This window comes from Gymnogyps californianus, chromosome 21, assembly GCF_018139145.2.
Source record: "Gymnogyps californianus isolate 813 chromosome 21, ASM1813914v2, whole genome shotgun sequence".
Lineage (NCBI taxonomy): Eukaryota > Metazoa > Chordata > Aves > Accipitriformes > Cathartidae > Gymnogyps > Gymnogyps californianus.
Genome location: NC_059491.1, coordinates 9,010,129 through 9,132,024, shown reverse-complemented (window position 1 = coordinate 9,132,024; position 121,896 = coordinate 9,010,129). Strand labels below are relative to the sequence as shown.

General features: G+C 51.0%; 1 protein-coding gene across 5 annotated transcripts; it reads right to left on the bottom strand.

The window, feature by feature from the left end:
- Positions 1-240: 240 nt before the first annotated feature.
- On the bottom strand, positions 241-41,565 carry ZBTB40 (zinc finger and BTB domain containing 40). Of its 5 annotated transcripts, none has more exons than XM_050909276.1 (18): positions 41,533-41,565; positions 33,211-34,001; positions 32,451-32,584; positions 25,229-25,424; positions 24,554-24,696; positions 18,993-19,185; positions 15,948-16,084; positions 15,306-15,495; positions 14,091-14,224; positions 12,958-13,126; positions 7,090-7,500; positions 6,391-6,597; positions 5,409-5,573; positions 4,736-4,953; positions 3,980-4,142; positions 3,561-3,647; positions 2,350-2,570; positions 241-1,610 (listed from the first exon to the last, which is right to left on the bottom strand). In XM_050909276.1, the coding sequence occupies exons 2-18, from the start codon at positions 33,938-33,940 to the stop codon at positions 1,419-1,421; spliced, it is 3,690 nt and encodes a 1,229-aa protein (XP_050765233.1). In that variant the 5' UTR covers positions 33,941-34,001; positions 41,533-41,565; the 3' UTR covers positions 241-1,418. The 5 variants fall into 5 exon arrangements, with proteins under 5 accessions (XP_050765233.1, XP_050765232.1, XP_050765234.1 ...); XM_050909275.1 differs by lacking the exon at positions 41,533-41,565 and adding an exon at positions 38,524-38,575; XM_050909277.1 differs by lacking the exon at positions 41,533-41,565 and adding an exon at positions 38,524-38,575 and having other exon boundaries at positions 4,736-4,950.
- Positions 41,566-121,896: the final 80,331 nt, after the last annotated feature.

Below are 121,896 nucleotides of genomic sequence, written 5' to 3'. Positions count from 1 at the left end.
TGACCATCTCTGCCTGGTGGCTGTGAGCAGCCAGCACAAGATGCTGCTGGAAAACTCCAATCTGTTCATCTCCTGTGCTCCTGCGGCGCTGGGCAGCGTGATAAAACTGGCGCTGCTCGCTGCAGGGTCTTGGGCTGCAAGATGCAGCGGGGATCACCGCTCAGTATGTAAATATCACAGTGGCAGAGTTCAACCTTTTGGCATGAGGGAAAGGAAGATAAATGCTACCAGTCCCCTCAGAGCCACAGGAACCCTGCATCTATCTAATTGCACTTCATAATGGCTTCAGCAAACCATTAATTATCAGATTATATTTTAGGAAACTGCAGATAAAAAAGCTTTATGAAATTTAGCCTTAAAGGGGCCAGTGTGCTGCAATGAAGCTGTTGTGGGTGCTGGCACCAGAGAAGGAAACTTTACAGTAGGTATCTGAATGCATTTTACAAAGCAATGCCCTGTGTGCCACGGGGAACGTCTGTGTGCAGTCACAGCAGCTATTGCACACTCAGACAGAAATACCTTCATTAGTGCCAATCCACTGGTACCAGTAACAAGTGGCCCTGGCATGCAGGCACAGCTCCTTCTCCTTTCTCAGATGTGGCAGCTTCAGCATGTCCTCGGTGAATTAGAGGAAGGGTGGGAGATCTCCGGGCTGTTTGCTCATAAAGAGGATGTGGATGCCCAGACCTGCCTGTCACCCTTCTTCGTAATGGACAGCCGCAGCAAAAACACGGATGAGATCAGACCTGTGCTACACAAGGTATTACCTAAACAGCTCCGAAGCCACTTAGCACAACTTCCAAGAAGTCTCTGTTTGAGCAGAGGCGTCCAAATGTCAGCTCTGCGCTGGAGGACTTTTCTAGCTGGCACAAGAGGCAGCACAACGGTACAGGGGAGAGCAACGGAAGAAACAAAGCAGCCCTTACTCCCCCTGCAGAGTAGCAGATACCTGCGAGCACATCACTGATTCAGCCATTAAAATCTCCACCTCAAATTCTCAGGACAGCTTTTTCTTTGGTTTCACATACCCACACCACCCCAACTTTGTCCTGCACTAGTCTCCTCCCCTCCACTCTGTTCACAGCAGTGGAGGAACACACACGAACGCATCCAATTCCCATCTTTTCCTCTGCTTCTTTATTTCTCTTAGGCTGGGAGAGATAGGTGGTCCAGCTCACCTGAGCTGGCAGCTGCTGACCGCAGGGAGACTTCCCAGGCCGTTGTGAATGTCTACAAACCTCTCCTGTCCTTGGCCATGCTGTGCTTGCTGCACGCCATTTCTTTTGCAGCGTCACATACCTGGGGTTGCTTTCCCAAAGAAACCCTGAATCTCCCTGCTGGAGCAGCACGTTGAGGTACAGCTCCTGAACGAGTCTAGTGGATACCAGGCACCATGCATGGGCACCCACCACTCACTCTCACTTGGTTTCTTCACAAATCAGAGTGACTTTGTCATCAAACAAGTCCTCCATAGTCACTGCCACCAGCTCGGAGCCAGTTTGGCTCACTTGGGATTCGGGCAACGTCACAAAGACTTGGGAGCCAGCGAGTTGGGTGTCATCGAAAGAGATGATGTGCTCTGCTGCTCCTTGCTCCGACGTCTGAATCACCTGCGTGGAAGATGACCTGAGAGTCAGACACTTACAGCACTGCTTTCCCCACGATCACTTTGCTACCCACATCTTTCCCAGCCCCAGCTCTGGTAATAACATTTAGCTTCACGCCAGAGGTCTGCAATTACAATAGGCGTCAGACTAATGGGAAACACCAAACCACACACACCGATGATGCAAAAGAGAAGACAGGAGAGTAATTTAAATATTTCTCTCCACAAAATTGCTGTAATTTAGCTCCATAAGCAGTCGTAGACAATAAACACTCTGTGATTATCCACTGGAGGAATGCCAGCCCAGGGAGTCTTGCACACTGGGCTCCCTCATCCAAGGAGCTGTTCTCCACTGATGGCTGAGATATTGAAGAGAAAGAGTCTGGGTTCAAGCCTAGCATTTGGCTTCCGACAAAACAGCTATAATCTCACAGGGTATGTCATCTGGGTTTTAATAGCCTCTGAGTAACCAGGCACCTCTGTACACACTGTCAGTCCCTCCTCCTTGGCTCCTGAAAACCAGGACTGAGCTGCTTCCCCTCCAGCGAGCCCACCTCACACTAGCACAGAAATTCCAGAGCACTGTGGGCTGGGGGGCTTGCATCCTGGACCCCTCTAAGAAGGGGGAATCAGGGAGTGGAAGGGGTGACAGGAGCCACAGGATGGATTTGGGAAGAAGAAGAGGGTTGGAGGGGGAGGATGGATGAACAACCGTGGGGGCTGCGGCACAGAGCAGTCTTTACCTGCACAATCTGGGCTGTGGTGGCTTGGGAGAAGACCACCTTGGGATGCTCAGCGCTGTAGTGCCCCTCCAGCTCGCCCTGGGAGGGGAAGAGCTCCCCGCAGAGCTCGCAGGTGAAGGTGCTCTCCGTCTGCTTGAAGTGCTCGCTGGTGACGTGGTTCTGCAGGGCCCCTGGGAAGCGGAAGGATGCTGAGCAGTACAAACAGCGAAACGGCTGAGAGCCTAGGGGGAGAAGCACTGCCCTGAGCCTGGGCTGTGACGGCCAGGACCAGCCCAAGGGCCCAGGGAGCTGCAAATGGCCAGGACACACAGGGCTGAAACCCACCAGGGACTCAGAACACGGCGTGTGCCAGGGTCCCTTCTACCGGCTACACCACTGTCTGTCAAACAGTTTGTGGCTGTTCAGGTCCGGTTTAGCTCTAGCTCCCTGCAGCACCAGCATTCAGAAACCAGGCTGGCGTATCTGATTGTAGCTGCGGCTGTCCCTTCTCGCAGAAATCTCTTCTCCCTGTTCCCTTGCACCATCCAGCACTGCTCCTTGTTGGCCTGGCTTGCACCTCCTGATTCAGCTATTGCAAACCCATTACCCACCCCACGGGGTCTCTTCTCTCAGAGAGCGCTATGTCTAGGTCTTCTCCTTCCTCGCTCTCCAGGCTGCTGTTGGCTGCCCCCTCCAACGTCTCCTGACCCATCTCCTCTCCTGCCACCCCATGCACAGCCCTGGGGACCCACCTTTCATAGTAGTCTGGTCTGCCAGTTCACTCTGCCCTCACAGTCTTGATTGAGCTTGCTCACTTGCCCAAGGGCCCTTGACGTGGTCTCCCCAAGCCCAGGTCCCTCTCTGATCTTTCCAGTGCTAAACTCCCTTTTTCTCCAGTCTCCCACTAGCTCTATCCTCCACAAACCCCAGTGCTCGGGGTTCAGTTCCTCGTTTCTCTGTGCCAATGTCGCCTCACCTATGCCTAGCTCTCTTCTCTGCTGTAACAAGCAAATCCAGAACCCTCCGTGACTCCAGTGGCTCCAGAAGCTTAACAAACATGTCCCAGCCTCACCAAAACCAGTGTTTTTCCAGTTCATCCATATTTTCTGTTCCCTCGCTCTGTTTCCTTACCATGTCCATCTTCACTCTCCCGCTTACAGTTTAGACATCACTCACTGAGAGGAGCAGTCATTGCTCACAAGGTAACATGAACAACAGCAAATGTAACAGACCTGAGTGCCTGCACTTCACGTGGACCTGCAGGAGAGCCAGCGTGGGGAAGAGCTCCTTGCACGTCTCACACTCGTGGAACTTCACATCTGCAAACAAGGCCGAGAACAGAAAAGTGTGCTCCCAAGGTCTTCTACAAGAGACCTGCTGGACCAAAGCTCTGTTAATATTTCAGCAACACCACACATGCATACAGACACGAGGAGCATCTTTGGAGATAAGGGAGGAAAAGGAGCGCCCAAGAGCAAGTAAGCCGCAAGATGCTGAGACGAGGCTTGCCAGAAGAGACTGCTACAGGATACAAAGAATCTGCTGTGATTTGCAGGTAAACGGGATGTGCAACCTTGTCCTATCAGAGTTATTACTACATCTCTCCCAGCAGTTGCCATGTGGTTTTGTTCACTAACGAACGGGCCGTTACCTGCATGCTCTGCCTTGACGTGCTTTCGGTGAGCAGCAGTGCTGGAGAAGGTTTTGTCACAGGAGCTGCACTGCAGGGAGGAGAACTTGGAGGAGCGGTGATTCTGAGCTGCAAAGACATCAGGGTGGTGGGTCCGGTTGTGATACCATAACCCTGACAACTGCTGCAATGATAAGGATCAAATCATGGTTACAATCCAAAGCTGTTCCAGGGGCATCATGACAGCAAGAAACTGCGTGGAAAGCAACAGTAAGAGTGGGGTTGCGCTCAGGAGGTACAAGACCTGCTCATCCTCCCACAGGACAAGAGCTAACACCTCACTTCTCTTTCTCCATTGCCCCTGAAGAGCTGAACACTGCTGAATCCCTCATCCTCATCTCACTCGCTGCAGGTCTCCTTTTGGTGTGAATTTTTGTTCCCTTGTAGGAATGTGCTCCCACACACACTCCCACTGAGGCATGCCATTTGCAACACAAGTATTTTTATTCCTACACTTCCTGGCAGCTAGAAACTTGGGTGAAAGAGATTCCTGAGGGTCCAGACAGGCAGGTATGTAGCCCTTTGCAGTCATGGCCCACCTCTCTCCATGGACCTGTCCTCTCCCTCCGGACTCTGCCTCTTCTGTGCAATTTTTCCCCTCTGCTGACCCCAAACTGCTGCACTGAGTGCGGACGGCCAGGAGAGACATCCTGGTGCAGGAGCGGGCAACGGCAACCTCCAGCATATGAGACCAAATCCTTGCTGCACTCAGCTCACCTGGTAAGCTTTGTCACAGATCTCACAGCTAAAGGGTTTTCCTCCGACGTGGGTCACCATGTGGCGCTCCAGGAGCGATGGGGCGCTGAAGACTTTAGCGCAGGTCGGGCAGGGGTGATACTCCCGAGAGTGGGCTTCGTGGACGTGCTTGCGGTGCTCCTGCAGGGTGGCAAAGCTCATCCGGCACTTCTTGCAGTCATAGGGATCTTCGATGTCTGCTGCCCAGAAACGCAAGAAAAACCACAGGGGACAGAAATCAAGGAAAAAAAGAAGAGAATTAAGAGGGGAATTCACAGAGAGAGGAAATAAAAGGGAAAGAAATGCTTGTTACTTCCCAGACAAACACTAGCACTGGAGTTTTGGCTTTGCACACAGATGTTGCTGCTCCTGCTCACCTACCGCTTCCCATAGTGGGTTCCCAGCAGGTTGCGGTTTGCTGGAAGCCACCCCTACCATTTTCTTTGGGACAACCCTACTCATAGCATCAAACCACTAAAGAGTCTTGCTTTTCTTGGGAGGGAAAAATCCCACCATGAGACACCCAGACAGCCTGCAGGCACCAGTAAGACCTGCACAAGCCTCCGCTGGCACAGATGGGTCTGCCATGACCCCGCAGAAGCCGTGCCTCGCAGGCTGGGCTGCCCAAACCAGGGAGGCAGCTGGCCACACTCACTATGGAAGGTCCGGAGGTGGATGGAGAGCCCGTTGGCCTGGCGAAAGCCTTTCCCACACTCCCGGCAGACGTACGGCTTGTCCCCCGTGTGAGTCCGGACGTGGCGTGACAGCTCGATGGACTGGGCGAACACAGCGTCGCAGTACTGGCAGGCGTACATCTTCCCTGCAGTGACACCCAGGGTGAGAGCCTGCACCTAACGGGACAGGAGCTCTGTCTGGACTATGCCTAATTTCAAAGGGAGAGGGAAGAGATGGTGAAGTGGACAGGCTTTCCTGGGGTAGTCAGAGCATCTCAGCGCAGGATCAAAAAGGTCCTAGAGGTGCTGGAGAAAACCACACCTGCACAGGGAGTACTAAATTACTACAGACCTCAAGTATCTGGAGGTACTACGCACTTCTGGAGTGTGTCTCATGTTCAAAATTAATTGCCCAACTGCATCACACTCGTGCAACAGCAGGAAATACACCCGAGCGTATTTATTACGAACACAGCGATACATCCTCTATGCCCATGAGCTGGAAGAGGCATGCCTAAGCCCCAGTAGTGCATGGGGCTGAGTGCAGGGGCAGGAGAAGCACTGGCATGAAAAACTATGTGAAATTCAGCCAGAGGGAGGGATCGGAGAAAGCAGGTTAACCAGAGGGAGGAGGATGCATCGCAGGAGTCTAAATGTGAGGGGACAGAGAGGAGCTACTCGGGAGAAAAACAAGGAAATCGGAGGAAGAGGAAGATCCCCTTAATGGAGAGCAAACTGCTAACTGGGTGGTTAATCAGAGGACCTGGAGAAGGGGATGGGAGAAAGGCAGAGTGGGGAACTCCAGGCAAAACCATGCGGATGAAGGAGATCTGGGAGCAGCCTGCTGCCCAGGACTCCCCCAAAGGATGGGAAAGCAGCCAGGAGGCAGATGGAGGAACAGGGCACGAAGTGGTGGATGGAGCAAGCCAAGCCCATGGCCAGGCTTCCGCAGGGAAGGCTCACCTTCAGCGTGCTTCTTCTTGGTGTGGTAGGCGAGGGCCGAAGCCTGCATGAAGGTCATCAGGCAGTGCTTGCACATGAAGGGCCGGTCCCCCGTGTGCAGCCGCAGGTGGTTCTTCAGCGTGGAGTTGGCCGCGAATTTGGCCCCGCACTCCTCGCAGGAGAAGGGCTTCTCATCGAAGTGCTCCGTCAGCTTGTGGTACTGCATCCCTGGGGAGGCAGGCAGGATACCGGGGTGGCATTGGTGGAACTTATTGCCAGCCCTGCCTGACCCTGCTGCAGAGGCACCGCTCCACCCAGCCCGGAGGTCCACCAGCCCGCTCGCAACACCAGGGGACCATCAGTGTCCTCCAGCCCGGAGGTCCACCAGGATATCATGAGCTGCCATGGGGAGGGTAAAGAGACTCAACTCCTCTTACTCATCCTGCTAAACCAGCCACAGAACTGGAACAGCTTGATTATTTTTGGAGGCTTTTAAATTTGCCAGTAGCCCCACTTTTCCTTGATGAACCATGTGGAAAACCAATTAGGGAAGAACTAATCAGAAAGCGGTTGTGCTCAGTGGGGCAGGAGAAATGAGCTGAGCCGCGTTTCTCACACACAGTGCTCAGAGAGCTGCAGGGAGGAGGAGGAGATTTCAGACTATCACTTCATTATATTGTCCAGACTTCTGTCCAAATACCCTGCTCCCACCAACCCTACCTGAGGCATGAGCAAACTCTCGGCCACAGATGTCACATGCCACGGGGAGCCGCTTCTTCTTCTTCTTCTTGGCTGTCCCCACCACCCCGTGGACCTCCAGCTGATGCTTCTCCAGCTCCTTCTTTGTCAATTTGACCTCGCTGCACTCCTTACATTGGATTTGCTTTCCTCTGGCCACCCGACAACGTTTCATGTGCACCTTCAGGCGGCAGTAGAAGTGGAAGGTCTTATCGCAGGCTTTGCAGACAAAACTCTTCATGGAAGAAGCTTTTTCTTGGGGTTCCTTTGGTTCCTTTGCACCAGCACCTCCTGCCTTGTCCTCATCTTTGTCCAGAGCTTCAACTTGGGATTCACTGTTCACCTTCCACTTCCTGATCCCAGGTTTCTCCCCGCTTCCCTCAGTCAAGAGACCTACGGAAACAGCAATTCCTGTTTCGGTGGTGACCAGTAGGACTGGGCACCAGCCCCTCGGTCTCCCATCTCCTGAATGCTCCTAGACAGACAGTTCTCCCTGCACAGCAATAACAGACACACATCAGACACGCTGTCCGATCACAACAGTGGCACATGGCTCTGCCTAAAAGTGGCCGTGGCCATGCACGGTACAATGCATGAAAGAGTGGTCCTTGAATTTCTCCACCCACACATACCAGGGGCTGGATGAGATGTCAAGAGCAGGGCTAGACTGTCCAAAGAGCTTGCTCCTCAAACAGGAACAACTTTTGCTTCCAAGCATCTGCCTCCTGCTCAGACACATGAAGTTACGGCCGTGCTTAAATGTTTGAAGAGCTGAGCCTCAGGTATGATACTGCCTAAGTCTGCCATTGAGAGTGGATATCCAGCCATTAATTACAAGAAATCTCAGGAACACTTCCCAAACGCAAACTCTTTGAAAAGGAACAGATAATCTTGCTACGACCCTTTTGAGTCTTCTGGTTAGGGCCCTGAGGTATTTTAAATCGCTCATTACATTCACTTCTTACAAAGTCTAATGCTTTTCTGAGTCCCTGTAACATCATCATCTCAAAAAGCACAAGCCGGAAAATTCACCTAGGATCTCAATCTACAGAAAAGACCCACAGGGAACGCACGTATGGAAGAAATCAAAATACAAACAGATATATTTGCCTTCTTTGCTATAATGAGAACCATGCAACTGTGTGGCCATGGAAACCAGTGCAGACTTCTCCTTTTGCCAATGCAAAGGAAATTCAGCCTGTGCTTGCAAAACTTCATTTCTGCCTTCCTCACTATGGGAAGAGCTCAGCAAAGTGTCCTCCCTGCACAGCACTACTGCCCCAGATTTCTAACCAACTAGAAACCACATGACATATTCCAACAGACTTGGAAATCTTAAGATGTCAAGTGGTGACCCACTGACCTGCAAACACATCAAGGCAGAAAAACAGACTGGAAGACTGGTTTCCAGTTTGTCCTGCTCTGTCAAGATAGCAATACACACTTTTCACCTCTAAGGTCTCTTCCCACATCCCTACATCCAACACTGTTAATTTTTCTGACCCAAGTGAAGAAGTATCTTTAAACCTCCCAGAAATCTTGAATATCAAAGAGAGTCATCTTGCTGGGCAGGATGAATGTGGACGAAGATTAGAGCACTAAGGAAACCAGGACTGGAAATGTCTAGAAGTGCCATGGCAGCAGGGATGTAACCTGAGTCAGATGAAGTGAAGAGGAGTTTGTCACAGACCCCAGCGCGCCAAGAGCTGGCTCATGGTCCTGCTCTTATGCCTGTGAAAATGTTGTTCAGGATTACAAACCTTTAGCCTAGACAACAGCACAAGCCTGTAATGGTATAAAGGCAGGGGGAGCTCTCACCTTCAGTCCACCTTCATGGGGAAATGCCTAAAGGGGCTCCAGGAACAGCTCTCTATCTTCAGGGGGATGCTACTACTCCCAGAGAACAGTTTTGAAAGAAAGCTGAAGCAGATCACGTGAAATCAATGGCTAGGTACCTGCACCCTGTAGTCCCATACCAGTGTAATATATATGTCCTGGATGGCAGGAGGAACCTTGCCATGGTGGAATACACCCTCAAAAGGCTTTCAAGGTCTGGCTACCATGAGACAGGAGAATGGGAGACATGCTAAATTGCATGATGCAAAGCTGATGTGACAGTAATGTCAGGTGTCAGGTTTCTTTAACAGCGTCAAGTACCACGGGCTGGCTGCTGCCTGAAGAGAAGAGGGGACACGTAGCACTGCTACATCAGGGCAGCAATTCCTTTCCACTTGGCAGCCAGGATGTCTCCCAGAACCCCTCCTATGGATGAAGACAACATTTCATACCTCATTAGAGCAGCATCAAGCAACAGATGTTACCCAGTCAACCTCCATTCTTGGAGATGCAGGAAGCTTGGAGGTGAACCCAAGTGCTCTCATGAGAAATAGCACCAGACTGAAAAAGTGATTGCACATCAAGTTTGAGGGGCAGTAACTTAGCATGCCTCGGCCATTCCCCTGGCTGAGCCTCCTGGGAGCAGACAGAGCCCGAGGGTAAACATACACCAGAAAGGTCCCAGACAGGAATCCCCAACTGCGTGGTCCTCTGGGACTCTGGACTTTGTGTCACTTTCCATTCTCTGGTGGCAAAGACATTCAGGACTGGAAGAAAAACCCTGCTGTTAATTACGGCGTATTTCACACCGAGTTCTCCTTCTCTTTTGTAAGTGGTCTGCTGAGTCTGTAACCCTGGGGGCTGCTCTACCCTCCCTGCAGAACTCCAGAAGCAGATGATCTCCTGGTGTGCGACCATCGTGTCTCTCGCTTCTTCAGCTTAAGCTGGAAGAAAATTCCACCTACCCCGTTGCATCTTGAAGGTCATTCCAATATTTGCTGACACGCACGGTGGCTTCTAATGCAGAACTTTTACAGGGGAGAATGGCATTTTGCTTGCAGACCCTCCAATTTAACGATTCCAGGGGCTGACTCAGGCCTAGGTTAGGTGCTAACTATCTTTTTTAAACACAAGGCTATGCAGAGGAAGCGCCTTTTTGCTGGAGTTCTTGACACATTTCTGAGGTTTGAAAGTGAGACCTATCTTGACAAACATGATCTCCCAAGAAGTGACTGTACAGAGACCTGGAAAGCAGCTGGCTAGAGAGGAGGCTATGGAGTTGGCTGGAAGAGCTAAACCTCATCCTTGCATGCACCAGCTGCCAACAGTGAAAGTGGTCCAACTACAGAAGGGACCCACGGAGAAGCCAACAGATTTCATACTGTACCTCCACCAAAGAAACCAACCCATCACTGTGATGATGCTGAGTGTGGTTGGGGACGGACGCAGACAGTTTCCTCCACAGGGATGCCTAGTGCTCTCCAAGTGCTTCAGCTCACCTGCATTAAGTATCAGAATTTTTTTTTTCTTTTTTTTTTTGCAGTAGAGATGTAAAAACTGTTGCTTTCAAATGGAAATGCAAACTGTACGCATCTCCATGCGGCACATATGTTCTTCAGAAATGTAAGATCTCCTCTGTTTCAAGTAGAAGCTCACGTCCCTCAAACATGAGGCCTGCAGTTATCATTCATATCTCATGCCAAGAGCCACATGGCTACTGATCCATAAAGCCACCTGCAACATTTAGGACTGGTAAGCAGTGATATCAGAGCTGAGGAGACTGGCCTAGAAATTAAGATATGGAAGTTCAGTGTAAAGATCCGTAGGATGCCGAAAAGGGGCTGGTAACTGGCAATCGTCCTCCGGACACTTCATACAGAATATATGTTTTTGCCAAGTAAATACCATTTTTCCAGGGCTCTTGTTTTTGATGTTGCTTCTTGCTTGATTTTGTCTCAACCTTGGCTTGAAGCCCTGCAAAGACACTTAGTAACAGCAGTCTGCTCTCTTTGATATTGGTGCCAGAAAAGCAGGCATCTGCCAGAGCAATCTAGCTGACTCCCCAAGTCCCTCGCTGGTAAGCACTGCAAGGTGTCCAGGAGCTAAGGTGGGCTGCACGTTCACAGGCACGTGCAATTGTTGTTGGCTTACCTCCTCTAGAGTCACCAGGGCATCAGCCCTGGCACATCCCATGGTCAGACAGGGTCAAGGGGAGTGGGACAAGTGCCTGCAGCATCAGCAGGAGACAGAGAAGGAATGGCAGGTAAGAAGGAACCGCCTTTTCTCTGAAAATTCTCATCAGAGCCACGACCAGGTGAAAAAGCCAAGTGGACTGGTGGCAGCTCTTGGTGGAGTTAGAAGAGAGGACCTAGATCTGAACTGGGTATGAATACTGGATCCACAGTGTAGGACATCTCTCAGGGAGACCACTAAGGCCACTGAGTCAAGAAAGGGGAGCAGAGCGTGTGCTATCATCCTCTGAGCCCTACGGCTAGAGCAGTAATCCAGATCCTCGGTTTCTTCTACACGTGCACTGCTCCCAGTCACCCAGTCCCATCTACCACCCCAACAACATTTCCTCATTGCTCAAGAACGCAGGCAAGCTAACGAACCTGGGGTGCAGAGAGCGACCTGCCCCTAGGTCACTCTCTGCCCCTTCCCAGCACACAGGGAACACTGGCTTCGCCTGTCACTGTCAAACATGAAACGAGGGCGTGTAACAAAGCCACGAGGCTTGTGTTTATTCATAAAGATCGATCGTGGCCCTGACCCAAATTTTCAGATAAAGCAATTAAACCTTCTACCCCTAAAAAAAGACACGACATTAATGACAAGCTGCTTACTTTAACTACCTAGCAATCTGCTAGTATTTCCACACTGTGCCGTAAGCTAAGCAGCTCTGGCACCACGATTAAATAGGGATGGATTGAGCTGAACCAGCGCCTGTGCTTGGATAAAAATCACACTGTGTACATCCCAGTGGACTCTGCAGCCCAAAGAATCTGGATGCGCTGGGAAACACAATGCCATAAAGAGGTATGTGAGCAAACAGAATAAGCATGTCACATTTGCATCCTTTTCAAGAGAATGCAAACCTGCAGTTAGCTTCCTGGCCCTCTTATCTTTTTCATTAAAGCACTAAATTCTGTTAAGCATTCTTCCTTCAAATGACGGATGCCGAGATACAATTCGGCTCAGCTGGAAAGCATCCCACAGCTCAGGGCAGGGTCTCACACATGGTTATTGCTATGCATTTGTTTCTGGAGTTCACCAAATTGCTATCTGCATATGTTTCGTTCATACCTTTGCCAAACTAGTACAGTATGTTAACATCCCCCTACTGCTGCGGGACCCTCCCAGGGGATCATTTGCTCTGTAAAGCGTATACATAGCAAGACCAAATTAAGGCACTATAAGAAAATTAACTCAGAAAATAGTCTGGGACTACAAACTGCACCGTCACGGTCATCTTTGCACAAGACAAGTGCACTCTGATGTGACCTTTCCACAATCAGCCTGTGAAGTATCCACACATACACATACAAAGTCAAGGGATTGTAATACAAGTTCAAATTCATACAGATCCAACAGTATAGGAAGAGCCAAAGAAACCCCACAGCTTGAGGATAATAATTTTGAAAAATAAGCCAATATAGATACAAATTACATAACTAAGTTGCTCAAATGCCTCCAGAGCAAGGGCTGGAGTGGAGAAATGCAAACGCAGTTAAGGAATACCAGCATGGGGTCAGTTACAGTCTCCACAACCCTCATAATGTACAAAACTTTAATATGGCGCATTTTACCAGCAGGAGAAATGCACGCTCCAGCACATGGATCCAGAGGTCACCCCTGTGAATCCTCCCGCAAGTACAACCCCGACATCTGGCCAGGGGTAGTTCTGTGAAATGACCTCAGGCCACCAGGACACTGAGGTCCACTACCAAACCGCCCAAGACTCCCATAGCCATGTGTAAAAGATCACAGAAGGATGAAAGCCTGTGCTTTTCTTACCCACATGTCCCAGCTCCTGCATCACTGGCTGCAGGTCCGGGAAGGACTCATGGACATTGCACAGCAGCTGACAGATCTTGATGGCCGGGACAGACTTCTCCTGGGCTGTGCTCAGAGCTGCTTTCAAGGAGGCCTCTGAACTTTCCATCTGAGCAGAAATACTCAGTAGCTGGAGAAGAAGAAGAAAACATCATGTGACAGATTTTGGGCTGCGAAAGGTCGGGATGGTCTGGGAGTGCGGGCACATCCGCTTTATTTCATCTGTACTGCTGGGAACCTGCTTTGAGAAACCAGAAAAGAAATTGCTTTCCATACAGGTCTTTGCCCCTCCACTGATGTATGTGCATGAGCTGAGAGAATTTCAAGATTAAAAAAAAGTTACAACAAATTAAATTCTCAGACTTTCTGTTTTGGTATTAGCTCACTTAAAACCACCTTTCTGTGGAAAGAGCGGTTCCTCAATGCCTCACAGCATTACAAGCTTACCTAACTCATAAACCTGTCTTTCATACACAACTCTCTCTGGGCTTTTCTCTCCCTTCCAAATCCAAACCTGCTTCAGCCAGCCACTGCAAGGAGAACCAAGGTGAGGATCTGTGCACGTCTATACGTACATCACCCTTCCAGATCTCCAACAACAGCTAACCAGAGCAGGAACGAGCAACCACAGACTGCTTGGTGGAAAAGGCCAGCTCGTTACTAACACAGCCCATTTTCTTTGTCTACGGGAAAACAGGCAAGGCACTCTGGGACACTACACAGCCATGGCATCCTCAGTGCATTTTCTAGGAGCATTTCATTCTCGTATGTCCTGGAACAACCAACTCAAATGGAAACCCACTCCCTGGCAGCTCTGCTTTCTCTAGGACTTCAGCATCCTTGCAGAGCTGAAATTGCTGTGTTTGAATATCCCCATTTCACCAACTGAGAATCTCACTAGCAATTTCTTTTACCTAAAAAACCCTGCAGAATTTATATAAAATACCCAACACACTCTCACTTCAGCAGAGGGTCACCTCCAACTTTGGATGGCTTCCCCAACCTAAGTAATGTACCTTGATTTCAGTGCACGCTATGGCCTGTCCACCCTTTGAGCCCCGAACTGTGCCAGCTCTGAAAGCATCCCCTCGCACCTCTTTTACTGCTTCTGTGAGTCCTGCCTCCCCCGGAGCCAAGCCCTCCAGGTCCGCTCTCTGCTGGATGGCCTCCGAGATCAGCTTGCTGTGCCGCAGGATGATCTCAATGGCTGTGCTCTCGCTGGTGGCCACTGAAGATGAAAATAAAAAGTAAAGGTATTTAAAAACACAAAACCCAAGGAGAACCCGAAGGCCTTAGCTTCACTTAGCTTTGTCCAGCCCACTCCTGAAGCTGAGCTGTTAACAGCAGAAGTGACTTCTTTAGGGCATAGGAAACAGCGAACAACTACAGGCAAGCTTTGGTTATACTAATTGCAGCACTGACATCCAGCATAAAACCCTAGCAGACCTCACTTCTCACTGCTTCTCCAACTTTGGATGAGAAGATCAGGTTTTTCAAACCATGTGGCTGAGACAGTGACAACCTCAAAAGGCAGGCATGGTTCTCAGGACTTCAAGGGAGGATCAAAGAGGAGCCAAGACTCAGGATTTCTTTTCTCCCTCAGTTATAGACATCCCATTCTGACTTTTGCAGAGAAACAGGCATTTCTAGGCACAATTTGCCTCATCTGAGGACAGCCACGTAAAAAGCAGCCAGATGCACCATGCACCAGAAGTGCTGGTTTCTCTGTGCTGAGCACAGAGGGCATGGAGAAGAGGAGTTTGGATGGAGGCAGCTAGGTGATCCCCAGCTTTCTGCCCACAGGGCCAGCACACACAGCTGGGCCCTGCACAGCCTTCCTCTCCTGCCCTACAAGTCCACCAACATGAGTGCTCCTCACACTTGCATGAGATTTTGACAACAATATTGGTGGAAAAGCACAGTTTAGCTTTTAAGGTAGAAAAACTGAAAGCCAAAGGCCAAGGCTCTGGGAAGGACAGGGTGGTGGCTGCACACAGACCTCCGATGAAACACGTGCTTTCAGTGTTTCTGACGGGCCTCCAGCTGGTTATTAGTGCAGGATGGTGGCCAGCTCTCAAAAGGTTTGCTCATTACAAAACCTGAAGGCACAGAGCCAGAAGCAAAGCAGCCACCTTTGCAGACCAAAGTGCTTTTCCAACCAACCAACCATTTCACCGAGGACACGAGTGTTGAGACGCATCGGAAGAAAAGAGGTTCCCAGTCAGGGAGAGGGCAAGAAGTTAGAAAGCAGCTCCTGCCAGCAGCGGGAGAAGCTCAGGGAGAGCGTGGGGGGACACCAAGACCATTACCTGCTTGGAAGAAAAACTCCGCGCCGGGTTGTTTCCGGATCTCCTCCATGAGCAGGTTCAGCGGTGCAGGTTCCCGCACAGCCAGCAGTAGCTGCCAAACAGCAGAGACCGAGAAAGACCGCTCCTCCAGCGCTGCCGACACGAGGGAGGCGAAACCGCCGGCCTCACGCTTCACAACCTGCTCCATTACCTTGGAAAGACCCACAGCGAGGCACTAACAAGGGACCCCATCCATCTGCCCTGTGTCACGCTTAGACACGACCGTGGCTCACCCCAGACCCAGCCTTCCTTTGCTCCCGCCCTGCTGAAGACCTGGCTTATGGTGCAACTCAAGTGGTGACCACTTGGAAGCCCAGCTCTTCACCCAAACACATCAGCCATTTCCTCAACTCACTCCAAAGCTGAGCATCTCTCCTCAGGGCCCAAATCAGCCACCCTTACTCGCCAACCTTCAGCTTCATATACGTTACCTGCTTCACTCCTGCTATGGGATACTAAGCAATCATTAAACCAAGCCCTGTTGGAGGACTGCCCGAAACCAAGCCATGACAGGTCGTAAATCAAGTCCTCAGGACTTGGTAGGGATCCCAGATGGGGATTAAAGCTCAGTATCTGCTTGCACACATGCAGGAGACTGCTTACCTCTCTCTCAGCAGGAGCCAGGCTCTGTGCAGCAGAGATGCCCTGCAGCAGCATCTGGGTGTCTGTGAGGAGCTCCACTAAGTTTTCTCGATATCGTCTCAACAGTTTGGCTCCGTAATCCTCCGGGCTCCATTTGGCTGAATGCAAGTGAATGAAAATAAGAACAGCTCAGCTTGCAGCATCTTCCCAAAGGGCTTCAGAGCTAGGGGAGACCGAAAAAGCCAAGGCGGCCAGTTCTCCCTGGGTCACTAATGCTCAGGGCCTTACGCTCAGTACACCTGGATTCACCTTCAAGCAGAGCATGAACACGACAGATCAAAACTCCAAATCAAAGACAACACAGAATATCCTCTGCCCACACGTGCCTACAGAAATAGATCTCTGGCACCCAAATGCCTTCCAAGACTCAGTCCTGGTCTGAGCCCAGAAGAAGAAGAAAGTCTCAGTTTTCAGCCATGTTCAGCAGGTAAACATGTGGCCTTGTCTGTGAAGACAACACCTCGAGATGTTCATCAGCCTCTTCTGATGGCCTGGAATCAAGGAGACCCCATTACTGACTCTTTAATTGTGGTTTCATTGAAAGAGGTCTGTAAGTGAGAGTCCTTGATCCACTCCACCGAGAAGGAGCTCTGCAACATGCTCCGTCTCAGCGGTGCATGACTATCAAACATACTAACATTTACAAACACCCAGATGGTCCAAGGTAATCAAGAACTTAGCGGGTGAGTTGTCCTTGGTGAAAATGTTAAGGGAACACAAACCAGACTTGTGATTGCAAAGCGGCAGTAACACCCTCTTCTCTCCCTTACACCAAAAAAATGCAACTTTAACCTCATTCCTTCCTCCTCCTATATCTAAATCCAAGCCGGGTCTGCTGAGGCTTGCCCTGATGAATCTGAGAAACGATGACTCTAGAGTAACACCACAACCCTTTAAAGACACCCCAGTATCAGCACATAATGGACTAATTCAAGAAAGAGGAACACTGTTTATTCAGGATAATGAAGAGACTTGGGCAAAATATACTGTGTACCAAAAGTAGTATATGATTGTACTTGTCGCTAGATTAGTTGATAAATAAAACTGGAAATTGCCAAATAGATGAATCTGAAAAGGATTTTTTTCACTGTTGGAGTTACTATATTGGAGAAGATGCATAGTTACACTTTTGTAGGAGAAACCAAAACAAAAAAAACCTGTAGTTCACCCAAGACATCTGTGCATGTTTTTTGTTTGTGTGCTTAGGTCTTTTAATCATTTTGGTTCAGTACCAAACAGAACAGTCTATTATTCACACAGCACTACTTGGGAGAAAAGCACCTAAATACACCCAGCTTGGTGAAAAGAAAATAGTCTCTGAGACCTAGAAGACATACAGTGCCGGGTAAGAAGAGAAAGCTCTCCAGGATAGTGAAGGAGGCAATGGCAGGCTGTGGGAATAATCAACGGAAGATTTTGAGCTAATATGAAAAACTCCCTGGACAAAGACTTCTTGGAGACATGAGTCTACTCCCCAGCAAAGCTAAGGGAACCTCATTAAGCACTTGAGCTCCGTAGGGTTTAGGTATGACTTGGATGTGCCCCACATGGATCAGGGGATGGTTTACAAATAAAAATATTTTCCCCCTTCTCCCATCGGAATGTTTCTGATTTTATTACACAAGTTTGAGTTGTTATGAATGCACTCTCAGCTCTGCTGCCGTACCAAGGTGAGCTCCATAACCAGAGCATGCCCCGCACCACTGTACAAGATGTCCTCCTTTCTGTTAGCAGGACAGCACAGGACATCAAACGCTGCCGTCAGTGGCTCAAATCATTCCCTCCCTCTTTATTTCCACGATAAGAAATATTTGTGCTTCTGTTTGTTCAAGCTGCAATTTGAGGAGATTCAGCTCTATGTAATTAAGGAATGCTCCTCCTTGGAATGGGTATTACCACTAGATAATTAACCATGTTGGGAGTCTGGTGTTTCAAGAAAGCAATCGTGCTTAACAAATGACAAAGCAAACTGCCTGTTGGGAACGTTTGCTACAGAGGAAATTATCAGCATTATGAGCACAGTTTTGCTTTCTATTAAACACTCATTTACATTTCACTGCATGTTAATTTAGTTTTTAATTTTTATGTGACTTCAGAGCTGGTGAAATTTGCCTCTCTATCTGAATTGCTCAGAGGCATGCCTAAATCCACCCAAACTTGGAAGGCTGTCCCACCCATCAAAAGACGGGGACTCGAGTCCCTGAACCACCATAGGCAGGCAACAAACAATAATACCCCACCAAAACAAACAGGAGGAGGGGACTAGCTGTCCAAGATAATGATGTCTAATGGGGACACTAAGTGCGGGACTCCCATCAGCACACTCTGCTCCACACAGGAGACCACGAGTCAGTGACCTCGATGTGCAGAAATGCTACCTGCATCGAGGACAGGAGCACAGCCCGACTAAATTTTCCCCACAATCTCCCTCAATCACAAGGAATTCACAAAGACAGCAGCCAGGTAAGACACTGTCTGTATTTAATGTCAAGACATCTACAACTTTGGGGAAGTTTTAGGTATTTGCTTTCAAAGCCAGCAAGTACCATAAGTTAAAGTCACCAATGGACCGGAGTTTGGTAAAGACACCTACACCTATGAAGCATTTATTACGTGAAAATTGTTCTATTTATTATGAAGACACATGCTGCTGCTGCTGCTTTTAAGTGACTCAAAACCAAAAAGTAATTTGACACTGGAAGGAACAGTTCTCCTCTTTTCCAGAGATGACATCCTAGTTTCCACCCTGTCAGTGTCAAACTCAAGGAAGGAGCCCAACAGGCTTCTGCCCCACACTGCTCATTTCATTGCAAAGCCGGCCTTCTTGTTGGCATAGTCCTCCTACCCCAGTGCTCCCAGACCATTTTTGTTTGAATAAAATGGCCATCCCATTCCCTTACATGAAAGTAAGATTATAAGAGCACACTGAAGTCCAGACAAGCATCCAAACTTCCTGGCAATTCCCTGAACTGAGCCCCCAGGCTCTGAAGTTTAGCATACCCACACCTTTGCCATCAGAGACGTTTGCTGTTGCCACCAAGTTGTCTAGCAGAAGGTGGAGATCAGGGAATGATGCTTTCACGGCTCCCAGAAGTTTGACCAAACTTTCCGCTTTCAGGGTTTTCTCTTCATCCACTTTCCTGAGCAGATTGTCCATCGCTTCCCTCTGAGAGCCGCCTTCACAGCAATCCAAAACTATCTGTGACAAAGAAAGAGCCAAGAACCTGTTTGTGAGAGCTTCCTACAAACTCTCGGATCTGAATAGAGATCAGAGAAACAGGAACAGCATCACAGTACACAGTACTGCAATAAATCCATATCCACGGCTTCCACTAATTTGATTAACTGGGAGGTGTTATGGGGTGCTAGTTACAGGAACTTCTAAACATATCCCAGGTATCTCTGACGTGTGTCACCTTGAAAACTACCCTGGTGGGTTCTTCCACCAAGCTCTTGGGAGTGGCTGACAAGCAAAAAGGTTTTTTAGAAGGAAACAAAAATAGACTTAAAGACAGGGTTCAAAACAATATTTCATTTAATATTTTTAGCAAATATTTTTTAAATTGGCAGTCTCTTTTCCCTTGTTTCCCCAATTTTTCTGCTTGTCACCAAAAGACAGAGATGGACAGGAAAGAAAAAAAAAAAAGACTCATTATTTAAATAAGCATCCTATTAACTGAATGATTATTTCTATGACAAGGCCACATGAGACATCTCTTATGTGAGATGCAATCACTGTAGCTTGGAAAAGCTCTAGTATCCCAGTATAACACCTTCAAGGCTCCTACAAGGGAAAGCCAGTTGACAAATACAGGTTGACCTCCTCTCTGCAAACGCTGTGTTCCTAAGCATTTGAAATGTAGGACTGGCAGAAACTCTGTAGGTCACCAGCCCAGTTCCCTGCTGTCATAAGCATGACACTACACAGTCCCATTAATAAAATTATTAAGATCTGTCCTAAAACTAGTTACATTTTTGCTCCCTTTCCCCTGGTTGGAAAGCTCTTCCACAGTCTCGTTCCCCTGTTGATTCTTCTAATTTTCAGCTTAAATTTATTCATGGCCAGTGTATACCCATTTGTTCATGTGCCAACATTATCTTTTAGCTTAAAAAGCCTTCTAAACTCTCTGAGGTGTTTACCCTACCCTTCCTTTCCAATTTCTTTATAAGAGCACAATCATATTCCCTCTGTCTTCACTTCACTTGTCTAAATAAGGCAGCTCCTCTCGTAAAACAGCTTCTCCACTCCCCTGATCTTACGACTGCAGATCTGTCTCTGCTTCAATAAGAATTCATCTTTTTTGAACAAGACTGGAGCTGCACACAGAAATTTCAGATGAGGTCTTAATTCTTAGTTCTCGTTACTGCATCTAAATGCACGTCCTTCACTTTATACTACCACGTCATTCAATTCTCACTACTTAGTTCTGCAGCCATGTAATTCTTCTCCCTCTTGCAGATCCTCCTCTGTGTGGACAAAAGATGCTGGTTTTGCTCATCAGCAAGTTTTGCTAAGCATGCTGTGATATTTTTGTGTCAATAACATTAGTGTTAATATTAAGTAAGCGCCAAGAATCCCACTGGTAACCTTGCTCCAACCTGTCAGTCCTGCCTTCAGCACAATCTGTAGTTACCTCCCAATAAGATACAAACTTTTTTAATATCACCGCTTCCTCTAGTTTAACAATTTCCTCACATGAAATTCAAATGCTTTGCTCAAGTCTAGATTGAGGCAGAAAAAACACAGGTTTATCTCATCAAATAAAGATTCCAGGTCAGACAGAAACAATTTACTTGAACACCCGTTGCTGTATTTTCTCTCTTTTTTTTTTTTTGCTTACACGCAGTGCGTCAGCTACATGTGCCCTCCAGCCTGTCCCAACACATATTCCTCTGCATCCACAGAGCTGACTGCCTAGACCACTGCTTCCCTCTCCCACATGTCTGTCCCGGTCATCAATTGTGGGGACCGCTCTCAACTTGGAAAATACAGTAATAAACCTTGCTGTCGCTCTCATAGCCGTGTGTGTCAGCTCTTCCAGTCTGTTGGGGGATGCCCTTTGAGTTGTGATTTCACTTCAGCTGCAGGAAATTTCTGTTTCTGTGTTTCTCCTGGATTTGGCCCTAGGCTCAGCCATGAGTTTGCGGGTCATCTCCTCTCATTATTCTTTTTCTTTACTTGGTCAGACAAATGTTTGTTGCTTGACACAATATATGCCATGATGCCCAGCAGTCTCATGTGCCACAAGCCTCTCTTCATACCTCTAAAGTACATTTCTTTGCCTGTCAGACATTTCAGCCGTTCCTTGCAGGTCCTAATACTCTTCCTCAAATTATTAATTCACTCAGGTCTGTAACCTTTCATACAAATTCTGCTCTCTTGTTCAGGATGCAAACTTCAGACAGTTCTCCTACCTTTAACATAAAAGAAAGTAATCCAACAGCTCCTCCTGCGCTCTTACAAGCAGCTGATCTCATTAATTAGTTTCTCTCATTTCTAAAGATCTGTCCTTTTATAGCCAAAACTCTGTTAGTGAACCTGTTGACATATCCTCCCATCTAATGCACACTGAGCTGACTGGATCGCTCAGTCTGAAGTCCTCTTTTAAGAGGACACAAATAGAGGTACAAGAGCAGCATCCTTTTGGGGAGCTCCTGCTGTAACACTGCTCCCAGGCAAGTGTCGACAGGCGCAGAAGTGATGTCCCTGGCAGTGGGAGACGCGGTGCTGACATTCTGAAACTCATTTTGACGACAGCGGGTGAGACAGTTGAAAAACATCCCCCCATTCTGCTTGCAGCAGGACTTCTCCGTCCCCCAGCGCATCCAGTTAAGATCGCTCCTGCAATGGCCAGTAACCTTGCTTGTGTTGTCATTGATACCTGTTCTAGCCTTGAAGCAGTTTGGTTTGAGTATCAAGCTGTGCAGGCACTGGAGCCAAAGGGGAGGGAAAGCACATAGCTCAAAATACCCAAGTCCCCTCTAGAAGAGAGCCTGGACAGAAGGAAAGGACGGGTGTTTTTACCAGCCACTCTGATGCTCCGGTTCAGGGCCGTACTGTGGACTGGTCACTCTGAATTCTGCAACGACCTAAGCCATGGGACACCATGCATGAGAGGCTACCTGCTCTTCCTTTGTATCCGAGTTTATTTCTTTTAAGTGATAATATGCATCCAAGCCATCCCCCAAATCCTCTACCCTACCTCCCCACATTACAGAAACACTAATAAAGCCACAAAGTTAAGCACTCAAAAAAATAGAAATGCTAGGTAAAAAGTTCCCCAGAAAAACAAGGATTTACAAAGAGGCTGCACAACACATCATGTACTTGTTTTCCAGCAAAGAAAACCAGACTTGCTCCATGCACAGGTTGGACCAGGCACAGAAAGAACCCAGTTGCCTAGAACAAAGGCTGTTACACGTAAAACACACGCTTGTCTTGCTGAATAAATGTGTAGCTAATGAGGCAGTGACTGTGAGAAGAAAAAGGGAAGCCTTGTCTTTATGAACCCTCGGAGAACTAGAGCTCTGGGCTGGCAGAGATAGGATCTAGTGCAATGCTGGATGAATCAGGTAAGACGAAACCTTCAGAGGTGGCTGCTAATTCCATGTTCATTTTCCCAGGACTGCACTTGAGACACCAGAGATCTCAACTGCATATATGCCACAGGCTCACCGTTTTAATCAATTCAACTTCTGAAATAATTAAGCACTTTTCCACCTGTCGGGGGGGGGGGGGGGGGGGGGGGGGGGGGGAATAAACAAATAAACCAAGCCTGAAAAAAAGGGAACCCCCCAAGGTCAGTCTACATTTGGCAATTTCTGCCTTATTTTCCTGTGCCACAGCAGGGAAAAAGCTATGCACCCAGCCTCACTGGAGTGCTCCCCAAATACATTTGTTATTTGCTGGGAACCTGCGGGCTAAAACAAGAGCACGAAGGGATCCCATAGAGAGGAGAAGGATTTTGTATTCGGAGCAGGGTTTGGAGGCTCTGCAGCAAACGGAGCATAGAGTGACTGAAGAGGATAAAAAGAAATACTGAATAACACTACCCCTTCTCCAAATGAGGCAGGAGTCCCGTAGTATATGATGATGCAATTAAAGGCTGTATCCTGTGCCCAAGGAGAATTATGATGGCAGAATGGTTTTGGTTTATCGTTGGGTTTTGTTTTCTTTTTTTTCAATGGGAAGGGCGATAAAAAATGGCTGCATTTTAACTACCTAATTTCATGAAGACAAAAAGAAAAGTGCAGGGAGAAGGTGCAGCCTTTAAAAGAAAGGCCACACTGCAACATGAACAGGCATATATGAAAAATCCTAATCTCCCCACTGCTGATGCAGCTTTCACGGCTAGGAGCTCAGCTGCAGGCACCCCCGCGCGGGTCTCTGCTGACAGCCGCAATATCCTCAGCAGATGCCGAGTCCTTTGCTGCATTCACGCCTCGCTCTCTCCTCTCACATCCCCATTCCAGGCTCAGCCATGCTGCTTTCGGAGGAGAAAATTCATCAGCCGCCAGTTACACCCTAGCCCATGAGAACAAGGCAGATGCCTCTGTTGGTAGCACCTTCTTTGGCCCTCCTGCATCAAGCTGCACCCATACTCAGGGACGCTCCACGCTGGACACTTGCTCAGGGACTGTGCACAAGTGAGCAAGACATTAATTGAGGGACTTATGAGAGGGGGCAGAGGTTCTTGGCCTACCTGTCGTGGCTCTGGTCAGGCTCACTCAGACAGAAAGCAGACATCATTCATGCCACTGAGCATAACAGTGCTTTCCACTCGCTATAATCCTGCGTCAGGGGAACTAACTGATGTGACAAACTAGGACAGGAGGTCTGCAAGCTGCGTGCTGGACACAGCATGCTAGGGCACCCTGCAAGTTTCAGCTGCATAGGCAGGGTATAGCCAGCTCCCCTCAAAACACAAAGGAAAGCAGCCAGTATTTTGTCCTTTATGGCTTCTGCAAATCAGCATACATAATGCAATTGCTTACAGGAAAGCAACAGTCCTCTGCACCAACTGCTGCATTCAACACATCAAAAAAAAAAAAAGTCAATGGATGCGCTACTCTTGCAGGCAACTGTGCAATAAGTGTTAAAGAAAAGAGTTAAAGCTGGGAGAGTCAGCTGAAAGGTAAGCTGATGACCACGTACACAAAGACGTAACTGCCAAGCAGGCAGCACAGAGGTATTAGTGGTTCTGCTGAAACCAAACTCCACTACAGAGCCTTCTCTGAGCTCACAAAAAGGCATTTTCAGGGCCTACAAGGAGTACCAGGCACCTCCTCTGCCCCAGGCTCAGCTTGCAGGGGCAGCGTGACACTGCGCCAGGCAGTGTCCATCCCGGTCTTGACGTTGCCTTCACAGCTCAGCTTTCACTACTCCCACAGTTCAGCACAGAAGGACCTGAGACAACACACGTGTGCAGTCCGTGCCGCACAAAAGGGAGGTGAAATTGCCAGGTGAGGCAAGCACATCACTTGGCAAACCATGCGGTAAGAGTTGCCTTGCAGACAAACACACACCCCCTCACCCACAGAGTTTTCCTTATTTCAGATTTTTTTACCCGCTTCTCCGAGGCGGTCAGGAATCCCACTTCTGCTGCCTCCAAGAACTCTACGATTGGGCTCAGCTGTGTCACACTCTGGATCAGCTCCTCCCTGCGTCCCAGCAAGCGAGCGGTCAGTGTCTCTCCCTCATCTGTGCTCTCTGGGGGGAGAAGGATTCAGAAACACAAGAGAAGAAACAAGTCAGTCTGAAGGAACTGACAGGCTCCTGAAGCGAGTGAGACTCTGTGAAAGATCTAAGTGAATAGCAAAGCTCATCCCAAGCACAAGCAGCAGAGAAAAACCACTTTACTATTCTCTTTAAACTCTATGAAAGGAAAACGTCTCATTTATCTAACAGAGCACAAAGCCATAAAGCAAGCTGGAGGTTAACACCAGGTTTGCAAGGCCACTGCTTTGTGTCAGACTCAAGTAAGAAAGGAGCTTTCAATCCTGAGGCTCAGCTGTGCTCTGACCCATGCTGGCTGCGCAGCCATCGATCCAACCCTCCAGGCAGCGATGGGAAGAGCCTTGCACTGCCTACACCCCGCTGCTGCAGGACGGAAACGCTCCAGGATCTTGGCCAGCACGTGATAAACCTCCTGCATTCGAGTAAGGACATAGGGTTTCTGGAGACCTGCTTTGCCTGTAAGGTTGCCCACTCACTTTGCCAGAGGCTGCACCCAATTCTCTACCTGTTTGCTGCAGGGCTTCTCCACTGCCCTGTTCCCTCTCCAGCAAAGCCGCTCTCAGCTTGGGATTCGCGTCTTGAAACAGCTTCAGTAAAGACACGAGGGTCTGAGCATCCAGGGTCTGAGCATCCTTCACTTTGCTCAGCAGCTTCTTGAACACCGACTGTTCCCCTGCCTCTGCCAGACAGGCAACCAGAGCCTACAACAGAACAGGCAAACACAGGCAAGCTTTTAATAACAGAGTCAAGTGCCCTACGCAAACTGACACAAAAAGCAGAATGCTGGGGGTTTTGTTCAGGGGATAAAAAATTCAACAAAACAAAAAAATAACCACATAGACACACACCATTGAACTCAAGCTCCGGTCTGGGGCCACCAGCCCCGGGAAGGAGTGCAGCAAGCCCTGCCTGCCAGCCCTTATCTTTACAGCAAGTCCCACAAACTGGAGCTGGTTCCAGCACCAAACATCTCTTCATTTCTTCCCCTAACAGCCAAATGCCAATAAGTCTAAGAGACCTAATAAAACATGGTTTAAACACCATTACTTTGGAAGCCCAAGGCTAGAGCAGGGAATACTAGATTTCACTGCAGAACAAGGAGAGATCACTTTCACAGAAAGCAGAGAGCATTTTAAGTGGGACTTTCAGGAATCTCCATCCTCAAGTCACAATGGAGTTGCATCTCCTAGAGAAAGCTTTGGAGAGGAGGCATGCAAACTGAGTGTCGTGGGCTCCCAGCACGCCTGGCAATCACGCCCAGGGCTCCAAAATCCACTCCAGTGACCCGAAACAGCAACCGGAGGCAAACAAGCCTGCGCAGTTATGGAAATAAAAGGAAAAGAAATAAGCTGTAACTCTTGCTCCCATTTCCCCGGAGCCCTTTAACGCTGTAAATATTGCCCCTAAAGACACACGCTCCCCAGCTCTCCAGGAGAGATGCCAGCCTTTCAGAGCAGGCATCCTTTATTAGAGACTCCAGGGATGCTATAAAAGTACCTTTGAAGTGGAGAGCTTAGCCCAGCTCCAGAGAGAGCGGCCATTTTCTGCTGTCATTGTCATTTTTATTTCTATGATAAAAAGACTGAATGCAACTGCTCGGGGCCGCACCAGGGGGATGGTGGACTTGCTTTTCCTAGCAGGTGTAAATGCTCATATATTAGGGCAGCGTGACAGTGCAATGACCTATTGCAAAGAGTATCCACAGAGGAGAAGCTGCAGGAGTCCCAGCTCTTACCCGCTAACGGCATTTTTCCTGCTGAACAGAGAGACGTGGACATGAAGGGTTCTGTTATAAAGGAAGAAAGGAGATGCCACAGACGTGCTGAAGAACAAGCTTAAAGGTATTTTTTTAATGCAAACATTAATTTGTAATGAGACTTGATAACCAGATCATGTTTGTTCTCAAGGTTTGCATGCCTGGCCCCTTCCAGATCAAAATGATCCTGTAAAACACAACATATCTTGACTCTCACCATCCTAAAGGTGCTCAGCACCCTACCAAATACATGTTTTTACTAATATGGATGAAAAGTAGCTTGTGTTGTCGCAATATCTTTTTTCTTTTTAATTTTTTTTTTTTTTTTTTAGTTAAAATCAGCACAGCATTGCTACCCAGAGCTCCAGACAACATCCCTTCCTCAGTGCATGGATTTGGTTAATAGAAATGAGATTTCAGAAACTGAAAGGTTCTGCTATTTATAGTCTCTTTCCGGAAGACCTTTCCTCGGACATGTTGCTTAGTGGGAAAAACAGCCTTTTAGCATTGTTTTGAAAGAGCACACAGTGCATTTTAGACTTACTTTGAAGCACTAACAATTCCCAAAGATCCTGGAAAAAACTAGAGAAATACTGATATTAGCTGGAATCCCAGCTTCCACTTAAGTCATAATGTGCCCACACATTACAGCCTGATCCATCAGGCTTTCACTGCCTGGGACATTTGCAAAACCCTTCTTGGAGAAATTGGCACAAATTAGCACACATCCAGCTTCCAGACTGGAGCAAGAGACCACCTCTGAGCAGGGAAACCGAGTCACCAAGACCTGGCTTAAGCGTGAGCTGTGCCACCAAATAGGTTCAATGTCCACCGAGAAGTTTGGTCCCAGTTGAGGATGTCAGTTCTGGTGGCCACAACACTCCTGACTCAGTACCGCAATGGTCACACACCATGAAACAGCTCCCCCAGTTAATCTCAAACCTCCCCATTTCCACGGCAGCCCCAAGGCAAGCTCTGAACAGGAATCCCTGCAGGTAACGCCCCAGGAGGTAGGTCTCCTATCTCCATATCATCTCTGCATCTTCCACATTTTTCCAGATTTCTTTCCTAATACAATCAATTCCTACACTGCTGTGTCCCTTTGCCCCACAGCACGCTCTCCTGCTCTGCCCCATTGCTCCTTATTATTTCCTGCTCCTTCCAATGTACCCTGCTGCTTTGGGTAGGAAGATGCACAAGGCTGCTCGCTGCAGAGCCACAGCCTGCTTCTGAAACGTGCAAGAGCTGAGTTAGCGCTGTGTCCTCCCAGCCAGACGCTCATTTCCCTCCTCACACCAATCCACAACACTCCTAGTAAGCCAGTGCTTCCAAGACCTTCACCCCCCTCTCCAACACGATCACGAGATTAAGGGTTTTTGGGTGGGGACAGGGATGCTGGAAGAGCAGCTGGTGGCTGGCCCTGCAGGGAGCGACCCTGAGCCTGGGCTGGGCTGAACTCAGTTGGTGTGCCATCCTGAGGGATGTCCTGGGACCCAGAGAGGATCTCAACCCGACGGGCAAGTCAGGCACATCCCACTCAAGAGTGCAACGGCCCATAACTGAGACTAAAGAGGGATGTGGGGAGAGAGGGAGGGCAGGTCAGCCCAGCCACTAGCCCAGCTGGCCACTAGCCTCTTCCCTGCAGGTGGGTGAGCAGGGTTATGGCTTTTCATGCCTTATCCACGCTCCTGCTCCCACTGTGAGAGCACATCCCAGCAAAAAGCCACTTTAGTGGCTATTACCAAGTGATCTTCCTCAAGCATCTGCTTTAGAATGAATGCAAGCACCCAAAGGGTGGTGGGGAGGGGTCTGCAAGAGACCAGCTGGAAAGCCATGGGGTTTAGGGTGACAGAAGGAGCCAGCTCCCTTCAGACCCCTCCCTCGCAAGCCAAGGCACATTCAGTTACAAGACTCATCCCTGAACGTGGTAAATCCTGTGCCAGTACCTCAATGCCACCTCCGATCCCCAAGGAGAGCTGCACTGGCCATTCAGCAAGATGCAAAGTCCCTGACCGCAGGAGGCTGGGCACCGTGGGGAAAATTCCAGAGACATAATCATCAGTCCTCTGTGAATGCAAGCTGCTTTGCGTTTTTTTACTGGTTACTTTTTGATGTGCGTAAGGTGAAGCAAATATAAAAAAGCTATTGGAAACCTGCACAGGCAAAGCCACTGCCCGCAGCATTGGTGGCATGGTCAGCACAGGGACTGGCTCTACACATATGGACCACAGAGAAGCTCCTAGGCTATCACCGCACGATGAAGTCAATCAACTATCACTGTGCATACAATAATCAGAGAAAAATGACGTTCCCATTTCTGGTTCAGAAATCTGAAGTGCTTTTTTTTCAAGCCTGCATTTGTACGTGACTGACAAGGGACACCCCAGTACCAGTAACGCTCCATGGAGAACGCTGACCCCTGCTTGCTCCACGCAACAGGAACAAAAGCTCAGCCTAAACTTCCATACAAGTACACCAGGAACAGGGGGAAAAAAAGTTCTCCAGCTCTGCCACTACAAAATAAAACCCTCACAACCTATCACTCCTAATCAGGATGCAGAAGATAACAGGAAACTTCTTTCTTCTGCCGCAACCAGAAATCCCTGCAGCTGCAAACGAACGACGACAATAATTGGACAGGCCCATAGGCAATGGAAATGATCCACAAGCGCAGTGACATTTATTCTACGCGGGAGAATCAACGCTCCCCCACTCCATCTGAACCCAGTAGTAGAGGGAACAAATGAGCTGTGCAATAATTTGAATTGAGTTTCTCTAAGAGAGCACAGGAAAATAAGACTTGACATCAGCAAAGCTCTTCTACGCTTACCCAAATTACTGCAATTTCAGTCTTGTTCTCATTTCCAAGCAGGTTTCATCCAGGCCAGAACCAAATTAGATAGGAATAGTTTATGTGAGATACACAGAGAGACTCTAAAACAAAAACAACCCCAAAAATCACATCTCCCTCAACAGAAAAGCAACTCATCCGCATTTTTCAGCCCAGGGAGCAGAATGTAACATCAAACTTAGAGAGAAGCAACAATTCTCACAAAAGTAAGCCCTGCACCACAAACCTCCTTGGGGAAAAACCCTACGACCTAAAAATCTCCACTGGAGGTAGCAGGAAATAAGGCAGCAACACCGGAGGGGAGCAGACAGGAACGCTGCAGGGAACAAGGCACCCATGCAGGGACGAGCTCACAAGCAAAGGAATAGAAATACAGAGGCTACGTCCCAGGCAAAATCCCACTGAAACCAGAGGAGCCTGAACACCAGGACAGCCTCGGTGTCAACAGGCAGGCTTGCAAAACCCCCACGAACACCCGCAAGCCCCCACACTGCCCAGGCTTTGCTGTCCAAAACACATCGCTGCTTGCCAACAGAGATAAGCCACCCACAAAAGGCTCCTGAGCAGAAGAAGGACGTGCACGAGGGATGGGAGATCTCCCCTGCAGCAGGGCAAGCATGCCCAGCAAGACTGCTTAGTGCAAAGAAACAGCATCTCCCTGGCTTCCAGACCAACTTTTACTTGCCCCAAGGCACCTAAGAGACTTCAAGGAAATGACTGGCAAAATACTACAAAAAAAAGGGGGGGGGGGGGGGGGGGGGGGGGGGGGGGGGGGGGGGGGAAGGAGAGAGAATTAAAAAAAAAAAAAAAAAAATCCATTGACACCTACCACTGGCACAATCTCAGCCTTAATTACGCAACCCGAGCTGGGCTCTTTGGAGCTGAACTTGCACTTTAAGCATGACTTTAAAAACAAACCGCTGTGTTTCCCCCAAAGAAAACACCGGGCTCTTGTGGGAAAAAGCTACTCTCCGTCTGCTGGAAACAGAGCCCAGGCTCGGTGCCGGTGCCCACAGGTCCCGCTTGTCCCAGTGGCTAAGCCCTGGCTCAGCCCTGGCTGAAGCTGAGCCCTTGCTGGCTGAGCCCTTGCTTACAACAGGCTGCAGTCAGCGCACCCCACTGCCCTGGGGCTGACACTTTTCATGCTTGTCACAGCTGAGAAGTGATTTTTCGGGAAGGCTTAAAGAAAATCCATTTCTTTTTTATTCAGCGTTTATTTATAGCTGCAGAAAAATTGTCCAGCTGCCGTTTTGCAGTCAGACACCCAAACCGTCTCTGAGCTCCACAACCTCTCGCTTGGCTCCTGCTGCAACAGCTCATTTGGGAGCATAAAGGGCCAGGCACGGGTTTGCGAACCTCACCTGCTGGGTCTTGGAGGTGCTGAAGAAACATGAAACAACAGTTACTGCAAAGCAATAGAAAAATGGGGCTGTTACGCAGAGCAGAAGCAAGGCAGCACGCCTGCCCGGGCACTCTGCAGGTGCGGTTCTGCCCTGTGACCGCAGAGGCAGCACAAGCGGGCAAGGGAAGGCATGCCGGCACGGGTGATGCCTGCTGGCACGGGTGCATGGAGCTGCCAAATCCCTTCTGGCAGCGCCCATCCACATCGCACAGCACCCTCCCCAGCTCTGCTCCAATTGCCAAGGTGCAGAATAGGTAAAACCTTAAATCTGATATATTTTTCTGATCAGGGCGATGAACAAACATACAAAAACCTTATCTTTCTTGGGGCGTGCAGGCATGCTGAGAGCAATGCACTCACAGGTGCTTGTCAGCCCAGCCAGGCTTGGGCTTGCTGCTACAAACATGAATTAGGACCCACATTTCCCTCCTAAAGCCCCAGAGATGTTAAGTTCAACACCATCAGGAGGGTCAGCAGCTAAGGGAACACAGGCTTCCCTCCGTGAACATTTAAAGGCTCGTCAGAAAAGAAACCTGCGCTCCCCAACTCAAGGGAATTCTCCTCCCTGCTGTCATACGGGTTTTTTTCTAATAAACATGTTGCCTTGGGTTTTTAAAAGCAGAATGCCACCACGGCCAAAATGTCCCATGTCCCATGGTCATACCGGTACTGGAGGGACCAAGGGACTTGAATCCAGACAGTTTCCCAGCCACCAAGCGCATGGGAACCTAGACAGCATCGCAGGCCCCCGACCTAGGGAATAGCATTTCTCGGCTTCAAAAGGTCAGCTAACCACGGAGCCACTGAAGAGCCGGCAAGAAAACAGTCACACTCTCATTTTTCCACATACAGAAAAGGTACGCAGGGCAGTTCATGCAGCCTGGTATGAAAAACCAGAAACAGCCAGCATGAGGAGAGCAAGTACAGTCCTATCCTCACTCCATAGAGGCCACAGCTTTTTTCGCAGACCCTGCAATCGCACAGCAGCGTGCAGCCAGCATGAGTGCCCTCCCGGACCCGCCGCGATCATTTCCAAGCTCCATCTCCTCCTGCACCACTGCTAAACCAATACGGACGTAACCTGCTGTTTCTGTGGTGCCTTTGAGCCGGTACGAGAGCTGGTATCTGGCTACCATTGTTCAGAGCCCAGAGTATCCTTCAGCATTAACCAAGCACCAGACTCAAATATCCCCTCCAACAGTAACTCGAGCATCATTCATCAGCGACGACTGCTTTTAAAGTGGCACATTGCCAGGAGAAGCGCCGCGGGGTGGCACCCGTAGCCCCCCCCCGTAACACTCCCCACGAGCAGCCTGCCATACGCAGAGCAGAGCAGATGCTCCGCGGCAAGCCCTCGCTGAGGGCTCGGGAAGTCTATTTTGGGATCTCATATGTCAGTTGTTTACAAGTCGATACAGTTCCCGAAGAAAATGCCATAAACAGGAGGAGAGAAATAAGTGCTGGAGCTCTCCTACAAGACAACGAAGATGTCTTCAGGGCAGGACGCATACTTCTTTACCTACGTGCACAAGCAGCTTGCTCTTACAGATGCTTCTCTCCAGGGTGTTGTTCAGGTGAGCATGTGTTGTCCTTCAAACAACCAGGCACCAGAGCCCCAGTTGCCCAGGAAACAATTTCCTAAACAGGGCACAAACTATTCTAGCCCTCAGCAGGGTGAAGAAAAAACTTGTATCATTTAGCCAAGTAAACACACCTACCTCCTTTTGAGAGGCATCAATTTCTCTGCACTCTTCTAGTCTTTTCAGCACAGCTCGGGCATCAGAAAGGGCCTCGGAGAAAACACTTTCATACCGAAGAAAGAAATCCAGTTTACAGCTTTTGCTCTCTGCTGCTGTGTGAGAGAAACAAGATGAGTTATTTGCTAATTGAAGGGACTCACAGAAAGCATGATGTGATTGAAAGGCATCAGTTTGTAACCAGCACTGGCTATAATAGGGAAACTGTGACTCACAAATCCCTTCTAAAGATATCACGCAGCCTGGAGGGAAAACCAACAGTTTATTTAACACCAGTTATAAATGGAACATTTATTTTAAACCCAGTACAGCCTCTTTTTTCCTCCCATGCTGAACAGGAGTTTAAAGGATAAGGTAGCATTAGCAGGCAACTCTGTTCACTTACTGTTATACAGATTGCCTTATCAACCCCATGTCCTGCACTAACGCAGATCCCACTGTACGTCAGATGCAATCACATGCATGGCTAAGAAAACTTTTGCTCGCTACTGCGCTGGTAAAGTGGTGAGCGTGAAGCAACTGCAAAGGCCAAAGGAGAGTATTGCACGGTGGCAAAGGAAGAAAGTCCCTGCAGAAAAGGGGTACATGTTGGTGCTGCTCTCAACCCAGGGCAAACTAAAAAGAACAAACACAGAGGAAAAGATCCTCCATAACAGGAAAACATGAGTCAACGCAGTTGCAAATAAGAGCCAATGCTGTGCCCAGACCTGTAAAGTCTCACCTAAATCCCTTGCTCCTCCTTTCTCCTCCGGAGGCTCAGCAAGCTCCTCTTCCACACAGCCACCCTGCTCGGCACGCGCAGGCTGATCAGGACAAGAGCCTGAATCCTCCCGGAGGGATCTGGAGTCACTCGACATCGCGTCCTGGTGAACCCAGGTGTGATCCACAGTAAGTTCTTGGCCAGGAGGAGAAACATCTGCTTCCATTTCTGCTTCTACAGGGCCAGGAAAAGGGGAAAGTCTCTTAGGGAGGAGGATATCTGTTTTTCCTTCATCAGGTTTTTCAGACTGGGGCAGGTTATTAGCTTCAGCATGGTTTCCAGATGAGTCTGCTGCCTGGCTGGAGACTTCTCTCACTACCTGGTCCTGAGTAGAGCCACTGATGAGGTCCCTGAGGAGCTTTTTGCAACTAACAGCCACATCAAACATCTGCAGACTATCTGCCACGGAGATAGCTTTGGTGAAATTGTGTTTCCCCAGTGGGAGTTTGCCACTGTACACCATCTCCAGCAAAAGCGCAAACTCCTCAGGGGTCACCACAGAAGCATCGATGGAGATGGTGTCCGTGCTGTCCAACAAGGATTTAAAAAGCAGGCTGGCAGCAGCCAAAACCACCTTGTGTGCTCTAAAATGAACATTCCCAATGAAGATGGTGCAATCGCAGAACTGCTGCTCTTTGCAGAGAGCATACAGCTGCTGCAGCAGCTGCTTGCTGTAACCGGGAAGCTCCATGGCACCAGAGTCTACTGGCCTCCTCTCGCCGGGGTCTCCACACTGCTTTCACAAAGCCCAGCTAGTGGGGAAAAAAAAAAAAAAAAAGGATCCTGTTAGCACTTTGCTCAGCTAGTAGCCAGACAGAAAGAAAGAGCAAGCAAAAATTACTTTTCAGTTTACACCTCCTAGTAGTTTACTATGCTGCAGTTCAGTGGTTACAGCAAGAGGCCCCATTCTGAACTCGCACTCCCCAAATTCAGCAACTTACCCTACTAGAGCTGAAGAGTCTAGATATTGTTCAAATATAAATACTTCAGAAAGAGCTTGGGAATGAGTACTGAGTCCCAGGAGCTATAAAAAGGGAGAAGAGACTCCTTGATGTGCCTCCTACCGTACAGCTCAAGGAGGTGTGAACGCTCTTCAGATCAGGCACTGCAGTGCCAGGCTTTGCCTGCATCCAGAAGCTGGAGCTGATGCTGAATTCAGCAGCGGGCTTCTGAAAGGGCAGGTGGGGAAGCAGTGCAGGAAGACCTGCTCAGACCACCTACCAAACACAGAGGAGAATCTGAGGTGTTGGTTCTGACCTGCAAAGCACTAAGTGGTTCGGGACCAGTTAATTTTCCCCCCACATCACTGCTAAGATCAGCAGGGGTATGCGAGCATTAGAGACAGAGGTCTGCTTGCAGCCCAGGGCCTTCAGCACCTCCCTTCTCAGCACACCACGGTCCTAACTCATCCATTTACAAGTCTTCCCCCAAGCTGTAATTTCTTGCAGAAGTTCACAGCCCTAATCCCATCTACCAGAGCCTCCCTTTTACTGTTTCCCCCCCTCGTTGCAGGAGGGAGAACAGATAGGACATCTGCCAACAGAGTTTTTATCAGCGGGATATCTGGAGTTTTTATCTAAGCTAGACAAGATAAAGATGTTACTGCCTTGTCTACACACTAGGATGCCTACCACTAGTGCTGGCAAAGATGCTGAAGCAAAACAGCATGAGCGCTAGAGGAAGAGCACCTGGATGGACATGATTTACATGACCTTCAACTGCTGAACATCTTTGCACTCAGCTTCCTACTCTCTTGTAGAGAACAGAGGTAATATTGCCTATCATCAGGGCACGAGCTTTAATGAGCCGATGCTTACACACCACCTTGAAGTGCTGTCTTGCACAAAAGCAGGCTCGGAGCACCTCCCAACTTGCACCAAATTGCAAGTTGCAAGCAGATGCTGGGCGCAGGTTGAGCTGGCGTCTCACTCCCGCAAGGTGCCAACCCCTCTGGAGTTCAGACTTTGTGGGAAGCAGGACCTCCTGCCCACAGGCAGCTGTCCTTCTGCATGGCTCTGCCTGCGGTGGCTGTGGGAAGACAGGAGGAGCCAAGAGACATCACTTCATACCGAAGCTACAGACGGCTGAGCAACTGGTTGGTGGATACCACCCATGCATGGGAACTCTCCTGCTCAGCCAAGAGCTCCCCTGTGCTTTAAAGATGAAGCACCATGTAACTTGCTTTTCAATCATCAGGATAAGATCACAGATGGTTTTGACATCACCTCAAAGCAGAGGTGTCATGCTCTCCATCTGAATACCTTTGAAGCAAGAGCACAGGGTAGAGAGGTCCTTTTCTGGAAGGCAGGGAAACCTAAGCAGTCGCTGATACCCCACCCTCCTACTTCCCAGGAGCCGGAGCTTCTCCGGGCGCATCGCTACCAAAGGCTGTCTGGTCTGCAGCTCATCTCCGCTACTTTGCAAGTACCAGATCCACCCCCTCACCCGTGCACAGGGCCGGCCACCTGCACTTCCAGCCTATTAAACACGCAGGGTCTGCTATCCTCCCACGCCGTTGTAAATCACGAGTAACCAAGCTGCCATCAGTGGAGTTGCTGCTGGTCGTGGGAGAAGAAAGAGACCCGTTTCTTTTGCCAGGCTCAATGTAATAGCAGTTTTAGTCCACCCACTCCTTCCCTGGAGCTGAAGGACTTCCAGTATCTGAGATGAATTGGGTCTGCTGGTTAATTAATAATAGCTGTGGCTCTTCCTACAAAAGGACAAGCAGGAAACATTGATGTCCTGGAAGAGATGTCTGCTCACTTTGCCGTGAATAGCCTTCTGCATAAAACCTATCGCTTCCACCGTGGCAAGCTGGAAGAAGCAGCAGCACCGTCTGCTCCCTCTATTCCTGGCAAGAATATAAAAGACATATTTGCCCATGACAGCTCAAAACAGTAAAGCTCTAAGCAGCCTAGCAGCACCTCCTCTTCTTTATTACAGCAACTCAGAGCACTGGAAAATGTGTCCTGATTAGATCAGACATATTTGTTTAAATAAATTTTACTCTTTTAATTATAGGGACCCAAAGATCCAGTACTGCCAAAGAGAACAGACATTTTTTAATGAGGGGTGATGGCCAAGACCATCCTCAAGGCAATTGCCCCCTACTTAGAACATGCTTCAGGCTTTTATTCAAAGCTTACGGCCAGAAGGGACCACCACCAGCAATCTGATTTCTCATCCGTCACTGCCTCCTAGATTTCCGGACTCAGTAACTTGGGTTTGGCTTAAGCTTCTCCTCCAGCAAGGTGCCCAGTCATGATAAGAACTGATTTTTAGGGGGAGGACCCTACACTGCCATAGTTATTCTAACTGTTAAATTACATGCCTCGTTTCTTACCCGAATTTGTCTGGCTTCATTTCCCAGCCATCTTCTAGACGGCTTTTGGGAGATTTGGCTGGGGGACTGGGCTGAACTGGGAATCCCTCTGAGAGCAGGTAACTAATACTTCAGCAGCAATGAGTGCTTACAGAGCACGAGCCATCTGCCTCTGCCAGCACCACTGGTAAGAAAAAGCCATTTGTTACTTTTTCAGCTTAAAGCTGCTTCTCTGCATCCTCTTTGGAGCCAGGCTCACTGGGGTTTTTTATGAGGCTGCTTCTGGGGTCTCTGACACCTGAGCCGCAAGAGCACTGCCCTATTGCAAAATATCAGCTCACTTGAGTCAGAAGCGGGGACAGAGGAGACAGAGATATTTGCTTATCTTAGCTGCCCTCCAGATGGGCTTTGCAAAAGAACGATGAATCTTTTGAGGAACATCAAGGGACACCTTAAGCCTTGTCCTGCCAGCTTCCCAGGAAGAACACCAAGGTGGCTTAGGAGTTTTCATTCCACTGACCTCCAGTGAGACTGCAAAGTCAATCAATTTGAGTCACATTTTCAAAAATGCCTAATATTCCTAAGGCTCTGCTCGACCACATGTTGATAAATGTCCCCCTGTTCAACCTTAAGCAGTAGTTATCACCTAGGACTGCTCTCAGGACATCCACTTCAGCAAAGAAGCCCCTTCTTCTTCTGAACCTCCCAAGTACAGGAGGTCCAGAATGGGTCTGCACCAAACGTTACCCTCCACCGTCCAGTTCCAGCTCTTTCTTCCTCTTCCCAGGTATTTCTCTCCTCATACACCTCCACAGTTCGAGAGGCTCATGTCTTTTTCTTTAAGCTACATTAGAACAGGAAAAGGATATGTTGATAGGAACAACGCTTCTTCACAGAGAAGGAGGAAACAGGAACACCCAGTTCTAGCTACATAACTGAAAAGGAGTTTCCAAATTAAATTAATTCTCTTCATTATTCATATAATTACTTCAATCCAGATTCAACAGATTCAAAAGCCATCCACGTCACTAGGTTCATCAAAAGACAGCACTGAGCACTTTAGCAATTAGACGCTACAGAGATAGGTGCTCCAAAGATGCACAGATGAGACCATCCCTCCCTTGCAGTTACGAGGCTGCCACAGTACCTCACATCATCAGAAAGTCCTTCACAAGGCACAGAAAGAATTTTAATGCCACCGTGGCCTTAGCAAAAGGATTCTGTACACCCCTCGCTGCCATAATTAAAGGCTTTTACAAGGTGCTGGTCAACACATCCGCTGGCATTAATAAAATAATGCCAAAAGCTAGTTCCTGCATTGATTAGTAGCATCTCAGTAGCCAGCTTGAAGATGTGTTTCATGCCTGAAATTCTTCCTTGGGATGCACATGGAGCAGGCTTTTTTTAGCTTTCAAAAAAAAAAAAAAACCCCAAAACCCCAACAACTATTGCTGCACTGCCAAGAAATTAAGCAATGCCATCACACTGCTCTTTAAAGGCACAAACCCACAGCCTTGTGCTCCCTCTGCTGACAGCACAGTGCAGTGCAATGCAATGCACAGACGGGTAATAAAGCTTACTAAGACCAACCTGCACACTCGGTGCCAAAGCAGAAGAAAGCAATTCCTATACAAGCTCTAAAAAGCTAAAACAAAGCAGGCAGAAAGAAATAAAGTAGACAGGAAGAGATAAGCAAAATGGAAGAATCCAACTTCTCCATCTTAAGTAAATGCCACTTCTGTTAGAGCTGATCGGAGGGTCTCACAGGAGCAGCCCAACCACCCTCCTGTTCCCTGCACTCTTAGCTTTCTGCTCAAGGGAGCTAAAATCCAAAGTGGTCACTGAAGTAAGCGCAGGTCCCAGCCCAGGAAGGCTCCCTGCCCCTGTGAGAGGAGCTCACCCCATCACTGCCCGTTTTGCACTTACTCAAAGGCTCATTTCAAAAGACTCACATCAATCAGTAAATGCAGCAGGGCAGAAAGCTGAGATTCGTTCTCTCACATTCCTTGGCCCTGCAGTCCCTCGGGTACGACAGCAGCCTCCAAGCGATGGGCAACTTTCTGTTTTTAGCTCTGAGGAGTTAAGGACAGTGACAGCCTTAAATCAGAATCTGAATACTTTTTGTGTGTGTTTACCAGTTTCCTGTTTTCTTGTTACTAAGATGATGACCTTACAAAGAGGGTTATTGGAAAGCCAGAAAATCATGTACTGCAATTCAATTTTCTTACCTCTCTCACCAGAAGTAATTCAGTCTTTGAAGTGTTGAAAGAGGCTGAGGGGTCATTACCTTTCTCTGGGGGGCTCCAAAGGGCCAGAGCAGGCAGCTCTCTCAGAGAATAGCGTAAAATCCAGTACGAGGAGCCAGGGCACACCAATTTGTTTTTCAATCTATTTTATTTCAGTTCAGAGCATCAGTGCAGACAGATAACAGAGGAAAATAAGCAACACTTTGACTAAATTCAGTGCTCCGCGGTCTCTAAAGGCAGCAGAATATACCGCTCAAAAAACACACAACACTTGGGCTATCTGTCTGCACTGATGCTCTGAATGGAAATATAATAGATTGAAAAACGAATAGGTATGCTCCAACTCTTAACAGCAGGTATTCTATTACTCTTCAAAGCGAGGGCTGCTGCCAATCCCTCCTGGAATAGGGCTGCCCCAACAAGAGAACAAAATCACGCAGTGGAAAACCAGCACAAACCCAAAGCAACAGCCAAAGCTTGCTCCAGTTGCTGCTCATCCATGTCTCACTGTGCCCAAAAACACTGAAAGTGCTAATCATATTTTGCAGGTTCCCATAACATCCTCAAAAAACAAAAGTTGGACATCTGAACTCCTGTTTGTCAGGTAGGTTTACATCAGAGAAGACTGTGTGTTGTAATTTATTAGTGGCTTTTTTTTTTTCTTTTTAAAACGCTACTTTGACCAGCTTTTGTGATCCATTTTGCTGTCAGGAGAAGTGCTAAAGATATTTGTTCCTACACCCAAGAGCAGACAAGGCACAATGCACCCGTAAAGTGCCTTGATCCAAAGGCCTCTTCAAGCACCCAGGGGGAAAAAAAAAAAAAAAAGCTTTAAAATGACACTTCTCAAGCGTGGTCAGCCCAAAACGGGGACTGATTCCCTCAGACTTGTTAGTAAAGTACACAGAATTACTGTGAGCTGAATCTATGGAGACAGCAAGCCAGGAGGCACCTGGACTTCCACCGCTGTCACCTCCTACTTCAGGCCATCAGAGAGGCACCTCCACAGCCCCGAAACTCCATTAAGGCAAAAGGACCTACAACTCCTCAAACGTGAGCGCAGCTGCTTTAAAACACAGACAAAGAAGGATGCAGCAATGTAAAAGCCTAAGGGCATTTACCCCAGGAAGCCAACTCGCCTCCTCCATCCCCCGGAAGACTTCTGTCACTGCTGTGCTGCGGTCTGGGTGACAACAGGGACATTTTCAGCACCTTCTTTAAGCGGTATGTAGTGGCAGTTAACTTAAAATATACTGGAAAGAGAGATGAAACAAGAGCGAATGAGCAGGGCACAGAGGCTGGGGTGATAGGCTGGGAGAGGACCTCCGTTCTGGTCTGTACTCCAACAGGCTGCTCCTGCATCACCCTGTCCTTGGACCAGGGTTTGAAATCCAAATTCCTCCTCAAACACAAGACACTTGGGATCTCTTAACCAAAAACCTGCAGAGTCATGCTGCCTTATGTCATATCTGGGCCAATACATCAGGTGTGCCAGCCTTCCTTTCCGCCACAGGAGAAGAAATTACCCTCGAGACTCACCTACAAGCCTGTCCCTCTCTGGGGAGGAGATGGGTTTTATTGACCAGGACCCACCACAGCACATTTCCATAACACATCTAACCTGACCTGGGAACAGGCTGCTACAGAAAGGGGCAGCCCTGCTCCTCCCTTCTCCTCTGCAGCAGCTCTATCGAGCTAGTGATCACACAAGAAACTGGATCAGACCACTGATTTCTTGGCTCAGTGCAAAAAAAAACTATTTATTTGTCTCTTGATGGGTCAGTCTTCTAACCTGTCATCTCAAGGAACAGACATGATTAGCGGTCCAAAGCAAAGGAGAGGAATCTGTAGCAAAAGGCATGGAAGAGCAAGGTAATCCCCTTCCCTGCCTACCTTTAAAATACTTTCTGGGAGGTTCACAGCTTCTGCCCAAGCAGGGGACACAGCTCAAAGAGGCTCTAAAGCACATCTAATGAGAAACATCTTCGGGGGGTCAGTGGTGTCCAGCTGATAGGCTTCGGCTCACAGGCAGAACCAAAATTCCGGTAGAAGCATCTTTGCTTTTAAGTGTAGGTTACAAAAGGAAAGACCCCTGCAATATTTTCCATGGCAGTGATGGAATCAACCAGCTCCCTTTGGCAGAAGGAACACTGCAGTGTTTTAAATGAGAGGGACAGCAGCCCTTCCAATTTTTTGGCCACCCGTGGAGCACTTATCAAGCACGCCTTGATTTAACACAGCACTCCCGCGGGGGAATCCACCTCCCGGCCAGGCTGCAGGCAAGGGCAGCCCACAGGCTCCCTTCAGCCTCCTTGGGCCGCCTGGGAAGGCTTCGCAGGAGCCGGTCCCTCCCTGCGGGGGAAGACAGACGCTCCCGTCCCTCTGCCCCCCCCAGGGACGAGGCAAACCGCCCCATCGCCGGCGCGGCAGAGCCCGGGCCCAGCCAGGCCCCCCCCCGCGCGGGTTTGGCACCGAGGTGGGGAAGCGAGGCCGGGCCCCGGCGGGGGAGGCCGGAGATGGGGACAGCCCGGCGAGGAGATGGAAGGAGGAGGGGGGGGAAGCTGCCCGCCGAGCCCCTCCGGGACGCCCACAGGGGCGGCCCGCAGCGGAGGGGCCGAGCGAGGCGGGCCGAGCCCGGCCCGGCCGCCCCCGCAGCTCAGCTCAGCGCGGCCCTCAGGCCCCCGGCCCGGCCGGCGCCACCGTCGCCATGGTTACCTTTATTGGGAGCGGCGCGGCGGACACGGCGCGCGACGGCAGCAGCCGCCGCCGCGGGAACAATAAAGCTTCAACAACAGCCGCCCCTCCCTCCCCTCCCCGCCCCGCGCGCCGCCATCTTGAAGCAGCAGCGGGCCGGCTCCCGTGGCACGTGACGGAGGGACAAGGGCGGGGGGGGGGGCGGGGGAAGGGTGCGTGAGAGCCGGTGGCGGTAGCTGGGCATGCGCAGTTCTCGCGCGCGCCCTCCCCGCGCGCGCGGCCCTCTCACACCCCCCCACCCACCCCGCCCGCCCTGAGGGAGCGACCGGCGATGGCTGCCACGGCGGGTCCTCCCGCCGGGCCTCCCCCGTGCCCGGCTGCCTCCGGCCCCCTCGGTTAATAAAACATCATCCTCCTGGGGTAGAGCCGGGGGCCGTTTCCTGAGGGGGGGGGGGGGGAGGCGGGGGTGGCGGCAGGGCATGGGGCCGTGGGTGAGCAGCCCGGTGGTGGTGGGCGGCCGGTTGCGAGGGGCCTGCCGGGCTGAGGCGGGGGGTCCCGGGCAGGAGCGATGGCTGCTTCTGGATCACCTGCCGTTGGGCTGGGTGAGGGGAAGGAAAGACTTGGGCCGGGCTGGGCCTTCCAGAGACAAGGTTATGGGCGTACTTTGGAGGCGTTGGCTGTGGGAGGGGAGCGGGGCAGGGGGGACAGTCCTGGCAGTGGGTCCCGATCTTCCTTCTGCTCCATCAGCCGCTTGCCCAGTTGCTAGCCCTTGGCTTCACAGCCCACTGCGGGCACAACTGCCTGCTCCCTCCCGGCGGCCATCTCACCGTTGTAGTGGTCCCCTAGACCTCCCCTACCCACCCTGAGGGTAGCCTCACCAGCTAGCCTGCAGCCCAGCTCATGGGGGCCCTGCACCACAGGCTGGGGAGGCCACCTGGGTCGCCAGGCCTAGAAGGTGAATCAGGGGTGCTCGCAGGCAATCCCAGCAGGGACCCGTGGGGTGTATGGCTGGCCCCAGGAAATGTGAGGGGCAAAGGAGCCACTAGATGCAGAAGGCCACTGTGCTTTTTCAAGGTCCTGCGTGCGTATGCCGTGCATTACTCTCCGTACGGCAGGACGTGGGGTGGGAACAGGCTGTCCTCGCTGAGCCCGTGCGCGGGCGACCTGCTCTCGGGGCAGAGGCGACAAGACCCCAATTCATATTTCTGTACAGAACGCACGCTGGCATAGCAGGGGTGCTCCTTGTTCCTCCCCGAGACCTTGGTGTGTTTATGTTCCCTGTCTCTCTGTCAGTAATCTGACCCAGCCCGTAGCTCAGAGAGGGCCTCTGGGTGCATTTCGTTTCAGCAGGCTCTGAGAGCTTCCAGATGGCCCCAGTAAGTGGGACTGCCCCCTGCCATCAAACAGCCAGCGCAGGGAACAGTCGGAGGCCACCGAGTGTCCCTGCCGGCCTCGCTAAATCACAGCTGTGCGTGGATCGTGCCCTGGCCGGCGAAGATGTGATCCCTCTCCTGCGTGTTAACGTCGAGCGGGCGTTTTCTGCTTTCTGTATGGTCGCCAACGCGCACCCCTGAGAGCTGCTGGTCCCTCTGTGCACAGCGCTGACAGTGCGCTGGGGAAGTTTTGTCTGACTCGTGTCATTGTGGAAGCAGAAAGATTTTGGCCATGTTTTGCACAGAAAAAAAAAAATAAAAATTGCCAGACAGTGTGGGGAGTAGCAGGTTCAGGCATTGCCATTTGTATTCCCAGGCCTGGAAGGGGGCTATCTGCTGCCATCTATTGATGAATTGAGGGGGAGACCTAATGAGCCGACTCATTTGCATAAACAAGTGCTAATTTCGGGATAAATGCATGGAGGTGGGGAGAGTAATATCCTCGGCTATGTAGCTTTGACAGCAGGCTGTGTGTGAGCTGGTAGAGAGCAGCAGGCAGGCAGGCAGGCAGGGCCTGGGATTGTGGGTCCTGGCGACTGTCAAGGCCTCTCTGCAGGGGTGCAGCTGAAATTCTGGGGCTGGCATGTGGTTGGGCAGATCAGCTTGCAAACAAATGGGTATTAATTAGAAACCCACAACGTCATGATGAGACCTGCTCTGCTCTGGGGCCTCTGCGCTCTGCCAGGGAAATGCCTTTTGGCTGGGATCCTCAGCCGTGAGCGGCACAGCCAGCTATTCTGGCCATTAGAATAGAAATGGCATCGCAGCAGCAGGTTTCAAGGTCACTTCTGGCGAACGCAAGAAAGGCAGGACAGGCCGTTTTCTTGCGGAGGTGTGGAGAGAGGTTCCTGGGGGACCTGCTCAGACTACGGTCTTTTGCCAGTCTCCTGCAACTAGTTGTCTCTGTTACAGCTGTCAATTCCCGCTCCACCAGTTTTCTCATAAGTGCTCCTATTTATGTGCTGAAGAGTTCCCCGTGAAAAAGCGCTGGACCCAGATCTCGTTATTTTTATCCCCAGGCCGGTGATGATCAAAGGAAGTTGATGCTGAAGCCTTGAGAAGTCACTAGTGTCTGTTGCTCTGTGGCTGCTGACAGCAGCTGACCTGAAGATGATGACCGGGCTGTGTCAGATGAAAAACCTGCTCCTCATCTGCCGCAGGGAGAGGCTGGCACTTGCCAGGGAGAGGCTGGCACTTGCCAAGGAGCATCGGTGAGACGAAGGGCAGCCAGTGCTGCCCACTACACTGGAAAGACCATCCTCATCACTGTCGGGTCTGCGCTTGCTGGCAGGGTCATCTCACGCTGTCTGAGGCAGTGATGAACCACCGCAGAGTAGGAGCTGTGCGTTGCAGTAGGTGCCTTCTCCGGAGCAGCAAAACCTTTCCTGCAAAGTCTGGGATGGCAGAGAAGAGCCCTGATGTTTCTGGTGCCTTGAGAATTGGTCCTTGGGGAAGAAACCTGCAGCTCTGGCACTAAAAGGAGTCTAGTGGGGCATGAGGTTTTGGCTCCGTGTTTGTGAGCCTGCCTGTACAGTGTCTGCTTTGGCTTTGTGTTGTGGTACTTCCAGCGAACACCTGGAGCAGGCACCTGTGATATAGCAGCTTTTCACCAGAATTCGAGAGAGGAAAAAGCTGGATGCCCATCACTGCCCGGATCAAGGCAGTGCAGCAAAAGGTGATAAAGGGGTGGCTTTTTGCTGAAACCAGCTCTGGAGCCGAAATTGCTGTTTGCTTGGCAGGGTCTGTGATTCAAGGTGGACTGACGGGATGATGGCAGCCTGCTGAGAGAGCGGCTACGGTCTCCTGCCTTGGAGGTGAAGGACAGTGGTGTATGGAGATGACAGGACAGTAGCATGATGAGAAGTGACGGAAGAGAACGACAAACATGCCTTCAGAGAAGCCAGGCAGGCTTTCCTCCAAGGGCTGAAGGGTGGTCAGAGGGGATGGTCCCCTGATACTCTGGCTACAGGGACAAAAACAGACTCAGAAGTTCCCTTCCACATCTGCCTGTTTCTGTCCCCTCTGCTGCTTAACTCAATGGGTTTTGGGGCCACACGGTGTAAATCAAACTAATGCCACGATCCAGGCTAAGAGTAGCCTCCCCAAATAAGGAAAATGGGGACAAGAACAGCATCCCAATAATACCTTTGTCAATTCCCATCACAGTAACACCCTGTTGTCCCTTGGAAACGTCTTAATTCCTGTACAGCAAGTACTGGTGAGTGGAGGTGTACCATCTGAGTGTTTTCTTTCGCCAAAGTGTAGGACTGTAGGATAAATCTCCACCAGGTGACTCCCGGGAACCTGCAGAGGAAGACCTGAGCAAGGTGAGCTGGTTTTGAGTTCACCATCCTGCCAGGGATCACTTGTGTGTCACACAAAGGAGCCCAGATGAGCACGTACAGTGTCTCCAGCTCCCGCTGTCTCACTGGGAGCAGGCAGAGGTCCCACAGATCCAAACAGGCCTTATCTCTTGTTCCCCAGAAGAGCCCCTCTTGCTGAGACGCAGCCCACTGAAGAAGCAAGGACTGCCCTGCCTTGCTGTGCCAAAACTGTCTCTGCACAGCTTGGAAAGCTCCTGGCAGGGAGTCAGATGGGGTGAAACACAACCTCCCCTCCAAAGCTGGGACACTGAGACTCAGTCCTCTCCTCTCCAGAGGAGGTCACGTCTTCTGGAGGGATGGGTCCAGGAGGTCTGGCTGGGTGGGATCACTCCAGTGGTCAAATCCAAACCACACTGTTTTCACAAGCTTTTGACTTGTGCATCTTTTTCAGGCAACACAGACCACAGATCTGCTTTGGATGCTGTCAGAGCATCTCTTGGTGACAGCTGGGCTGTCACATGGTGCAGATCTGCCCACGCAGGGGAAAAGAAGTAAGACGGAGATGCAGCCATTTCGGCTTAGCACAGGCAGGGACAGCAGCGAGCCAAGCTCAAGGCCGTGCAACCACATCTTTCCCCTGTTCATCCTAGTTCATAATCTCTCCCCTGCACCGCAGCCTGGGTGGTAGCAAGCTCCATCCCTAGCTTGCGGCTTCTCCTTTGAGCACTTGAGGGCACTGTTGGAGTTTGGAAAGAGGCAGATTTCTGGGGTTGAAAGATTTGGTTCATGTCATACCATGCAGAGGCACATCAGTTTGCAAGGACTCTGGCTTCCACTGGAAACCTTGCTGTTCACAGGGGTTTAGAACTTTGGCGTGAATGCCCCATCTCAGGCAAAACCTTTCGCAGAAAATATCAAGTGATGGAGACTTCTTTTATCTTCCTTTTTCTGTAAGCATTTCTCCCTTCCATCTTTTTAACCCTGAAGCTTCTCTCTTGAGGGTCTGATTTCAGGGAAGGGGGTGGGCTGCACAATCAGTTCTTGAGGGGAAGCAGTGAGTTTGATCCCATGGAAATACACTTCACCTGCACAGATACTTTAAGTTTCCAAAGTGCTGTTGATGCAAGGACTTGCAGCCTGTCCATGTGCGAACACAAATCTCATCGCTCCTGGTATCGGCCTCCAAGGGAGCCAGCAGAGCAGGCTGTGCTCCGGGGTCAATGCTACAACGGCTCAGAAGGACTGCACACAGCACTCTGCCGGGAAGCTGTGCCAGAATAATTATTTACATGTGCTGGCATAAAGTAATTACTAATGGAGCGGAACACCATGCACAACCCCTCCAAGCTGTCCCAGAGGAGACACTGGGAGTTACCAAGCAAAGTGCACTCTCCATGTACCAAAGTCCAGATTTCCTCCCACCCCAGTCCTTCCTCCTCCTCCCAGGGGAGCAGCTGTTTCATGGCAGAGGTGTCTCTGTCCCCGCTTTTGCCCCATCCTCTTGCCTTTGCCAGCACATTCCAGGGTTGTACAGAGACTGTAAGTTGCCCTCAAAACTGAGTCTGATGAGGTCTTTTGGGGAAGGGGACATTCACATTAAGAAGCAGGGACTGTAAATGGGTTTGGAGTATTTCACTGCTGTATTTCTCCAGCCAAACTGAATTTTCACTTAAGAGGTGGACTACTGGCCCCCAGACTGACTTCCTAATGCCCTCTTGTAGTTTCTGGTTCACCAGCTTCCGTGGCTTTTGACTTCATTGCTTTTTATTGCAATGATTCCCAAGGGGGACCGTCTCCTTGGCATTTGCCATTCCTGCTCCCTTCTGTGTGGTATGTGGGGAAAGATGCCGTGTGTCCAAGTTCCCACAGGATGCCAGACTGTGTCCACTCTGTCGCTGAGTGTGGTGGCCCAGTGTCTGAGCAGAACATGTTGAGAACATCAGGCTTTCTGGAAGTGCATCTTCAGTGCATCTTCACCTTCTCCATCAAATTCTGACTTCAATGGCCTCTAGAAAGTCCAGTTCCCGGGCTTGCAGCGATCGCGTGTCTGTGATGAGGTTTCTTCCAGTCTTTTCACAGGCAGGGTGGAGTTTCAGGAGGCTGCAGAGATTCCTTTCAGGATGGGGCATAGCACTTGTCTTCAGCTAAGCATCAATATCCAGCCCTGGCACCACTCCAGGCATGCCTTCATCCTCGACTCAGCATGCCTAGGCATCTGTCCATGATGTCAGCTCTTCAGTCCCCTGGTATTAGTGCCTGGCCTCTTTCAAGCAAAATCCCACCCTAAATGTGGCCCAGAACTCACCCCTCACCTGCTGGTAGGAGCTGCTGCTATCTGTCACATTGATTTTCTGTGATCTCACCAACCTTGCTGTACAAATTATTGTCCTGTGTCAGTACCCACTTCTGTTGAGATCTTTGTAACATCCCTTGAGCCTCTCCTTCCAGCCATGCCAGTGCTGTGACAAGCTAAAAGACTGCAGATCCATCTGCATGTGTGGTGCAAGGTAAGCCCAGCTCAACTTACTTGAACTCTTTTTTTCTCAGAGCTGATCTCCAAAGCTCCTCAGTAGGGGCTTCTTCGTGGTGACCGGGGATCGTTCAGTGTATGCACTGCAGTGAGCTGGAGGGTTCTTCCCCTTCCAGAGGACGCAGTCAGCAGCTCCTTTTCTGTCTAAGCACAACCTCCTTCCTGTCCGTAGATGCTCTGTTAGCAAAGCAGCAAGCTTCTGGCTTGGCAGGATCCCTGCTCCTAGATCTGCAAGCTGCAGACTGCACTGGGCACTGAGCACAGAGCAGTTCCTCCACTGCTGCCCAGAGCCACACATTTTTCTGTCCACTCTATTCCCTTGTGTCCATTGTATGTCACTCTCAGCCAGCGTGTCTCAAATGCTAGCAGCTACCACTCACTGTCGTTCGTTTCTCATAACTGTTAGCCTTGTGACATTTCTTCTGTGTTAGATCTGCTTCTCTCAGCATCTTCCCTACATGTTCCACTTTACTACCTCCGCAGGCCCATGCTGATGCAGAGTTCCCCGCTCCAGAATCAAGTATCTGTTTCTTCTCCCGTGTCTTGGCTTTAGGTAAAAAACAGTATCTCCATACTCTCATTTTTTGTGGTGACAGCACCCATCAACACCTCTCTAAGCTGTTCTAGTGCTTCAAACACCATTCCTGGGCTGAAGAGTCTGTTCTTCCAGAAATCATACCCCCTTTTAGATAATAAAGGGTTTTCCTTTCATTTTCCTGTCTTTACTCCTGGTGGCCAGCTCTGCTTACAGCCTGTTTTTCCTTCCATGCATGTGCATGGGTTTGTCTGCGATCCAGCATCCCCGGTGGTCTGGGTCCCTCCATGTTGTCCGTTTGCTTCGTTTCTAGGTGCTGATTTGTTTTCCTATTAATCTTACTCCCTCCCTTGCTGCAACTCTCCCTAGACTGACCACTGCCAACATGTTTCATGTATCGTGTGCTGCGTAATAACACAAGGGAAGGGGACTCCATGCCTGTAAGCCGGTTCTCTGTGAGAGCTATTTCCAGAGGTGGCAGGTGCTGGCGGGGCTCCAGCCATGCGCTCGCCTGCTGATTTAGCTGCTCTCCCTCCAAACTGTCCCCTGTGGCACATGTCCCTCTGCACGTCCCAACCCAGTTGCTGCATGGACCATGTCCCTGCTGGGACAGAGACTCCTGCCAGTCCCCTTTTTGGCCCTCAGCGTACGCAGGCAGCTGCACGCCAGTGCCTGCTGCTGGCTGGGAGCGGAAAGCACGCTCGGCTTTCCCACCGCCATGCTTTGCTTTTTCTGCTGGAGGAGCAGAGGATGGAGACTCCTGCAGTCCCCTGATGGTGCCAAGGTAGCGCCATGGTTTGGATCGCAAGCTCCTTTCCAGGCAGCAGGGTTGAGCTGCAGAACAGAGAAGGGTTTGATGTTCTCCATCACTCAGCCATGCAGGTAAATCTGTGCCCTGTGCACCTGCCTGGGAAGCATCCTGCTTCCAGGCCTCCATCACAGAGGAGTAGTGCCCCAAACACTTCAAAAGGGTCCTTTCTCATGGACTGGGACCTGTCCTGTGCTGGGATCAATGAAGGCTGAGTAGGAGAGGTCCTGATGGTTGGCATCTAGCAAGGTGAGACCTATCCCTAGCTGATGCAGGCAGAGCAACCTGCAGCCCATATGCCATCCCTCGGATATCTCAGTCCAAATGCCAGGCAGGACATTTTGGGAAGTGGTATTGCAGAGGAGGCTTTTTTATCAGGGAAAATCAGTTTATGGAGTTGCTGGTAATCATCTCTCCATCCTCATGCCACAACTTGTTGTCCCTGCCATCTGCTGACACATTTGTTTGTGTTAAAGATTGAGCCATGGGGATGACTTGGGGGTTAAATATAACCCCCATCTGCTTTCTACAGCAGTCCACATTCAGCTGGATAGGAACAGTGGAGGGGATAGCAAGGCGTGAGAGAAAGGAGAGAAATTATTGAAATCATCTTTGTCACCCAAGAAAACATGCTGTGTTACTCCGGCTGTTGTGAGAGGGGGCAGGGGGACTGCCAGCCAGTCTGGTAGGAAAGGACAGCCGTCCTGATCGGGGCTGGGCAAGTACTGTGTTTGCTGGCTGATTTGTGGCCTGGAAAATTGCGATCCAGAAAACACAGTTCACATTGACCCAAAATGGTTATTTCTTTGCAGTTTTCCTTATTGGCTCAAACTTTGGTCATGTCCATGAAAGTTGAGGCACTGACCTCCAGACTCTTCTCCGTGTGGGTAGGACAGGCTCCTGGGAAGAGAAAAGCTGATCTGAATCCTGGACACGGGAGGATGGTGACAGTCTCCTGTGTCCAGGCGGTGCCCCACGCTCCCCCTGCTATCATAGAGGAGCCCCCAGTCCTTTCTGACGTGGGAGAGCAGCTTACCACCAGCCAACGTTACTTGGCAGCTTCAACCCGACTGGGTCAGCACTGGCACCAAATTTCCTCAAAAATTTATTACGTTTTCACGTTGGAGGAAAATTCAGCCTCCATGTGAGCTGCCCCTGCCCAGCAGCCTTCCTGCATAGCCCAGACCTCCTCCTCCGGCTGCCCCAGCCCATCCTGCTCCCCTGGGGAACAGCAAAAATGAGTGACACTATTAGTGCACGCAGACCCGGCTGGGTCTGCAGCAATCCTGCCTGACCCAGTTCCTGTATAAATCACCAGGTCACGGAAGTTGCGGCATTTATAAATATTGATCCTTTCTTTGGGGAAGCTCACCATTTCGGAGGGGGAGGTTTTTCTAAATAGCATTAAATAGAGATGCTGGAGTTATTTTTGGCTCTGTCAACAGCGTGGATCTGTGTGGCTGCCCTCTGTGCGGGGCTGAGCGCACCAGCCCTGGTCCCGCTCCCTGCTCCTGCTCCTCTCTCCCCTGGGGCTCAGTGCTTCGGGGTTATTTATTTTGGGGTCTCTCCAGGCAGGGCAGACCTGGAAAAGGTCTGTCTCACAGAGTTCTTTGCAAGGGAAGTGTTTTAGCCCTCTGACTGTTTTAGCCCTCTCCCCATGCACTGGGGACAGGTTGTGTGCAGCCACCCAACTACCCCTCCAGAGCTGGCTCAGGGCAGCAGTAGCACTGCGCCGGCTGTACGGTATGCTCTGTTCTAATGCATGGTACCCAGCAACAGTCACCCTCTGGGAAGAACACCACCGGCACCTCCTCTGTGCCTCCCAGGCATCTGCACCATCTGGAAAATGGGAGGGGAGACTCAGAAATAGGGCGGTAAAAAGTTTCCAGGGCCTTGCAAAGCTCCAGAAAGTTTGTTGGCAGGTTATGTGACTGAGATGATAGCGTTTCTAATCGAACCTGTGAATCGACCTCAGGAGGTCTTTTACTCCAGCTGCAAAGGATGAAGAATGGCACATGTTCTGGTGGGCAGGGACACGGCTCTTGTATGTGCAGGGTCAATGGGTGGACACATCTGGGTGGAAACCAGAGACCTTGATCTAGCCTGATCCCCTGGGATGGGCAACCTCCAGAAAAAGAAAGTGGTTCAATGATGATAAGTGGTGTCAAATTCAACCACACCATCCAAACTCCCCATCCCTGAAGATGAGGGCTCTCATTTGGAGCTAGAGGCATATCCTACCATGGTCCTGCCAAGGTGCTGGACCCTAAAGGCCATGTAGTCCCTCAGGAGGCAGTGCTGGACATCTTCTCTGTAGCAACAATTGCTTAAATGTTTGTGTGGGTAAGACTGCCCTGGCTGGGACATAGTACAGATAAGACAGAGTGTCGTGGTTTAACCCCAGCCAGCAACTAAGCACCACGCAGCTGCTTCCCCCTTCCCCCTCCCAGTGGGGTGAGGAGGAGGAAAGAGGGGGAAAAAAAATAAAACTCGTGGGTTGAGATAAGAACAGTTTAATAACTAAGGTAAAATATAATACTAACAATAGTAATAATGAAATATAATAATAATAATAGTAATGAAAAGGAATATAACAAAAAAGGAAGGGGAGGAAGGGAAAAAAAAACAAACAAACAAAAAAAACCCACCAGTGATGCACAATGCAATTGCTCACCACCCGCTGACCGATGCCCAGTTAGTTCCCGAGCCACGATCTGCGCCGCCCGGCCAACTCCCCCCTGTTTATATACTGGGCATGACGTTCCATGGTATGGAATAACCCTTTGGCTAGTTCAGGTCAGCTGCCCCGGCTCTGCTCCCTCCCAGCTTCTTGCACACCTGCTTGCTGGCAGAGCACGAGAAACTGAAAAGTCCTTGGCTGAAGATAAGCGCTACTTAGCAACAACTAAAACATCGGAGTGTTATCAACATCATTCTCACACTAAATCCAAAACACAGCACTGTACCAGCTACTAAGAAGAAAATTAACTCTGTCTCAGCCGAAACCAGGACACAGAGGTAACCATAGTGGGTTAGCAGAAGCAACCAAAACCCGTGCTTGTCGATCTGGGTTGCCTGGGGAGGGAGCTGTGAACCAGGAGTCTTCCTCTCTATAGAAGTTCAGAGACCTTTTGCTGTTTGCCCTGACCTGGCAGCTGTGCACATTTCTTCCTGAGACTCACCTCCTACAAGGGAGGACAGGCATGGGGACAACAGACCAGATGGATGGTGAGCATTTGGTCATCCTCCAAGGAGAGCCCCCAGCCTGGCCAGGCCCCAGGGACAGCACAGAGCTTCTCCATCTTAATGGACAACAAGCGTCCCAGAGATCCCCACCACTTAACTCAAACCAGCTAGGTATGAGCCAGCCTGCCCTCCCTTCCCGACACAGTGGGTTTGCTGCTCCAGCAGAGCCGTAGCATGGGCTGGGAGCAAAGCTGGGCTGAGGAGACCCCATTCCTGGAACCAATAGGGACAAATGAAGGGCCAGTCCTGCTCTCCCTGACCTGGGGTGGATCCTCTTCTTGCACCCAAAGGGAAGAGCTGATTCTCGCACCTCGCAGCCAGCATCAGGACCTGTCAGAGGGACACCTTCTTGGAGGGCTGTGCATCTCTCTGGGGGTGAGAGATCTCTGGTGAGATGGACTTTGAAGCATAGAGTGCGCTGGAAATCGTAGGGCAAGATGAGCCACTCTTACCAGGCAGCCAGAGCAAGCTCTGAGCTGGCACACACTCATTGTGGTCTCTCCTTTCCTCCTGAGCTCTGCATCTCACAGCCCCTTTTACCACCTGGGCAAGGCTCTGCATCCCTTCCCGAGGAAGGAGGCAAATCGCTCCGTGTGTCCCCACGTGCCCCATTCTGGTGGGGAAAGCAGAAAGGCTGGTCTGCAGCACCAGGCAGCACTAGCCAGCTGGTCCACTGGTGATGCATGTGGCCAGCTAAGAGCAGAGTACACATCGGGCAGGTGCTTGGGTGGCTCTAGGACTGGAGCCCTGGGCTGAGGCCATGCAGCTGCAGATCAGTACAGTCAGACAGCTCTTGTCCCAGGCAACCTCCTTCTGGAGGCTAACACTGGAGGCTGGAGTTGGCCTCCTGGGCTCCCCTGCCCTGCCCCAGTGAGCAGGTAGCAAGTACAGGCAATAGCTGTGTGCAGGGGCTCTGTTCTGCACGTGCTGCAGCCAAACCGTGAACCCATTTGTCATTTCTCAGCGACTTTGCAGACTCTCAGTAAAGCTGCTGCTCTCCTGCCGCAGGGCTGAGAGCCTCCCTGCCACAGGGAGAGGATCCCCGTGGGTGGGGGGGACTTACGGGTTAGCAAAACGGAGCAACTTGGGGCAATGGAAATTCAGCCTTGGAGTGAGTCAGATGCGTGAGTCAGTGGGTCCCAAAGCACTGACCGCAGCGTCCAGCCTTGTGCAGGGAGAGGTCAGCGTCCCACTCGTGCTGCACAGGATCTGCGTGGGGACAGCCGAGGGCAGGCCAGCATCTACCCACGTGGGATGCAGAGGTCTCAGAGCAGTGGAGTAGGGCAGATGGGTATCTCCTCACCCACCACCCTCTGCTCCCTGGGATCTGTGGCCATGGCAAAGGGACTCTGCATGAGTCATGAACCTGGTCAGGAGGATACCTCCTTCCCTGGGAGGAGAGAGCCCCCAGGTCCATGCTTGCCTGCCGTGGTTCAGCATGCAGGAGAGAGCAGCACCTGATCAGGTGAATCCCTTCACTGCAGTCCCTGTGCCATGGTCCCTGCACTCTGGAGTGGTTCCTCTCTGCTGCTTGCACACTTGGTTTTCTGCAAAGAGCAGGCACCTGAATGCTGGTGCTGCCCCATCCTGCCCCATGGCTTCCTGCACGCACTGTGCCGATTGCAAGGGACAGGAGCCTGATGGCCGGCTGTGTCCTGCCACCAGGATCCTCACTGGAGAGCTGCCACTGTGGGCACCAGGCTCAAGAGCCAAGTGCAAGCTCTACCTGGTCTTTCCGAGGGTGGGCACATACATGCCTGGGGCCAGGAAGGAGCAGGAGATGTGGGAGGAACATAAAGTTGGGGAGATGCTTAGCTTGATGCTGTGCTCAAGATGAACTTACCCCATTCAGTTGTGCATGAGGTGTATTCTTTTGCAGAAGCTGAAGCAGATGAAACATGGCAGAGAGTTGGTTTTTATTCATTCACTCATCAGTGAGCATTTCAGGAGACCAGAAAATTTACGAATGAATGTCTGCCTTCTCTGTCCCAAAGCCCTTCTGATGGCCTGATGGACCGTTGCAACCACACAAAGTGCATGCTAGTATACCAGAGCTCTGTCCTTCAACCCTGACTCTGGAAAAACAACTTCCTTTGACACAGCTTAACCTTTGCAGTGAGCCTTGAGAAGAGACTCTTAAGCACAGCTGTGCTTCTGCAGAGCAAAGGCTTGGGATCTCCAGACAGCTCTGGAAGCAGGGTGAGACACATCAACTGTTCTCCTGCAAATGCTCCAGGACCACGTGCAGCCCAGTGTTAAATAAATGCATGTTTATGGTAAGCCACCAGGGACATTGGCCTGTGAGATTTTTGACCTCAATCTGAGGTTGACTTCACAATTTTGCTGTTCCTCAGCCTGAGGTTAAACCACAACAGCCTTTTCTTTCTGCAGAGCTGAGAGAGTTCCTGAGATTTTCTTTAGCAGTAGGTCACTTATGTCTTCAACTACCAGTACAGGTTGCTGGAGCAAGAGCAATACCCTATAAAGAAACTGTAAATCCAGAAGGACTATAGCCAACACCACGAACGAGGCAGTTGATATTTTTAGGATATATTTCCAAGCAGCTGAATGTTCACTCACCACAATTACAGCCCCTGGAGAAGATCCTCCATATCTTCTCCAGAGCTAAACAGAGGATAGAAACAAACCTGGAGGCTTTAACTTTCATATAGAAAGGGCAATTCAATTAAAAATTAAAATGAGCAAGGGGCTGGAGCAGTTGTCTTGTGAAGAGGCACTGAAAAGGTTGGGATTCATCATTTTGGAGAGGAGAAAACTGGGAGGGATGTGACTGAAGTTTACAAAATCCCCGAGGCGGTTAATCAGGTGAACATGAAATCAAATCCCAAGGACAAGAACTAGGGGCAGTCAGCAGAACTGACTGGTAGGATATCACTCTGAAACAGAGAAAAGGAAAGATTTCTTCATGCAGTGAGTAAAACCTCAGGAATTTACTGCCACAGGAGGCTGTGGAGGGAGATGCTGTCAGCATGGTCAGAAAGGGATTAGACCAGCTAATGGACAGCAGGTCTATAAGGGAGTATCAGAGGGAACAGGCAGGTACGTGCCTTCTACTGTCCCAAGCCCAGTGGCTGTGGATGCTAAAGTATGAGGTGCTTAGGCTGCAGAAGGCTCACCCAAACCAGCGTCTCCTATTGCCCCTGCTAGATGCAGGCTAGACGGGCTGTAGCTCTGAGCCAGTAAGGTGTCTCTTATATTCCTACTCCCTCTCCTGTTCCAATTTTCTCCTGCAGGATTTTTCCATCAGTTAGCCCTCAGCTAATGGGACTGAGGGACGGGCCCATGAGAGTGGTGCCTCCACTCTCACCATGGGGAGGGCAAGCTCTTATTGATAGGGAGGAAACACACCGGGAAGTGTGTGCTGTGTCCATGTCCAGGCATTGAGATCATCCACATTCAGCTACAAACATATAACACCCTTGCCTGCACAGCCCTGAAGTGCCTGTGGCTCGTGCTGGAGCCAGTGGTCTTGCTGTGCCTCTCTGTGCTGGAGTTGCGGCCCAGGGGTGGGCCACAGCTCCAAGCACGTCCTCAAAAAGAAAATGCAGGCAGTGGATAGAGCTGGTCCTGGTCCAGGGGCAAGAAGACACATCCTGTCCCAGCATGGGTCCAACAGGGACTTGCAAGTCGCACAAGTCCTGTACACCCATCAGCGGAGGTTGTGTACCACATAACATACAGAGACCCATGCAGGCCATTCAAGTTTAGTTCTTTGTCCTCAGGGTCTTTGCAGAGGCAAATAACCCATCTGCTTTTCCCAACATATTTCCCCTAAATTATTGAGACTCCCACCTGAATAGGAGGCATGGTGTGAGGTTCAGGCAGACCTAGGACATCATAATAATGAACCATCTTCCCAGCCAGCTAATACAGAGCTTACTGCAATTGCCCCATTCCAAGAAAGTGCTCATTAAAGATATGTAGGAAGCAACTAGGGATGGGTAAAATGGGTTGGGCTGGCTTAGGAAGAAGGCTCCATCTCTCAGTTCCCAACATATTCCCAGTTTCACGGAGAGGTAGTTTAGAAGATCTTAGTCCTTCCCAGGGCTCAGAAACTGGTACATAAGGATGCAGCTGTGTTTCTTCACATCTGTATCAGGATCCAGGACTCCTCACAGCTGTGGTAACATGCTTGGATAAACCTTGTCTGCGGCAGTGAGCTGAGCAGTACAGTTTAAGCCCAGGATTTCAGTGTGCTGAATAACTTGACCAAAGCATCCACTCTGGCTTCAAGCATGAGACGTGTTTCAAAACGCAACTGGTCAAGGATGAAAGCTGCGATTGTCCAGCAAGACAAAGGAGCCGATGAATTTCACTCTCTTCCAAATCCTTCCCAGGGTAATCTCAGTTCCTGCCAGTGACTTCCTCATTCAGGAGTCTCGGTCAAGTAACGTGGACAAACAATATTTAGCCTCAAACTATTTTCAGAATATTTTTTGCTTATTTGTTGTTCATTCACCACGATGCCTGACTGAATGCTTGGCCACACGCGGTGGCTTGTGCTCATGGATTGGATGGACCTGAAGCTTTACAAACAGGAGGAACATGGGTGCTGAATAGCAACCGGCAAACGGCACAGTTGCGTGTTTGTGCTGTCCTCCAGTGCGTGCCAGCATCCACAGTTGCTATTTGCATCAGCCTTCCTTCTGGGCAGTCGACCAGAGAATTGGCCAGCTCGGCTGCCATGTGGGGAGCCTGTGGTTTAAGTCACGTCAACATCAGATGCAACCTTCCTGCCACAACGCTTGTCTGAGCCCTTTCACATCAGAGAAAGGGCGTTTGAGGTGCAAACACCTACCTACACAAAGCTTCATCTGACTGACCAGAAGACATTTTACCCTGGCAGTGCTGTAACCTTCTTAGACTCATGAGGCATGGAGGAAGGCCCCATACCCACAGAGCAAAGCTAGGTTATTTGTATGCTGTAATTGTTGTAATATAATCCAGCAATGCCCTGGGAGGCCCTGCAGTGTGTCCCAGGAGTGACAGTCTCCCTAATTCAGAAACTATGTGTTGTTGTGATGCCACAGAAGGTGCCTGGAGCAGTGGTGAGTCCACTAACTCCTCCTGGGCGAAAGCAGCCCATAAAAGACTCTTCTGCCTCTCCAGCTGCAATCCAGCACAGTTTTCATCACCACAGCCATGAAAGATAGGATATGATATTGATCCTTCCTAGAGGCAGGAGGGCAAACTCCCAAAATGAGTCTGAGCATATGTGCTAACCCTCCAGTATAACTGGGAAGAGGGAGTTCCTAAGGAAAGTGTGTTTGGGGAGGGAGGCAGACCTGCGCTGCTCCATTGGCACCTGCATCTACAGGACCCAACATCCCCTCTGCTGACCCTTGAGCACACATTGTCAGGAGAAGTTCAGGCATGGGTTTTCCTCGTTCCATGGTTTCTTTGAGCAAGTTTATTTTCAGTTTTGTCCTGAAAAACTTAAAACCTTTTGCTTTTCTAGAATAAAATTTGCTTCTGCTGTTGTTCTAGATCTGCCTCATAGAGGAATTACAGAAATTTCCAAATGGGGCAACCAAATGAGTTTGGGAGTAATGAGACCTGGGGACTGCCTCCCAGCAATGCCTGGGGAAATGAATTTTATTGTATGCTGAGGAAAAGAGGGAGACACCCCCCCCCCCAAGGGTCACCAGCCAGCATCCTCACCAAAGGTGACAATCTGCACATTCATGAAATCCTGCCCTTGATACCTTCATGATACCGTCCTTGTCAGGCTGGACTGAGAAGTGCTACAGCCAATTCATGACAGAGAAGCTGTGAGCTGTGCTGAATGTGAGGAGGAGCAACTGAACTGCCACAAGACCCAGCCACACCACTCCTGTTTCAGGAAGTTTTGTTCTAGGTAACTTCACAGGAGCTTTCTCCTCATGAAAATACATTTTCAAAATATATTTTCAAAATATCAGTCAGATGTAGAAAGCTATTCTTTCACATTTGCCAGATACAGAACGAGCTCCCAGGAACCTTGCATTGATATAAAAGAAGAAAGGATCAACAGGGATGAATGTACCAGAAAAGGGAGGTTCAAATAGCAGAAGTTTTGCAGTCTCAGATAGGACTTTACACAGAGCAAACGCAGCTTTGTGCTTGTCTGCCTTTGCAAACGTCAGTAGGAGCTAAGCCTGGCCCTACCACCATGTCAGCATGTGATGAAGATGGAGTATCTCTCTCCTGCCACCATGGGTCATTTCAGGTTTTCTTAGCTGAAAATTCACATTTCTTCTCCAAGACCAACAGCTTGCGTTTCAGTTCACATATTCACAGAAGAGTGGCCAATCTACGTTTCAAGGCTGTATGGGATGGAGAGTTTACCACGTCTCTGGGCTCCTTGTTCCAATGGTCAGTTATTCCCACTGTTAAAAATAGTTACTTTATCTCAAGCCCGACAACCACCAGCTTTGCTTTCCAATCCCTGGATCTTTTTCTGTCTTTGTCTGCCCTCTTAAAGAGCCCTTTGCACTCAAAGTATTCCCCCACATCAGTTCTCACAGACCATGATTAAATCACCTCTTAAAAACTAGATAATCTAAACAGATCATGCTCCATTAGTCTCTCACTAAGAATGATTTCTAGCCCTGGGATAATTTTCTAGTTCTTTCCTGAGTCCTTTCCAAGTTTTCAGTGTCACTCTCAAGCATAAGCATTAGACCTGAATGTGCCATTTTGGTGATGATGTCACTAAAATCACATGCAGGAGTAATGCCACCTCTGTGATATTCCCTGCTTGTGCATATCAAGATCATATTCAGCCTTGCAGCAGCAGTGGGAGTTTCTGTTCTCTGGGTTTCAGCTGAAGTCTAAACCCTCTCCAGAGTCCCTGCTTTCCTTGGTCCATCATCGCAGAAGTGGCCTGCACATCTGATATCAAGCAATCATTAAATGTTGACTGAAGTGTCCCTGTTTTTCTGTATTCCGGTGCCTATGAACCCCTCATCCCTCCAGCTTGATTTCTTCCTGTGCCACCAAGTATCCATCTGTGTTTTTCTTTAGATAAGATTTTATCCCATCCCAGGCAACCACTCTGTGCTGTCATTAATCCCGTAAACAAGCTTTTCCCATGAAGTTCTTGTGCTTGCAGCATACCAGTTGCTTCCAACAGGGAAAGAAAATCTTTGCCATCACTTTGCACAGTACAGACCATTCCAGCTGATTTCTATAGCATTAAGTCAGGTATTTCTAAAATGAGAACTTTTTAGGAAGCATCACGGGCAGTCCCAAGTTTGCATTCTGGGAAGGGTATCATGGGGTTGACAGACACAGTGCATCCCACTCTGAAAAGGCATCTGAAATACTGAAAGGACATGCCATTTGGAGGGATCCACCTTTCTTCTCCAGCTGCAGAGAATCCCAGACAGCTCCTAGACTAGACAGCAAAGTGAGGTGAAGATGAATGACAATGAGAGTTAAAGTCCCATTTTTCAAATAGCCAACAACAGTCAATGAAATGCAGCATCCAAATCCCCCCAAATTCTTGCTCCAGCATTCATGCATGTGCCTCTTAGCAGAGCTCGGGATCCTCACCCACCCCTGGGACGGATGGGAGCCAGGGCAGCAACATCCCCATGCATCCCCTGCTCTGCACTGCGAGCACGGCTCTGGCGAGCGCTGCCCTTCTTTCTCCACAGCAGATGTTGGGTTCGCACGCTTTGCTCTGGATGCGCTCTCTGCCCATCTTAGGGGGATAGTTCCCATCTAGCTGTCAAGGCTCTTAGTTAACAAAGTATTTAAGAGGTTACGGTGCCCCTTAATAAAGCACTTAGAAATATCTTTAATGTTAAGAGGTGAACTTCAGTTAAGTACTTTGCAATGGGAGGAGCTTGGAAAAGTCAGCTTGATTGTACCTGTTTGAGCTGTATCGCTGAAGGGCCGGTGTCAAACTGAAGCCCTGTGAAGCCAGAGGCAACCTGGGAGGTTTCAGCAGAGGAGCTGGATGGGCTCCAGAGCCACCAGTGTGAGCCCAGAGCCGTTCACTCTCTACCTGCACGTCCCCCTTGGCTCTGCGCGTGGCAGGGAGACGGATGGGCTGAGCCTGTACAAACCATTTTGTAGATCATCAGCTCGCTTCGTCGCAGCTTTGAACAGCATAGGGCAGTCTGTGCCCTATGTTGTTGCCCTGTGTCCTCTGAGGGACAGCCTGGGCAGGCTGGGAGGGCAGAGGCTGGTGGATTTCTGGTGGGATAGTTTAAAAAGGGGATTTGAAGGAGGGCGGAGAGTGAAGTCAGCTGAGAAGAAGCAATATTGCTCCCAGACGTTAAGGATAACGAAACAGGGAACTACCATGGGCTTGGAGGTCCCCACTCCAGGGTAAACCCAGACCTCCACCCCAGGGGAGAGAGGAGGACCCCAGCATGGGTCCCACATGGGTATCAGCCAAGCAGGTGGCAGTCTGCACACCTCTGGCCAGCTCAGACCATGGCAGGTCTGAGGAGCTGAGAAAAGCTTTGTTTTCAGAGGAACAGCCTTCCCCAGAGGGTTCTGTTTGGGGACAAGATGAATCCCTGGATCTCTCCTGTCCCCATCTCAGCAGAGCTGTGCCTTCCCCAAGCACCAGGAAGATGCACTCAGCCCCTTCTGCTTGTTCGGCTGCACCAAAACATCCTGCATCACCCGCTGCTCCCACTGTCCCTCCACAGGAAACCAGCAACCACCAAGAAAAGGCAATAACCTACTCTGGAGCAGCCGCATCTCAGATGGCAAAAGCTGGTGAGAGGCTCTTCTAGCTTTTCTGGATGGCTTTTGTATCTGTATTTCCTCCACTCCTTTACTAAGCACCAATTTCTGAACCAGGACCTGGCCTTTGGGGCCCATGCCATCCTGCAGCCCCCACGCCAACACACACAAGCCCTGCGAGAAGGAGGACCTGGCAAGAGGACTGGGAAATATTGTCACTTCAGCTGAGGTCACTCCGCAGCCCATCTTTTACCCAGAGACCTCAAATGAAGAAACTGGAAAATAACACTGGAACAAACTCACATGTTATTCTCCAGCCTGTCATTACCCTGAGTCAGACGGAGACGAGCGAAGAGCCTCTACCCGGGCTAGATTGTAATCGGAGTGATGGAAAAGACCATTAGGTCATCTGGGCCATCTGCCTCCGCCAATACACGCCTGTTCTCTGCTTCATGTTATCTAGTGCTTAGTTTGGAGTGAGCCAAGTGATGCAGCTTCCAGTTTCCCACGGGAGACTTTTCCTAATAAAACTAATCGCTGAGATGGAAACGTTTCCTGATATTCTGCCTAAATATGCTGTTGCTCACATACATCCCATTACTCCTGCTGATCCTCCCATGGGGCTCTCTGAAAGCATGTCTCTCCTTGGTGTTCGTACCCATCACATTCCTGCTGACAGTTACTGTCATATTTTCCCTGGGTTGCCATCTAGACAAGCTACATTTTACAGTATGGTGGTAATGATGCCAGACCCAAGGCTGCAAATAGCTTTCTTCGTCCTTGGAGCCTTTGGACTCCTCCTAAGAAGTCAGATTCCCCAGAAATTCTGCAAAGGGGTATATTCCGGAGAGGTTTTTGTGCAAAATCAAGCATGGGGCTTAGAGAGATGGGCCCTTGAGTGAAGAGCCTGTTTCCATATTTCTGAAGTTTCTCATGATGATTCTTTATCTTTTGTTCTGATCTAGTTTTCCATCTTTAAAACTTGATCTCTGATTTCTCCAGGGATCTCCAGCCCTTTTCCATGCTTAATTAGAGCTTGAAGTCCCAGCAAGACATGTGATGCCAGTTAGAGGAATGCTTCAGGTGCCAGGTAACTTAAAGGTTTGCAGTTTGTAAAGAGACTTCAGCATTTACTAGCAAGGTAGATGACAGAGAGAAAGAGAGATAGGTAGATATATAGATTGAAGCCTTTAGGAGCAAGAGATGTAGCCATGACTTGGAAACTTTCTAAAGACTTCAGTACATACAGCCTGGCTCCTTTCCCTCACCGTGAATAAGAGGCTTATTAAAATAAGTGATTTTCAGGGTTGTGCAAGCCCCCTCGTAGAGCAGCTCTCCAACATCAGATGCTGCAAGGGCGGGGAATCACCTCGGTCCCCAGCAAGTGTGGTGTGGGATGTGCTCCTTGCTGAACCTGGCTGTTGCTCAGCCCTTACCGTCGAGCCGAGCACCCACCGCTCCTCGGGTCTTCCTCCAAGGGCATGGCTGGGGAGCAAATTGGTGGCAGTGAGGTGTATAGAGAGGAAGGACCTGCTCCCTGAATGAGTCGGAGGGACGCACAGGGTGTGCAAAATTGCAGGTTTTTCCTCAGAACTGAGACCTGGCTTTCAAAGCACTTCTTACCATTAGCTTTTCAGCCTCTGAGCTCCGTTTTCAAAAACCCTGCCATGCTGACTTGATGCCACCAGCCTGGAGATGCTGCAGTCCCCGAGAAGAGTGTCTTGCACGGAGCAGAATGAGCTGCAATCCAAGATGGAGCCCCTGTGTAGGTCAGATAAACAGAACTGTGCCTGCAACAGGAAATTAATTTAAATTTAGAAGAAATAATTTTTTCCCTTGGTCGAATGAGATGGGAGATCCTCCTTCTGTTCTTCATTAAGCAACAAAGGGTGAAACCAACAGCAAATTGTGTGCAAACCACCCAACTGCGGCCCTGAACTCCTGAAACATCTTTATTCACTTAATCTGGGATTCAGGAAATTCTCGTCCAAGCCAGTTTTATTGGGTGGTTTGAATTGAGCTCTCAGCCTCCCAATCAGTAACAGATGAACAATTTTGCATAACATTTTTCTCCTGGATTTTTGGCTCTGCTCCGTCCTTCCTAGCGGCTGAGCTGATGAAGCAGGCCTGTTGTTCATCCTTTCGGAGAAGCCAGCCTTGCTCCGATTCTGGGAACAGCCACGGGCTGCCCTGGGGCCTGATCAAGGCCAAGTCCCACCTTTCTCGGTTCACCTCCATCGGCAGCTTATCTCCCCATCTCCTCTCTCACCACCTCCCTCTTGACTCCTTCCTCCAGCTGCTTCCAGGGCTGGCATCAAGTACTCAGCCCATAAAGATCAGCCAAAACCAGGTCCCAAGTGCTGAAGGGCAGGCAGTAGATGCTGATAAAAAGTGCAATGCAGCCTGACTGAGATGTGTGGACATCTGCTGATAAAACACAAGGGGGGACAGGTCCCGGCTGTGGCTGGAGCTGCATGGGGAGAAAGGATGCTGGGCTGACCTGCCCGTCAGCACCTCTCCAGGCAGGTGACTGCTGGGCTTGTTTTCGTTGTTCGCTCCTGAGCGTGGCTTTTGTGGTTGGGAGCAGAGCACAAATGGATTTCTGTACCGTTGGGATACCTCTAGCATCAGCATCCACGTTGGCCCATCACCCAGTGCATGCGAGGGTGCACCTGGCTGTGGGACACGCTGTGCCTGCAAACCTGCCGTGCACAGCGTGTGGACACGTGTGCCAGAAATGATGTGCGTGTGTCAGTGAGCCTGTGCGTGCTTACATGCATGCTCATCCTCATGGCCAAGGTGGGGCCAGTCCGCAGGGCTCCTCCGCCCTACTGGGAATGCATGGCATCTGGACCACTGGGAGAAAGCAAAAGGAAAAGGGCAAGACCCTGGAAAAAAGGAGGATGTAAAATGCCTGGAGAAATCCCAGCCCTCTGGCAAGGGGCTGTTCATGTCTGTGTCCCTGTGTCCATGCACGTGTGCGTTACTTGTCAGCGTCTATCTGCCTCCACCCTCGCTGCCTTGGCTGCCCAGAGCTGCCAGGACTCAGTTGAAGGCCAGTCAGGAAATGAAATAGGTGCTATGCACCCCCCTTGTCCCCCCGTCGTGGGTGGGCTCCCTCACCTGCCCGTCGCCCCCCACACCCCTGCCGACCCTCGGGCTGCAGATTTCTCCAGATGATGTTGCCGCCTTGATGTTTCAGTGCTGCCAGTTCCCAGAATAGCCTGGTCCCGGGGCTGGGGAAGAACACTTGCTCAGCCGATGTGTTTGCTCAGACGCTTCAGCCCAGGCTTGTATTATTATAATGCCTCCGAGATCTGGGGCTTAGAGGGGGATTTGCTGCCATGTGCCTGACAAAGAGGAGTGACCTCAGCGACACCAGAGAGCGGAGAGCGTGTAAAACCTTTCTGGGCTCTGCGTAGGAGTGCCGCTTCCCTTCTTGGCTGCTTTCGGCTCCATCTGCTCTCTCCACACACGGATCTCCCTGTTAGTCCCTCTTGGGCGGAGAGAGGACCGGGCAGGAGAGGAGTGTTCACACGAATGGGCTTGACATTATTTGCAGAGCTCCCAGATCAGCATGCCCTGAATTTTAAGCACGAGAGTGATTCCCCTCACTCCGGTGGGTCTGCCGCTTCTCCTCTCCATCCTTTGGGGAGCAGGGCAAAGAGCGACTAACGCATTGTCCCATCTGCATGAACTGCTCACCCCATGCACTGGCTCTCCAAGGGTGAAGGAGCTCCCTGCCCCATCTGTCAGCTCGGCTACAAGGACTTGACCCTGACTCTGTACTTTTCTACCCAGGTCTCTTCTGTGCAGTTTGGTGGTCACCACTATGCGTTGCAGAGCTGGAGCTGAGTCAAATCAACATGTCAAAGATCGTATTAGACATTCCTTCACTCACCCTGTGAAATATTGGCCATCTTTTCTGCCACATGGAGCAAAGTAAGTTGCAAACCCAATGGGAAAGGCAGGAAAAACAGTCATTAATAACTGTACTTAATTACAACCTAATTTCTTGAAAAATGTGTTTGAAAGCAGCTGGCAGCAAGTTGAACTATGTGGAAAGTTTGAAGAATACCAGACCAGACATTAATTAGTCAACAGCCTCCAGAAAAGGTCAGGCTCTGGAAATATTTAAAGGTCCCATAATACAATGAATTTTAATTCCGATGCTGAATTAAAACTTCATTGCAAATCCCCAGAAAATAGACTCCTTCCCCACAGGCTACACCGTACATGTTTGAGGGAGACTTGCTCTCCACACACCCCAAACTCCCTACTGGGTTTCCCAAATCGTCTCTTCTAGTTACCTCCTTCTGGTTGGAAACTCCACACAAGCACCTTCTTTTCTGTCAAGGGGTAAGTATCGTTAGTATGAGACCTCTAATACTAACCTCTCCAAATTATCAGTTGGCCTCTGTAATGTAGCATGACCTCTCTAGTGGTCTAGTGCCATCGGTAAAATCTGATCTCAAAACCACACTTGGGCATGGAGACAATCTCTTGGGAAGACCTGCAGAGATGCTGTGGCCATGAGCAGTGTGATCAGGGATGTTTTTTGGAAGTGACCGCGCATCACTTGCTACCAGCAGACCAACAGCATCGCTGTTATGCTATCCCTTGTTGGTTTAACTGAAGTCTGTCTGAAGCACAAGCATATGGACAGATATGGCCCATGGTTTGAGTCCCTGCAGTTCTGGCAGAAGTAAAGACCTTTCCCTTTGCCACATCAGTGATCATGTCCTGGGGATACGAGTCATTCACCAAACACAAAAGTCCCAAGAAGGAAATCTGCTGATAAAGGAAAGCATCTACCAGTAAAGGATGACACTCACCCAAGAGGCATTTGACAGAAGGAGACATTTTCTATGCCTCTAAGTTTGAAATATTTCATTCTTCGTACCTTGTTGGTTCTCCAACTCTGTTCTTATCCTGGCCTTCTTCAAGGGCACCCCTTGGCAGGTACCCTGCAGGAAAACCTGTGCAGAGGAAGGTGTGAGACCACTGGAAATGTCATGATATTTATAGTCAGAAGGGGCACATCTACCAGTCAGTGGAAGACGTCCTTGTGGGAAGAGAACTATCCCATACCACCCACTGTCTAGTCTAACCATCCCATCACAGACACCATCACCTTCCCATATAAAGGTACCGCTGTTCAGGTTGTGTGGCGTTGCCCTGAAAGCATGAATTCAAGGTTTGCGTGGGAAGAAGAGCATTCCTGGTCCTACGGCATGGAAGCCACATGCTGAGCCTTCACAAGTGCCCGTTGCTTACCCATTCTGGCTGTTACTCCTCTCTGCTGCAGTGTGCTAAATGCTACGTATCTCCTTGGGAAGTGGGACTGGGACAGGCTGGGAGCTCGCTGGCAGATGGTTTGTGGTAGAACACAGCATCATTGAACATGCAACGTGCAGATTTTGACTGAGTGCAAGCTGGTATCTCTGAGCTGTGCCCACTTGCCTGCTGGCTCATCTGCCCACCCAGCTCTGAGGCAACCACAAGTCCCAGACCTCCTGTGCTCCTCGGCCACTTCCAGAGCAGCTGGCAGGAAGCGGTGGCTTCCAGGTTTGCAGGAAGTTCTGAATAGTTTGGTTTCAGAAATAGCAAACTGTTTGGACTGCAGGTGTTTCCAAAACAAAACATCTCAGTAGCTTTCCTTCTGTGAAAGATTTCATGAAGTTTGTGTGTCAGTCCAACTCAGAATAAGGCATTTTCCTAAGATTTCAAACTTTTCAGGGAGAGCACTTCTGCCATGTGATGGCTAAGTACTGTCAGTGCCGAAAAGTTGGCAAAGCTTTGGGGGCACATGTCTGACCACCAAAACATTGCTTTGTTCTTCTTCTCCCTTCCTGGCACGTCTCCTACGGGAGAGGGAGGCAGGTGCAGTCTAACATCCCATCACCAACAAGGAGGTGGGAAGCAGCAAAACAAAATTCCCAAGTCTTTCCCACAAGTGGCAATGTTTTTCAATAGAAATTGTGAGGTATCCTTTTCTAATCCCAACCTTGGACTGTTCTGCTGGAGCTGGCAGAGATGTTTCTGTCCTCTACTTGCCATTCAAAGGTGCTCAGTCCATCTTCTGCAGGATCTGTACAAGGTTGCCAGAGAGGCCAAGCTGCCTCTGCAAATTCAGACCTGAGGGTTGCAAGGGGCAAACAGAGAGGATGGTTTTGTCTATAGTTCATTTTGGAGGAAGTTTCCTTTCCTTCTGCTCCACATCATCTTAGCCCTCTTCTATCACCCAGAAGACGGCACAGCAGCTCCTGCTTCTGAGGAAACACCAGGGCCAGCTAGGTGGTCAATGTGCTTGGAAATCCTGCTTCCAGATCAACTGTCACCTTGTGCTCATTGATCCAACTATCACAACTATCACCTTGTGCTCATTGATCCATTTTGGGGGACACATCACAAGAAAAGTGAGGTGGAAATGTGAGAGAGAGAAAAAAAATCTGCTGTAAGCCAAGGAAAAGAGGTGCTGGAAATGCACAGGACAAATTCTGCAGGTAGGGAGAATGGACTCAAGTCTCTGGCGATCCCAGGCAACAAAATAGTGACACGTCTTGTCCTTTTTGAGGTAATTGCTTGGATCAGACAGAAACAGCAGACTGGCCTCTGGCCAAGTCTCCAAACCAGTCCTAGGATCTAAGGGGCTTCACCAAAGCAGAACATAGCATACCCACGGGGAAACCTGACATTTCCCTGTGTTTGATGTTGAAAGTGAAGGTGACTTAGGAGGAAACAAAAAGTGTCTTTCCAGGAATTGCCGTGGACTCGGATCCCTGGGCTCCATCGTGTTTACAGATAGGGTACATATCACATACCGCATGCATCTGAAGAAGAGCTGTAGGGCTCCATGCCATAGCTAGAGGCTATATTGGCATAAATACCTGCATTCCCCAAGCCAGAGGAGGCCCTCCTCGGCAGGACCTTGTATCTTCATAGAAGATTGTGGCACTGGAGCTCATTGGAGCAGAAGAGGGAGAGGAGAGGACCCCCAAGTCTAATTCCCTCCTGCAGGAGGACATGCCGTTAGCTGTGACTTTGCAATCCCAGGAACAATATTGCGCACACGCTGTTATCTGTGGTCCTGCCTGAGTGACTTTGCACGGCACACCGCAAAGCCACCAAGGCACCCCATAGGATGTCCACCCTACAAGGACATGCTGCTTTTCAGGGTACGGGGGATGCAGGGCTCCAGGGTCGGAAAGCACGGCTGCTGTAAGAGCCCACATGAGAAGCTCTGACAAAGAGCGACTCCCTTTAATGCTTTCCGCTTGGAGAGACCAGGAGACAGTGGAGACCAGAAGCTGCTTGGAAATCATTTCTCTGTCTTCTGGCCTGACTAGGGGATGGAGTCAGGAACAGGAACACATAGGCTCATGGACAGAGAGACAAGGCATCCTGCCTCCAAATCATCAGCTATTTTTGTGAGTCTGTCCCTGGCACATGGGCTGAGCCCCGGTAGCCAATGTACTGCTGCCAGCCACTGTGTTTATGAATCAACAGTGGAGTATTTTATGACTTGGGTTTAGGTGAACGGTCCCCAGCAGCCAGGCTGCCTGGCTAGGGTGAGTCACCATCCTGCCCTAGGGTCCTGCTGGACACAGGGTGACAGATGGCAAAGATGCCCTGCGGTAGCAGCTCTTGAGGGCTTTTCTTGCTAAGCCAGCTGGCTCAAGGCTTACTCCTGAGTCCAAAAATCAGAATTGATGGGAAACACTGCAGGCAGCCAGCAAGGAGCTCTGCAAGACCCCGAACAGCCCAGTCTGCAGAAAGGCGTCACTAACTCCAGCTGATATCAGGCAGAAAACTGCCTGGGCCCCACCTTCGGTAGTGGAAATTAAATCCCCTCTCTGGGAAAGGAGGTAATCTCTGGGCTATGTCAAGGAGCCCAGCCTTGACATCAGCTCGGACAGTCCCAGCACTGCTCTGTCCTGTGGGCTGCTACCCAGAAAAGGCAGCGTGCCATGTCTTCACCTCCTTTGCCCAGAGACCTATACAGAGCATCTGTGGGGCTGCCAAGCATCTCCTTCACCTTGACCCTGAAGCCCTCGTTCCCCACCGGGCAGCGAGTGCTATCAGAGCTGGGTGAGGAGTAAGTCAAGGGCTTGGAAGATTTTCCTCTGTGTGGTGATTCATGGCTCGTGTTTGTCAGTAGATGGGAGTGTTTGGAGAAGAGCCAAGTCATCATGAAAACATTTACAAATCCCAGAAGTTTTGTGGATTTCACCACAAATTATCTTCTGTCCAACACAGCCAACCCACACATTCATCGACATTTTTGAGCTGCAGTTTATTAATCCTCCATTTCCAGAAATGGTGTGAAGATGGCAATGGCCAGCAAGAAGGGACATTCCATTAGAGTTGTACCGGCTGGAGAGGAGAAGGGTGAGTGGTTGGAAGCCAAATCACTCCTCTCTTCACTATGGCCACATCACCTTGCCAGCAGTCAAAGAAACATGGATGCAAGCCTTCCCTGGGGGAGAAGAAAGAAGAGACTGTGTCAGCTGTTCCTGGGAAGACAAAGGCTCTTACTGAGAGCCATGCCAGCTTTACACGTGCAGAATAAAATTACTGTAACCATTCTGGTAGCCACCACTTTGTGCCTTTTGCCCTGTCTCAGAGTGTGAGGAGCTTGTTTGGAAAGGAGAAATAATGCCTGAATTGCCTATCACCACCAGCAGACAGCAGACACCAGAATGAACAGCATGCAAAAGTTTTCGTGTCCCCCTTGGCTGAGCATGCAGCAGCCACAATCCTCTCAAGACCACCCGGCGGCAGGGTGTAGGAAAAGGTGAAAAGCTCTCAAGAGTCATGCCTTATCGACACAACCTTCCCTGATCAGAGCAGAGGACAGGAGTAGACTGGGCTTCCTTTGAAAGACCTGTCTGTGAGCATCTGTGGAGATGTGTAGTAGAAACATAAAGTCTGAATGAGGATGTATAGGGGTCAAAGCTCAGGAAGAAATGTCAAAAAGGGATAAAAGAATATCAGGCATTGATGGCACCAAGGTAATTCAGATTACAGCACATCTGTGAGTAGCTTTTCAAGACAGACCAACTGGGAAAACAAAGGGCAGCCCAAAACAAAGAACAGCATAAAATTAAGGACAGACTATGCCCAAAAAAGGAGTCTAAAGGAGTCTTAAAAAAAAAAAAGAGTCAAAAGTGTGTAGATCAGCAGTGTTGCCCGTTGACTCACAGGGGTGGACCAGCGTGAAAAGAATGATCAACTCCTAAATGGTACCACAAGGTATATCCAAAGCCAATGCATGGTCAGCAGCCTGAGGGGCCAGGAGATGTGAGCACTCGCTAGCTGGCATCCCTTCTCCTCTGTGTCATTGCAAGGAGCTCTAGACAGACCACCTGGAGATACATCTCAGTGCCTGAACGCTGGACACTTGTCCTGGTGCTGTGAGTATGTGGGTGTGAGACACTGAGTGCATGAAAACAGTTTTGTTTGAAATAAAATCACCTTTTCCTCCTAAACCCTCTCTCACAGATATGGGGAAATATGTGGGAATGTGGGGAAATACGTGGGGAGATCCGGGGAAACATTTGCATGTAGTGGGGGAAAGTCCCAGCTTCCTATTCCAAAAAGAGGGTAGAAGCCCATCCTTTTTCATGGCATATTGGGCTGATCCCTTAGAGAAGGTACAGACCCCAGTTAACCTGATGTTTTGGGATGTCACTGCATCGATGTTCTTCTCCCCATCCTTTACAGTGCAAGCTGCCCCTCCATCAGGAGGTGGAAAGGAAATTTGGCATGCTGGAGATTTCCTTCAGGGCTTCTCCACTTACAATGACTCCCTGGGGCAAGACAGAGCTCGGCTTTCCTGCTCGTTGAGCACGGGAAACACAGATCCATGAAGGTCATGGAAAGCTGTTCATACCTCTCTGGCAAAATTAGGGCCTGGGGAGGTCTCTCATTATTCACCAGGAAATGAAGGGAAGAAGTTGGACCCCTGAGGAGGTCCTGGAAAGGTTCACCTGGGAGGGACGATCCCTTTCAGGCTGATGCTGGGATGCTCCTAGTGTTCAGGGAACAGTCGTCTCCACTCTTACCATCTGCAGGTCTCTCCACTTGGTTCATTATTTCTGATTCAGATTTTCCCTCTTGCGATAGCCAATGCATATAGCAGCAGCTATGGCTAACACTGCCGAGACTTTCCGTTATGCACCCTTGCGGAGTGGCTCTTGGCTGCCTCCAGCCTTCAGTTTTGGAGCTGGAGTGATCTTTGTGATATTTTAATTTCTATCAGCTCCTACACCTCACCAGTGTGGCTAGATAGTGAAACATGGCAGGGAGAAATGAACTGCTCCCGCTCCGTGAAAATCCATCGTGACTGGGCAAGATGGTCCCCCCGCTCCTGAAACCAGACAGGACCACACATGGTGGCAGGTGCAAAGCCTGGCCGTCTTCTGGACTTGCATGGGTTGGTGTTAGCTTGCTTTGGCCGTCCTTCCCCTCCAGACGCCCGTCCCCCACCCTCCATGGCGATGCCAGGTTTTACACCTGTGGAGTAGAAGTGCTGCCAGGACGCAGCGAGTCGGGGCCAGTGTGCCTCTTCACGCCGTGAGTGAGCAGCGGGTCACATTGCACCTTTTGGTGCCAACCACTTTGAGGAATGTCCGTGCAAACCAGCGGCTGAGGTGTCCCTAGGTGTTAAACAGCCATTTACCAGGACCAGATCTCAGGGCTCCCATCCCGCAGCTGAGAGCCAAGACCTCTAGACTGCAGCCAGGCTCTCCCCTGCCTGCTCTCTGCCTGTCCTCTGCCAGGACCGTTGTAAGGTCATGTTGATTCCAGCTAATAAGGCTATGCAAATAATGAGAAAAGTAGTAAATTACCTAATTCAACCTCCTAGGTATCTCAAGCCTTTGATATTTACCTTGATTTTTCTATATTAGGGCTAATAATTTGCCTAAAGCATCTCTTCCAGATAGCAGTGTTACTTGATTGCACCAGCACTGCTTCATTAAAGAAAACCCTTACCTCGCTGTTCAGTCGGGATTTTATGGTGTTGACAGCAGGGCCATTAATAATGTACCCGTTCTCTGATGTATTTTTTAACACAGAATAATTTTCCAGGACTTTCACAACTGTTTTGAGAATCCGTTTCCCTCGGGGCAGTGTGGGAAGCTGCAGGCAGAAGCAAGTCCCAAAACTGGCAGGAGGAGATGGGACGACCTCGTCGAGCCCGTCCAAGGCAGGGGACTGCCAGATCATGGGGGACAGGGCGAGGTGCAAGGCAGCCTGACCTCTCAGGAAAGGGACAACATGTCTGCAAGAGAAATTTAAATGATTGTGTTCCCTCAGCACAAGTCCCGGGATGTCCTTCCTGGATGAAGGACAGAGACTGGATGTTTCTCTGGAGCACCACCGTATCTCAAGCAGAGTAATCACAGTAAAACTACGTAAGAAGTGTTAGCCAAGGGATAAAATCTCCTGATCCAGGCTTTAAACTTGCTCTTTGGGGTTAGCAGGAAAGCAGCTTGATTGCATTGACGATGGGTTTTCTTTAGCCTTCCTCCAACTGGCCGCTCTCACAGACGGCTCTGGGGAGTCCGATGCAGTATCTCTGCCTCTCTCCACCCCACCCCAGCACCTGGATGAGCCCAGCCTCCACCTTCCCGGTGAGTGAACTCGAAGCAACTTAAAGCTCTGTTATTTCTTTTCTCCCGTTCTCAGAGTCCTTTTGAATATCCCTTCTCTCTGCTCCAGCTCTGCAGGCTCCAGGGATTTGGCTCTGGCAAATAAGCTCAGGCAAGCAGGAGCTGACTGTTACATGACCCTTCTTGTAATTTGCTGGAAATCTTGTCCGTAGGATAAACAGACCAATGTTAACCTTTATATAGTAAATAAAACTCCAGTGAATGTGGCCACTTAACATGTCTAAAAGCTACATTTTTACTTCTAATATTAACACATTTTTAAAGAAATCTTTCTTTGGCAGTAGCCAAAAAAATATTTGTTTCCTGTTTCAGTAAATAGTCGGCATGGCAGAGCAACTCCATCTGATACTTACTCCCTGCTCCATACAGCTGATCCCCGTTTATCCCTGTTTACTGCAGGGATACTATTAAATACCTTCAGCCGCTCCTGCTTGCGGATTTCCAGAGGGCCCATATCCTGTTTATAGCATCTCTGCCCTGGTTGCCTGCATGGGGGAGCTCCAAGCAGAAGAGAGAGAAAGAAAAAGGATTGAGGGAGAGATGCTGAGATGCAGAAGGAAAGGAAGGAGGTGGCAAGATGTCTGCTGCCACCTCCAAGCACATCCCACTGAAAGTGACAGCAGCATAGCTAAATATCTCCTCCGATGGTCCCGACGGCATCCTCTCCCCAGCAGAAGTGCCTGCTGATCGCATGGGAATGCCTGGATCAGGCCTTACAACCTCGAGAGCAACTGGGCCGTTGTTGGGGGCTTTGTTAGTGATGGAGGGACCTGCCCTACACTGTGAGCGCTGCAATGCTTTCCATTCACAAGGCCGTTTCTGCACTACTCACCAGCTTTCTCTGGGGATCAGAAACTCCTGCAGCCTCCACGAAGCCACTGATGCAACCCCTGCTTGAGAGCTTGGAGCCCAGGGCCTTCAGTGCATTAAGCAGACAAGCAGGGAAGGCTTTGGAGCCTGATTTATTTTGCTTTTCCCAGCTGTTACGTACAGATGGAGCAAGGCTCTTCCATTTCTTTCTGAAAGGACTGCACCCATCCAGCAGACTGCACGCAGTGTTGCTGTCATAGATAGACGTGGCCATGGGATGTGTGAGCTGTGCCAGGGTACCTGCTTAGACACAGCTGTGCAAAATTTGCACACATCTGGGAAAGGTATCCCATGACACCTACTGGGAACTTCAGCCTTTTATCCCTTCATTAGACCCTCACGGTGATTTCTTGCTTCCCCTTCAAAGTGCTCAGTTGTTGCTTTGGAAACGTGGGCAGTAACCTAGAATGGATCTGGGTTTTTTTAAGCCATGTGTGCTTTCTGCAAGAGAGTTCATGAGAGCAATAAAAGGCAGAATGATGATTAGGGGAGACAGGAAAGGGTTTGCACATCTTGCTGAGAGCAATCTTGGTTTTGGTTTTTTGGCTAATCTGCCTGAACTGTGACGTTTCGTGTCACATCTGACTTGCATTCAGAAGGAATGCAAATGCATCCAGCATCTCACTCGTCTCTTGTAATGGGCTGAGCCTCTTGGGCAGCATCTGGGGCTTGTGGGACACCAGACCTGGGGAAGATGACTTGCCCTTGTGCTTCTGCGGCAGGATGACCGCAGGGCCTGAACCAAAGCCGGCTGAAGCCAACATGCACCCTGAGTTTCACAGGACCAGATCCAAGAAGGGAGTTTGCTGCAATGCTCTGCACTGCACAGCCTGAGTTTTAGGTGTCTGGATCAAGAGACAGATTTGCAAGGCTGGGTTCCCTCTGTGATGGACAGGGAAGCTGGGGAGGGGGCCCAGGCAGCTTCCCAACACATTGGGAGCATTGGACCAGGACACCATTGATGAGCAAGGGAGAGGCTCCGAGACACAGGCAGAGAGCAGGCACGGGAGGCCCTGGCTGCAGTCTAGAGGCTTTGGCTCTCAGCAGCAGCATGGGAGCCCTGAGATCTGGTCTTCTCCTCCTAGATGATTTATGTACATCACATTTGACAGTCCATGGATGAAAAGCAGAAATGATGCAGGGTCTCTGAGCTGAGTAATTTATGTCCTGCGGGGTCTGTCACACACTGTGGCCTGCATTTAGGCACTGGTGGGTGAGGGAGCTTTTGTGGACCACTTCCAGCTTTGGCTCTCCTGGGGAATGGGAAGAGCAATGAAGATAATACGAAGACTAACAGCCTCGCCAGTGCTTCCCCGGTGGATACCTCCCTAAATGAGTTACCCTCCATCCATCACAAGCCCTGTTTCAGTGCTGGGATTATCCCACACCTCCCAGCCAAGCCTGTGTATCATCACGCCCCGTCCGACCCACCAGTGTGGCAGTATCGGCGTGACCACCCACTCCATCCCAGCTCAGGGCTTGCTGTGGAGGAGCACAGGGGCACGGGAGCACCGGTCACCCCAGCGTGCCTGGCCAGGTCAGCAGCTCAGAGGCAGGAGCCCAGCCACAGGGCTGGTCCTAAAACCTTTGCAGTTCGAGCCTCGCCATCCTGTTGACCTGAGCAAGTCTTGGAGACCCGGGAGAGCTATCCCATCCAGAAGTTTGGCAGACCTGGAGCCATGATCCCGGCTGGCAGCCACCTGCCCCAGGCTATGTTCTCCGCCGCCCCCCCCCCAAGACAAGCGGGTTTTGTTCGGGGTGTGTGCAGGATGTGGCTCGGTGACCCCTCTCGACGAGAGGCAGCTCTCTGTGCCCACCGCTTCCCCGGCAGCAGCCGGGTGCGGGAGGCAGAAAGCCTTCTTTGTGCTGGGGAAGGTGTCAGGTACCCGGCGCGCAGGCAGCTGAATTGGGGCTTTTCATCGGGCGAGAGGCTTGCCGGTTGAGGAATGCTGGCTCCCGACTGGAGCTGGCAGGGAGCTGCCTACGCCAGGCTCGGCGGTCCCATGATAAAGCCCGCAGCCCTCCCTCCTCGTCCAGGAGCTATTTGGGTGCTGAGGGCAGCAGGAATGGTGTCCCCTCTGCGGGGACACGGGGATGAAGTCGCTATTTATAAATAAGCGGGTGTGCAGAGAGCCCTCAAGGGGGAGAAGTTGCCTTGCTGTTTTGGGAGGCACGTCCTGATCAGGGCATCTCGGGCAGGATGCTGCAGTCAGAACCTGCCAGCCCGTGCTACGCGGGAGCTGGGGATGCATCGGAGATGCAACATGCCTGCAAACCCTCTTGCACAAGCCCTGGAGCATCTGGGCAGCAGGAGGGGACAGCCCAGCAAGGCATGCTTTAGAGGAATAGTTTCTCACCACAGCACACATGGGATATTTTTGCAAGGGATGCTTTTAAGACACACATTTCAGCCCAGGCATGCATATAATTGCACTTGCAAGTTTACTCTGGTTTGAAAAGTTTGGGAATCTGCAGTATTTGGGGGAATATCTGCTGCTTCAAGCTTCATTTTCATGTCTTTAGTTTGAAGTCAGGGAATCTGGAACCTATCTGACAAAACTGCTTCGAATTCGTAATTAAGCTTCTGTGTCCCTCAAAACTGATTGTAATGACTGTTATCAAAATTGATTTCTCCCACAAATAGCTGCAACCGCAGCACGAATGATTTGGGTTCTAGTTCAGGCAGGGGTGACTGATCTGAGCCAGACAGCAACACACAGAGTTATAACTACTGCCTGGGTTGTTTATTTGGGGTTTTTTAACAGATATCTTGCCATTTCTGCCCTCACTCCAAAGTTGCATGGAGGTTTTACTTCAAGAAGCTGCCAGTGGCAAGCTATTAACTTCCAGTGATCACAATGCAATTAGCCAGAGTCACTGGGGGAAGTGCTGTCTCCAAAACTGCTGGAGGCTGCTCAATGTTAGAAAGTGGGAACTTACTTCAAAATAAATAAATGAGGAGAGTTCATTTAAAGGGCCCTAAAGGCAAATTCATTTAAGGCCATAGCTTTGATATGGAAGCCGTGTATGTGCCCATCAATGAGGCTTTGAAGGTTGCATATCCTAAGAGGAAAAGCAGAAAGGCACACGTGGGAAAGAAAATCAACAGCATTTGCTGAAATGACAGGGTTTCATCACGTATTTGAGCTGAACGGGGTACTTCAGAAAAAGGAAATCCAGCCTTAGCACAGGCAATAGAAGCAAGCGTAAAGCATGCCAGGGATTACCTAACAAGGGAATTAGGATGGGATTTCATCAGAGCAAATGGCAAAAATGTTATAAAATAAAAAAGGTATAAAAATAAGCAATAAAAAGACATAAAATCTGATGTTTGTGAGTAGCTGGAAGCCTGGGAGAGAAACGGGGTGACGGCAAAAAGTAGCAATGGGAAGCTGAGTGGTTTCTTCAAATCATTCAGGACCACAGAGGGTGCTGGGGAGAAAGCTACCCTGGATCTGCTCCTTTCAGGTTATAAAATGAGCAACGGTGGTGTCAGAAGAAGATGGTGGAATAAACTGACACACTGAAGAACAATAAGTCACTGAGCCCCGATGATGCATCCAAGACTTGTGTAGGAGCATAAGAATGAAATGACTGAGCTACTAACAAAAATATGCACACGAAGGTCTGTGCTCAGCAGCAATCAAAAAAAACCCAGGGAAATGATAGGACGCAGCAGGGATGGGAATGGAGGGGAATCTGGAATGTATTATAAAGCCATCACACGAGCCAGTGGGGTGCCCTCCTCTGGAGCAGCACCCTCCCCTGCGGTCATGTCATGCCCCATGGGATATGGAGGAGCAGAGGGGCAGAAAGGCTGGGGGGAACAGCAGTGGAGTCCACCAGGGAGACCAGGAGGGAGGACGGTTTGATGGGGTGAGCAGGCGAGGAGGAGGTTTTAGGATGGGGATACCCACACGACTTGGTATCCTCCATCTCACCCTCTTCTGTTATCCAAAAATGGAGTGGCAGGGAGTGAATCACAGCGGATGAAAAGGAGACGTCTTGCTGTGGGACTCACTGATGCGCTGCAGTGCAACAGTCCTTATTTTAGCAGCAAGTCGTACAAGATGTACCAGCTAAGAAGAACTTACATGGACACCCACAGCTTCTCCAGACGGTTGCCAAGTGCAAGGGAAGGTCATAAACCATCTGACTCCCTTGGGCTGCTGGCAAGGAGGAAGATGTCCTCCCCACATGCCAACTGCAAGGCTCTGGAGCATCTGTTTAAGACAGCACCAAGGGCCAGGAGATGCAGGAGGACGGGTGCAGGTGGCAGGAGAGTGGGACCCATGGGGCAGAGTGGTGCAGAAACACTCCCCTCCCAGGGGGCAGAGACAGACGGGAAGGCAGCAGGAGAGAAGAGAGGAATTCCCTTTGGGTCTGTCTTCGTTCATGAGTGTTTTTCCTCATGTCCTAGCTGGCTGAAGACCTTTTACAGTCTTATCCAGTCCTAGGAGACCTGTTCATGGTGGTTGTCCATCATCATTGTCCACCTTCTCTCTTGGCCATTTTATGTCCCCACAGAGAGTGCAGGAGTGGACAAAAAAAGGACAGCAGCATGGTTCCCACCTCTCTTGCATGGCGATCTGCCTTGTCAGGGCAGGAGATGTGCCACCTCACTCTCTGCTTCGGCCTTGGAGGCAGTGCCTGCTCATGGACCAGCCAGTACATCTTCCCTGGGAGTCAAGGCTCAGTAAAGGAGAGGGTCTCCAGGAGATGATGATTCATGGGTGATCACTTTAGCCGGAGCTGGATTGAATCAACTCCTCTCTCCTGTGGCTCTGCCAGGTCTCATGGCCCAGGGAGGGGAGGAGAGAGGAGAAATAATGAGATTTCCCATCCAGAATCGTGGGGGATTTATAGCTGTTGTGATAACCTCGGCCGTTAGTGAGGCTCACACAAGAAACCATGCTGATTTCCAAGTTCCTGATTTACTAAACAACAAAATGAAAAGTCAGCATAAATCACCTCTGCTCACACGAGTGGCAGCTGTGGGGTCCCTGGGAGCCTGCCACATGGATATACGAGGACTGGTGCCCGGGCGTCTTGACTCCGGGATCTCCCCTGAGCTCTGACCAAGCCCAGGCACTGTATGGCAGTCCTGACAGAGCTACTTCACCCTGTGATGAAATGCAGCAGCAGCTACTCAGAGGGCAGTTACAAAGAGCACAGAGCCAAACTGATGGTACCAGGGGCGATGGTTGCACATTGGGGCTTGGTAGGTCCAGGTAAGACATTGAGAAACTCTTCTTCCCCATGCCTTGGGACAGGTCCCCAGAGAGGTGCAGGATGGGGTTTTCCAGGACTCAGCTAGACAAAGCCATGGCCACCCCGATCTAGTGCTGGAGATAGTCCTGCTGCCAGTGGGAGGTTGGTCTGGAGACCCTCGAGCCCCCTTCCACCAGCCCTGCTGGGACCCTGTGTTTCCAGCAGTACATTTCCCCCAGGCATCGTTGTCCCAGTCCAGAATGTTTCTGCTTTTTCTTCCACGCAGCCCCTTTAGACAGCTTTCAGATGCATCCTTTCCAAGAAAATACCCCCGCCTTCCCAAACCAGATGGAAGAGCTCACGTCCTTCAGAAATGACTGTGTTTTCCGGTGCTACTACTGAGTATGAAACAGGAGTTTAAAAAAAGAAAAAAGTTAAAAACCCGAAACCTTACGTGGCAGCAGGGTATGCTGCAGCATGTCGTGTGGCAGCAGGGGAGCGATGATGCATGATGCACCAAACCAGCATCAAACTCATGAGAAACGGAATGTCTGTCAGGACCTGCATTGAATGAGGCAAGAGACCGCTTGCTGTCATTGTACATTTCAGGATCACCTTCCAAGTGAAGGTGAACAATGGGGCAGATCATAACAGTGGTGCTTGCAAAATGGCAAAGGGAAATAAATGATCGGTTACAGATCTGTAACAACCACGTTTGCTAGCTTGGCTCGCTTTTCTGCTTGTGCCATCAAATTAGCAGATGCTGGTAGTGAAGCAGGTTGAATATCCCCAGGCTTCTGTAAGGAAAGCCTGGGCATATATCACTCTATCTTACCATAAAAGACAACAGAAGGGCCCACGTGGTTTGAGCAACAGTCCTGAAACTACCCATAAGATTAGAGGCAAATTAAATTGGTGAGAAGGGAAACAGGCAAGTTGGACACATTCATATCTGGAGAGAGAAGTTGCTATCCTGATAAGATAAAGTGGAGAGAACCTGACACACTGCCAACACCAAATAGGAGAGGGAAAGTTGCAAAGAGCTGAATGTGCTTAGAACTAAGGACAGAAAGAAATAATATTAATTTGCAAAATGGAAACACACAGCAAACCTCTAAAGAAATACAAGCAAGTTTGTTAGGGGCAGAACCAGGTAATTTGCAGCTAAGTGAAAACACAGTGTCTAAGGCAGAAGAGTAAATAGAAGGTGCTTGGATGCAGTACAATTCACTGACCTTTTGGAGATCCATCACTACTGCAGGCAGCAGGAAGGGAGAGTCGACATGGCTCCGGGGGGATTTGGTGTCCCAGGTCTGTGACTCTGTGAACTCCACAGCTGGGCCATGTTCCCAGCATCAGCCTCAGCCCAGGAAACAACCAAAGACACTGGACAAAAACTCTAACAAAGGACTTGGTCCTTTCTTTCCCCATCCATTGACCTGCAACCATTCCTGGAAGAAGGCCATTCCCTGGGTTTGCCTGGATCCTCTTTATATACATGTGATGGGAGACCGACACCTGTAATATGAAAAAAATACATTGCACAAAGAGATTAGCCTGACTTTCCTCACTGGTTTCTCCTCCTGACCAAACTAGTCTGCAGACCCCAGTATTATATACTGGATCTGGTCCCATAAACTGTCTTCCAACCTACAGAGACTTTCATAAAATTCAAATATTTCTTCCTTATTCACAGGTTAGGCTGGAGGGTGCATTGCTCTTTGCTGAGGAGGGGAATGCACACTACACAGTGATGATTGCTTTGAGGCTTACAGAGAGGAAAATGTTGTTTCTGGATAAATAATCCCATCACGTAGCTCACACCACACATGATGCAGCATCCGATGAGCAGACTCCCCAGCAGCCAACGCATTTCCATTGGTGCTGTGCATGACGCTGTTTTATCCAAATCACACTCCTGCCCTTGAGACTTAGGAGACATTACATTACAGACCCTGGTTTATTGGACCAGGGTTACTGGTTATTGATTTCACAGTTAATTTTACAGAGTCTCCAGCCTTCAAGGTACTGCAGAACTTACTGTGCCAAAATTTATGGGGTAAATCAGTGCCATTCACTGCCCTAAGGCATAGGCACTGAGCAGTGGTCTGTGCTTGATACCACATGTACAGGGGGGTCTCTTCAGGACTGTCCTGCTGCTCCTTTCTGGCTGGGAAATATCCTCTGCACCTCTGGTGGGTCCCTCATCTGCACTCCAGTGTGCTTGGGCTTCACCTTCACTCCCCCAAACTGGTACCAGTCCAGGCAGAGAGCCCAGCCCTGCTGTCATCACAGGAAGAAAATTCCCCAGAGACAGAAAAATGAACTTCTAGCATTAAATTCTGCCCAGCTCATTACTGCCCAGGACACAGAAACACAGAGGTGCTGTAGAGTCCCCGTGGACATGCAGGTCATCTGGGGCCCTGGCTGTGCCTTGCCCGACCTGACAGGAGCGGATAGTCTGCCCCAGGATAACACCCATCCTCCTGCCTGGTAATTAAAGTCTGGCCAAAGCAATCAAGATATTTTTGTCTCCCAGACAAACCCTCCTCGGTGACGGCGATGGTTTCCGACGGTGGGAACTTCCCACCTCTCATTGCAAAGCCCCGTGGCCAGAAGGGCTTTCCAAACCTGCATCCTTCTTATCATTCTTTGCCAAATTCCTGCGATTACTGCAATAAATAGCTAAACTGTATGCAGGCTTTCTGTGGCGTGGATCACAAATACCCTCTGGTCGCATATATATTGTGCTGTGAGACCAGCACGTTACTTTATAGTTTATATCAGCTGCCAGGATTTCATGTTCTTCCTCAATTTTCATTGTAACAATTTAGACCAACAGACTTTTTGACTGGACAGGATGCATTCTCCATGCAAGACTCCTTGCGCTGACCTCACAAACTAATTGCAAGCAGGGAACGAGGAGGCCAGCACTGAGAAACACGAGATGGGATGAGGTAAGATGGTATGGCATGGCATGAAATGGCACGGCACAGGGAAGAGATGGCCAGGGATGGAGGGCAGAAGATGTGTCACGCTAGTGGTGTGACCTGCATGTCCCATCCTCATCTGTGGGAGCTTCTTACAGCCCTGCTGATACCAATGGGAACAAATCTGCATGGGGTGTTTTTCTCCCCTCCCAACAGGGGAAAAATGGTTTAATGGGGTTTTGTACCTCGCTGCCTGTTTGCTGTCATTTTCAGTCCACATTTTTGCACTGAAATACCTCAAGCAACTGAATACAAATGCTCCTCTAGGTTTCCCCTGCTTGACACAAGGCTGCTGAGAAATCTCAGATTCTCTTTAAGGCTGCCTGTTTGTGGGGGCAAAACGGGGGAAAAGAGTCACACAAAACACACGAAAGCCCTGGAGATGGAGGAGGGCCCACGCGGGGTCCCCAGCCCCACTGAGAAACCCTTGTTTGGTAATAAAAATATTCCAAGCCATTTAATAAAACTTGACAAATGGCATGAAAGTGTTTCACAGCTCTGGTCATTTTCCCATCTGTGACGACCCGGGAACCAAACAGAGCTGAGTTTGTAAAGAACTGTGGGGGAGCAGCGCTTATTAGATTACAAAGAACATGACTTGTTGTGAGAAAACCCAAAAAGTCATGTTTTTTGTCATGAAAGTCTAGGCTGTGACAAATTCAAGGCGTTAATCATGATGGATTTTTACTGGAAATCCGTAATGCAGAGTACGGTCATTAAAGAGCTGGCCTCGTGCCCCGCTGTAGCCCTCCTGCTTTGGCTGTGGTCGAGTAGCAATGAAGCTGCACACTGAGATTATCCTTGCGTGTACCAAGGAGGCAAACTGGTGCGATCGTCTCCAAAAAAAGGGACTGCTGAATCCTCTCTCCCACAACAGCCTCCCTTGTTGTGCCGAGGGCTGGCGGGACTGTTCTCTCTGACCAAATCCACGTTTCGCATCTCTCCCTGCCTGCCCCATCTCTTGTTCCTGCAGATAAATCACCCTCTTGTCCTCCTCGGGAAGCACGGTCCGCGATCACAAACCAGCCTTTCTCCGCAGGGCACGCTGATGTCGATCTGCAGCTTTTTTTTCACTTCTCCCATTTTTTTCCCCTTTCTCCTCCCTTTGGGAGGCTCTTTTCGAACAGGTCCCCTTCCCGTTTGGCCCAGAGGTTCCTCCTCTGAACTTGCAACCCTTCCCAGCCTGCAGCGTTGCTTTCCCATCAGATACCACACCTCATCCTAGGCTGCTTTCTCATCGGGTGGAGTAGGAAATAGCTGCAAGGGTGGCCTGGCTTCTTCAGGGGAGACACAATTTTAGTTGCTGGTCCCTCCGCTGCCCAGACAGTGCTTGAGCTGCAACAACAGCTTCAGAGAGGATGGTCCCATGGGAGGGAGAGGCCAGGGTGATGAGCTGGTGTGCTCCATGATGGGGATGGAGAATGGGCACTGGAGAAAGCGGTGGGAAGAGATGGTCGGCGGGGAGGAGAGTGAAGGTCTGTGAGGGCTTGGCTGAAAGATGGGCTGGTGGGCAGGAGTCTGGACCTTGCCAGAGGAGGATGGAGGAACAAAAGGGAGGGAATAACACCTAAGACGAGGAAAAAGAGGTGCCCAGAGGTGGGGAGGGAGGGCAGTGAGGAAGGACTGCATCAGCAGACACAAATATCAAGGGAAGTTTGAAGAAGGCGGCAGCTCAGCTGAGGAAAGCCCCTGACACAGCCCTGCAGGGAAAAGTGCAAAGCATCTTCCCCTGTTGTTTCACACCCCTCGGCCCTTCTGTGCAACAGTCCTTGTCTCCAAGCTGTGGTGGGGTTAATGCCACTGCAAGGCTCTCGGAGCTGCCCCATCTAGCAGAGGGCATCGTGGTGTGCAGGTCTCGACAGGGTCCCCAGGGGAGGGGTAGAGAGCTGCCCTGGGGATCCCAAGGGACGTCCATTCCCCAGGCTGTGCTCTGCTGGATGTAGGTAAAACCCTTCCCATTCCCTCCAGCTGGTCTCCAGGGTTTCCCAGTACATCCTCCAGCTTTCATGTCAGCATTTTCCCTGTTTAATCTTCACGGTGGATGTTTCAGAGAAGGGAAGCAAAGAGCAGCCCATGCCGGTAGGATGCAACCGGTTTTGAGTCGGCACAGGAGGATGGTCAGCCAAGCAAACCTGCAAACCACAGCAGCAGCTTCCTACCCACGGAGCAGTGCCCAGAGCTTCAGGACCCTTCCCGCAGACTCCTTTAGGGCCGTATTGCCTGGCATGGAGGAGACATCCACAGCCCCATTCCCAGCAGGAGCATCACAGCATCCCACTGCCCAACACGGAGGTGCCACATGTGCCAAAAAAAGGGCGATGGGAGCCCTCCATCCCTCCCCACAGCTCCCTCCACTTTCTCGCTGACCCTCCCCATAGTGGCTTTTCTCCCCTGCTCCCTTTCACGCTTGGTGCTCCCTTCCCACTTATTAACTCTCCAACCCGCCTGAGGAAATGTGCCCCCCACGACAGCTCTGCACAGAGGATTTATGAGCCCAGCTCTCAGGGGAAGGAGCCTGGGCATAAATCACAGAATATTTAGGAAAGTGATCTACATTTATTACACTTAATACTATATTTAGCATGTCCAAGAGGACCTTATAAATCAGAGACAGTGCAGAGCTCAGTACGGGGTCCTGGGGGAACCCGTCCGCTCAGTGAACGTGTGCGAAGTCTGAAATCAGCAAGAGCAAATTTATGTTTGAATTCTTTGCTAAGTTTATTCCCCTAATTAGGGCTGCATATCATGCTGATGGTTTCCTGAATTGGGCTGGGGATTCGGGGCCCGGGCTCACTGCCTCTCCCTGACGGCAGCTTCTCCGCACACACACCGGCTGCGCTGGTCCATCCTCCAGGACCGTGCCGGCAAAGTCTTTAAGCATCTGTCACGCTGAGGGATGACAGCGCCCGGCGGGTGATCGTTAGTCTTCTCGTAATCCCAGGTTAATGCACCGTGCTCCAGCTCAACATCAGCCTGCTGCTGCAGGCTCCTAAAAGAGACATAAAGTCCTCTTGTATTTCACAGAGAGCCCCGACTCCAGCTCGGCCCCTGTCTCCTCTCCTGCTTCACTGGTATTTAATGCTCCATCATCACAGGCCAGATATATGCTTCCCCGCCAACTGTGCTGGACCAGCAACTCGCCTTCATCTCCTTTGCAGCCAGAACTACAAAACAGGCAGCTCCTGGCCTGTTTGCTGGAGCTCAGCACCTCCACCACAGGTTTGGGCTCAAGCAAGGGAAGGCTTAATAGCCTGGTGATGGACTCCAGGGAAAAGAGGGGATGAAATGAGGGCTTTGGTCCATAAAGCCTTGTCATCCTCCAAAACCGATATCTCTGATGGCAACAGAGGTCTGTCAGGAGGTGGGGTCCCTTCGGAAGGAGGACAGACCTTCTCCAGCTGGTGCTGAACTGGCCATTCCCACTTGCATGAAATTCCCAAGCCAGTGGATAAAAATGGCAAGAAATAGCCCACGACTTTTTTCTAGCTGAAGGGTTCCTGGAGAAGTGAGCGCTTGAGAGGGCAAAACCCTCAGCCACCTCTCCCCAGCCCCAGTCAATCAGGACACGCTGGTCCCACGGCATGCACGGGTAGGTACTTTGCACGGGTGCACGCTGCTGCCCACGCAGCTCCAGGGATGGTGGAGCAGCCGTCTTGCTTCCTGACACAGCATTTAAACCCAGGTGGATGGAGAAAAGCCCCGTGCATTGTTCTCCTGGTGCTGAGAGGTTTATGTGGCAGCTCTGCTGCTGACGCACTGATGGCTGGGCTCCCGGGAGGACTGATGGGTGCCGGGCAGAGACAGCTTGCCAGGGGGCCCAGGGCAATGCACGAGCCGAGCAGTTTGAAGCTGGGACTTGATGAGCGGAGAGTACGGCATGGAGCAGCGGAGCTGTGACCTCAAGGCAGCTGATCCTTGCGGGCCAGGTGCTGTCTCCCATCGCATTTCACAGGGGACGCTTGTCCCAGCATGGGAGGTTGGGGGGTGCCCAGCACCACCCTGAGATGGCTGAGCACTCAGGAGCAGCAGCCCAGCCAGGTTCATGATGCCTCTCCGACGACGTGAGACGACGACTTGGTATCAGAAGAGACTTCAGCACCACTGAGGGAAAGGTGTCGCCCACCTAATGCCTGGGCACGGAGACCGTGAACCACCCTCAGCGAGCATCCCCACTGCCAGTGGGTCAACCCTGGCTCCCAAAACAGGCACTTCCAACCTCAGGCACTCCAGAGATGCTGTGGCAGTGCCAGCCAATGCACGGGCTGGTACAGCGCTGGGGTCAGCAGAAACATTTCCTCACCTCGCTGAGGTCCTCGCACCCCAGCCAGGCGCGCTCTCATCGGCAGCCAAAGTTTCCCTCCTTCCCGGAAAGCCCCGCTGCCTGTGGCCAGCCCCGCGGCGCCTGCCCGCCCACCTGCCCGGGAGCCATGGGACCCCACGGCTGGGTGCGTGCGTGTCGGTCTGTCTGTCTCCTCTCGCAACTTTCCAGGAAAGCCGCCGTGATTTACGAGCCGTGGACAGTGCTAGCTGAGTGCTCAGGAGGGCTTGATTACAGTTTCCCAGAGGAAGCTGTCTGTTTGGAGATGGCAAGGTGACAGGGTTTATACAGAACAGCACAATGTGTCTAAGCAAAGCTGTCAGCCAGAGACGGATGAAGTGACGGAGAAAGCCCATTACTTCATTCACACCTCAACAGGCAAACAATAAAACACTTACACACAGCAGCAGCCATGGAGGGGAGGGGATCCCCCAGCCCCTGCAAAAATGCAGCAAGCTGCTGCGGGGTCATTTTCTGCTCTTCAGGCTCAGCAGGATGGGGCAACGGAAGGGACAGAAGAGAGAAGCAGCATGGAGGGAAGATGTGTCACCCCTTGGAGACGGGCATTTGTCCCCGAGGTGACATGCCACGTTGTTGCATTGGACCGTAACAAACCCCTGATGAGTGTGCCCACTTCGGCAGCAGCATCGAAAGGCCAAGCCTGAACAAGGGACCCATCCTGGTTCATGCACGAGGCACCCAACCCAGGATGCGAGGTCTGCAGCATGGCTGGTGCTTGTACCTCTCGGGGCCAAGAGCTGGCATGGCACTGAGACTGGGGACATGAAAGGAACAGTGTGCTGGGCAGGCATAGCCCAGCCTGTTGACCCAACTGGCCAATGTAGCCCAGTTCACCTGGGAGCAATATCTGGATTTGCACAGAGGCCACCACCAACTGTCCATGAACTCAGAGCTCTTGCTGTCAGTGTGCCGGAGCACCTCCACAGTGACCTGCTGCCACCAGCCAACCCACCTGCATGGGGGACCAAGTTGGGGCACAGTCAGCAGTTGTCAATGAAGAGCAAACGGCACAAAAAGACTTGGCAAAATGTGTGTTTTTCTTTCATCAAATCACCTCACACGGACCTGCAGGTCACCGATCCCAGCACGTGGAGAAAGCTGTTACCCTGCTCCCTTAGGACAACTACTGCAACAATGAGAGGGGGCAGAAACAACACCCCAGCCTCCCCTCTGCACCTCCTGAAGCAGCCGTGGACAGGAGAAGGTGGAAACGTCTGCTGCAATTTGTGCAATAACCTGTCTGGTTTGTAAGAGCACTCGGAAAAGCCTCCAGGTCCCTGAGTAACCAGAGCTGCCCCTGCCCGGAGGATGTCCCACGTGGAAACACCACAGCTCATGGTGAAACCCCAACACGTTGCGTGCTGGACGGGGAAATGATGTAATGCCGGTACCCTGGGATGCAACAACACCTCCTCATTATGTCGGTTTTCTGAGACATGCACTGGGCCCTGCTCGTTGCTGGATGGCACTGAGGTCTGGTGAGAAGTCAGGCAGAGCTGGGTCAACTACATAAAGCCCAGGAATAGGCAGCAACCTCGTGCACGGTGGAATAACAGGACGATAAAATCAACAGGGCTCATGCTGGGACATACTCACTGTATGTCCTTGGCTGACACTCAAGTATCTGAAAATAATGACTCAGGATGCGATTCCTGTTAGGAAGCCTATTTTGCTTTCACTAGCTGCCTCCCAGCTGAGTGGGCCCCTAGGAGAAGGTACAACCATCTCTCCCGGGGTTTAGCGGAAGCTGAGCTCTGCTAATGCTCCTGCCTTGAACTCCTTGCCAGACTAAGCTCTCAAAAGCAGAGAATTAATTACCTGGCTGGCTTATGGGCTTTTCACAGGGAAGAGAAACCTCTGATGTTCTCACTTGCAGTGTTGGGGACGGAAAGCACCAGCATCGAGGCTTGTTTATCAGTATTAGACACCAATGACGAGCTCACGTGCTAAAATTTTCTAGGAAACTTTGTAATGACCAGTCAAGGAGCTTTAAAGTTCAGCCTGCAAACTATACCATTTAAAGCATAGGCTGGCAATTTTAATGACACAGAGACCCTGGCCATTGTCATGTGGTTGGAAAAGCTATCCTACACCAGTTTAACAATCCTCCCTCCCTGTGTGGGAGAAGCTAGCCCAGCAGAAAGAGGTTTTCTTACTTTCCTTTTCAGGGAGATATTCCTAATCCGATTTCTGTGTGTTAGGCAAGAGTGCTGAACGTGCTATGGTGGGTGCTGATGACTTGACTCTGCTTTTTCCATGTGTTTTTCCGCCGCTTTATTACAGCATTACTGGCTGTATATTGCATGCTTGAGCAGGAAGCTGCACACTCTCCTCTGCCAGGAGCTGGAGCCACACGAGAAGTTTCTCGTCTTCCACCATCTCCCTGCCGTGAGGAAATACCCAGGGAAGGACCCTTCATCTCCTCAGCATTCGATCTCCTCCTCTGCACCAGCACTTTGTGGCTTCCTCCTCTTCAGTTTTCTCTGTGCTCTTTATTAGCAGGACTGTTTGGGTTTTGTGGGCAACATGACGACACGCACAGGCACATGCCCTTCTCCTGCCTCATGTCCGCATGGTTGCGAGTTGCTTCTTTGCAACCTATTCTTCAGATCTTTCCAGGGAGGAAAACTGCTCCGGAGGACGGGCCAAATTGCACCTCCCTGGCGCTGCCCTAAGGAGCTGGAGATGGTTGCATGGCAGAGGTAGATGCAGGCAGGAGAAATCCATGACTGGGGCTGTGATCTGGGAAAAGCTGGGGAAAAAAACTTCTGGGAAGAGCGGGGAGGAGAGACACATCCAGTCCTCAGAGATGAAGGAAAGAGAAACGTTTCCTGGGGACCTCAGGGACGCTGCAGAAATCAGTGCAAATGAGAAAATTGGGTCTGCCAGCCCAGCAGGCAGAGGGAGTGTTGTGTACAGGCTGTCAACCTCCCTGACCCACCACACAGAGCTTAAATGTCGTACTTTCACATAATTTCTCAGGGCAAGCTACTTAGCTTCTTAACAGCAATCAGAAGAGGTTTGAACAATTTCAGGTTCGAGTCTCTTGGCTTTTCAGCTTGCGTCAGGGCTACGGTCACAGCCTGCAGCAAGCTGTCAGTGCACAGTAATAGCAAGGGCATCGCTCTGGGGCGGCACAGTATCTTTGTTTGTTAATTAACCAAGGTGCAGTGTTGAGCCAACAGAAAACACATTCTGTCCATGCTCTTTCCATTCTCTCTGATGGAGCTTTTTGGGAGAGTTTCAGATAAAAAAAAAAAGAGAGAATTTGAAAAATCATAATTTTTGGAAAAAATCCCAATCAAACTTGGCAGCAGAAAAACAGTATTTCATAAAAATGGGATATTTTGAAAGAAAGCTCTTTATTTCCAAGGAAAACAGCACTTGTTCATAATAATTGTGTGGGATTACTTCTGACCACATTAGATCAGGACAGCCCTGCCTGGTGATAGGGGCCAGCACAACCACCCAGAGCGGTGCTGCCCCCGCTCCCCACCGCAGAGGGGGCCTGATGTGCACCCGCACAGGTGCTTTGTTAATGAAAAATGTATTGAAAAATGAAAAATGATCCCTCCTCCCTCCCCGTCGCTCCCTCTCCCTGCTGGCAGCCAACACCTTGCACGCACCTTGACATCTGCAACATTGCGGGCATTGCAATAGCTGCTTTTCTTGCCCAGTTTCAGTAGGAAATAGGGACTTTCCCAATTTACTGCTTGTTAAAACCCTGCTTATTGGCATCTTTGTCCATGCTTTTGGAAAGCCTGGCACCCCTGACAGATGAGCTCAACAGCTCGCTCTCGGATGAGTCGCCAGAGTGTGACTGCCGCAGACAGCTTCGTGTTTTGCAACCCCGCAGCCTGAGCTGCCAAGCAGGATTGTGCAACCTGTGTACGAGATGGCATCTGTCTGGAGTCGGAGCAACCTCCCGGCAAGGGGAGCAGACAGCACACTCCTTCTGGGCAATGGTGAATCACCCAGCTTTTAATCAGTTATTTCTCTAAACCAGTGTCACGTTCTTAAAGAGTAAGGTGCTACATGCAGAAACCCACAGAGTGGCCACTTTTTGCAAGCTCAGAAACCCTTTACAGAAGCACCCCTTGACTGCAGACAGTATTGTTTTGCAGATGTGCAAAAATCTTCTCCTTGGAGGGCAGCTGCTACCCAGCTCCTCTACCTGCAAACGTTGCAGGAAAACATATGTGGGCTTTTCCTAGCCAGCAAGGTAATTTTTTTTTTCCCACTTGCCCAGCCAGGCCAGCAGTGCTTTGTAGAGTAGCCGGGTGTGGACCCAGTGGCAAGGGGTCCCCACACTAAGTGATGCTGTAGTTTTACAGGAAAACCAACAGCATTAGGAGAACAGATCACATCTGTGCCGTTAGCTCACAGGCTGGTGGGAGCTAATCCTTTGCTGGCCACTGTGACTTGATTTGCCCCAAAGTGTAATGTTTCTAGTGTCTCCCACTGCAGCATCTTTAAATTGTGGACACGATGGGTGGCAATTTGCCTTATTTCATAGTTTGTGGCTAGATCCTGGCTCCCTGCTGCAGAAATATTTCTGGAGAGGGAAGGAAGAACTTTTGGAGCCGAAGGGCAAAGTTGCAGCCAGGGTCAGGGCAGAGGTACAAATCACCCTGCACGATCCGAGCATACACCCTAGGAAAAAGCAACGAAGCTGGGACATGTCCCCTCCTCCGGCGCCAGCATCCCACTGTATCATCTCCTCTCTCACCTCTCGGTGACACCATGGGGGAGCTTCTGTTTATCTTGGATCTGAATATCTGGGGTGCTGCAGGAGAGGCAATATCCCTTTGGCCTCATCTGACCCTTTGACTGCACCAGGAAGCCCAGGCTGGGTCCGGGATGTGCAAGCTCCGTGCGCTGCAGTAGAAAATAGAGTTACAAAACTCCCGGCACTGCGTTTTGGCGCTGTTCCAGTAGGACATTCGGATAATGGGAAACTGCAGAAATAAATCTGAGTCTTGGCTCTCCACAGCCTGGGATCTGCCCAACTGGATCCAAGAGACGGGCTGGCCTTACAGCACCCACGGCCCAACGGGATCAGAGGCAGGGGCCATCTGCTGCCTTTTGCTTCTCTGCCCCACTTGCCTTCCCAAAAACAATCCCAGATTCTTGGAAGATAAAGCCCTCCAAGCTCCCTTGATCTTTTTAGTTTTGGGGTTGGGTTTTTTTTTCCTCCTAAGTTTGCTGTTTTCAGAGGTTTCAGCTGTTTCTTTGGATCTGAAAGTGATGAAAGAAAGGAAGCAAACACCAGGCAGCACTTCCAGCCACTCTGAAACACCAGTCTGGGTGCATGCTGTAATCCAGGCCCCTCAAACCCTGCTCTTCCAGGCTCAGTATCCTGCACACACACACACTCACCTGCAGCTCCCCTGCCTTGGCCTGATGGTCATCCAGCTGGAGCCGAACATGGGATGAAGCCGTTCTCCTGCAGACCTTACACCTTGCACTGATCCAACAGGCAAAACCTGATGGGAGGTCTCAGCTCTAGGAGCAGATTCAGGCACCTGCATGTCCTGTGCATGAAATGTGGGGCTCGGCTCAGGTTGGGTAGCATGCTGTGCTGGGACACAGTAGGAAACACCAGAGGCAGGACAGTGCTGGAGCTGTCTCTCGTCTGGTCTCAGCACTGTCCGCCAAACCACGAGGAGGTGGACCGGAGTTGGAGACAGCCTTCTGCACTTGGCACAGGGACCGATGCTTTCTCTTTTGATCAGGAAGGGCTGCGTTCCTTTGGAGCACCTCTCCAGCACATAGGTTCTCACTTAGGGGTCAGAAGAGTTGCTTGACCTCCCTAGGCAAGGGTCTGACATCCTCGGTTTTACTTCTCTCCAAGAAGGAAGCTCCTCAGGGAGCTGTGTAAGGTGTACATGAGGCCACTTCTAAGAGTTTCCTCTGGTGCCAGCAGCCTAGAAAACCAGTCTTCTGGTTACAGGCCAGCTGCTCTAACCAGTAGACTCTCATGCACAAACTAAGCAGTGCCACCACCGCTCAATGAGGAGGTAAGACAGAGTTTCTGTGGCCGTTGGCCAAGCTGACCTCAGGTGAGACACAGTCAACTGCAGATGTTGAGGTGCTGGGTACCCAAGCAGAGCAGGTGGGGACACCCCAAACACACATCAACCTCCCCAGCCTTTTGTTGAAGCCAACCTTCACGATCACCAAGCCACAAACGGTTCCCAGAGGCAAAGAGCACCCTGGTGTGCTGGCAGTGCCCGGACAAGTGGGGTCTCTCGGGGGGCAAACAACCAACACTTGAGCAGAGTGTCACTCCACATCCAGAAGAGATGGTTGGGAGGTAGCTATATTTCTGAAAACCTGCTGTGTTTAGTTATTTTTGGCTCACTTTTAGGCCAAAGAGGTTAAATGAAGCTGCAGCCCAGCAATAAGTGCTGTACTTCCCATAAAGATGAAACAGAAAGATGTTTTTAATCACAAACTACAGAAGAAAGATGCTTCATGAGTAACCTAAGACTAACGAGCCCATCCATCAAGGCTGGGAGCTAATAACGTGGCTGGAGTGGAAATCTCAGGGTGGGACTTGGGGCAGGTCCCAAATGAGTCATCTACCATGAGACACGATGCTGTCATGCGCTGGGCATCCAAACTGGCAGACAGCAAAGGTGGCCCAGTGCCACTGGTGTTGATAGGGTCAGATACGGGGGGAACAGATGTGGGCAGAAAGTGGCAGGAACTGGAAGGTCTCATAAGGTCTCTGCAGCGCACCAGGAGGACCAGGAATTTGGCTGAATCTTTCAGGCCAAATTCGGCAGCTCAAGGGAACGCGCTCTTAAATTTGAACGAATTTGCATCCCAAGTCCTTGATCTGCTTGTAAGATACCTGACATCTTACAGGAGGGGGTTGGGGAACAAGGTATTTTCTTGTGGGACCATTATATGACCTTTTCCTGGTGCATGATCTTCAGCGGGTGATGGTCAGTAGAAAAGCCATGCTGCTGGAGGTGATCCTTGGCCGCAGCTGGGTGTCAGACACCTCCTATGAAATGTTCCTGGAAACAAACAGAACAAAAAAGATTTGGGGAGAGCGTGGGGTGTTCACCTGGGCAAACCACTGCAGAGGCACGCCATCTCCACGCAGAGCAGGGCTGGAGAACAGAGCCGTCTGAAGCCAGTGCAAAACTCTCCTAACTTGTCCCTGTGCTATTGGGGACAAGTGCAGGATGTTTCTGGGACCAGAAAGGGCAGGTTTTTAGGATATCTGTGTGGAGCATGATGCTGGGTTAGAAGCATCAGGGAATAGAGCCGAACAAGGCACAAATGGCTGCTTTTTGCAGCAGCGGGGCTGGGGACTCCCCAAGGAGCCAACTTTCTGCCTGTGAGAATGGGATGAAGGAAGAAGCAAATAAATCCCTTTTTCTCTGGCCAGGTGGTTTCCTTTTGACAAATGATGGCTGTGGGTCAGGCAGGTCTGGTTTTACAGCCCCCCTGTGCCAGCCTGACATGCCTATAACTCTGCTCTGGCAGATTACTGAAACGATTGCTCATTCTGCAAGGAAAGCCAGAGGCTAATTACAGCGAGGCATGTAACACGATTCCGGCGTATGGAAGAGCTCTCCAGTGTTAGCTTTCCATGCGCTGCCCAGGGGTGCATCTCAGTGCCCTCTTTTACATGCACACACTTCCCTTTGCACACCCCAGGCAGCTTTCAGCAAGAAGAGCCACGAGGCTTGCCCAGCATCCCTCAGCCAACCGTACCGCATCCCGCATCGCTTGGGACTCGCACATACTTGATAGCGAGACCATGGGGGATCTGGAAATTGCTGACAACAGACAGGGAAAACTGTCCAGGTGATGGGGGCAAGAGGACTGTGGTGGGAGGTGAGCAAGAAGGAGCTGCTCGGACACTCGCTCGATATTGAAGCATCTCTCAGGGGCACCACAGTCCTCTCTGGTGCATCACAACGAGGGCCAAAGCAGAACTCCTCACTCAAAGGTGATCTCTGGAGCAGGGCATGAGGAACTGGTAAAGGATCAATGGATGAAAAGCAGCAGGGATGTTGCAGATCCCGGTCTGTGAGAGAAATGTTCAGTGATGGGCATGCCCATAAATGATGGGCCAGCCCCAGCCAGGCTGCCCCAGCCCAGCCACCTCCCTCCTCCTCGCCTGCTGCGACTCCCAGCCAGCTCTGCTGATCCCTCGGCTGCAGCTGGTGCTCTACCCACCTGGAGATCAAGATGGCCCATGCAGGGGGGAGAGATCCTCCATGTTGGGGATCCCAGATTGTTTCTTGGGATCTGGGAGCTCCCTGTGCCAGCAACAAGATCTCCTGAGCTCCAGATGAGAGGCACGGAGAGACCCATGCCAAAAGAGGGAGGAGAGTCCCACGAAGTGCCCTGGAACCGTGCTCCACAGCAAACCCCCAGCTGAGTCAGGGCAGTCCCCCGGGAATCGAAGCTGAACAGGACGTTCAGCATCCGCAGGTTGTTTCTGGTCCATCTGTCCAAGAAGAAGCCATCAGGGATGGTCTTCAGAGTCCTGCCCCTAGCACGCACTCAGCCAGGCTCTCCAGCTCTGAAGCAGGTTGATGGCTGGAGAAAAGGGGCTTCTGTGGGAGCAGGGAGAAGACCAGCACCTCCTCACTGCCTTGCTGCAGAGGAGCTGGGGGAAGCGGGGCCAGCTCAGAGGCCACAGCATCCCTGGCTGGCGGAGACAGACCTGTTCTCCGCCACCGCTCAGGAATGTGGCTCGAGGTGGAGCGGCAGGTGCTGGAAGGAGGGTTGCAACCAGTCTCGCCCTCCAAGAAAAATACCAGCCCCGCTCACCGAGGGGAAGGAGCAGGAGCGGCCTCTGCACAGCCAGATTTATGGGCCCCAGCAGGCTGGAAAAAATCCAGTGAACATTTCAGCAAATCCAGCCTCTGTCAGAAGTTACAGAGTGATAGGTGTAAGCCCTCGCCAGACCCGCAGCTGCTGCCCCTCCTGAGCCAGCCCCGGGCAGCCGGTGAAGTCACCCTCGCACCTCTGGTTGCGGGGATGGCAACGGGGTCGGTGCAGGCGGTGTTGAGTGCACCACAGACACCGCTCCGGCCGGGTTTCTGCAACAGGGACAAGCACGGGCAGCAGCTGGGGGCATGCAAGGTACCCCCAGCACCTGGAGGTGCACTGGGGGCCAGCAGCACAACTGAACGGATGGGGCATTTTTTAGAGGACGCATGATCTCAGCTATGAGGAGCATGGGGCTCATTTACGGAAAAAGGCGGAGATGGGTCCAGGTTGAGCCCAGTATCCCCTCCCAGGTCCCAGCTGGGCCACCCTCTCTGGTAGGGTCTTCCAGGGTCACTCCCTGTTTGCAACCATTTCCTGTTGCCCATCAAGGGTGCCCACAAGGACTATCTCCCTGAACCCTGCGTCTTGCATAGACAGCTTACCCCTTCAAGCAGGAGCTTGCTGCCCCTTCCAAAGAGCTCACAAGGGCATATGGTCACCAAGCCTTGAACAGATGAGCAAGAGGAGGAAAAAAACAGGGGAGATTCCCTTTAAAGTGGTTAACATCTCCATTAATGTTGCCTAGTGCCAGGTCTCAGCCCTCACCGTCCCACTTGTCCTAATCTGCAGACAGCAGGCTCTTTGGGACAAGGCCAGTCTCCTTGAGTTTGGAAAGCACCTGCCACGCTGAGGGTGATAAAAACATCAACTTTCTGTGGCTGGAGGGGCCACCACTTCCCATCCATCCTTTCACCAGCCCCATTCATCCCCCTCCCACCATATCCCCACATCCCTGGAGAAACTCCCCCCCCCAACATCTCCAGGGCTTTTTGCACAACAAAACCAGCCCTGATCTTGAGCTAATACCTCTGTCCCAGCATCTGATTGGGAAGCAATGGAAGGGAGACAAGCCTTTACCTTGCGCAGACCCAAAACTGCTCTGCACCCTTCCCACCCGTTATGCTGCAGAGGAGGTGTTCAAAATCCCCCAGATCCTCGGCAGTCTCCAATGAGGGGATGAGCAAGGACCGTCCTGCCAGATCTTCGCTGTCTGAGACAGATAACGGTCCAGCTGCCTCCCCCATCTCCGCAGAAACCTGAGCACCTGTCCGGAGACACAGCTCGGTGGCAAGGAGTCCTCGGTGCACCAAGCATGGGGAGGATAAATCAGCCACCCCTGCGCCCATGCCTGCCGTGGGGATGATATATCGGCTGGTTGTGGAGCCCAGGGCAGTCGCCTGTTGCAGCAGGGCTCACCGAGACAGGGGCCGAGGTGGGAGGGAGGGTGGTATGGGTCAGCTGGCGGGGTTGGTGATGGGGGGTTTTTGATGGGGAGAAGCCAGCCCCGTGTCCTGACACCCTGGGCAGCATGGCGCCGGGGCAAGGGCAAGGATACAGAAGAGGGAGCAGGCACGGGGGGCGAAGCAGCCCCTTTGCTCAGTGTTGCCCTGCCATGGAAGGACTCACTTTCTCTTGCTCATCATCTCAGGATAGCAGGTTTTTGCCTGTTCTTCCCACAGCCCGATTCTCCCTCCCAAAGGACACAATTTGGGGGTCACTGATGGTCCTTTAGCTCCTCAGAGGAGCCAGCGTCTCCCTCTAGCATCCCTGAAGCTGGGCAAGCCAAGATACTGGGGCTGTGGTACCTTTGGGATAGAGAGCGAGGGCAGAAGCACACGGGCACTGTTTTTAGGACTGTGCCTCACATGCTGAGCTCTGTTATGAGAGTGTGAAGAAGAGAGAGGACTCCACGGCAGTTTTTCTGCATCCCCATGCCTCTCATGCAGAGCCAAATCCCCTGTGCAATGCCCCAGGCTGGTACCCAGCCCCACTCCCATGCAGGACCCTGCCAGAGCCAGTGCTCAGTCCTACTGCATCCCGTCCCTCCACCCTCATACCTGGAGCCATACAGGACCCGGTGTTCGTCTGCTGTCACCCCTGGGTCCTGCGGGAGCCATGCAGAGGTGGCTGAGCCTGGAGGCACCATGTCCATGGAGGCATGCTGGGGTCCTAAGCTGACCCCCTCCAAGGTGAGCATGCCCCATGCTGCAGCTGCTCGAAGCTCCCAGCCGCAGTTTCCTCTCCCCGCTGAAGCTACAGCAACTCTCCAACCTGGAGCCCAGGGTGAGACTCAGCACGCCAGTTCAGGGGCTTTTGCAGGTTTTATAGTGCCCTTTATCTTAGCTCCGAAGCAGACTGCGCTCAGCCAGGCCAGCCCCTTTGGAAAGGGCTCCCACTTCAGTTTCCAAGTGCATCCGTCCATTTTAGCCAAGTTTCTTAATGAAACAGAGGTCATGGGATAGCACTCTGTGCCTCTGTGTATCTCTCTCAGCCCTCTGAAAGCTTGCCCAGCTTCATCTCCAAACATCTAGTGCAGTTCTCAGTGATATGATGTTCCTGGGAGATTTTTGGGAGGAGGGTGGAGGATCTATGACTTCACAGATGCCTGTAGGCTGCATGGGGAAGTTCAGACCTTATTAACCAGCAGAGGATCCCCACAGAGGCTGTTCCTCCAGGCACAAATAGCCAGGAAATCCAGCCCCAGTATTTCTGCTCTTCCTAAATGGCTTGTTCTTCACACAGGTTCCTCAAGCTACCCCCACAGATAGCCCTCCTTGAGCTTCTTGCCATGGGAGCAGCAGAGATCAGGAGCTGCCAGGAATGGAGATGCTTGTGAAGAACAGCTTCTGTGCAGCATGGCACAGAAGTGTCCTTCCCTCTGCGCAAGACCTGCTCCTGAGCCTCATCGGACCCAGGAGTCAGCCCCAGCCACAGGTTTCGGATCCACTTCCACCTTGACTGTTCACCCTGGGCATCTCTTTCCATCCATCCCTCTGCAGCATCCCCCTGTCTGGCTCCACCTCTGTCTATCCCTCTCCTTCTTGGAAAGAAGCACCGGATCAGGAGGTCTGAGCACTCGTCTTTGCCCCATGGTCTGAAACTCCTCCTCTGCCCTGGAGCTCTCTCATGCAACCACCTCCGAGCATCCCCTCCCTCCTTGTGTCCACCAGACATGACAGAGAGACAATAGTCACGGGCAGACCTGTGAGGGGGTGCATTAACGGAGGTCACCGTGGTGTATTACCATCACCAGCTTTCAGGCATCACCCTAACACCCAGGTAATTCGGCCTCAGGAGAGACACCCGCACAACGGGCTGCCTGGATGAGGTGAGGTTGTGTTGGTGGCAGGTAGGAATAGAGACAAGAGGGTCACTCCATCCCAGGAAGGAGGACAATTTCTGGGTTAGGTGTTGCAGAGAAGATCAATGCTTGCCTAGGAGGGAAGACTGCTGTCTGGAGGCATGCGTGCCATAGGCAACGGGCCTGGGGTTGAGCATGAACAAATACTACAATTGTCAAAAAAATCTGGTTTTCTATGTCCCGAAACTCTTCACAAACACAAACTGAACATATGCAGCATTTTTCTCTAGGAAAAATATTTCAGAGCAACTAAGCAAGACGGGAGAGTCGTAACGCTGATGGGAGATTGGGCCCATCTCAGTGTCTCCCTGCAGACATCTCCCCTGAGATCAGGAATCCCTGGGGGATTCCCTAAGGGGAACACGGATACCCTCGTGCTGTCCATGCCCAAGGGTCAGTGTTTAGTGGGACACGGAGGTGAGGTGGTGACAGGAGCAGTGTGGGGACTTGCACGTGACAGGGGGGCTGTCAGGCCAAGGTTGCACATTTCAAGATCTGAGCATCGTTTAAATGAGTGAAGAAGCCAGATAAAACAGCAAGGCCTTGTTCTTTTTTTTTTTTTAATCTAATTTAAAAGCTCGTTACCTTCTGTAAAAAAGAGGGTTTGAAGTCTTTGATTTCTCCCCCTGGGCAATCTGTAATCCCTCAGCTAAGTCCTGAGCCCTTTAATTAAGACCTCAGTCATTTAAATTGTTAATGAAGATCCATTGGGGGACCATCATTCTCATTCCTGATTTCATCTTGTGCTCGTTAGAGGCTCCTGATTAAAATTCATCATCTCAGAAGATATTTATAACTCTCTAACTATCCCTAGACCTCATTAATTCATAGCCACCTGTTTGGAAAGAGATGGGGGGACCTAAAAGGCACCAGGCTGGATCCAGAGATAAGGTAACACCGTGTTGACTGACAGATGACACTGTTGGCCTCGGCGAGAAGAGCAGCCCCACACAGTATGTGAAGAGACACGAGGCTGCAAAGGGATGCCATGGGGGTAAGACATGAAGCCAGACTGTTCCTAGTGGGGCGAGAGGAAAGATGGCCAAGCAGCCGCCGGAGAGAGACCCCCTCCCACATCAGCGTCCTGGAGGGTACGAGGACTTGGAGATGTTGAGCCATAGGAAGAGACCACCCCATGACTCCTTCTCTGTCCCACTGGCACGTGTGGGTCCCGCCTGTCTCAACAACCCACCAGGGACATGGCCACTGCGCTCCCCAGGCTCTGGGTCATACAGCCTGGCTGCCCTGCTCCCTCCACAGCCTGCCCAACACTGAACTCCTCTCCTGAACCTCCGTGAAGCTCAACCAGCCTCATGGACCTCGGCCCTGGATGGGCCATGGGGTCCTTTTCCCAGCAAAACCCCCAGGGTAGGAGGGAGGAAACCTCGAAGCTTCCAACCCTTCTTCTTCCAACCCGTGCCTCAATTTGCCTTACTCCAGGCTTTGCCTCTTCCTCTCCCACCATGTCCTCCTTCGCAGCACTGAAAGCTAAGCAGAAGATCTGCCTCTCCCACTTCTCCTCCTCCTTTGCTATCACCCACATGCTGCCCTTACCTTTTCCTCTCCCCTATCCATGCCATTTCCCATGGCTCCCTCTTTGCTGTTCCTCACCGTCCCTCCAGTCCTGAAGTTGGCCGTGACTCTGCTGATCTGCCGCACCAGTTGTTTCTCTCCGTGTTCAGCCTACGTCTGGGTCAGGGTCCCTGGGGCTGGGGACCAAGCCAGGGATCAGAACCTTCACAAGAGGTTTCTCTGGAGTCGTTTGTCCCCTTGACCCAAAAGGAACCCTTTCCTTTGGGATACCCAGTGTTTTCACTTAGCCTCATATTCTCCTGCTTTGGGTCAGCCTTTAAATAAAAATGTCCTATGAAAATAGGAAAAGAGTTTTGTTTCAAGGCTGTCTAATGAAATACTCCGGCACTTCTGAAATGAGACATTTTGCCTTGGAAACATCTAGCAGGACTATGCTGACACTTTCACACACATCCAAACGACTGAAACCTGAACTTACAGCTCCTTTTGGTCCTGCTGAAACCCCATTTTTGGTGAATTACTACGCGTAAAAGGTTCCAGCTGGCTGCTCCCACCACAGCCCGGGTTTCGCTGCCCCTCAGCCCAGCTGAGTTTTGCGACAAGTCGTCCCGGGCCCCTTCCACCTTGCGTGTCACCACCAACGCTGCAACAGCGGTATGCAGCTCACAGCCGTGTTGATGATGTGTGAGGCAGAGGAGAGCCCTCCTTCCTCGCATGGTGGCTGAGCCCAGTCGGGTTTGTAGCAATCACCGCATCACGAAGCAGGAAAAAATCCCTGGGTTGCTGTGGACGACAGAGAGGGTGAATAAGAAGGATGATAAATGCACTTTGAATCTCTTTGCCTCTAGACAGACACATTTAAAAGTGACCTGCAAGGGACCTTCCCCTTTTGGTACCAAATAATAGAAGCTCTGAATGGGTTTTAACACTGCGTTTATTCCCCTTCTGCTTTTTTTGTTCCTATTAGAAATTCAGGTCCTTGTGCGGGCTCCTGAATGAGTGAGTGCAATGAGGATGCAACAGGAGGGAAGAGTGAACACAAGGGAATGAAAAATGGTTTTTAAACACTTTCCAAAGTGCCCAGCTTTTATCCGGCTAGAGTGGGAGAGGACGCTGTGTAATGCAGTTTGCTTTGTGCATGACAGATTTATTTAACTCCAACAATTGTGTCGCGGTTCGGAGAAAGGAAGCCTTTGTTGAAGTTACAGCTCTCCGTGGCAAGCAATCTCCATGCCCTTGCTGGAGGGAGGCCACTTTGTATGGAAGAATGAACCGCTTGGTTGGGGTGAGGTGACCCCAGAGCCCGCTGCCTGCCGGGAGGCATGACGTGGGATGGTCCATCTTACAGCAGCTTCAAGCCTCAACTCTGCCCCTGGTAGCCAGGAGGGCATCACAACTGCACAAGTCCAGCCCAAGGAGCAGGGGGTCTCTTGGGCAATGGAAAGACCCAGGGCCTGGGACAGAATTCCCTGGCTGCTAGCAACTTCCCTTGAACTTCCCAAAGGGACATGCTTATGTTTGAAGTTGTCCAGGCAGCATTTGAGTAAATGATGTGTGATGAACCCGTTATTTTGATATCAGAACAAAAGGTGACCTCCTGTCCACCTGGGTTGAACAGAGCTAACCACACTACCTCAACAGGTCCCCAGTGTGGGAAAGGTCTTAGCAAGCTTCACGAGGACAAAGCTGTCACTGGAGCCTGGCTGCCTGGAGCCTGGTCCCAGGAGTATTTGGAAACAGAGGTATTGCCTTGGATCCAGGACTGCTGAGCAGAGTCCCTGCACCTACAGGACTTTTCTGCCTTCCCCAGGTCCATGGAAAGGCATCAATTTCCAAGGATGACCTTGGTAAATATACCAGGGAATCCCTCAGCCTTTCCCTTTGGGCTTCTTTGCTTCACAATAGGCAAGGGCTGATGGTTTGGAGAGATACGGAAAAGGGTTGTCAAGGACAGTACCCTCCAGCTCCTGTCTTCTGCTAGCAACAGGAGTACCTGTGTCATGGGGGACAGAGTTGTCTTCTGCTAATGGGCACAGCACCATGACAGGTCTCACCCAGACCTGGCAGAGGACAGATATCTCATTGAGGTCAAAAAAATGAAGACCAACAATGTCTTTCCTCTTTCTGACACAAAAAAAGCCAGCGAGGCAAGACCATGCTCTCCCTCGACTCTTCCCGCACAGGCCGAGATGTGCTGTAGATGATCTCCAGCCACCCACCGTTGGCCATCCCATGCAGACGCCTGGGCTCCGGCAGTGCACATGTGTGGTGCAGGGTGGGTACGGCCCCCACGCAGCCCATGGGCCCCCACGCATCCCAGGCATCGTGGCTGGGACCCTGTGACACCCATGCAGCGTGGGAGCGGACACCGCAAGTCGCTGCCTCCCTCTTGTGGGCAAATTTGGGGAAGGACAAGGGGAGCACCCGGGGAGCCCTGGCAAGGCTGGCACCCACAAAAACAACCCCCTCGCCCCATTTGCCACACCAAACAGTGAACCCCCGCCAGGCGTGCTGCGCTCTCCAGCATCTGGGAAAACAGATGTGTAGAGACCCAAAAGGCTCATATAGCCACACAGACCCTCGTGGTGGGCTCATATAGCCAAACAGTGCTCCCCTGACGGGCTCGCACAGTCAGATCTTGCTCTCTGCGGGTGCAGATGCTGAGACTGAGCCAAATGAGGGGAGCAAAGGACGTGCGATGGTGCAGGGACCAGAGTCTTGGGCCATCTGTAACAGGCTGCCTGACTGTTGGGTTGGAGAAGATTGGGCTCCACCACAGGCAGAGCACGATGGTCAGCGTTGGTCGGAGCACAGGAGAAGAAACCAGTCTGTCCCCTGCAATAGCCGACCCACAGAGTATTTGGGAGGAGACAGCAGCGAAGAGCAGAACACCATCTCCACGGGACCTGCTGGCTACTGGGATCTGTGGTTCCCTGCCTTGAAACCCAGGTTGCTCCAAGCCCTGGGAGCTTCCAAGCCCTTGGAGGCCATCTGGGTCCCCACATGGGACTGGAAGGAAAAAGGGAATGGAGTTCCAAGGGAGCTATTAAAATCCCCTTCATGGGCACGGTGGGTGGCAGGATATTCCCAGCTGCTCCCAGAGACACTGAGATAGCCCCAAGGGATGCTTTAGGAGGCCTGAAGATGAAAAGAAAAAGGCTGAAAAGAAATAGCCAGGGGAACTGAGCAAGAATATGCAAACTCAGCTAAGACCTGCAAGGAAATGATAAAGGCCAGGGAAAAACAGAGAAAAATAACACTGCCAAGAGGGCTACTGGGAATAAGAAGGAATTTTGCAAATTGCAGCAAAGGGAAAGCAAATACAGTGTGAGTCAGCCCATTAATAAATGAGAGGGGAACGCAAATTAATGAGAATTCAGAAGCAGCTGAGGCACTGACCTGCTTTCAGATTTTCTATTGCGTCCCCAACACAACAGGGTTTTAGGAGCCGTTAACCCTTTCCTCTGTAGCCTGCAGGAGTGGGCATGACATTGGTCGGTTCAGAAAGGCTGGGATTTCCAAAGGAGCCTGTGGCACTACAGTGGCCTCCTCCATGCACTTGTGCAAAGCTTCATCACAGCTGAATCACGAGTGTCCATGAACATCTCTCCCATTGGGCACCCTTCTCCTGCAAACCCTCATTCACATGTGGCTGGGCTCATACGAGAGCCTGGGGAAGGTCTTCTCTCCCACATGCCCCACATCTCCTCTTCATTCTCCCACTTTGCTTATTTTGTCAATCAATCCTATTTGCTTTGAAGCTTTTTCCCAGCCAACTAGAGTCACAAGTTCACGCAGGGGACCATCTCCTCTTTCCACTCTGTATATCAACCACCCAGGAAGTGTGGGTCTTAGCCAGTGTAAACCAGTATAGCTCCATTATGGTCATGAGAGGGTTCTCTGATATACCAGCACCCTTTGACCAAAAGCAGAGAGGGTCAAAGCATTTGTCGGTGATAACACAGACCGGTGGGATGTCTGCTCCATTTGTCACTGTCTCTTCGGGAGGTCCCAGCACAACCTCTCTGCTGAGTGGTGGCAGCTTGTTTTATGGATCACCTCCTATTTGATGATGCATTCCTTGATCTTTGCCACCATCAACCTGTGAATTCCTCATTCCCAAACTAATCTGCATCACTCCAGTATCCACCAGCACCTGCCTTAGTCTGAACCTTCCCCTTCTGCTCTCAGCAGCGTTACTCGCAGGGCAAGGTCCTACTCAGCCAAAGCAGCCTCTGAGTCATGCTGAATTTTGTCCTTCACTTCATAGCAGCCCAAAGACCTTTCACAGCAATCATCCTGCCAGGAGACACTTAATGGCTTTCATGTCCTGATTTTGCGAGGAGAAACCTGTTTCCAGGCTTATTAGAGGCAGCAGAATTAGGGAAACCTAGAGTTAAATTTGTTATGGCCTCTGACAAACTTTCACTGTCCTGGCTGCAGTTTCCCAGGCTGGATGCCTGCTTACACTGAGTAGCTTACGAGCATTTCAGTTCACCCAGCACTGCTGTCAGTCAGGGAATGAAAACCTGGCTTTGAAAACCATTTGAGGGCACTGCAAATGATGCAAGAGTTAGAGAGACTGCCAGGGAGATGTGCGTGGACTTCCACCGGTTTTTTTTCTCTTCTTCCTTGCCTGAGTCCTTAAATAATTGTCCATTTGTCTCCCAAAGTACCTGGAACTTGCACTTTCAAATGCATTTTATAGCTCCCTCTCTGATCCTCTCCAAACTGGGATATGGGCAGGCAGATGGTCGCACACTGAATCCCACCTTCTCTGAGCGTGCCTCTTGTCAGGTCCACCTCTACAAGCTCTTGACCTGCCGTTGGGATTAGTTGCCACTGGCTGAAGCCCTTCTCCAGAGTCTGAGCTCTGAGTAATGACCAAATGTGAAGGAACATGATCTAGGCCTGGATCTAAAGGGGCAGAGAGCTATAGGATGGGAACACTGGACTCAGTCCTCCTCCACTCTGCGCTCAGCCTTTCCAGCCCAAAGTACTCAGGAGGGTGTTATACCAACTTCTCCCCAAGGCTGGGCTGTCCTGGTTGTCCTACCTCAGCTCCCCATCACCTCAGCACGGAAGATCTTCTTGTGCTGTGGACACAACAGCTCCCAGGGCTACTGTTCTCCTTGCTGAGCCCTTCCCCTCCTTTTCTTCCTCGTTGAGTTTCCACCCAGGCTTCACACAAATGTGTCTGTGGTGGTGCTGGCAGGGCAATGGATGCAAATATCTGGTCTGAGGGTGTTAAGAGGTCTCCTTGGGGCCAAACTGGCTGAATTTGCTGCAGATGCTGGCTTTTTAGTGCAAGTAATTCAAGCGTTTATCTCAGAAGATGAGCACAGTGAATATGAGCATCTCCCTGCCTCTGTGTCTATATGTTTGTGTGTATGTGTGTATATATATGTCTGTGCATGTCTGTCTGTGTAATGAATTCCTTAAGAGAGGTTTCAACCTCTCTTACCTCTAAGCACAGTCCAGCAGCAGAGCACGTTGTTCAGAGAGGCTGTGCAGTCTCCATCCTTGAAGGGTTTCAAGACCAGATTGGATAAAGCTCTGACTAAACTGACCTAATCTCATAGGTGATACTGCTTCAAGCAAGACGTTGAATCAGAGACTTCCTGAGGTCCTTTCCAACCTGAACTATCCTGTGATCCTGTGGTCCTGTGCATACAGGAATTGCATATAGCATACAGGATTGCATATAGCAATCAGCCTAACAAACGGGATGGTTTCTTTCTACAAACTGCTTTGCTTTTGCCCTTAGAGCAGGACAACACCAGCAATGATGGCACTCCCGTGTACTCGCTGTGTATTTGTGCAAGGTCAAGGGTCTGTGTGCAGCCATGCAGCCAAGTTGCCATGAGCGTCAGTTGGAGCTTGTCTGGGCTGTGCGCTTGTATCCTGTATTTTTAACCTGACCTCCTCTTGACCTTAATGTCTGCAGCTACAACTGGAGCCTTAGAGCCAAAAGCCTCCCAGAAGCAGTGGTGGGGTTCCAGTAAGACACTCCGAATTGTTTCCAAACAGCTATTATAACATGCACTGTCAGTTCAGAGCCAGTCAGCATCCCTGCCCTGGTGTCAGGCCAAGACACAGAGCGTGAGGTGCAGGACATGAATGCAGAGCCTCAGAGAAGCCAGAGGACCTGCCTGGTCCCCTTTGGTTCCTTTGGGGTTTGCATTGCACCAGGGAACCTGTCCATCCAGCCGTTCTCCTTGTGCGTTTCACAATTTACCCAAATTAAAATTTCCCTGCCCTCCCCAAGAACGCACTTGGCCCTCACTCTCATAAAGCCCTTTAGAAAGGTGCCCCAGAGGTGGCTTTTTAAGGAACAAGACCCAGAAACAGAGTTAAGCTACAGAGCAGATGATAGCTTTTCCTTTGCTCACATCACCTCCCACACCAACCATAGCCAAGCTAGGCACAGAGCACAGTTAGGCTTCAAAATAGCGTGGAATTGGCTTAAACCGCTTGCAATCTTGTTTAAATATTACATTTGTTAATTTGGTTTATAGGCCTTCTGCTTTCGGGGTGCTTAAGCTGCTTTCAAAACAGTCTGTCAAGTTTTTTCCTCTGTAACTGGGAACATTAGAAAAGGATTTTTATTTGAAATGAAAGCCGAGAGTCGTAGGTATTCACAAGACTCCAGCATCTCAGGTTATTAGGGAAACAACTACTGGCTGAAGTCATGTGCATTGGCAGCACCTCAGCACACACCAACACCCACGTGTGCTCATGCTCAGGGGTTTGTGTGTGTTCCCGGCTGTATTCTGGCACCTACAGGATTACCAGTCACAGATGTGAAACAATTCAACCATCTTCTTTAAAACATCAGGCTCCAGAAATCATGAGACTGGCTTAAAAATCATGATTCTTTAATAGATGCTTTTTATTTGTCTCCAGCAGCCAGAGCTTTAAGGAAAATGCTAATTTTAGAGAGACTTGCAATACTATCACCCAGGTTGGCAACGTTGCACCTGATAGAGCTAGGAGTGCAGCCACAGCTTCGTTCTTGGGTTTTAACGCTTTTCAGAGCTTCCAGAAAACTTCACCTTTGGATGAAAACTTTCCAGTTTTGTCATATTTCCATCTGTTGCTGTTGATGTTTCTCCTTAATGTTAATGCAAAATAGCTCTGAACAAAACTCATTTTCTCCCATTTTCTCCCATTCTTCCAATTTTCTCCCATTTTCTCCCACTAAGCAGTGTGATGCAGTTGTCCGACCCAGTTCCACACCCACCCAGCCACCTATGGTGGACAGGAGCTCTCAGCCCAAGGATATCTCAGTGTGGCCAAAGAGATGCTCAGCAGAGGCAGGACACGTCTTGCTCTTCCATTCTCCAAAATCACACCGGCACAATCGGGGCATGTGGGGAATAAATGTAAAACTGCAGCTGAACACCCAGCCCTGCGCAAACATACCCAGGAGGCAGGATGTAACTGAGACCTGGCTCTGCCTCCTCCGTTCCTGCACTGTCACAGGTGGGTCTCACAGCAAGATCTGGTGTTAAGGCAGTGTTTCCTATTATAAAACACTGTTTTCAGTTACTTACATTTCACCAGACTTCAACCGCTGTGCTATTTTCCATCTCAGCCAGCTACGGAGCTGCCTGCCTTTATGGTCACTGGAGAGAAATAGGGGCTTCTAGGGAAAAAATCACATCATCCTGAGGCAAGCATTGCAGGTAGGACAAAGTTTCTTGGTATTAACTGACTTTGTCGAAGGTGCCTACACAACTGTCTCTCCCATAGATATCTGGTGTCTACAGATGATTCGATTAATCCCACCCTTAGGTACTGTTTTGGGCTGGATTGTCTGCAGGGGAAACCTAAGCCAGAAGGGTTGGGCCAAGGAGAAACAGTGTTTGGTCTTTGCTTAAAGAATTTGTCTGCGTGTATGTGAGTGCCTGTATCTCAATGTTGTCACAACTTTTGCCAAGTTATGAGCGTCATAAAGATCTCAGTTCACACACAACTAGAGAAGACCCAAGGAACCGATCTTTCCAAAGATCCTCCCCATTCTTCTTCTACAGTTCATGGTGATGGGATCTTAGCTAGTGAAGGGCATCTTAGAGCATTTTCAACCACTGGCAGTACACATCCAAGGGTAATAGACACGATACTCAAGAACTCTTCCCAGATTTGTGCAAGATGCACCACTTGCTCCACATAGTCCAGCAACGGAGCAGTAGGTGGGAGAAGAAGCTGATAGAAATGCACCAGAATAAAAAAGCAATGTGAGGTGAGATTCAAATTAATATAGTTCACACAGCACAGTGATAAAGGCCCATGCTCTCAGCACCGGGGTTTGGGAAGGGCCAGAAAAGCAGGTTAAGTAGCAAAGGATCAGAGGCAGAGGGGACTACCAAAAGGCGAGGTGTCCGGCAGCAAGGCCTGCAGGTGTTCCTGGCTAATGATGGCAGCTGGAATGAGGCTCCGCTGAAGATGGTTGTCAGGCATCCGGTAGCTGTGCCAGGGCTTGACAGAGGACTGGAGTCCTAGTGAAATCCTAGACCAGCTAGATCAGGTCTTAGATCTCCCTGCATGCCAGATGAGAGGGTAGGTGCGTGGCACATTTCTCTCTCCAGCCCATCCTCTGGTGAGGGAAGGAGAAATGGTAGAGGGGAAGAAAGGAGAGACAGATGGTGAACAGCGCAGTCTAAGCCTTGTCAACTCCAGCTGTGAAATTTCCAAGAGGCAGGACTTGCCCTCCATGGGCACCAAGAACTGACACTCAGCACCAGCAAGACTCACAATTTCCTCGCAGGTGAAATGCCACAGCATCAAAGGAAACCCCTGACTGAAGCCAACTGGAGGACACAGTCTCTGACACCTGAGGTAGGTGTTTGTGAGCATGGCTGTGCTGGAACAGAGGAGCTCAGCATATTGCTAGATGGAGTCTAAAGCCACCCCAAGCTCTCCAGCTGTCCTAGCATCTCTGATCTTTCTCCAGATTTGGATGCCAAGGCTGGCACTGAGATCTACCAGGTGGAGAAGAAGGGAAATAATGGCCAGGACCAGAAGAAGTTAGTTGGGGAAATGCCTGAAGCCACAACAAGCACTCCTCTGTGTTTCTCCCACCCATCAGGTGCAGAAAAGGGAACAGTAACAGTGAGGGACAGGAGACTAGGTCTCCCAGCACACTAGCACTGAACAGAAGGGAGACACCAGAAGACATAGCCACCACCCTGGAGGAGACTGTGAAGAAATGGGACTAGTCAGTTCAAGCCCCAGCTTTCACCAAAAACATCACCGTTTCAGCCAGGTTGGGTTGCTTAGGTACAAACCTCACCACAAGCTAAAAGCAAATGCAGATGTCTGAAATAAGCACATCCCCCCGCCCGTGCGCAAGGTGCTGGCAATGTTAATCTCCCAGTAGCCTGGTCTGAAGGTTGGTCAGTGATGGAAAAGGGGTGGCGAGGCTTCTTGAGGCCGGGGGTGCAGAGGGCTGGGTTTTGGGGTTGGGAAGGTACCTGCAGCGAGCTCTGTACTTCGGACCAGCGCGGCTAGATGGCACTGTGTACTCTTCCAGGAGTGGCACGTCCAAGCGCAGCTTTCATGCCCAAGAATTTAATATCCCGAGTGTTTTCGGTCACTGTTGAAGCTCTCCTCTGAGAGGCGGCTTATCTGAGGGATGGCGTGGGCTGTTGGGAGTTTTGTCACGGCCAGGGCACAGGCGACCTTTTCGGGGAGGAAAACTCTGGCAGAATTTTCTGTTTCAGGATTGTCTTAGCAAAGGCGAGTGTGCATTTGAAGCAAGAAAAAAAATGGCATTTCCAGCCACCCACAAGCAGCAGAGACAGGACTTGAGGAGTCAGGCTAAGAGGGGACCCTCACCATTGCATCTATGGAGAGCCCCATGTTCGTGTCCTGTTTATCCACACCCTGGGAGGAAGACGAATGAGGGACCCCCAAGGGTCCCTACGCAACGGAGCACTGGGACAGGGTGTCCCCATGCTGTTATGTCAGTACTGGTGTGGGAGACGGGGACCTGGATTTGGGGCTGCCAGTCTCTGAGAGACCCATCTCATCTTCCTCTGTCCAGTAGCATAGCTGGACACACACCAGCTCTGCCTGGTGGAGAGCCTGCAAGGAGCCCACCCGCATCTTCTGCAACCCTGGAAGACATTTGGTCACCCAGGCAATGGGCAGAGATCAGAAAAAGAAGGAAAGGGCATTACATGTGAATGGAAAAGTGGATGAGCAGTGTCAGGCAGCAGACAGGAGGACCGTGAAGCCCTGCCACTGCTTTTTGGTGACTCGAGATTTATTTGGGGGTCAATCTGAGATGAAAAACCAGAAGCAGCCTTTGCAAAAGGCAGAGCAGTCTGGCCCCTCGCTCCCCTTTTCCCCCAGCTGGTGGGCTCAAGCTGGGAGGCTGGAAGACACCACCACGCCGTGGTTCACCAGCTGGGAGCCCGCCATCCCTCGCCCAGCGGTCTGCACGGGAGTCGGGAGAGTTTAACGTCTCGGGAGCCGGGCTCCCATGTTCTCCTCTTGCTACCAGCTGGTCAGGCGGGCTGCCAAGGGTATGCTGGCAGGAAACCGGGCAGTTTTCCATCAGGATTTCATCCGCAGCGACGGATCTCTGGGGAATATTTCCATCCTGATGAATCAGCAGTCTCTGGTGGGAGATGGGCTGCCCACTGGAGGGGTTAATGTCCAGCGCTCAGGAAAGGTGTGAGTCCCCACGTCAGGCAGGTGTCAGCTAATCCGTCCCCCCCCAATCCATCCCCCACCGGAGGCCTCTCCCTAATCTGTTACAGTCGGCGTTTGCCCTGGGGCCGCGGATCTGATATCTCTTCCGAGCGTGGTGTCAGTATTAACTATTATAATTCTGGATATTCTTGTTAGCCATGCAAATGTCCAGCCCGGGCTGGAATCTCGCTTAACTTTTCGGCTTCAGCAACATCCTGTGGCAAATTGCTCCATGTGGAGACACTCCTGTTTATCTGCGCCGGCCACCACCTGTTCATCTTGCCGCGTTCCTGCGTTATCCCGCAGGCAGAGCAGACCCTCTCCGCTGCCCTCCCTTGTCCTGCTCCCTGTTAGACACCACAAAATTTTGGCCCTGGCCCCTTACAGCAAAAATCTGTGGTTTTTTGTGGGCTGGGGAAAATGCAGTGGGATGTTGATTCCCTTCCCAGCTCGCCCTGGCGAGACTGCTCCACTGTTTGCAATGCATCTGCTTGTGGCAGAGTCCACCGGTGTCAGTGGGAAGCGCTTGCATGAAGAAGACCCATCCCATGTGAATAAGGACCGCACGCCGAGCCCCTTGCAGTCAGTGCAGCCCTGGGGTCAAAAGCACCCATGCAATAGGGTGGCAAAAGGTAAACGGTTACTAAAATTTGCTAGGAGAGGGGTAAGAGGTGGCTTTCTGCTCCTACTCTGCGTGAGGCTCCTATTTATCACGTGGGAAGCAGGTGTAGAGCTCAAATGGAGACCAAATGGCAGTGGGACAGAAAAATGTTAACAAGACAAAAATCAGCAAGTGCTGCGCTGAGCTCTGTAGTGTGATTAATAAAACAAACGCGTGAAAAAAAATCTCTGTTTCAACACATGGCCAGAAATGCAGACTGTCGTGCTATCGGGGCTATTCTGCCCTCTGAATACCCGCCTCTCTGTTTGGGTTCACGCTAAAATACTCTAACGTGCTTTCAATTTTTTTTTTTTAATTTTTATTTTATTTTTACAAATGCTCAAACTTTCCTGCCACAAATTATTCTTGGCTGAGTTACAAGTAGAACGGCCGTGTATAGCCATTTCTTTACAAAAAAAAAAGAATAGAAAGAAAAACGGTTTATGAGATATTTTGGTTGAATGGTTTTTTTCTACCCTAACATGCGGTGAAAGTTCAGGAGTTCTCACCTTTTTCCACCCAAAAGCCCCTCCTGAGCTGAAGCTCAACCTCCAGCAGCTTTGACATGATCTCACCTTTTACAGACTGTTCACTTGGAAAGCACATCGCTACAAACAAAGCCTGGGACCATCTCCCTCTGTGGCCTCCTCTTTCACCCCAAAAAAGCTGTCTAGGACTGTTGTAAGGACAGGCTGGCATTGACAGCCCCAGCCATGAAAAATCGTAACTCAAGGCTCTGCAAAATTATGACTTTGGCATAAAAACCACGATTAAACTGGTAATAAACAAGTAAATCTTATTTGCCTTTTGCTCCCAGGTGCTCTCAGGTTGTGGTTTTGAACCATGAAGGCTAGAAACTTTTGGGGGACAGGCTATGAAAGCAAATTTTGATGCAAGCACACAACGCCGCTAAGCTGAGAATTCAAGGAAAACAATAAGCATCATCAAGACTCATAAAGAGCCTTCCTGCAAGAATTGGCACCTCCGGCAGCCCAGCACAAATCTCCCCACATCATGGGAGTTCATGGGCAGTTTTAGGATAATTAACCCCCAAGCACATTAAGTCCAAGCAAAACTAATTACTTTCACAGAACAAAAAAGATTGTTTTACAGGCGATGTTGTTCTTTGGCCTGTCTCTTCTGGAAAATGGCACCAGTTAAATGAAATCAATTTTATTAACTGACAGTGCTGTGAGAGGATTTACGGAAAAGGACTGTTTGATGGTCTTTTAATTACAGACCTGATGTCCATTACCAGAGCTGACAAGTTGCACATGCTGGACAAGAGGGAAAATCGTCTCTGAGCTGGAGACCTTTCACAGCCTGGTAGAGATTCAGGTCAGAAAGGGGTTTTTTTGCACTTCTTCCTCTAGTGAGTCCTAAATCAAGCTTTTAGCAATATCTATAGGACTCATGTAAGGGCACAAGCCTGGTGATATCTCACCCAGAGAGGTGGTTTTCATCCTGTTAGAAGTCATTGTGCTGGGCTGCCTTGGACAAAAGCAAGAGGCAGACCTCAATCCACACTGCTTGTTTGCAGTCCAGCCTTCCCAACATCTCTCAGCGCTGCCCTGGCACCCATCATCCCCCACCACACTGAAAGGGAACGAGCCATGGATAGCCCGTAGCAGCCCATGGTCGTGGGGTGAGGTGCCCCAGAAGCCCTGCCGCCCGGTCCTGCAGGGACAGATTGCCTCGCTGGCCCCGGAGATGGGGAGGTCTCGCCTTGCCGGAGATTGTTTGGGTAAGTCGTGATGGATCGTGCCCCGATGTCGAGAGTCGAGGTGCAGCAGGAGGCTGAGAAACTTAACATTGAAAATGTTTTAAAGCAAAGGGAACATCAAAAGATCTCCAGGAAACGGCAAACACCCAGAGTTCAGCAATCTCTGAAACAGATCCCCTCCTCCCATCTCCATGTCTGGATAAGAGAGACTCCCAAGACAAAGGGCGATCAAGATCAGAGAAGATGGTAAGCTATAAATCAGCCACCTCTTTCTTTTCACCTCCCTCCCTCTGCCCTCCAGGCTCAGGAAACCCCTGGAGCCGCAAGACACAAATTCAAACAGCCAGATGACTCCTCCCGTGCCCTCCTCGAGGGACTTGCCCCAGCGCAGCCCCCAAGCCTTCCTCCAAATGCCGCCCAGCTCATGGAGATGCTGGGTGGGGAGCACAAGCCATTCTCTCCAAGGCTGCAGATTTTATCTGACGTGCCAGATTTAGTCTCTTCCAGAAAAGTCAAATCAGCCTTAAAATCCTCAGACTCATTGTCTACCACTGGAACAACATTTTTCTATAAATCTCAGAGGTTGAATACAAGGCTAGGAGGCTTCGACGCCAGCGGAGCTCAGCCCTGCACACCTACTACTGAGCAGGCATCAGACCTGGGCACTAGGCACACATCTTGCAGGAGCATTTACCCCACAGCACATCCAGAGCCGCTCTCTGGCGTGGGGCAGCCACCTCTCCTCCTGATGGCCAGGCAGGCAGGGGTGAGCCAGCCCTGGGTTTTAACGCTGAGATGCATTTCTCAAGTGGGTGGATTTGGGGTAGGCATTCCCAATGGCGGACGTGCCTCTTGGTGGTGTTGGCACCAAGCTGAGCTCCTTCCCCTGCATACACAGAGCCTCCTCCACCTCTGAGCATCCCGCTGCAACGTGGAGCGCAGTACGGAGATGGGTGGGAGGAGGACGTGTCTGGAATAAGACAGAAGCGTGGGGTAGGATTTGCCCTTCAGAAGGGCCCACGGTGAAGCAGCAACGCACGGAGCGCAGCATGTCTCCGGTGTAAGGGGATACGGTCCTCGGTGGGTGCTGGCTCCGGTTCAGGGGGATGTTTTATGAGCACACATGCATTAGTGCAGTTGCCAGGTTACTGGGCAGACAAACTATGTTCCGCCTTTCTGGGCGAGATCTCGTGCCCACAAGGCTATGGGTCAGGAGCAGAGGTGCCAGCAGCCCCAGTCTGTGTGTCAAGATTCAAGGGGCTTTAGTATGGCCTCAAGACACAGAGCAGGAGCCCAAAGGCAAAAAGACGAAGAAGAGGAAAGAAGGGATGCTGGGGGGGGGCACCGTGTTAGTGCCACATCTGGGGTGCCCCTGACCTGAGCAGACTGACCCTCCCCAGCTTCATCATCTATCCAGCGTCTCCTATGGCAAAGACAAGCTGCCATGAGGAGAGAAGGGACGTGTCTCCTTTTTGGCATTTGCATGCTGCGTGCATCAGCTCTCACATTCACCAGCCTCTCCTCCTTGCTCGTCCTCATCCAGAGGAAAGCAGAAGCTTTGCCATGCTCCATCTCTCCACTTCCAGGCAGCTCCTGACTTAGACCTTCTTGGCTTTCTGACTTGGAGAGTCCTACCTGCTTGGGTAGGATCTGGACTTTGTGACCATCCTTACCTAACTAAATAGGCTGGACCAGGCTCCCAGGTCCCACTGGGGAGATCTAGCTCCTAAGTCCCACTAACTCCCTCCTTCTTTGATCACCTGCACTTAATTGCAGGAGAAAAAATAGCCAGACTGTTGGAGTGTGTGAGTGGAAACCTTTTTGAGGGAATAGATGCGGATGATATCTAACAAACAGTCCCTGGAGCTTGCCTGGAGCACACTCTCTTGGAGGGATTTGTGAAGCAACGTGAACCCCTGCGCTCCCAGCAGACCACATTGTGCATTTGGGGGTTCCCCTTCTGGTGCTGGGGTCTGCACTCATAAAGTAAATAACTTGCAAGATGGGCTTAGAGGGGTTTGGGGGCAAGCCAGGTCTTTCTGCTAACTGTGCCGTTGTCCCAGTGGGTCGTATGGGGCTGCCCATGTCTCTGCACAGGGTCGTGGTGGGTGGGAGGGATTGCTGTGTCTTCTTTGACACAATCCGCCACCATGACTGCAGCAATCCTCCGGCAGCGCTCCAAGATCCCCTCCCACATGGAGAGGTGGGTTCGAGAGCAGTGGGAGCAGCACCAACCACAGTGAGACCCAGTGCCCAGGAACAGCCAAGCTCCATACATCTCCCAGTGCCCTTCCCAAGGCTTGAGTCACCAAGGGTAATTCGAGCAAAGTCCAAGCAGGCACCTGATTGCCTAAAAGGCAAGCAAGCAGCTTACATCTAGGACAGCTTTCCAGAGAACAGTCTAACCTGCACAGTCCCCCCCAAGACATTGACTTAAGATTTCTGGCAGGTCTTTCTTCCAGTGCTTAACACCTGCTTGGTGTCCCTCAATCTGTGAAGCTCTCCGAGCACCTCCCTCTTCCCAAAGGCTGACAGCGACCCAGAAAGGGAGTGCCTCTGATTTACCATCTGCAGGTCCAGCCTGAAACCCTCAGCCTCCAGCTCAGCACGGTGGCAGGGCTGCATGATGGGCACTCCAAACCTGACATGGCTGAGAGTTGGGAAACTCAGACCCAGCTTCCACCATCCTCTCCCAGTCCATCTCCCAAGAGTGCCCCAGCTCGGAGGACATTTGAGGTGCAGGTTGGGAAGGAAGAGTCTCCTCATCCCGCTGAACCTGGGCCGTGACACTGCCAGGAATGTAGTTCACATCATCCAGTGGAAAAACATGAGAGCCTTGTGGTTTCTCATAACCTTCAGCTATGAGGAAGGAGTTGGGGCTCTGCTGCCTGGCCTGTCCCTTGCAAAACAGAGAGCCCCTAAAGCTTTGCTGTAAACAACCAAAGCTTCATTGCATGGGAAGAGCCAGGAGACACCAAGGGCACCTCCACCGCTAAAGACAGCTCCTTGGGAATGGGGTGGCCATGGGCTGGGCTCCCCACACAGTGGCTGGGTAGCACTGATGCTGGATTGAACCCTGGCAACAGGCACCCACATAAACTCAGCTTGGGGAAGGTCGCAGCCGGTGCAAAGGCTAAAGGCATGACCAAAGGGTCTGCATGAGCCCCTTCGCTTGGGAGAGTCCAGGGGGCTTCCCCTGATGTTGGGAAGGTTTGGGGTGGTGTGTATCCCCCCTCCACCCCTTGGGGAAGGCCCAGCAGTGGGAGGCAAATGTGGGAGAGGGAGTCCTTGACTGCAGGATAGGGGTCACTGCTGTACCACCATGGTGAGGACCAACTCTGCACCCTACTGAGAATATGCCCAGGGCAAGGGGAACAAGTGCCTGAGATGGCATTTTCTCAACATCCTCCTTGGTGTGAGCACGCCCATGAGAATGGGAAGGGAGCGAAGGGCACTGCTGTGGCTCTTCCTTGGCTACCCCATCTCTGGGGATAGATCGACCAGGGAGCATGGAGAGAGATGGAAGAGAGGGAGGTGTTGGGAGAAAGGTGTGGGATGAGTTGGTTTTGAAAAGGCCATGGTGGGAGCAATGGTCCGCTGAGCTGGAGTAGGAGCAAGCAGCGTCAGGATTTGGGGCAGGGAGGGCAGCAGGAGGGCTTAAGCCCTGCAAGGAGGCTGGAGGGGGGCAACACTCATGCTGGGGTGGGCTAGCAGGGAAAGGTTTGGGGTAGGCAGGGAAAAGCTGTGGGCAGAGGACGTTACATGTGATGGAGAGATTTGGGGGGGATACATAGGGCACAAGGGTGTCCGGGGTCAAGAGGCAGCTGTAGGGTCCCTAAAGCGCAGGGGGAAGCAGAGGAGCTTTGGGAGCAGGTGTCGCCCGCGGGGGTCAGGAGAGGGGGTCCCGGGGGCTGTGGGGCAGAGCGGGTGCACGGGGGCAGCCGGGGCAGGGGGGCAAAGCTCCTGGCCAGGCAGGCGTGGGGCTGGCGGACCCCCCGCGCACCCGGCTCCTGGGCGGAGGGGGGCTGGCTCGGAGGTTTTTTCCCGGGCACCAAGCCACCAGGGTCTCCCCCGGGGGCTGTAACTCCAGCTCGGCCCCTGTCCCGCTGTCAGGCCCTGCGCCCGGAGCTTGTTATTGCAGGTGCGGGGTGGCCCCCCCCACCACTGGCCTGTCCCTGTCCCCTCCACCACGCCCTCTCCCTCCCCCATGCCAGCCACCCTGCAAGAAGCAGTTTTGGGGTGCCTCAGCGGTGCCCACGCCCCGTCCTGCTGGGTCCCCCGCTCCTGCCCCCCTGCAAGCTCTTTCCCCACCCCAGCCAGTTTCTGTTTCCCCATCCAGCACTTGTGCCCACCACCCCAAGTCCATCAGGCAAAGCTGCCAGCGTGGGCAGGTCTCCACCACACAGGGCCACCAGCAAAAGCTCAGGTGGCTTCAGCCACCAGGGACCACCACTGGCACCCTGATGTCCTCCCACGGTGATCCACAGGGTGGGAGGAATTACCCTTCCCCTCCCCACGGCATCCGCTCCTGCCTGCCTTCCCCTCTGCTTTCATCCCCTCCCTCCATCTCCCCAGGCTCTGCAGCTCTGCCTTCTCCAGCGGACACCCAGCACCCTCCCCATCTCTCCCAGCCTCCCCAGGGTCCCTCCGCTGCTTTTGGGTGCTGCCCGGCGCACCCCCAGCAGGTCCCAGACCCTCTGAGGTGCAGCCAAAGCAGCTCCAAACCTGGGTGCCCTCCCGCCACTTCCCACCTTGCAGCATCACCCCAGGTCCATGGGGACCCCAGGGGGCTGCTGAAATTCAGGGGCTGCCCTGGGCCTCCGAAACACCTCCGCCGGCAATGTCGGACCCGCAGCCCCCAGCACTGGGCACTGCAGCTGCACGTGGTGCAGGCAGGGAGCTTGTGATTTTATTCCCTTTGGAGCGGAGCCAGGCATCGAGCCGAACACCCCCTCCTGTTAAAAACAGCTCTTTGACATCTTTAATGACCTCAGCTTGGGGAGGCAGCAGCTCCAGAGAGCAGAGTACCACCGACCAGCACTCAGCATCTCAGCCGAGCAGTGCCTGGTCCTCCCCGGGCTCTCTCAGCCCCTCTTCCAGCTCTTCTCTGCTGAGTTTTGCTTGTGAGGATAACCAGGGACCGTTTTCGTGCATCAATGCCACATCTTATCACACGCCAAGTGTTTGCAAAGCCCTCTACCCTGTGTCCTGCTTTTCCCAGGGCTGGAGCTCAGTTCCTCCCCTTCACCTTTCTCCTTGGCCGTCTGCACAGCTCCCTTCTCTCTGCTTTGCGGGGGACAGGGGAGTGCAGGCGTGGAGGCAATTACGGGCAAAGCCTGCTAAAGACCTGTGTTCCCATGCCCTGGCCTTGGCCTTGCCTAAACACCTTGAAGCATTCCAGCACTGAGCTCGAAAGGACAAATAGTCCCATGGTGAGTTAAAGGCTTGCGAGCCTGAGTCTCTTCTGTGCTGCACTGGCAGCTCCTGAGAGTCCCTGCAGGTATTTTAAGCACAGGACTCCAAATGTTTTAAATACGGAAACAGCCGTGAGCGGTTTCAAAATAAATAGTGAAAATTAGAAAAAGCCCCCCCCCTAGAAAAAACAAGAGCAGCAGTGGTCTGCATCTGCTGGCGAGGAGCAGGACCCCTGCCCGTGCATGGGGGCTCCCACCTCAGCTTTGAAATAAGGTGACGCTCTGGACATGTCGGGCAGGAGCAGAATGACTCAGAGAGGTTTATGAAGTAGGAAGTTCATAAAGCCCCTAGCAGGGCTTGGTGTCCAGATCCCCTTCAGCTCGGCGGTGAGGAATGGGGTGAAAGCTGATGAACAAACACATGGTGCGGGAGTGGCGGAAGGTGCTGAACGGGCTGCAGAAAGCTGGGGAAGGCAGAAATGTTTGTGTTTGAATTAATGCCCCAATGTGTAAATGCTGGAGGCTGGGGATGCAGAAAGCCAAGAAAGAAAAGAGAGTCATGGTGATCAGGGCCATCTTCTCCAGCCAGCCCCCCTCGACATCTACACAGTGCACTCCATGCTGGGGGTACTCAGAGGCTCGCCCTGTGCCTCATGCCTGGGGGGTCAGCTTCATGGGCAGAGCTCCCCTCCATTGCCCTCCAGCACCCCCAACAAGCTCACAGAGACATTGGGGTGCTGTTGGCTGCTGTTGGTGCCACCTTCCTGCTCCTCGCAGGGTCCTGTACCAGCTCTGAGGTATCTGCAAGCTGCCTATCACCAGCTGGGAGATGCCCTTCCATACTCGAGAGAGCCCCATCTCCTCCCAGCCTGCTAGGGGCTCTGGGAGTGGGATAGCTCCAGCTTGTGGCACCCACTCCAGCTGGTGGTGGCAGCTTGTCCCACTTCACTTGGATCTCTTTGGATCACTGTGCCCACCCCAAAGGCAGTGGGTCTTGAAGGCTCCCTTCTCCTGTCCCAGCCTCAATCATCTCCAGAGCACCTTGGAGCTTACTTGTAGGTGTCCATCTGTGATGGAGGGGATCTGTTGTGCTTCTTTGCCCTCATGTTCCTTAAGAAAGGGAAAGACAAGAGCGGATAAGCCCCTCTAATGGAGGTGAGATTGGTCCTCCCATGGGAGGACATGGGACACTGAGCTTGGGGGAATGAGACAGAGTTGAAGGGTAGAGAAAGACATGATTGGGATCATATCATCTCCAGAAAAGGAGACTATGGCCTAGCAAAGGCTGTGAAAATGCTGAGAAAAGCAGGGAACAGAGTGACAGCCTGGCCTCAGAGGTGACAAGAGAGCAAGACTTCTTAGGGACACAGAGAAACGTTGCCACGAAGTCACTGAGTACTAAAGGAAGGACAGAGAGGGCAAGGAGAGAACGGGTCTACACACCTCCTTTTTTGGTTCTTATGTTTCTTTAACTTAATGTTCTGCATTTTCTTTCTTTAACTCTTCCAATTTCTGTCCTAAAAATACCTTGTGCTGGAGCTGGAAGACCTGGAGAAGGCCTGGCTTGATAGGAGAGGTCTGGTCAGCATATGGTCCCACCTCTGCAAAGTACTGCCGGTCTCATGCTTTCTGGAGCTGTTGAAATAACACTCCTGGAAACCCATCAGGGTTATTTCTCCAAGCCCTCTTTCACCTTTTACCATTTGATTCATGCCTGGGCAGAGATGTAGGAGAAAGAGCATTTGAGTGTCATCTGAACCTCTTGGTCAAGGCCCAAAATGGAGCACTGACCTTTTGTGCGTGAGCTCTGCGAAAAAGCCCCGTGAGCATTTCACAGTGCTCCTGATGTGCTTCCCACATCCTGCTCCAGCAGAACTGCTGCATAGCATGGCCCGCCATCAACCAGCTCATGGCCAGAGGCAGAAGTTGCCTCAACTTGTTGGCCAGAAGCAGTGCAATAGCTGCTTGGTATTGTCACAGCGCAATGTCCCAGCACCCGTGCTCGGTGAACCTGGACCCTGTCCCTGCAGTCAGCTGAGAGTCTGGGGATGGAGGCCTTCAACTTCACATCTGGTTTTTCATCTTCAGGTGCCCATCCCTCCTGTCTTTGGGCCAGGGCTGCAGGTGGCTCAGGACACGGCTTCAGTTACTCATGATGGTTGAGGAGTTTCTCTCTTCTTCTCTCCACCAACAGGTTGCCCTGAGCTCCTTGGCCTTCCTGCAGCGCTGCGGTCCCATCTTCTTCCCAACTCTTCAATATGAACTCAGACCCCCTTCCCCATGAGGAGTTGGCCTCTTTTGCCTGCTCCAAAGCCGATGCTCCTGCTTGCTGGCCCCACAGGACCTTGCTCCCAGCCTGCTTGGCATGACCTGCTTGACACAACTGGAGACCTTCCCATGTGTCTGAGGCGCTGATCCATTTTCCCACCACTTGGGCTGCTTGCAGAAGATGGGCTGATCCTGGTGCCCCCAGCAGAGAGCCTGGGTTTTGGGGTAGGTGGTCACTCCATGTAGCTGTCATTCCCTTCTCTGCCATATGCAGCTTCATTCGCACCAAAGCAGTTCGTCCTTGGAGGATCAGGGATTTTTTGCACCTCGATTTTTTTCTCCCCATCCCACGCAATGTCCCGAGCTCCTGTTTCTCAGCCAGACCAAACTAGACTTTTCCTACCAGCCTCCCATTGAGCTGTGATTTGGGAAAGGCCTGGCAGGGGAAAGAAGGAAAGAGTTATCCTGCAGAAATACCTTATGCCCCATGCAGACCTCTCCCAACATCATGTCAACTCCTATGCCAGCCACCTCTCTGTGCTTGTTCGGCTGTGGTCTTTCTGCTGTGACCTTTTTGCTCCAACCTGGCACAACCAGACAGCTTCATGCTGGGCTTTCAACATGGGCCATGCTATCATGGCCTTCATTTGCAGGTAGGCAGCAATCTTCCTCTGGGGTTGTGATGGAGTTTATTCAGCAGCAGGATTATCTTTCGACACGTAACGGATGGCTTCGTCTGGAGGCCACACAGACCAACACCTTGTCATGCAAGGAGCTGTATGAATACAAACACCTCCATGGGAGAGATCTACATTTGGGCAGATGAGTCACCACCACAGGCAGTAGAGTATGGATACCAAACAGTTGGAGAAAGTCTCTAGAGCAGGAGTGCTGCTTGTGGACACCCCCTCAACAGACTGGCTGATCTAAAAGCACTGTTTCATGGGGAAAAAAAGGCTTGATATGTTGGGTTTTGTTTCATTTTCTGCCCCTTTTTTGCCACCAAGCTTCAGAGAAGGAGCAGACTGGAGGCTCACCACTCTTGTCCTCTCTCACTCTGCTCCCCAACCCCTATAAAGCAGTAAGACCATAGTATTTCAGCTGTGTCTCTCTGCCTCCATGTTTCAGTGTTGGAGGAACAAAAGGAAGAGCGTGGAAAGGAGGAGGAAGACTAGAAGAAAAAGGGAGTGAGAAATGCAGGGGACAGCATGCCCTGCCAGGGGATTTCATATACGGGATGCCATAAAAT

Coding starts and splice junctions, on each gene's coding strand:
- ZBTB40 (XM_050909276.1), bottom strand. CDS start 33,940: ATGGAGCTTCCCGGTTACAGCAAGCAGCTGCTGCAGCAGCTGTATGCT. Junction 14,225..15,305: donor GGAGTTTTTCTTCCAAGCAG/GTAATGGTCTTG, acceptor TTTCATCTTCAG/TGGCCACCAGCGAGAGCACA. Junction 2,571..3,560: donor CGTGAAGTGCAGGCACTCAG/GTCTGTTACATT, acceptor TTCTCCCCCTAG/GCTCTCAGCCGTTTCGCTGT.